The sequence below is a fragment of the Rana temporaria genome, chromosome 1 (genome assembly GCF_905171775.1).
Source record: "Rana temporaria chromosome 1, aRanTem1.1, whole genome shotgun sequence".
In the NCBI taxonomy this organism is placed as follows: domain Eukaryota; kingdom Metazoa; phylum Chordata; class Amphibia; order Anura; family Ranidae; genus Rana; species Rana temporaria.
The window spans coordinates 339,043,059-339,187,237 of NC_053489.1; the positions used below are offsets into that span (position 1 = coordinate 339,043,059).

Sequence of the window (144,179 nt, forward strand, 5' to 3'; positions counted from 1 at the left end):
TCCGAAGGACCGTTGTCATAGGTTAACCGATGAAGCTGACTGATGGTCCGTCGCACCTACACACCATCAGTTAAAAAAAACGTTTGTGTCAGAACGCGGTGACGTAAAACACAACGACGTGCTGAAAAAAACGAAGTTCAATGCTTCCAAGCATGCGTCGACTTGATTCTGAGCATGCGCAGGTTTTTAACCGATGCTTTTGCATACTAACGATCGGTTTTGACCTATCGGTTAGGCGTCCATCGGTTAAATTTTAAAGCAAGTTCTCATTTTTTTGACCGAAGATAAAATAACCTATGGGGCCCACACACGATCGGTTTGGACTGATGAAAACGTTCCTTCAGACCGTTGTCCTCTGGCGATCCTATCGTGTGTACGAGGCCTTTGGGTGAAAGTTACGAATATTATTTGGAACCCAGATTGTATTTTTCACATGGTGTCGGAGCGGAATCATCCAAAAAGATTTCTGAAGCTGTTTTGAACTTTTTATGATATATTTGTTTGAGCAATCAAAAAACATATCAATTATTTTTTTCTGAAACATTTGTGCACATGCTTGAAGTGAAGCAATTCACTAATACACGTCTATACACGGACACAAATGTACAGGGCCGTCTTTACCACAGGGAAAATGGGGCAGCTGCCCAGGGCCCTGTCACTGTTGGGGGCCCAAAGCAACCCCCTTTTTTTTTTAGGGGTCCGGATGTCCCCTGGGGCCCGGAGGCCCCCAGGGCCCCAGATGGCAACCCCCCTTTTTTTATTTATTTTTAAATAAAAAAAATATATTTTTTTAATATATTTTATTTTTTATTAAAGGGCCAATTTTTTTTAGAGTTTTTTTTTCAAAGGGACAATTTTTTTTAGGGGTTCCCAGGGGCCCGGAGGCCCCCAGGGCCCCAGATGGCAACCCCCCTTTTTTTATTTATTTTTAAATAAAAAATATATATATTTTTAATATATTTTATTTTATTTTTTATTAAAGGGACAATTTTTTTTAGAGGTTTTTTTTCAAAGGGACAATTTTTTTTAGGGGTTCCCAGGGGCCTGGAGGCCCTCAGGGCCCCAGATGGCAACCCCCCTTTTTTTATTTATTTTTAAATAAAAAATTTTTTTTTTTAATATATTTTATTTTATTTTTTATTAAAGGGCCAGTTTTTTTTAGAGTTTTCTTTTCAAAGGGACAATTTTTTTAGGGGTTCCCAGGGGCCCAGAGGCCCCCAGGGCCCCAGATGGCAACCCCCTTTTTTTATTTATTTTTAAATAAAAAAAAATATTTTTTTTAAATATATTTTTATTTTATTTTTTATTAAAGAACCAATTTTTTTTAGAGGTTTGGGGGTCCCCAGGGGCCCGTAGTTCCCCAGGGCCCTGGGATGACAACCCCCCTTTTTTTATAAAAAATTTTTTTTTTTTATATATTTCTTTATTTCTTTTATATATATATATATATATATATATATATATATATATATATATATATATATATATATATATATATATATATATATATATATAATTATATATATATAATATATTATTATTATTATTATTATTATTATTATTATTATTATTATTATTAAAGGTTTCAGAGGTCCCCAGGGCCCCGGATGGCAACCCCCCTTTGTGTATAATTTTTTTTCATATTATTTTATATCTTTTTTTTCTTTTTATTTATTTTTTATATTTTTTATTAAAGGGCTCAGAGGTCCCCAGGGCCCCATGTGGCAAACACCCTTTTTTATTATTTTTATAAATGTTTATTTTTTTATTTTTGTTTATATATATATATATTTTTTTATTATTAAAGGGCCCAGAGGTCCCCAGGGCCCTGGATGGCAACCCCCCCCCTTTTTTTTTATAAATGTTTCTTTTTTATATATATTTTTTTATTTTTTATTAAAGGGCCCAGAGGTCCCGGATGTCAACCCCCTTTTTTTGTAATTTATTTTTATAAAAAAAAAATTATTAAAGGGCCCAGAGGTCCCCAGGGCCCCAGATGGCAACCCCCTTTTTAAAAAAATATATATATATATATATTTTATATATATTTTTTATTTCTTTTTATTAAAGGGCTCAGAGGTCCCCAGGGCCCCGGATGGCTACACCCCTTTTTTTATATATATTTTACTTTATTTAAAAAAAAATAAAAAATTGTAAAGGGCCCCCGCTTCTAAATTCGCGGCAGCCCCCCCCTGCTTCTCAATTTTAGGCGGAAGCACCCCCCCCGGTTCTCTGCTCCAGGGGGCCCATGCCTGAAGCTGTGTAAGTGGCCCCATAATTCCTGATCCCTGCCGCCCATTAAGCCCCTGTGCTGCCCACAAATCAGGCTGAAAATCATCAGCGGCACGCAGCCAGTGACAGTACTGCTTCCCTTCCCAGTGTTTTAAAATGTACAGCACCCCTGGCTTCCCTTTAGAATGTGATTTTATAACATCCCCAGTTTGCTCTTCCCGAGGCTGACTTCTTCATGTCCTGCTCCTCAAGGTATGTCACTGTTTGCTAATCTATATTGTAAATAGAAGTTTTCTGTAGAGTGTGCCCAAAGTCTTTATAATATTTGATGATTCACTGCAGGTCTGGTCAGTGTTTTAAAAAGTTCCTCTATTTTACACATGGCATGGCATGGGGGTTACAGCACCGTTTGTCCGTTCTGCCTTAGCACCATGGGACCCCATGCCATGCCATGTGTAAAATTGAGGAACTCTTTAAATCACAGACCAGACCTGCAGTCCAGGCTGAGTAAGGCCTCAGAGCACATGGCATTACTGTCTGTATTTAACTGCTTGATGGGCTTATTTTGGGCCTGGCTGGTTCACATGTATGTGTTTTGGCAGCCCACATTTGCGCAGGCACAGCAGCCCATTCATTTGAATGGGCCGCCATGCCTGCGTTTCCTGCAAAGAAAAGCGCATGCCTCATGTAATAGGCTGCGCACACGGCATGCCTATGCCCATCAAGCACTGAAATACAGCACTGTCTGTCCATTCTGCTGTCTGCTGTGACTTATCTGCAGTTCCCGCACTGTCAAACTTGCTGCATTTTTAGACGTTTAGGTCACGCTTTTAAAAACACAGTGCATTTGTGTGTGCAAGAACTGCAGGTAAGTAGCATGGTGCAAAAGCAGAATGGATTTCAAGGCAACTGTATTTTTAAAATGCTGAATGTACCTTCTGCAGGAAACAAAAGCATGGCAGCCCATTCAAATCAATGGGCTGCTGTACCTTCACAAATGAGGACCGCCAAAACATACATGTGAACCAGCCAGGCCCAAAATAAGCTTGAGGGGGGCCCCAAAAAAATGTTTGCCCTGGGCCCAAACCATATTAAAGACGGCCCTGCAAATGTATATATATTATTTGCTTAGATCACTTTTTGCAATGATTGTTTTGGGAGCGCCCTTTTCTACACAATTTATTTGTTATTAGCCTTCACTAATTTCAGGTGCAACAACCCCGCTCTCTCTTTTTTGTTTCACCACGGGCGCCAGTATCTACACTGGCCACACTGGCCTGCTGCCACCTCCGCCTTGGGTGTTATTAGCATTGGACTCCTGAATCTTCTGCCTGGTGTCTTGGGTGCCAATGCTGCCCATGTTCTCTGGTGTGGTAGCTTAACATGCTGTAGGCAGACACAGTTCAGTATACACATGAGTATGGCAGCCTTGAAGGCACAGACCATCATGATGCTCTTTCTCAGGCTCACGGCTTCCACACTATACATAATTTGTATTAGTACGGGGAGAGGATAAAGGAGGAAATATATGATTGTGGTTACTATGGCAACAGAAAACTTAAAACCACATGTAGATTACAGGTGACTCAAGAAAAGTTGAATTGAAGAAACACATCAAGGCCTATTCTGCTACGTCATTTATCTGCAAGAGAGCTGCTTGAATGAAGTGTAATAGTACCAGGCATCTTGGATTTGAGAGGGCACTCTCCTCTTTTGACACATTTAGGACTTTGTGCTAGGCCCCCAAGCTATTAAGTGGAAAGTAAAGCCCATTTTGGCTAAATCTAATCCCCTCCCCTGATACCTTAGTGGGCTGCCTTGCAAACTTCCTGGAAATCAATACCCCTTCTGCCTCACCTTGGTTGCTTTGGGACACTTTAAGGCCTCATACACACGACCGAACATGTCTGCTGAAACTGGTCCGCGGACCAGTTTCCGCGGACATGTTCAGTCGTCTGTACGGCCGACCGAACAATTTTCCGCCGGATCGGACAGGTTTCCAGCGGACAAATGTTTCTTAGCATGCTAAGAAACATGTCCGCTGGAAGCCTGTCCGTCGGACATGTTCGGTCGTCTGTACGACTCACCGGACATGTCCGCTCGGCCGAAAGCCCTCGCATGAGTCAAAGTGATTCGACGCATGCGTGGAAGCATTGACCTTCCAGGGTCGCGCACGTCGCCGCGGGAAATCTGGTCTGGTCTGGTGGTGTGTACAGCCATCAGACCAAAATCCGCCAGTGGACATGTCCGATGAAAACGGTCCGCGGACCGTTTTCATCGGACATGTCCCGTCGTGTGTACGAAGCCTTAAAGAAAGTTTTGAGATGTCTGCTACTTCAAAATATTTCCAGGGTAAAAAATGCTGGCAAAGGGCCAGCTAGTAAGATTACAGAGGAACTGCACTACGCTTAAAGATTTTGAGGAACAAACCAACGTAATTAGCCGGAGATTTATATAGCATGGATACAAGAAGAAATTTGTAGAAAAGAGGCTTTAAGAAGTTTTAGTATGGACAGAAGACTACTGGTAGTAGACAAAAAGAAACACTAGAAGAATTCCAGTAATTCTCTACCTTCTTGTGCTGCATGCTGTATTTCATTAAATACAGCATGCAGGCAGCACAAGGTAGAAGGTAGAGAATATATTTAGTGACTGTCCAGTAAAACACAACACTGTAAAACTGAAACGTGAAGTCACCTGCTACACTAATACCTTTAGACGAAAAAGAAAAGAGAGGGAGCTGGGCCCGGTGGGCCGCAGTATGTTGACTAATAATGGCCATCCACAGGGGACTACCACATGGAGGGGCAAGTCGCCATGCTCTGCATGGGAAACGCCCCCCGCTTGAAGATCCGATCAAGGTGATGGTGACACTAGGTCAAGCTCTGTGGGGATGTTGCATGTGGGCGGAATTTCACTACGCACCTGGGATGCTGATGTTGCACCACTCCCGCAGGAGAACCTTACCCAAGTGAATTTTTTGTTGCAATGCTATGACTTGTTGTACTGTTAATGCTGTGGTCCTTGTGGACCAGTTTCCCTGACATAAAAAAGAAAAGAAAAGTGAAGTCAAACAAATCTTGTGCTGCCCGCCACCTCTGGTAGAAATGAAGGCTTTCCGAAAAGCCTGGGACCACCCTTACTCAGCGTAGTCAACAAGGCTTGGCAGAATGGTGTCCTCGCTGGATAAAAAGATGCTCCTCTCACAGGAAACCAGCTGCAAACGATCAATTCGTGATCCCAAACGCATAAGGAGGTCAATCCATAGCCTTAATATGTGCGCTCTCCCATGGATGCGGAGGTAGATGTCAAATTGTATGGCAAATGTTTTCAAGGACAAAAACGGGGTTGCCTCGTACACGAACTGCATATGCGCGAAACCGGAATCTATCTGACACTCGGAGTTATTTTTCAAATCCTTGCAAGGAATTTTATATGTATGAGGACTAGGTCCTCCTTTTTACACATTTTTTAATAAATCAGTGAATGAACTTCTACACTATTGGATCTTTTTGTTTTTGTCCTTTGAAACATTTGACATCCAATTTGACATCTACCTCCGCATCCATGGGAGAGCGCACATATTGAGTCTATGGATTGACCTCCTTCTATGTGTTTGGGATCGCGAATTGATCGTTTGCGGGTGGTCACAGGCTTTTCGGTAAGCCTTCATTTCTACCAGAGGTGGCGGGCAGCACAAGATTTGTTTAACTTCACTTTTCAGTTTTACAGTGTTGTGTTTCACTGGACAGTCACTTTTTGAATTATTCCTATATCTTTGTCAAGAACACTGTATTTATGGACATTGCTCAGTAACAATTATGTGAATATTTTTTGTACCACATCATTTTCATTCACAAATTATTTTCATTCACAAATAATTTTCCAGCGCTACACATTTCCTATTTCCATCTTCTATCTTGCCTCATATCAGGGCTATAGTGTCAGCTGCAGGACGTCTATCACAGATTTTTTAACAACATTTTTTCAACTTTTTGTTTTTTCACAACACACCTAGCACAACATTTTTATTTTATAAGAGAATATATTTAGGAAACACTAATCAATACTAAAGGGAGATAAACAACTTTAAAATATACTGCAAGAAAACCATAAATTTGTCTATAGGAGAGCACCTACTCTACAAGATAAATTGGTTAAAAGTTTGACCGACCACTCGAATAATAGGAGGAAATGGTCCTTTTTGGAAGGAAAGGGGTTTTATCCATGTAAAAGATGCTATGCATGCAAAAATACAGATAAGCATGAAAAGAAGCTTGAAAAGTTGCTGGGATGAAACAGGCTATGCGATTGGAGCTCTCTGCTCCTTCTGAAGGCCTTCAAAAGGAGCAGAGAGCTCCGAGCGCATAGCCTGTTTCATCCCATCAACTTGTCCGCTCCTGGTGACGTCACGTCCGCGCGAGCGTTCTATGCTGGTTTGGTGTTGACTTCCTGTGAATTGCAGGAACTGCTTTCCAGGGAGCCTGAACCCAGTGGACCATGCAGGTTTAAGGATCAAGGAACTACTGGCAGACGAGCCAGCATACAACCTTTTTTAATCTCACACTTTGTAAGTGTTTTTAACCATTGTTCCAATAAACCCCTTGTGATACTGCACTTAGGTGGTGCTTCCCCCTTCCTTCCTTCCTTCCTTCCTTCCTTCCTTCTAATAGCCATTTAAGTATTCTTTAGTCATGTACCTAATGAGATTTTAACGGTTTATGTAGTATTCTAAATAATACTTTAGCACAAGTATTTACCCATCACCATGACTACGCGTAGAAAATGGCCGGCTTTATAATCACAGTGGTCATCACTCATCACTAGGCTGCCTACCCTGAGGAAGTCACGTGACCATTGACACAACGCATCGGTGACACTTCCAGTTAGGACAGAAAACTGGAAATGTGGTGAGGAGTTTGCGATTATCCCACACACTGCACAGTAATTTTATGCTCAAGTGAGTGTAATTTTGATCTAAATAAATGGTTTTAATTTTCTAAATGTGTGGTGCTATAAGTAGGCAGCAATAGCCGTTCTCTTTAAATATTTGCTATTTATAACACAAGTATTTAGATATATTTTAATTGTATTTAAAGGAGTAGTGCACCACTTTTTATTCAGGATATCACAAAACCTTTCCAGCAATATGATGCTTCTAATTCTAAATATTTTCAGTCTCTTAGAAATGAATTATCTCATTCAAAATACAGTTTTTTCAAAATCTTTAGTTGCTACTTCTGACTCAATTCAGGTCAAAACCCTTGAAATGTATCAAAATCCCTATGTTTAACTATGTAGCTCAGGCCTCTTCCATGAAGGATTTCATCTCTACAATTTATGGCATATTATTAAAAATGTGTAGGGATCTGCTGCTCTTTACAATTAGCTGCTATTAAGACAGTGTTATGTATGATTATGTATTAGTACGTCCTTCCCTGGGGTTGTTGGCTTTAAAACCCCAGATGGAGGAAAGAGAGAGAGAGAGAGAGAGAGAGAAAATCTCAGTCATATGTCATGTCCATATGACTAAATTCAGACCAGAAGATAGCGTTATGCAAGTTTTCATATGTTCTAACTATAGCTGCCCATAGCTTCATGAGTGTGTTTCTGAATCCTTGTGACAGAGTATTGTAGTGCTACCCCCATAGATGTCGCCAGGGCTCAAGTCCTGCGGGAACGCGTGGGAACGGAGTTCCTGCACTTTTTTCACAGCAGGAACGCAGTTCCCTTTGCAGGACTAGAGCAGCCGAGAGCAGCCAAGCTGCCCGAGCCAATCCTTCACTAAGCGGCGATGCCCAGCTCGAGTCACTGTCAGGGGCAGGCGAACCTTAGTAATCCTTTGTTACTGGCCGCTTAATGTATATGGATTCATCGGGTAGTGTGCGAGTATTCCGTCACTTCCTCGATGCCGCAATGTCTTCTGGGAGCTTTTGTAATTGTTCCCAGGAGACATTGCGGAGGTCTGCCGCGAGTTATCGCGGGATTTAGAAAGAACTTGCGGTTTATTTATTATGCATATGAGCGTATCATTTTTTATTTTTTTTTGGTGGCGGAGTGGATCTTGGGTGGGAGTTCCCACACTTTTTTCCCCAGGACTTGACCCCTGGATGTCGCTGGTTCTTTGCCTTAACCTCTTTAAGAACTTCAGCCCTTCTGACACACTATGTTGAGTGTAGAAAGCATGCAATATCACAGAAAATCACTAAAAGTAATACTTAATACCCAGCAGTAGTACTATATCATAGACAAAAGGCACTGAGGCAGTTAATAATGACAAACATAATATATTAACCCCTGATATGGTTGGTAACAAAGTAAGTATAGAAATGGATTAACAATGGTAATAACACAATTAGCATACAGGGTGATAAGGACTAGGCAAAATATGACACTTGGCATCCAGGTCTGCATAAACAGTAGCAATGACACCTAAAGCGGAGTGGTGAGCAGTAATCAAGCTTGATTTACTAAACACATACGTTATACTGCCAAAGTGGTGATTATGCCAGACCTAGACTGTTTGGATGTGCACTGTCCATAGAAATAAATAAATTGGGAGAAGAGAACAGGTGGGACTTGCTGGATTTTTTTTTTTTTTTGGGAGGAGCAGTCCTTTGTTCTTCTGTCAGCTATTGTTGGGGCTCTTTAAGAAGCATTGGTGAACTTAACAACAGTTTAAGTAAACCAGCGTGCAGTATAGGTGTGGTAAAAATGCAGTAAAGGTGCAGTAAAGATGCGGTATAGGTGTGGTACAGGTGCAGTATTGGTGCAGTATACTTAATGTCCTGCATCCAGTAACTCAGTCCTGGATAGCAGTGTGAACAATGAGGAGTGCCCTGTCACCAGTCCCTGTGCTGCAGGTGTGAACTCTCTCTGTAGAAAGGGGGACCCCCTCAGTCTCTCCAAAGACTGCCTTCAGAGATTCAGTGGTGGGAAGTAGCGGGTGAGAGGATGCGACTAAGCACTAGTTTCAGTGCGAAACGCGTCAGCAGTCAGGTTCTATTTTATTTTGCTGTGACTTGTAGTGCTGTCCTTCTTTTAATAAAAGGCTACAATTTGTTCAGAGTCCGGAGACAATCTTTGTTCCTGCTTTGCTAAGTGCATTGCCTGCACCTGAGTTGTCTGCAATGGAGGATATTCATCTGGGTTCCCACCTGGAGTGGCTACTCCCTTTTCCCCTGAGAGATTCTCTCTTCTCCCTATGGAAACGGTGCAGATGCAGCCCTTGCAGGCACTGCTGCACTGCCTCAGGTATCTCTGCTGGTCTGGCATCTCAGCAGTCTGGTCAGTATGCAGCAGATGTACCCTCATGGGTTCCCTCAGGGCCAAGAGGAAGAAGTTCTTAGAACAGTCTAGTTGAAAGCTATTCCACCACTCCCCCTCTACACTACATTTCCCATAGGACTATGAGACAAAGGGTACATGATTTGCATTCTATGGCTGCTGTCCCAAACTTGAATTCCCATGATTTTCAGCGTTCTGCATAGAAAATACATAGGGCCAGATCCACAAAGCGCGGTGCTTCTATCCGTCCGGCGTAGTGTATCTCTGATACACTAAGCCGCCGTAACTTACAGCTTTTTTTTGTATCCTGAAAGAATTTCCACCGTAAGTTACGGCGGTGTAGTGTAACTTTGGCGGCGTAAGGGCGCGCAATTCAAATGTATATGATGGGGGCGTGTTTTATGTTAATACGTCTTGACCCAGTGTAAATTACATTTTTTTTTAACTGCGCATGCGCCGTCCGTGGGGGTATCCCAGTGCGCATGCTCGAAATTAACCCGCAACAAGCCAATGCTTACGACGTGAACGTCATTCTACGCAAAGCCGAATTTGCGAACGGCTTACGCAAACGATGTAAAAAATTCAAAATTCAACGCGGGAACGACGGCCATACTTAAAGCGGGAGTTCACCCATTTAAAAAAAAAAAAAAAATCTCCCCTTAGCTTCCTGCTCGTTCGGTCTAGGGGAATCGGCTATTTATATTAAAATATGTGCAGTACTTACCCGTTTTCGAGCTGCATCTTCTTCCGTCGCTTCCGGGTATGGGTCTTCGGGAGCGGGCGTTCCTTCTTGATTGACATTCTTCCGAGAGGCTTCCGACGGTCGCATCCATCGCGTCACTCGTAGCCGAAAGAAGCCGAACGTCGGTGCGGCTCTATACTGCGCCTGCGCACCGACGTTCGGCTTCTTTCGGAAAATCGTGACGCGATGGATGCGACCGTCGGAAGCCTCTCGGAAACCTGTCAATCAAGAAGGAACGCCCATTCCCGAAGCCCATACCCGGAAGCGACGGAGAGGATGCGTCTCGTAAACGGGTAAGTACTGCACATATTTTAAAATAAATAGCCGATTCCCCTAGTAATAACGAGCATGAAGCTAAGGGGGAAAAGTGCCCTCTAAGGGTGAACCCCCGCTTTAACATTGAGTACGCCTCATATAGCAGGGGTAACTATACGCCGAAAAAAGCCTTACGGAAACAACGTAAAAAAATGTGCCGGCCGGACGTACGTTCGTGGATCGCCGTATCTAGCTAATTTGCATACTCGACGTGGAAATCTACGGAAACGCCACCTAGCAGCCAGCGTAATTATGCACCTACGATCCGACGGCGTACTAAGACGTACGCCAGTCGGATCGAGCCCAGATTCAGTCGTATCTTGTTTTGTGGATACAATACAAAGATACGACGGGGCATTTTAAAAATTAGGCGGCGTATCCATAGATACGCCGGCGTAATTCGTTTGTGGATCTGGCCCATAGGCTTTTCTGTTTATAGTTCTCCTTCTGCTGACTGGAGGGCCTAGTGCAATATAGAATTTGGTATAACAGCAGAAAGTGAATTGATTGGAAAGAGGGAAATGTCTCCTCCATATTTCTGTAGTCTAGCACCTGGCTACAGTATCTCTGTCCTATTGTTATTTTCTCACATGCACAGTGGCAGTTAGCTAGATCTGTGCTACTGTATGTAGTGGTCACCTTCCAGTATATTTGAGGGTATGGACAAATGTGAATGTACAATTTATATGTAAAGCACTGCATAAATTGACAGCGCAATATAAGTACCATTAGTAGGTGAACCTGTTTGTTGCAATAGAGTTTTTATATGCAGCTCCTGTTCTTTTTATTAACACCATCCCTTCTGATATGGCATTCTATAGCTAGTTTTAGCTCAGTTAAATAACCAGCATAGGTTAGATCCAGGTTAAGCATCTGACGGCTTCTTCTAGTACAAGAATAATGCTGCTTCTGGTTGTCCTGCTTGTCAGATCCCACGCAGCTCCCTTGTCTCCAGGTGCAAAGCCCAGCTCATTGTACTGATTGATGGGAACAAACAGGTGTGGTGTGGACAGTTGTATTCCAAAACAGGATATCTTTAATGAAGAATCAAAAAAATCACAAAACCAAATTCCAAGGGGAAGAGGAGAAAGAGCCAACACATTTCGTGCTGCTAGCGCCTAATTATGAGCTAGTAATTCAAGTGAAATGTATGCTAGATATACACCCTGTATAGATATAGGCATGCCCTTACTCATTACATTGGGGCTTGGTGTACAATCCTTTTATTCACACTAGTGGCCAGTGTAAAGGCCCCCCTTCTTACATTGGTGGTTACTGTGAATGCTTCTATTACATTAGTGGGCAGTGAAAACCCCTATTACATTGGTGGCCAGTGAAAACCCCTATTACATTGGTGGCCAGTGAAAACCCCTATTACATTGGTGGCCAGTGTTGAAACTCCTCTTTATATTGGTAGTCAGTAAAACAAATCAGCATTGCCATTGATCACTCCCTCCCCCCAGCAATGCCACTGGTGCCAGGAGTTCTAGGATTTTTCTGTCTATTGATGGGTCCCCCCACCACCCCAGTCCATGGTGTGCAGGCAGGTGAAGAGGGAAATTGCATGGAGGTGGAGGTGGGCTCAAGAAAATGTTTGCCCAGGGTCCAATCAATATTAAAGATGACCCTGTCTATATGAACTGTCTTTAAAAATCGCACTGTCACGCTGTTTGCACTACAGAATGAATACTATACGGACACTGTGCGGTGTATTGAGCACATTGCACGTTAGTGCCATCTTGTGGTTATTTTTGGCATTTTTTTATTTCTTTTATTTGCAAATCACATTTTTTTCTGGATATCTTTTCTTTTGTAATATTTTTATTTTGGATTATTTCAACTACTGTTGCACTTTGTATTTATATGTATATTTGAAGTTTATGATGTTTATTTAGCGTTACACTCAATTATCTTTATACAGCTAATAACATGTCTAAGGGCCTACCAGGGGACTCAAGTAAGGGACAAGAGAGAGGCAGGGCTGAGTAGGAAAAAAAAAAGGGAAGGAGAAGAAATAAAAATTAAAGAGAATGGTAAAGGAAAAAGGAAGGGTAAGGGAAAAAAGAATGGAGACGCAAACCAATCAGGACCATGGAATATTAAGCTGTCTGAAAACATGCAAACAGCAATGGAAGATAAACTAGCTTGCAAGAAAGGCGAGCAATCCAGCGCATGGGAGAAAAGCAAACATAATAAGGTATCCAAGATAGTGTCCAAGCCTCAAGTGCAGAAAGGAAGCAAAATGGTAGGGCCTCCACAGAGACGGGCACTGGGAGGGTCACTGGGGTAGCAAAGTTTTCAACTTGTCAGAGGAAAAGTAATGCATCCATATAGACCACATGATGGTGAACTTGTCCCAGGTGTCTGACTCCTGGGCCTGCATCTCCTCCATCAGCATTATGTCATTCACAATGTCCACCCATAGGGACAAGGGGGGTGCAGAAGAGGACTTCCAAAATCTAGATATGAGTTGTCAGGCAGCTTAAAGTAAAAAACGCAGTAAACTAGCTTTCTGTGACTTAACAGATCTGGGGAGTATAGACAGCAAAGCAATAGTGGGTGATGGGGTGAGGCACTCATTATAGATCTCATTGTGGTTCCTAAAGATCATATTCCAAAATGGTCGAATTAAATCACAGTACCACCGGACATGCAAATACGTTCTCTGAGCATTGCAATGCCAGAAGTTGTCCAAGACATCAGGAAAAATATGATGAAGGGTGACCAGGTCTCTACACCATCTAGAGTACAATTTGTAAGTTTTCTCCTGAGCATAGCAAGAGATCGATGATTTCTGGGTGAAAAGAAATGCCAATTCTCAGGGAAGATCTCGTGACCCAAATCCCTAAACCATAATTCATTAAAAGTGGGGAGTTGCCCGGGAGTATGAGATAAAAAGCGATTTATATATAGTGGACAAAGTGTGGCTGGGAACCTCTGAGAGGAGTCATAAGCTTTAAAATTCTGTGAGAGGCCTAAGTGCAAGACCCGAAGAATGCATGGATTTACTAAAGACCGTCAGTTGAAGTTTTGTGAGCCAGTTCAAAGTAGACATTTCTCGCATGTTATGGTAAAGGAAAAAGCCTTGAAGTCAAGTGCACAAAGAAATTTGCCATGAGCCATTCTTATTTAGTATAAGTATAGTATAAGAAATTAGCCACATATTAACCGTCAGGGAGGAGAGGGTTATCAAAAAGAGGTGAGAGTGGGCTCGGGGCTGTTGAAAGCGAATATGGATCACCTCGTTGATACCATTTGCGTAGCAAGGCCATAGTCACCGGTGAGAGCATGGGGAGAGACCTATATGAGTCGCCGCGATTCCAGAGCAGCAACCTAAGGTCTACAGGGCCTGAGGTGGGGACTAAAGGAATGTGGGAACCATTCCAGAACACGTGAGTCCAAAGCTGAAATGTGTTCTAACTCAAAGTCCAGAAGGCCCACCGAACCCTGTAATTTCAGGTTGTAGAGAGTCTTAAATTTCAGTCTGAAGAATTGACAGCACCATAAAAAAAGGGGAAAGCTACAAAAGAACACCCTTCCAGTAAAAGGGATGGTCTGAAAAATATAGCGTAGTTTGTGAAGAATGTCCTTCTTTAAGATGGTAAGTCTTCTGAACCATGGGATGTACATATCATGCCAAGGTTTAATAGACCTGCAAATATTGGTCAAAAGAGGGCAATAGTTCAGGACATAAAGGTCAGAGAGGTGTGAATGGATTGCCGTGCCTAGGTAGGTGATTGATCTATGCTGCCAACGAACAGGAAAATTAATTTGGAGGGTAGAGAGAAGACTACCTGGAAGGCGAGATTCAATTTGAAATGATTAAAAGAGCCGAAGTGTTGCATTTTGGCCAGTATAGACAGTATGCTAGTGTGGGGTTCAGTAACGTAGAGAAGCAGGTCATCTGTGTATAGAGAAATTTTGCAGTGTGCTGATGGAATGGGAACTCCTTTGATGTAATCGTTTTGCCAAATCACTTCAGCTAGGTGTTCACTGTTCAATAGCTATCGCAAATAGGAGAGGCGAGAGGGGACACCCCTGGTGGGTGCCATTGGGGTTTGTTATAAATGTTATTGTTTGCAGACATTGGATAGCTTGTCAGGGTTTTGTCTATGGTGAATTATGTATGCCAGATGTCAGCTACATTTATTTCCTGTGCATAATGACTATTTTGCATCTTGTCCCAGGCATCACCCCGAGCATTCAAGAGGTCGATTAGGGTGGTGGAATTCAGAGTGCGTTTATAAGTGGATTCAAGAGAGGAAAATAAGGGTCAGCAATCTATGGATGTCAGCGGCCCGCTCAAATTTGAGTCTGGAGCCATGTTGAATAAATATGCCTCGAAGGACACATTCGAGGCATATTTCTCTCCTCTCCTTTGACATTGTGTCAAAGGAGAGGTTGTGTCAGAAGCATAAGTATGGGAAAAGTCCCTGATTGCAAATCAGAAAGAAGGTTGTCATTCAGTCACCAAGTATGGCAGCCAGGCAAGACAGGGAACCCTCCAAGGGACAGATAGATGGGGGAGTGGTCTGATCATAGTCTTAGGCCTCGTACACATGATAGGTTAGCCAGAGGACAACGGTCTGAAGGACCGTTGTCTTAGGTTAACCGATGAAGCTGACTGATGGTCTGATGTGCCTACACACCATCGGTTAAAAAAATGATCGTATCAGAACGCGGTGACGTAAAACACAACGACGTGCAGAAAAAAACTAAGTTCAATGCTTCCAAGCATGCGTCGACTTGATTCTGAGCATGCGCAAGTTTTTTAACCGATGGTCGTACCTACTAACGATCGGTTTTGACCTATCGTTAGCAATTCATCGGTTACATTTTAAAGCAAGTTCCTATTTTTTTAACCGAAGATTAAATAACCTATGGGGCCCACACACGATCGTTTTTGACCGATGAAAACGGTCCTTCAGACCATTGTCCTCTGGCTATCCTATCGTGTGTACGAGGCCTAAGACTTATAGAGGAAGCCATGTGATAGTCCAATAGGAATTGTGAAACAAAGATATAGTCAAGCCATGAGAAGTGGAATAAAAACTGAAGTCTCTCTCGTTAGGGTGCAGCATCCGCCACACGTCCACTAGGTGAAGTTTACTTAAAGGAGAAGTACAGCGAAAGCTGATAAACTGAACAAAGAGAACTCGCTGCTCCAGGTGAGAAATGAAAGCCTGATGGATCCACTGGCTCGCCTCCGCGTATAACAGAAATAAGAAGAAATGGCCGCACACCACTATATTGATCCAAGATCCTTTATTAGGACATCACAAAAGACACTACAGGAACAGACTACTAGGTAGACACGTTTCACACACTGCAGGTGCGGCAAGATATTCCTTATATGGCCCCAGCTTCACCACCCACAGGTGTCCCGGGGCACTAATTTACCGACTTCCTGTTACCCAAGATTAACCTGTAGAAAAACCATAAGTACTGTATATAAAGAAATATATACAAATATGTGTCACATAAATGGATAAACTAATATATATCACATAAAAAAAACAAAGAAATAAACAATGAAAGAAAGATAAAAATGATAATAAAAATAAAGAGAGAATAAAATTGTGCATAAACATAACAAAAATGTCAAATAATAAACCACTCATTTTAAAAACATAAGTTGTTAGTATTATGGCATTAATCACCCTATACTGATTTGTGTACCTATGTCTCTCGTTGTATGCATTTAAATAATTTCAAATGAACAACCGATATCTCTCCACAATAAAATCACTAAACCATATGGATATGAATAATAATAAATAGAGGAATCAACTAAAACTTGACGACTTCACAGAACAGGTAGAAGGAAGACAAAAAACACACCTTTTTGTTATGTTTATGCACAATTTTATTTTCTCTTTATTATTATTTTTATCTTTCTTTCATTGTTTATTTATATTTGTTTTTTTATGTGATATATATATATATATATATATTGGTTTATCCATTTATGTGACACATATTTGTATATGTTTCTTTATACACTTGTGGTTTTTCTACACATGAATCTTGGGAAACAGGAAGTCAGTAAATTAGTACCTGGGGACACATGTTGGTGGTGAAGGTGGGAGCCATATAAGGAATATCTTGCTGACATACCTGTGTAATGATAAAGCGCACCTGAAGTGTGTGAAACGCGTCTACCTAGCAGTCTGTTACTGTAGTATCTTTTGAGATGTCCTAATGAAGACCAATTCAATATTGAACCCTGCGGACGAAGACTGGTATGCCATTAAAGTTCATGCATGTGTCAATGCAGGCATCCCAATACTTTTGACAATATAATGTACTCTATTTCTGTTGTAGGGTGGTATCATTTGGTGGAATGAGCAGCACAGTATCCCCTAAAGATCTTTACGGTAAAGGTTCCTACCAGATGAAACCGTGACCTTTCTTCAAGCATCCATCCATCCCTGCAATGTGTGTTGGCTGTATACTGTATGGCACTACATGCTATTTGGTGAGTGCGCATTGCATGTGAGGCAGTGGTAATTTAGTTGACGAAAATATTTTCGACAACTAAATTAATACTATTTTAGTCCACTAAAATATGTCTAAAACACAAACAATTCAGATGACTAAAATATGACTAAATCTAAAATGGCATTTTAGTCATAACTAAATCTAAATTTTAAGTCACAATTAACACTAATGTGAGGAAGGCAATTCGGATCGCGAGTGTGGTTTATTTCCTTTATCACAAGTGTCTATTTTCACTATTTACACAGTGATTACTAATTACTACGCTATAAGAGCATTTTGTTTTCATGTTATCGTTTCAACATCACATGGCGCAGAGGAGGTGACACCACTAGAGAGCACTTGTTGATGACTACACCTTTACTAAACTGCATAATGTGTGTTAGTTTCAGATTTATTTTTACTATTATGTTAAAGTGATATTAAAGCTTCACTTTTTTTATTAAATATCAAACATGTCATACTTACCTCCACTGTGCAGTGGCCTCGATTCTCCTGTTCTGGGATCCCACGGCGGCTCTCGCAGCTCCTCCCCGCATTAGATAACCCCCTCTGGGAAGCTCTCTCCCGAGGGGGTTACCTTGCGGGCACGCTCCTGTGTGATACACTCGGCATCCATAGACGCCAGGTGTATGACTCGGCCCTGCCCCCCGGCGCCCGCGTCATTGGATTTGACTGACAGCAGCGGGAGCCAATGGCTGCACTGCTTTCAATCTATCCAATGAAGAGCTGAGAACCCGTGGAGAGAGTGACGCGGGGTCTCCCCCATGGATTTTCAGGACTCGGGTAAGTAAAACGGGGGGCTGGACACTGCAAGGTGTTTTTTCACCCTAATGCATAAGGTGAAAAAACACAACGCTTTACAACCCCTTTAAACTTCATACTCAGAGAACGATGTTTCTAAAAAGAAATAGATTTGGACATCACTTGTCTCTACCAAATCTGTATCGATTAGATCTTGCATATCTTATATTTAGCATAACCAAGACCAAGGTCGTCTCCACAATTATTCAGTTTTCAAACCAAAAGTCTCTAGATCTGGGTGAATTCAGGACTTTTTAAATATTGACCTAGTAATTTAGCTTATGTACACAATCACAGACCACAAAACCTAGGCCATCTACTAGGTTTAACAAGGCATTTGTAACGCCTATTCTCAAAAAGGTGAAACCTCCATTTAGAAAATGAGGTGGTCCTTAAGTGGTTAAAAGATTGTTAGTAGGACTTAAAGTGGAACTTCAGTAATTTTTTCAACTTTCCATCTATTAAATATTCTGCAGTTGTTTTTTAACTTTGGATAGTAAAACCTTTTTTTTTTTGCCAGTAAATACCTTATACAACCCACTTCCTGTTTCTTGTCTAGTAAAAAGCCTAGGCGTATAACATCATGCACAGCTCTCTCACTCACTCTTGTGTGAGTTTGTCAGGAAGGGAGAGGGGATGAGCCATAAGAGAGCCAATGAAAGCTACAAGGCTGCAGAACTGGAGGTGTGACTCTGTGTGTTTGTGTAAACCCAGGAAGTGAACAGGCAGCGGCTTCAGCTGCCCACAGTTAAAATGGCTGCAGCCATACTCAGTGGAGGAAGATTTCTGCAGCATATTTGGCAAGTACAGAACCACAGTATATAAAAAATAATATGCAATGTGTTTGGAGGGAAGCTTTAGAATGGCAAAGGTGTTTTTATTACAAATTATGTAAGCAGACTGCAGTTCCTCTTTAAGGCAATTTGGAAGCCATCACTTAAAGTGACAGATATATTACAGTTACACTATAATAATTAAAAACAACTTTTTATAAAGTATTTAAGAACTAAATAAATACTATAGATTAAGGAATGATAAAACAACAATTAATCATACAACAGTTGTATTTAACGTCTTAAATGCAGAACATGTGCAGTCAGGTGAATATATCATAAGCCTATAAAGTGATTGTAATTAGTTATTTCAGTCTCTTAAAAAATGTAATATGTGTTTTTTTTCTCGGGAACCACAAAGAAAGACTATATCTTCATGTTACATACAATAGTGCAACTGGATATAACAATATATATGTTTATAGAAGAAAATACAGTAAGCATATTTTATATTTAGTAATAGCAAAATTAGTCTGCTCTCAACCCAAAAAAACAAAATGTACAATATAATTTATTTGTTCATGTTGAAAATATAGACCGTTTTATATGCTATTCCTTTTTTCATGTCATACTTCTTTGGTGCATACTTTAAATATAAAGGATAATAAAGATACTCCTGGGAGCCATATGTGTAAACATTCTACTTATTGTACAGTTATCATAATAACGCTTTATAATATCTAAGGATCAAGGTAGTTAGCTATACATTGTGCTCAAGGAAGTACGTTAACACTTTATGTTGGATTTTTGAAGACAAAGAGTAAGGCAATACTGATATTGTGCTCCATTAATGGTACAATTTGTGGTAGAAATGGTAACATTTAAAAGTCAGACTTAACAATCATGTTACACATTCAGTTGGTCTCATAGAACTATACAATTATCGATTTTACCAATGATTTTCCCCAAGATTCAAACAACTTTCACCCTGGGTTCTCAGATTTTTCACATACCATTCAGTTAAAATGTATGAACCTTGGGTAAAAGTTTTATGAATCTTTAGTAACATTAATAAATAGACCCCTTATGCCCCGTACACACCATCACTTTATGTGATGAAAAAAAATGACGTTTTTAAAAACGTCACTTTAATTGACCGTGTGTGGGGGAAAACGTCGTTTTATGTCTTCTAAAAAACGACCAAAAAAAATTGAAGCATGCTTCAATTTTATGTGTCGTTTTTCAAAAGTGCACTTTTTACTTCACAGAAATTGACCGTGTGTAGCAAAAACGTCGTTTAAAACGACGTTTTTTCACCCGCGCATGCCCAGAAGCTACTTATGAAGCGAGCTTCAATGGAAAAACGTGGTGGAACGTAACCTCGCTTTGCTAGAACATTGTGAGAAAAACGATGGTGTGTATGCAACTTCGTCTTTGAAAATTGAACTTTCAAAAACGTCATTTTTTACTTCACAGAAAATGTCGTTTTTTTTCATCACATAAAGTGATGGTGTGTATGCGGCATGAGACTATAGTTGCCAAGCACCCATCTGCCATGTTTGTGCTGTCAGAGACAAAATTGATATCTATTCAGCCCAGGGTTGCCAATTCAAATTTCCTATCTAACTTCAGGTTTCAGTAATGCCTCGTACACACGGACGGACTTTCCGAGAAACAAAAGTCAGACAGGCTTTTATTTCTCGGAAAGTCCGGCCGTGTGCAGCCTCCATCGGACTTTTTTTCTCGGAAGTTCCGACGGACCTTAGATAGAAAACCTGTTCTCTATCCTTCCGACGGACTCACGGCGGACTTTTGCACGGTCAAAAATCCGACTGTGTGTACGAGGCATTAGATTCACTTGTGGTGGAAGGAAAGAAAATCAAATCATGTATGTAATGTCTTAGTTTTCAAGGATTTCAGACTTAGTATCAAGCCAGACATGGAAACGTGGCCTGCATTTTAGATCAGTTTGCTATCACTTTGACATTACATCTGAGATATATTCACATTCAATTTTATATGGAGGAATAAAAGCAAAAGAAACATGATGGATGGAAAAAGCCGGCAATAAATACAAGTGCACATAGCTCTGTAGGATCTAATTCAGTCCTCAAATACTGCTATCCACATCCATCAAATGTAACAATTGATGTCAGAAGCAGAGCAAAAATACATGTGACAACTGACCCAAAAGTCAGCATAAGACTGTATAACCATTCCTGCTGCTGTATACAAAGAGTAATAAAAGAAGAGCATCTCTAAGCTATCTCGACCCTGTGCTGATCATATACATAAATACCTAGGTGTTGGGTCATGGGTACTCCTTCTTTTGGAGGAGGATTAGAATTAAGGTTGAACCTCCCTTTAAAACATATGTGATCAAAGGCCCAGTTTTTTGGCCTTATGACCAACATTCAGGCCCCGTACACACAATAGAATCCATCCGCAGATAAATCCCAGCGGATCTGTTTCCGCGGAGAAATCTCCTCTGGGATGGATTCCAGCAGATCGGATATTTGCTGTGTTGCACAACAAATCCATCTGCTGGAATCCATTCCAACGGATGGATCCGCTCGTCTGTACAGACTTACCGGATCCATTCGTCCAAAGGGATTCCCCGCACGCGTCGTAATGATTTGACGCATGCGTGGAATTCCTTATATGACAGCGTCGCGCCCGTCGCCGCGATCATAATCGCGGCGACGGTGCGACACGTCATCGGCAGAGGATTTCCGCGCGGATTTCAATGCGATGGTGTGTACACTCCATCGCATCGAAATCTGCGGAAATCTTTGAGAGGATTTATCCGTGGAAACGGTCCGCTGGACCGTATCTGCGGATAAATCCTCTCGTGTGTATGGGGCCTCAGGCCTGGTTCACACCTATGCAGGTTGCAGTTTGCATATTCTAGGTGGATTTGGGGTTTTATCAATATCAATTTTTTATCCATTGAAGTCTATGGAACCGAAAACCAGAAAAAAGTCCCCTGGCCCTATTCATAAAATGCACAGATGTGAACGTGACCCATAGGCAACCATGTTAAATGGACTTAAAAAGCAAACCATAAATGGTGCGACAATACCCATATGCAAAAGACATAGCAAAAATGTTTACTTTTGTGGGTTAGCAAGAAAGGTATCTCCTACCAAAATTGGCATTTAAGTTTTAGGAGGGCACCGGTGGGTTGAAATCACGGTCCAACTTCTTCTATCACTCTGAGACTTCAGTGGTATGATCTCCCCATGTTAGACGTTATCTGCCTTACCCATTAACGCAAAATTAAAGAATTATTCTCTTGCAGTTGCATTTCCTACTTATTTAGTGTATATTTGAGAGTATATCCACTATATAGACTTTATATACTGTAGAGAGTTCATTAAGGGGCATGACATTGATGCCTGACTTTGTAATGATTGTGGCAGTTGGGTGGAAAAATAGTGGGGATACCTTGCCACTGAAGACACCAAGAGGTATACACAGTGGGGTAGATTCAGGTAGGGGCGCGCACTGATACGGCGGCGCAACGTATCGTCTTTACGCTACGCCGCCATAAATTACAGGAGCAAGCGCTGTATTTACAAAGCACTTGCTCCGTAATTTGCGGCGGCGTAGCGTAAAAAGGGCCGACTTAAGCGCGCGTAATTCAAATGATCCAGTAGGGGGCGTGGATCATTTAAATTAGGCGCGTTCCCGCGCCGAACGTACTGCGCATGTGCCGTCCCTACAATTTCCCGACGTGCATTGTGGTAAATGACGTCGCAAGGACGTCATTGGTTTCGACGTGAACGTAAATGGCGTCCAGCGCCATTCACGGACGACTTACGCAAACGACGTAAAATTTTCAAATCGCGACGCAGGAACGACGTCCATACTTAACATTGGCTGCGTCTCCTAATAGCAGGAGCAGCCTTACGCCGAAAACGAGTTACGCAAACGACGTAAAAAACTACCGCCGGGCACACGTACGTTTGTGAATCGGCGTAAGTATGTAATTTGCATACTCTACGCTGACAACTACGGAAGCGCCACCTAGCAGCCAGCGTGAGAATGCACCCTAACATACGACAGCGTAAGAGACTTATGCCAGTCGTATCTTAGGCTAATATCGGCGTATCTAGCTTTCTGAATACAGAAAATAGATACGCCGGCGTAGCTTTGAATTTACGCGGCGTATCTATGGATACGCCGGCGTAAATCGTTCCTGAATCTACCCCAATATGTGCTTTAGCTTGCCAGCCACCATGTGTGACTGAAATATCTGCTTTAGGTAGAGTTAGGCCCATTTCACAATGGGGCGGTTTGCAGGCGCTATTGAGACAAAAATAGCTCCTGCAAACCGACCCTAAACAGCAGCTGCTGTTTCTCTATTGTGAAAGCCAAAGGGCTTTCACACTGGAGGGGTGCGCTAGCAGGACTGCTCCAAAAGTCCTGCTAGCAGCATCTTTGGAGTGGTGAGAGGAGCGGTGTGTTTACCGCTCCTTCCCATTGAAAGCAATGTGAAACCCGGCTATACCACCGGCAATGCGCCTCTGCAGAGGCGCATTGCTGGCGGTATTAACCCTTTTTCGGCCGCTAGCAGGGGTCAAAACCGCACCGCAATCGACCAAATACTGCCGCAATTCTGACGGTATAGCCCCGCTAAAAATAGCTGCGCTATACCGTCAGCGCATCCTCCCGCCCCAGTGTGAAAGAGGCCTTAGTCTTTAATTGCTGACTGTAGTGGAAATAACAAACGCCAAAATCACAAGTCTTCACCTGGCTGCTTTAAGTGGATCTAAGTCCAAACTGGACCAAATTTAGTTTGCCGAAGCATTGTGTAAAATTGTGTTTTTACAATTTTTTTTATTTTTATCTCACAGCTTCTAATCTCTTTCCGCCTGTTCCAGTCACTTCCAGTGTACATGCACTCAATCCAGTGTCGGTTGCACATCACTGTTCTTGTCTGGCTTCCTGATAATGACAATGATGGAGTATATCTGTGCAATACGTGTCAGCATGGCAGCTTGTAGCCTCAACCAGTGCATGTGATAAGATGACAATGCAGGACCACAATGGAAAAAGAGTTGTCACTCCTTAACAGGAAGCAAACACACATCTTGATGGCAGACTCATCAGGTAATAATTAATGAAAGCTGCAATATTAGGTTAGATTTGAAATTACATTAAAATAAAAATGTACGTTTGAACAAAATGTGACCAATAAGCGCAGGCTTGCACGCTTTTCAATTTTCTCCTAGTCCCAGCAAGAAAATTATGTTAGCCTGGAGGCTGTCTGAGGCTGGATTCACACCTATGCATTTTTTGTGCTTTTTGCATTTTGCAGATCTGCACTACAGAACGTGTTCCATAGGAAACCATGTTATACGGACTGTAGTGCAAATCTGCAAACTACAAAAAGCACTAAAACTGCCATAGGTGTGAATCCAGCCTAAGGACCCCTGCTATCTGTATGAGAGCAATGGGGTAGAGTTACTAAAACTAGAGCACACAGAATCTGGTTCTGCTGTGCATGGTGGCCAATCAGCTTCTTACTTCAGCTTGTTCAATTAACCTTTGGCAATAAAACCTGGAAGCTGATTGATTTCTGCACCAGATTATGCACTCTCTAGTTTTAATAATAATAAAAAAAAAAACAGTGTTCTCTGTACAGTACTCTGCAATGCAAAGCTCATGCTTCCATCTGACTGCACCACTGAAATTCTAGCCAAGCAAATAGTGTGTGAAAACGCTGTGCAGAGAAAGCTCCCCACATGCAAAGCTGCAGCCTCCAACCAGCATCAGACATTAATTAAAGCCTGCTATAGACAGTTTGTATCTCAGAAATTTCAGCAGGGACCGAGGGAATTAGGGATTCAAACAATGTATGGGCAGGCTGGTTGTACCCAAGTTGATCGATCAACTTGGATACAACCAGCCTGTTGGATTTTTCATGCGATTATTGCCTGCAGCTATAGCAATAATCACTGTGTGTTCTCCTGGCTGGGAGAACACAATAGATCTGCGGGAAGGATTAGATCCCTCTAAGGCAAGCTTTAGCTTGCTAGTTCCCACTAGTGCATTGCGAGAACATGTACAAAATCAGCGACCCCACGCATTTTTCAAATGCACACACAGAAACATACATTTTGGTGTGGCATCCTTTTGGTGCAGGCAGGCATGTCTTAGTGTGTTTCTTGCACATAGGGCAACCCAGTGAAATGAATGGCCTGCCTGAATGCAACATGCTCGTTCGCACCTCCATGGTGTAAACAGAGCCTTATGTATGACTGGGGGAACTTTGAAAATGAATTTGATGGAGTTTATTTATAAAAAAATAGGATTTTTGTACTCACCGTAAAATCCATTTCTCTGAGTTCATAGACGGACACAGCCTTCATTGACATTAGGGTTATGCTTCTTCCTACCAGGAGATTTAGGCAGAATTTAACAGCACTTAAAGTGTTAAAACCTTTCCTTCGTGCCGCTCCTCCCAGGGGGCGTGGCTCCCCTAGGCATAACCCACACCCTGCTCTAGGAGCCTCAGTCCGTAACAAGCAGTACAAACCAAGGAGGGGTGGGTGCTGTGTCCGTCTATGAACTCAGAGCAATGGATTTTATGGTGAGTACAAAAATCCTATTTTCTCTTCCGTTCATAGACTGACACAGCCTTCATTGACATTAGGAACGTCCCCAAGCAGTGTCAAAAAAAATTTGAGGGGTGGGAAAGTAACACAGCAAACCAGGTTACACCCCAAACAAAAACCGGAGTTGCTCAACGGAGAAAACTCCAATCATAAACTGCCGCCCATAACACCAGCGGCTGAAGGAGGCATCAAAAGATGCACACACATCCACCTCGCAAAACTTTGAAAAAGCGTGGATAGGCGACCAGGATGCATTCTAACACCGCTGTAACACAGAGGCACGATGCCGGAAAGCCCAAGAGGCCCCGATCGCCCTGGTCGAATGCGCCATAACCCGAAAGGGGGGCGCACGCCCCTTTAGGGCATAGACCTGAAGCACAATCCGTCGGAACCACCTAGGAACGGTGGCCGACGAGACTGCCAGGCCCTCTTGTAGGGCCAGCCACCGACACGAACAGTGAGCCCGACTTCCGGAACGGAACCGTAACATATAAGTACACTCGTAGGGCCCGAACCACATCCAGAGGATGCAAAGTGGCCTCCTCCTGGCATTTCGAGGACATAAGGATGGAAGAACAATGTCCACCTCAATGTGAAAAGCCGAAACGACCTTAGGGAGAAAAAACGGCTGCGGCCGCAGCACCACCTCATCCATACGGATGACCAAGCAGGGAGCCTTGCAAGACCAGGCCGCCAGATCAGACAGACACACGTCTGATCGAGGTAATTGCTACCAGAAACAAAATCACCTTTTGTGACAATAAACAAAAAACCTCCCGAATGTCCTCAAAGGGAGCATCCCGAAGCACTGAAAAGACTAAATTCAAGTCCCATGGGGGTAATGTAGGGCGCACCGGAGGGGCCACCTGCCAGACCCCCTGACTCAACGTACGCACCCAGGAGTGCAACGCCAAGGGTCGCTGCAAGCAAAAACAGCCAGAGGAGAAATCTGGCTCCTAACCGTACGTAAGGCGAGAGCCTGAACCACTCCCTGCTGCAAAGACAGCAGAATCCTGTACACAACGCATGTACGAGAGTGCCATTTCATCTCCCCAAACACAGAGATGTAGGCCTTCCATGTATGAGGAAAAAACCTACGTGAGGTAGACTTCCGTGCACGCAGCACGGTAGAGACCACCGAGCCCAATAGGCCTCGGTCCTTAAGCCCCTGGTTCTCAACAGCCACGCCGCTAAGGCCGGTGGCTGTGAAAACAGGGTGGAAGATCGGACCCTGTAACAGAAGATCAACTCCCAGGGGAAGACGCTAGGGAGCGTCTGCCACCAGACGCATTATGTCCGCGTACCAGAAGCGACGCGGCCAATCTGGGGCAATCAGGACTGATAGAATCCCTACAGCTTCCACTCTGCGCAGCAGGCGAGGAAGAAGCTTCCGAGGAGGGAAGGTGTAAAGTAGGCGACAGTGACCCCTAGGAGCCACCAACGCGCCTGACGCGTCCGCCCACAGGTCCTTAAACCTGGCCACGAACCGTGGCACCTACTGATAGAGACGGGACGCTAGAAGGTCCACGTCCGGAGTGCCCCACTTTCGGCACAGACCCCGAAACACCTGCGGGTGGAGAGACCACTCTCTTGGCCCAGAGCAGTTCGACTTAGGAAGTCGGCTAGCCAATTCCGTACTCCCGGAATGTACCTGGCCGATAGAGCCGGAACGTACCCTTCGGCCCACCGAAAGGATGTGCGCGACCCCCGTCGCTGCAACAGAACTCCGTGTGCCTCCCTGATGATCAACCTACGCCACGGCCGTGGCGTCATCGGACAGGATCCTGGCCTGTCGGCCCTGTAGATCCAGGGACCACCTGGCAAGGCAAAGCTTGATTGCTCGGAGCTCCAGAACGTTGATCAGTAGGCAGGACTCCACCTGAGTCCAGTGCCCCTGGGCTGACTGGGTGCCCCAAGCGCCCCTCCCCAACCGGAGAGGCTGGCATCCGTCGTGACCACTGTCCAGTGGCCTGCAGAAAAAAACGACTTCCCGGCCCGAAGCACCGGAAACGCCAGCCACCACACCAGGGGAGACATGATCAGATGACTCAATTGAATCTGGTAATCCAGAGATGACGGAAGCTAGTCCCATCGTGACAGCAATTCCCACCGTAGTACCCTGGTGTGGAATTGGACATACGGAACCGCCTCGAAAGAGGCCACCAACAGACCCAGAACCTTCCTGCAGAACCGCAGAGATGACCGTTTCTGGGTCGGCAACTGCTGCACAGCAGATAGCAGAGTCTGAATTTTTTTCCGTTAGGAGAAAAACACTCCCGCCCCGGCGCAATCCAGGACTAGTCCCTGGTATTCCAGTCCCTGAGATGGAATCAACCCTGATTTCAGGACAATCCAGAAACCAGCCGAACACTCGGAGAGCCTGACGCGTGATAGACACGGCTCCACCAATGCAGAGCTCGTAGGAGAATGTCGTCCCGACATCCCATGATAACAAACCCCCGCTGTCACAGCCGGGCCAGTATCGGGACGAGCACCTTGGCGAAAACCCGCCGAATGTGAAGGACACCAATCGAAAATGGTCCCCCCTGACCGCAAAGCACAGAATCTCTGGTGCTTTGAGGATACGCGAACATGTAGGTACACGTTCATGACATCCAAGGATGCCAGAATGGAGTGCCGCTATTACCAAGCGAATCGACACCACCTGAAAGTTTGCACCTTGACAAAACAAATGAGGGACTTGAGGCCCAGGATCGACCGGGCCAAACAGAATGGAGTAAAACCCCTGAGACCGTTCCAACGAGGGAACTGGCACAAGCACTCCCCTGACCAGAAGATCCTGGACAGCCCCTGACAGAGCCAACCGGCGAACCGGAGGAGGCCGGAGGGAAAAAAACTTTTTGGGCAGACAAGAGAGAAACTCAATCTTGTACCCCAAGGAAACCACTTCGCAACCCCAACGGTCGGAGAGGAGAGACCTCCACCGAGCCACGAATGTGCGAAGCCAGTCTCCCACCCGAGACACGGGCGGGAGCAGACCCACAGGCGGAAGCAGGTATGTCCGCAGACTTGTTAGGCATGCGGCATCAGGTGCGCTGCTACCCCGCGGCGGGGATTTAAACACCATGTAGACCTACCCCCACCGCACAGGGCGGGCGAAAAAAACGCTTGGAGGTAGTCAAGGAGGGTCCTTGCGTAGGGCAAGGTCCCAAGCCCTTCCCAGACTGTGGGAACAGCATGTGCTTACCACCCGTGGCATCCACAATGATGCCACCCAGGGAAGTCCCAAAAAGGACCGTTCACCCTTAAAGGCCATCACCAAGGCCTCCTTAGAGGACTAGTCCGCAGACCAGCTCTTCAGCCACACAAGGCGGCGCAGAACCCTGCATAGACGGAAGCTCCAGAACGTATCCATGGCCGCCTCGCAGAGAAAATCCAGACCCTGAACTATCATTTAGCCAGGTCCCAAGAGGACTCAAGAGGACTCGGAAGCGTCCCCTTCTTCCAGCTCCTGCAGCAGGAGCTTCGCCCTGTCAGTCGGGGCCTGACCAGGGCCCCAGCCAGAGCCGGCCTCAGCGCCGAACCCATCACCATGAATAGGGAGCGGGCCACGGCCTCCACTCTCCTATCAGCGGGATCCTGAAATGCAGGAGCCCCTTCCACAGGCAACGTGGTGGCCCTGCACAGTCTGGGCATAGGGGGTCCTGGCGGAGGAGAGACCTACTTTTTTTTTTTTTTTTAATTAAAAGTCCCCCTCAAGGGGGTAACGGGTTGCAAAGTTTTTTGACAAACTTTTTGCGGTGCATCCCATTCCTTGCATAACATATTGTCCAAATAAGGAACACAAGGAACACTTCAGCGGTGCGTGGCGGTCTGCGGAATCCAAAAGGTACTGACACGGTGGTGTCTCCGCCACATCCTCAATTTTTAGAGTCTCACGAACCGCAGAAAAACAAGAGCTCCAACAATTCTTGCTGACACTGCAGCAGAGACATCCTCACTATCCATGCGGGTCAAGCCCGCAGCCTCTGACATACCAGAACCAGAGTCCATGTCAGAGACATCCCCAGAAGCAGGCTCAGGGAGGGGGCGCTTTTTTACCCCCCATCCGGGCACTAGCTGCTTCAAAACTGGCAAGAAAAACCAGGATAGCCAACCTAACAGATGTGGCAGGGGAAGGAACGCTAAGGGTTAACTCAGGCCTAGTGTAGAGGGAGACCTGGCTCAGGTTTTGCATAGCGCCAGCGCTGAGACACCCACCCTGCAAGGCAGGACAAAAAATCCCCACTGGTCACCTCCTTGCAGCTAATGGAGAGCATGGGGGCCTCTGGTACTCACCACCCCACCCGGTGCAGCGCGGTCCGAGAAGGACAAGGTGTGTAGAGAAGCCGTGCAGCACTGTGTCTGTTTTCCCCTGAGACACATCCACGGTGTTTGCAGCGCCAAAAGCCGCCACACGAGGCAGACGAAAAAATCAAGATGGCCGCCGAATGCTGAAAAAACAGCATAGGACCACAAGAAAATGGCCGCCGGCCTATATAAGGCTAGGCTCCGGCACAATGGCCGCCATGTCGCAGATTTAAAAAGACAGTGACACAGCAACTGTCACACAGAAAAAACACCTCACAGCACACTGCAAAGGCCCAGAAGTGAACACCACATCCCCCTGCAGTGACACACACACAGCCCCTGCTACACCCGGGCCAGTGACATGAGCCCCAGAAAAAAAACCCCCTCACAGCCGTCACCCAAAATGGAAGGAGGGAGAGGAATAAGGGAGAGAGGAAAGCAGGGAAAAAAACCCTCAGTCGACCTCCCAAGGGAAACATTCCAGCCAGACCACTTACCTGAGTAAGAGGCCACTACTTACCCGTCCTGCGACTACCCGGCTGGAGGTATCCCATACAGAACCAACGTCCGTGAACGACATGGCTGTCGGCCAGACACACTGTGACAAAGCCATAAAAGACCGGTCATATGTGTGCCCTAGAACCGAAGTTCCCCGGCCGCCCCTGGAGCAACGGTGCCTGTCGTGGACGTCCCAAAGCTAAGCTAAGGGCCGGCACGCGCTCGAAGGCCGAACCTGGGGGGACTACAAGGGTCGAGGACCCAGCCTGTCACCCAGTCGGCTGTTGATAGAAGAATCACAGGATTCAAAAAATGCAGAAACAAAAATAATAAAAGTGAGAAAAAGTCTGACTCTCCTGTCGTTAGGCAGAAAAAGACCGAGGCTCCTAGAGCAGGGTGTGGGTTACGCCCCCTGGGAGGAGCGGCATGAAGGAAAGGTTTTAACACTTTAAGTGCTGTTAAATTCTGCCTAAATCTCCTGGTAGGAAGAAGCATAACCCTAATGTCAATGAAGGCTGTGTCCGTCTATGAACGGAAGAGAAATATGCATTGCAAGTTACCTAGTGAATGTGCATGTACGTTCATTCTGTGTGAATGGGCACATTTTTTTTTTCGATATTCCCTGTGCTCTATGAATGATTTCAATTGATTTAAAATAGAAAATACTACGTTTGGTCACTATATGACACTAAATATCATTGGAAATTCATATGATACTTAACGGCATCCAGTGGCCAAATGCAGTATTTTCTCATTTATATAAATAAAACACATTCAACCAGCACAGAAAATACCTAATAACATTCAGTGTTTGCCCCAATCACACAGAATGAATGTTCAAGCATTTTCCATAGGTGATTTGCAATGCAATTTTTTTATTAATACGACCCTTACGATTTTCATGCAGCCTAAGTTTATTGGTTGCATTTTTCAAAAAATACCATGGGGCTTTTAAAATGTTAAAGCTTATATGAGTTTTTAGTGATTGGGTTTAGACCTATTTTAAGGGATTATGGGGATTATTTACAAAAGGCAAATCCACTTTGCACTGCAAGTGCACTTTCAAGTTCAGTCGCTGTTGACAGGGCCGCTGATAGAAAATCACGGGGCCCCGTACAGCCTACCTGGCGGTATTCACCCTCAACGCTGCCCCTGGCCCCTCCCCCATCCCCGCCTTGAAACAAAGTGCAGGAACAGGCTGGGTGAAGTACATATATGTGATCCAGCCTGCTCGTGCCACCCTGCTGCAGTAAATGTACTGAGGGTGGGCAGCAAGCAGTTAAAAGGAAAAGGTTGGGTCTGAGCTGAGCCTCCCATCACAACTATAGAGCGATGGATCTAAACGGACCTGTGTCTATTTACACCTGCCTACCTCTAATCCGATCCACTTAACAAAACGGAAAGGGATCCGTTCCCCTCCGTCTAGATCGGATTGGAGGGCAGTCGGGTGTAAGCGGACAGCTGGTTTGTTTACACCAACCGCCCTTAGAGTGGGCTGTGTCCATGTCTGCTCTGCATAAGCTGAGTGGACACGGACCTGTCATCAGCCCACTCCACTCAGCGGGGGATCAGTGGACAAATTCCCTGCTGAACAAGCAGATTCTACTCAGTGTAAAAGCCTTTATCGCAAACAGAAACACAGAGAGCTTAAAATCATCAGCATTATAACACACAGGCACACTCTATCATGGCTGGCACTGTTACAGTGTGTTACATGACATGGCTGTCGGGTGCTGACCTTGTTAACTTATGACTAATAAGCTACAAAATCAGCACCCAACAGCCATGTCATGTAACACACTGTGAGAAAGAACCTGCTGTCTGCTGCCTGTGGGTTATACATAGTGATATGGATGGTAACATTAAAGGAATGTACAGTGCACTGCAGTATATCGTTATATATTTACCCACCCCCAGCAGAAGCCACAAATTCCAGCTTCCTCCTTTGCCTCTGGAGCCTGTCAGCTGCCTGCCTCTGCCCGCCCCACACTCTCTGTCTCTTACGGGCCGACTACTGAGTGGGGAGCTGAACAGACGAAGATCACTCCGCATCGGCGGGAAGGAAACAAACAACCGCATCAGCAGGCTGACAGCAAATACTTTAAGTGGGAGGAGCGGCCGCAGGCTGCAGTGTGCATGCGCCCGAGACTGAGAAAAAAGTCCCTTCACTTCCACATCAGAGAGAAGGGGCCCGAAAGATCGTAGCAATTATACACCCCCCTAAGCTAATAGGATCGGCTTAGCGGGGGGTGTAATTCAGCCGTTTTGTGTTTTTTTTTTCGTTTTTTTTCTGCGCTGTCTGAGACTGTGAGAGTCGGTTCACACTAGGGCGACACGACTTCCAGCGCGACTTTCAGAGACGACTCCGACACGACTTGAGCATGAACCACAGGGCGATCTGGGGCGATTTACAACACGACTTGAAGTCGTCTCCAGGACAGGAGACTTTCCAGTAGCCAATCAAACAACAATCAGCTCTAGGGGAGGGAGGGGGAGGGAGGGGGAGGGAGGGGGAGGGAGAGGTTTGCCTGAGAAATGTATGTTATCTTCCTGGAAAGTCGCTTTAGTTAAGACAGTGATCAGATTTGGATCAGACTTGGAGGCGACTTCCATTGAAATCAATGGGTACAAATCGCCTACAAGTCTGATTGAAGTAGTACAGGAACTTCTTTTGAAGTCGGAGCGACTCGAGTCGTGTGTATTAACACCGCTCCCATTCACTTGCATTGTTTTTCTCGACAGCGCTACTTGGGCAGACTTGAGGCAACTTCAAGTCGGATCCCAAGTCGCCCCAGTGTGAACCGGCTCTGAGGCTTCCCGGGCCCCCTTTGCAGAGCTCAGGACGTCGGGCTAGGTACAACAGGGCCGGTTGTACTGGCCTATCAGCGGCCCTGGCTGTAGATCCGAGGGGGACATGCAAGGAAAATAAAAAAAGCATTTTAGTTTGCACATGATTGGATGATGAAATCAGCAGAGCTTACCTTCATTTTAGGTCTTCCCCTGAGATCTACAGCGACTAGGGTTGCCACCTCATCCCTTTAAAACAGAACACATATGAATTACACAGGTTCTGTGGCTGATTTAATTTAGATAAGGCTCCACTTGAGTTCCATTACCACCTTAATCAGCCACAGAACCTGTGTAATTCATATGTGTTCTGTTTTAAAGGGATGAGGTGGCAACCCTAACAGCGACTGCACTTCCAAGTGCACTGCCAGGGCACTTACAAGTGCCCTGGCAGTGCACTTGTCATGCAAAGTGAATTTGCCTTTCGGAAATAACCCCCTATGTGCCTTTAGACACGGCTTAAAGCTTCTATAAGGTTCTACAGTCATTTCTTAGCGCAAATCTGTGCAAAATCCTAAGTGGTTTTCTAGTGTCAATGAAAATATTTTCATAGACACATTATAAAGAGGGAAACACTGATATTACTTTATAGGGATAATAATGTCCTAAATTGCTGAGTCAGGCAAAAAATAGCAGCAGTAAGTGCAGTGCACTGGCGAGAAAGCAGTTTGAGATGCAATTCCTGGTCTTCCCTCTCAGCAGCCTTCTTAGCTGCTTGTACAAACTGGTGGTATGTGCATATTAAATCACAGAGATTAGTCTGGACATCAGTTTGTCTTTTGTTGCATTTTATACAACTGGAAAATTGGAGACACACATCTGTCATGTGCAACAAACTGTAGAATGTTTCTTCCACAGCTTGGTAAATCTCCTCTGAAGTTTGATTTGGTCTAAGCACTTTCTGTGATGCGGACATGACATTCCGAGAAACAATACAAAGACTAGATTTTTGTTCTGAGAACAGAGCAGCACATTTGTTCTCTGCATGTGGTTTACGCTTGTTTTTATATTCCTCTAAAATGTTTTGAAGATCCAGGACAATGTCTTTCAGCTTGCCAAAGCCCATAGGGGAATCATGTATTCTGGTTCTTAAGAGATCCAGAGCTTCACAGTGCTCTATAGAGGGTGAGTTTTTGCTAGAAAGAAGAGTATTATTTCCAAAGAAAGAATTTCCAGATCTAGGTGGTATTGTCCGGGGTGATAGTGACACAGTTCCAGCAAAGTCAATAAGTTCATCCTCGGCATCATCGTCTATAGGGCGAAAACAGTTGGCGTAGGATAAATTGCAGCTACAGCTTCCTACTTTGGAGATCTTAGGGCTCTTTTGTTCTGAATCATAAAGATCTACACATCTGTTTTCTAATACTTCCATCCGCCTAATACTCTTGCTGGCATAGTCTGGACTTTTTGGTATGAGTAACTGTGCTTCTGAAATGCAGTTCTTTTTATTTAGTAAAAGTCCCTCAGAGCCTTTATCGGAGTTTATGGTTTCAGCACATGAGTCTATTATTTTATGATTTTCATCATAACAGAGTTCCAGAGTATCCCCTGCAGAGGAACACATCGATGGAGACAAGCAGCCCTTCCTCTCATTGGAATTCCTTGTCATATCTGTTGAGTCCATTGATGTTAGGTAGTCTGGCTCTTGGTTTGTTAAGAGATGCACTGTCTCTTCACAAGGTGGTCCTTTGGTTACTGCAGCCCCTGCATCTTTAAAGGAGTTTATAGGAAAACTGGTAAAAAGGTCAGCAATTCCCTTGAACTCAGAAAGTAAGTCTGTAGCACTGGGGAAACTAAACAACTTTCGTGGTTTGGAACTTTGAGAACTCTCATTACCAACTGTTTCTATTTCTGAAATGTCTCCTTCAGAATTCATAAACTCATTTTTGATTGGTTCGTGCTTGGACTGTTGGGGAGCTTCTGAATGTGCAATGTATGGTAACATTCTGTCACTGGGAGTGGACAACAACATAGAAACAATGTTTATTTCCTTTTCTACTTCATTTTCAAATATGTTTCCAAATACAGCCTTAGCACCCTCTGTGATGTCCTCCGTATGTCTTGTTATGCCGTCTGTAGTGTGATCATCTGGTACCAAGGCAAAGTGTGAGAGGCCACAAATATCAGTGTTGTCCAGCTCGAGTGATATTTGAGATGGACTAACTCGGCCATTTTCTTCAGAAATATAACAGTTGGGTGTGTTATCTGCATTACTACATCCATGGACACCATATTTACCATTCTGGGTTCTTTCTGTGACTCCAGAGTCACTTTTGAAACGTATAGCTGATATTGAAGATGATACAGATTCAGTAACTGACTTGGTCTCCATGGTGTCAGGCTCCATTTCCATTAGGTTTGGTGAATGTGTTCTACTTTTGGACTTTAATATGGGTTTGCGTGAAAGTGGTTTTGTCTCAAGCAGAGCTGGTTCAGCCTCAATATCTTTTAATGAAGAAACTGTAAGAGAATGGGACTCTGTAGAAAAGTGAGATTCTTTTTCAAAGCAACATACATGGTCCATGTTCTCCAAAGAGTTGGAGGGGGACAAAGGGAATGTGACCTGAGAGGTATAGTCCGTCTGCAAGTATGATCTTCTTTTCCGTAACATCTTTGATGGTTTTTTTGATGGCTTTTCTTTTCTGAATTTCTCAGAAGAATTTTGCACATTTGACCTACTTGATGCACTATCTGGATAGAGAAATGATGTTTCCGATTGTGTGCCTGCAAAAGACAGAAAGAACTTGAGTTGTGTGTTGAAAATAACATATAAAACAATCGAGGCTGAACATCAATTAGGATAAGGCCTTGTTCACACGGGCATAAATAAGTGTACCCCTGTGCAAGGTGTCCTGTGCATCCCCATGCAGGAAGTCCCATTCATTTCAATTGGAACGCAGCAGCTGCATGGTTACAGCCGCTGCTCCCAATCTGACATCTGTGCGGGTGCAGTTGCATGTCCCCAAGCGCACACACTGTCTGTGTTCAAGCTCACATGCCTACACTGGCACGGCTGTCAAATTAGGAGCAGTGGCTGTGTCTGTGCAGCCGCTGAGTCCTAAAGGACATGAATATGACTGTCTGCACAGGGATGCACGAGACACCTGTGCATCACCAAGCGGGCAAACATGTTCTCTAAGGTTCTCTAACAAACCTCTGAGGGCTTCACATAACAGCTGTATTTATACTGAGATTACATTTCACACAGGTGGACACTATTTACTAATTAGGTGACTTCTGAAGGCAATTGGTTCCACTAGATTTTAGTTAGAGGTATCAGTGTAAAGGGGGCTGAATACGCATTTGTATTCTACTTGTTCAGTGGTACAGTGCCTTAAAAAGTATTCATATGCCCTTGAAATTTTCCATATTGGCAGCCCCTCCCTGTAGGCGATCGCCTGGGACCTGTCACGTGTCCCAGGCGATCGCCTGTCCAATCAGAAAGTGCATGCGCAGTGAGTGCCCGGCTGTGAAGCCGAAAGCTGTCACGGCCGGGTGCCCACAGTAGCAATGAGGATGCCAGCCGGAGAGGGTGGGATAGGAGTGGAGCTCTGGCTGGCGTGCTGCTGGAACGTGGAGCAGGTGAGTGCATGTTTATTAAACTGCTGCTGACTTTTAATAAACATGAAAAATGCCTTGAACACCCCTTTAATGTGTATATGGGGATAAATAACCCAATATCACCACAAAGAGCCTGGCAAGGAAAGAGCTTCCACTGTACCTGTCAGATGGAGAGGGATCATATGATTCTGCCGTACGAGCCATCACGTCTGTCCATCGGTAGCTGCCACAGCTATAAATAGTGTAATTCGGATGCCCGCACATTTGCGCAGAAGAATGACCGGGTGTAATGACGTCACCATGACCGCGTCGCATAGTTATGACGCGTAGTCATCAATAGTAAACATAGCGTTGTCTCAAAGGACTTGATGTATACTGCGCATGGGCACAAAAATGCACTGACACAAGTCAAAGTGCAATGTATTCAAAAGGCAAATCCAGCAATTTGAGCCAAAGTAACATGCCACATCTAGCTAAAGGGCAGACAGCGGGCATAATATTGCAAAAATAGCGTCACAAGGGTAATAATAAAAGAAAGACAGTTTGTCTACTTGGACGGAGGACAAAAATGATCAATGTCCCTAGAACAGGTAAAAATGCTAGACCAATCAACACACTTTAAATGAAAAATTAAATGACTGGCATAATATTGAAAAAATTCAACGTAAATGGGTGGGCCCAGTCAAACCCAATAGTAAGTCCGGCCCAGGCTCCTATTCCTGTCAATCAGATCCTATAAGGAGGGAGTGTGTCAAAAGATGCACACAGCCATGCTTGAGATCTAGTCCACGCTTCTGCCCACCTAGCAAGGGGCTTGCTAGGGGGACAGACACAGAAGTGGAGGAGTAGAGAGCACAGGTGGGGGACCTCAGAAAAGGAGGTTCAGGGCTGCTCTGTGCAAAACTATTGCACAGAGTAGGTAAGAATGACATGGTTGCTAAAAAAATAATAATAATCTTACAATCACTTTAAAGCAGTTGTTGGGGGGTAGGCACATTTAGCAGTCCCGCAGCCCATAACCGGAACCGGCGGAGAAGATGCATCTCTAAAACGGTAAGTACTGCTTCGATTGTAAAAAAAACACCCGATTCCCCTTGACAAAACAAGCCTAAATCTAATGTTAAAAAAAAAAGGTTTTTGGGTGAACCTCCACTTTAAGTGAAGGGGAGACACATATATATAAATCTTGCCTTGATTAAAATGCATAGTACTAAGCTGCACTTTTTCCAACAAATTAATAATATTTTACCTGGAGAGGTTAGTGTCGGTGTAAATCTGTCTGTAGCATCAAAGAACTCTTCTTCAGAACTGCTATCACCAAAACCCGGAGGAGGCTCAAGAATAAGCGCATTAACCTCATTATATGTTTTCCGCCTGTGGCCCTTTTCCTTTAGTTTACTTTCTGGTATTAAATCTTGAACACAGTTGCTCTCAGGGCTACTAGGAATGTTCCTGTCCACACTACTAGCAGGGGAGACATTTGAGCAGAGACTATAGTATTCCATAACATTGCTTTCTGAAAGCTGACATCCAGGAAACATGAGGATTTCGTTGTCCTCGTGGCAGTCTGCATCTTTGGGTGATCTAGGTTTTTCCTTAGCATCCATTATAGTGGTTTCTCTGCTATTGGCCATCTGCAAAAAACAAAGCAATGGATCTGATTCTTCACACCCATCTCCTTTGCATTTCACATCGGAATTATCAGCAAAAACTCCCTGATCTTCTGTAGTTACATCATTTAAGATGGGGGTATAGAATTGGAAGAACTCTGGCCGGCTAGAAGAACAGGTCTCTAGGTCATCCTCTTCCAAAGCATCGATCGAGTCACTGGACCAGCTAATTTTGTAACCCTGGCTTCCTGTGTTGGCTGAATCAGAAGCTTCAGAAATACTGTCAGTATCATTGTTTCCACAATCGCATTGGTTCTCCTCAATGACAGCACTTTTTTGTGATTCTTCAGCTTTTTTCGGCACTTGCACTTCTTCATCTTCTTCCTCTTCTTCCAGCAAAGGTTTAATATTGCGTTGTCTTAAAAACTGGCGTTCTGATGAGAGGTCTAAAGACGAATCAATATCTGATGACTCCTCAGAATCACTGCATGCTCTGGATTCATATCCTTAAAAAAAAATAAAAAAATTATATGTTAATATTTTTTTTATATAAGCAGCACATTTAAAAAAAAAAAAGAAGCAGAACGTATATATAATAAGTAACAAAAATGGGCTAGATTCAGATAGGTTAGCGGATCTCATTTACGATCCGCCGCCGCAAGTTTTTGAGGCAAGTGCTTTATTCAGAAAGCACTTGCCTCTAAATTTGCGGCGGCGTATCGTAAATCCCCCGGCGGAATTAAAATTTCGGGGTAGGGGGGCGTGTAAAATTTAAATCAGGCGCGTGCGCATGCGCCGTCCGTCATATTTCCCAGCGTGTATTGCTCTAAATGACGTCGTTAGGACGTCATTGGTTTCGACGTGAACGTAAATTCCGTCCATCCGTATTCGCAAAAGACTTACGCAAACGGTGTAAAAAATTCAAAATTCGACACAGGAACGACGGCCATACTTAACATAGGATACGCCGCATATAGCAGGGGTAACTATACGCCGGAAAAAGCCGAACGCAAACGATGTAAAAAAAAAAAACGCCGGGCGGTCGTTCGTTTCTGAATCGGCGTAACTTCTCATTTGCATATTCCTCGCGTATACAAACGGAAGCGCCACCTAGCGGCCAGCGTGAGATTGCAGCCTAAGATCCGATGGTGTAAGTCACTTACACCTGTCGGATCTTAGGGATATCTATGCATAACCTGATTCTATGAATCAGGCGCATAGATACGACGGCCGGACTTAGAGATACGACGGCGTATGAGGAGATACGCCGTCGTATCTTCTTTCTGAATCCGGGCCAATATGTTTTCTAAAAGGGAATGCCTCAAGAAAGGGTGGCTTCTGATGACTTATTTGCTTCACGGCTGTCCATCTAAGGCTGGATTCACACCTATGCATTTTTAGTGCTTTTTGCATTTTGCAGATTTGCACTACAGAACGTGTTCCATAGGAAACCATGTTATATGGACTGTAGTGCAAATCTGCACAATGCAAAAAGCACTAAAACTACATAGGTGTGAATCCAGCCTAATCCTTCCTTCACTATTAATGCGGTTCTCCACCCTAAAGTGAAGTCCCGCTGATCGGAACCCTCCCCCCCTCCGGTGTCACATTTGACACCTTTCAGGGGGGTGCAGATACCTGTCTAAAGACAGGTATTTGCACCCACTTCCGGCCAGGCATTCACGGGCAAAAGACGGGCATTGCGTCACGCCCCGTCGCCCCCCCGTTGTGTGCTGGGAACACTCGGCTCCCAGCACACAGCGGGTGCCAATCGGCGGGTGCGGCGCGACTCGCGCATGCGCCGTAGGGAACCGGGCAGTGAAGCCGCAGCGCTTCACTTCCTGGTTCACTCAGCGTGGATGGAGGGGGGAGCAGCAGGGTGACGAGCGATCGCTCGTCATCTGCTGCGGACAGCGCTGGACTCCAGGACAGGTAAGTGTCCTAATATTAAAAGTCAGCAGCTGTATTTGTAGCTGCTGGCTTTTAATATTTTTTTTGGGCGGAACATGCTCTTTAAGTGAATCAATGGCATGGAACAGAGATTTGTCTACCAGGTGTTCCCACCACTGATATGCATATGCTTGTTCTAGGCTAGCAAATCACCAAAACGCACATGGACAAAAAAGCCCAGAGTTTGCACGTTCAAAAGAAGTCAGTAGCAGCACAAATATTTTTATCCTGTCTGTATTTTAATCTTGTAATAATAGTGACAATGTCCTGATGCCATTTATACTATATTCAAATTCAGTGCTGCCAAACTATCAGATTGAAATTTACTGACACGGCAGCCAAACTTTACTGGCATTTCCAAAAGCTACAAAATTACAAGTGCACATTGGCAATGTGATTTAAGGAAAATATTAAAGCAAAAAACATATTTCTTATTTTTTTTTCAATATAGTAAGTAGGTAGATCAGGGACAGGACTCAGGAGGGCAAGAAATTAAGAATGAGCACTTACAGTGACACTTAGCACAGATCACCGACGCAGCACGTCCGAGTGATAGACTCTCTCCACACCAGGTGATCCCTTCAGTCCACTCTGGTTCAAACAGCACTGACACTCCCGCTCCCTTGCACCATGACATCACACGACACACTCAGGCACCACCTCCGCCAGACTCATCCCCCACCGACGCTGCCTGAACACACTGTAGTAGGCACTACACACATGCGCAGTTCCGTGCTGAGCGGCGTCACAGCCATATTTTTTACTTGCAACTTTTTCCTGTCACTGCCATTCACTGGCAGGAAAAAAGTGCCCGTTTTTTACTGGCTGCCAGTAAAAATACTGATGGCTGGCAACACTGCTCAAATTGTTCCTCCCCATTGATATCTTTACTAAAAATACCTGTAGCAGGTACTTCTCCAGCCTGATCTATTCTATTAGTGGTCTTTTTCACCCCCCCCCCCCCCTTTCTCTCTTCACACACAGACACTCAGAACTGCTTGTTTGGAAACTCCCTATTGGAAGTTGTCTGTAAACTCCCTATTGGAAGAGCCTGAGCCAATCATGAGACAGCAGCAAAGGACTGTGGGGGAGGAGATAAAAAGCCAGAGGAACTAGGCCAGGGCTTTTTTTTGTCTGCACCTAATCAGGAGAGCATTTTCACTGTGTGTGTGTGTGGAATTGCAGCCTACCAAGGGTCACACAGCCTGCAACTCCAGCCCAGAGGAAAAGATTGTTCATGCAGCTCCAGCCCAGAGGAACAGATTGTTCATGCAGCTCCAGCCCAGAGGAACAGACTGTCCATGCAAAAGAAGGACACCCTGCAACAGACTGAATGCCACTGAGACACACCTGCATCTAAGATCGATCGTTTAGGGGAGGACCGCTGACTGTGTACAGGATTTGGTGAGGGGGCTTTGCCCAGGAACCTTTAATGCTTTTCATAGAATACCACATCCAAATATTGTCCACAGAGCTCCTACATTGCCGGTGAGGATAATAAAACGCAAAGCTTTGCCTCCAGGACATTACAGTGGTTGCTCTTAAAGGGGACACACCATGGGTATTGATATCATTTCACTGGGTGTGTACTAGAGGTATCATAGGCCGGCCTGGGGTTCTCCTTTAGCCACAGCATTCCACACACACCAAAATGTAATTGGGGAGACTATTTAATCTGTACATTGCTACCTATTGCTTTTGTTGTTTGCATAGTGTTCCTGACTGTTTTCTTTAAACTGTTTCAACCAAGTCCTGGGTACTTACACAGGTCCTGGCTGACTTATGTTAACCTGAATTTTACTTTTCTTCAAGTAAACTACAAGAAGAGCTGTGTTGTGTATTCCTGCTGAGTTATTCCATTAATCACATTGCTAGGTGTGCCAGAGGGGCTGGAACAGTTCATTGGGGTTGAAAGGCAGACAAAAAGTAGCTCCCTTTGGGGTTTGCTACACACCTATACATGAGCATAGCTCCCAACTGTCCCTGATTTTGAGGGACTGTCCCTGATTTGGAGAAATGTCCCTCTTCCCCCCTCCTTTGTCCCTCATTTTGGTCTGATCTATATAGTTATATATAAAATGCACTTTTTATCTTTTAAAACGTGTTTCCCAGTGCTAAACCTTTCAATCAAATTCTAAATGACTGCATTTGTAAATTTTAAAAGCCAATATAAAGGAATAGTAGTGGTAAAAAAAAGCCCTTGTGGATTTAATTAACCTTTTTTGGGGGGTTAATTCTCCTTTAAGGGGGTTGAAAGGGGTGTGTCCTATGCCTACATACATTTGCAAGTAGGTGTCCCTCATTCCCATCTCAAAATGTTGGGAGGCATGCATGAGGGTTTCTAAATGTTTGTCAACAAATGATCACATTGTTACAATAATTTTTTTGACATGCAGTTCACAATCTCCAAACTGGGAATTCTATATTACCAAGTTATTCATTTTACCAACTCTAGAAGATTTATTATTATCTTTCTGCTATATTTAATATAGTAAGGCTCCATTTCCATGGACGTTTTTACAGCCACTTTCTTTAGCTTTTTTTACAGCTTAAAAACGCCTGTTTTGAGAATTTTTGCGCGTTTTTGAGCGTTTTTTAACGTCTGGCATTTTTACAGCTCTACTCTGGAGCTTCAGAACGCACTAGTCCTGGGGTTTTTTTGCAGCTTAAAAACGGCTCAAAAACGTCATGGTGGGCATGAGGCCTTATGCCCCGTACACACCATCACTTTATGTTGTTCAATTTTCAAAGACGAAGTTGCCTACACACCATCGTTTTTCTCACAATGTTCTAGCAAAGTGAGGTTACGTTCCACCACTTTTTCCAATGAAGCTTGCTTCATAAGTAGCTTCTGGGCATGCGCGGGTGTAAAAACGTCTTTTTAAACGATGTTTTTTGCTACAGACGGTCAATTTCTGTGAAGTAAAAAACGACGTTTTGAAAAACGACACATAAAATTGAAGCATGCTTCAATTTTTTTTTGTCGTTTTTTACAAGACATAAAGCGACGTTTTCCCCCACACACGGTCAATTAAAGTAACGTTTTTAAAAACGTCGTTTTTTTTTCATCACATAAAGTGATGGTGTGTACGGGGCAATAGACTAACATGGAGAGCTGTTTTTAAGCTGCAAAAAACGCTCAGAGAAGTGGCTGTAAAAACGTCCATGAAAATGAAGCCTAATAAGACCTGGACCAGCACAAAAAAAATGTAGAGGAATCTGTCCCGAAGGAGGCTGAGATGGTGGAATGGAGATAAAGTTGTACTGTACAGAATTGGGTTGTCAAACTGAAAGCCCAGCCCTAAAGACTAGACTGGGAAAAGGAATCTTCCTGTGTAAACAGAGGAGCTCTGCTGTCAGCATGACAGCTGGCCTGACTGCCTGTTTTAGGGAGCACTGTCAGCGCTTTCCGTGACAGAATGCGTCAAACCCAGTTGCCATAGTGACAGCAGAGCTCCTCTGATTACGCTGGAATGCAGTTGCAGTCTTCACTCATGAATTATTATTATACGTAAATAATAAAAAAAAAAGAAGAAGTTTAACCTCTTATTAACCCTTAAAGCGGAGTTCCACCCTAAAAAAAATCTTTCTATTAACAGCTTGCCTTTAATGTAAAAAAAAAAAAATTGTACTCACTTCTATCTGGCTGTTACTAGGCAGATTTTGTAATCTGCCTGGTTCCTGGTCCTAGGTGGTTCAATTTCCTGTCCTAAGACCCCTTGCCTCCTGGGAAATTATGACACTCATTTCCCAGGAGTCTCTGGGCATTACTGTGCCTAAAAATCGCCCAGCATGCACATCTCCCTGAAAACCAGGAAGAAAAGGGAACTGTGCTTCACATGCCCACACATATGATGGATACGGCCACAACATGAGCTGGAGGATATAAGGCAAGTGTTTGCAATGATTTCTGGAATGATTGGGGAGCTACAGGGTATTAATATGTTTTAGGGAGACTATTTAATGTGATTAATTTTAGCTTGCAAAAAAAAAAAAATGATGCCCAGAACCCCGCTTTAACTACTGTTTATTAACCAATTTATTCATTTATTCTCCTATTTTTTTTAAACTTGTATTTGTTATCATAGCTCCACATTAAATAAAATCTTTCTACAGAAACAGAATGTTAATACCTATATAAAAAAAAAATAGGTTGCTTAAAAAAATGTATGCTTTACAACAATGAGGCCCTGTACACACGAGCGGATATCCGATGAAAACGGTCCGCCGGACCGTTTCCAGCGGACATTTATGCTCCGGATTTTGATCTGATGGGCTGTACACACCATCAGATCAAAATCCCCGCGGAAAACATACGCGGTGACGTGGCCGCGCCATCGCCGCGACGATGACGCAGCGACGTGCGCGACCCTGGAAGGTAAATACTTCCACGCATGCGTCGAATCACTTCGACCCATGCGAGGGATGGGATCGCTTGGACTTATCCGGTGAGTCTGTACAGACGACCGGATCAGTCCGACGGACAGGTTTCCAGCGGATAGATTTCTTAGCATGCTAAGAAATTTTTATCCGCTTGAAAACCGGTCGGCTGGACAAATGTCCGCCGAAAAATGTCCGCTAGGCCGTACACACGACCGGATTTGTCTGCTGGAACTGATCCGCGGATAAATCCCAACGGACAGATCCGGTCGTGTGTACGGGGCCTTATAAGTTACCTCATTTACTAGATGGAATTTGTTTTTTCTTACAGTAATGTTAGTGAAGTCCTTGCTCTGTTTCACTGTGCTCACTATGACTAAATTACATTGGTTGAATCACAGTGCAACATTCTCCAATTCAGTTTGTTTTTCCATTGACCAAAAAGTGGTAATCCTAGAACCAGTGGACAGTGACTGTAATTTCTGCAGTTTGCATCAACCTGACCATTGTACAAAATTCATTCAGAAAGGCAGTCTTGCCAATACAAGTGATACAATTCAATTTATGAAACATAATGCTGTCTGGGGAAGTGATTGAATGGATCATGCATCCCATTTTTTATTTTTTTGTATGTTTTACCTTCTTCGGTAGAAATACGATGAACTTGGCTTTGAGGACACCATTCAAATATAGATGAAGCAGGACTCACTAGCAGCTTACAATACCCAGAAATGAGACATGCGATGTCTTTGGCATTATTTGATTCCAACAATAGAGAAAGTGGCTTTGGAAAAAATAGAGAGTTAGTATGGTGTTAAGTTCAACTTTTTTCTTAAGTAATAAGTAAAAAATAAAGAAACTGCATTAGTGCATTGTTTATCTGATCATTGTTTATAAGGATCTAGCTGGCCTAACTAAGTTCATTATAGGAGAGGAATATGGAAGCTGTCATTGTTGTTCTTCAGAAAATGGTGGTTGGCTTGCTGTCATGCTGACCGTGTTAATTTAAATTCTTTTAAAGTGGCTGTAAACCCTTACATACTGTATACCCAGTGAAGGGACTATCCTCAGGTTATACACAGAGATGAAACAAATCCTCCTATATAAGTAATGCCTGTTTATCTGTCTTCTCTTCTCTAAAGATGTTTAAAGTGCTGAATTTATAACCTTGTCTAAGAGTTGAGAGGGCGAGAAGAGCTGAAGTTACACTCTGCAGAGCTCAGTGAGGAGAGCTCTGAGAGCTGATTGGAGGGAAGCTTACACAGCTCACAGGAACAGAGCTGAGGCTGTTAATCAGTAGAAGATCCCTCCCCTGTCACCGTTTTGCTCTTGGTGTCAGGAAAAATTATCAGAGGTGACTCATGCTGATAGCATAGGAACAAATCAGTAGACATAAATGACACTTAGGGCCGGATTCATAAAGAAGATACGACGGCGTATCTCCTGATACGCCTTCGTATCTCTGAGTCCGGCCGGTCGTATCTATGCGCCTGATTCATAGAATCAGGTTACGCATAGATCTCCCTAAGATCCGACAGGTGTAAGTGACTTACACCGTCGGATCTTAGGCTGCAATTCTAGGCCGGCCGTTAGGTGGCGATTCCATTGCGGTCGGCGTAGAATATGCAAATGAGTCGTTACGCCGATTCACGAACGTACGCTTGCCCGTCGCAGTAAATTTACGCAGTTTCCGTAAGAGATATGCGGCGTACAGATAAAGCTGCCCCCTAGGTGGCGTAGCCAATGTTAAGTATAGCCGCCGTTCCCGTGTTGAAATTTGAAAATTTAACGTTGTTTGTGTAAGTCGTCCGTGAATGGCGCTGGACGCCATTTACGTTAACATTGAAACCAATGACGTCCTTGCGATGTCATTTAGCGTAATGCACGTCGGGAAATTTTAGGGACGGCGCATGCGCAGTACGATCGGCGCGGGAACGCGCCTAATTTAAATGATCCACGCCCCTACCCGGATCATTTGAATTAGGCGGGCTTGCGCCGGGCGGATTTACGCTACGCCGCCGCAACTTTACAGGCAAGTGCTTTGTGAATCAAGCACTTGCCCGTAAAACTTGCGGCGGTGTAACGTAAATGTTATACGTTACGCCGCCGCAGATTTACGCGATTATACGTGAATCTGGCCCTTAGTGTTTTTGAGGGAAGTATACACTATAGAGGGATATGCTTTGTTCATATTTCATGTCTGAGGTTTACAACCACCTTAAGTAACTGACCCAGAACAAGTGTTTAGGTAAGGACTTTACTCTGACATTATTACTTTCCTCTCCTCATACTAGATGTCCGTCCACCTTTTAATATGTGTTCTGATTCACCCCTATTGGATACTTTTACTGGTTGTTCTTTTTTGCTTTTTGCTTAGTGCATATGCAGACCAGCTGGGGAGTGTTTTTCAATGGTCTTTAACTAGAGCTCGAGTCTACGAAAATGTCCCTGTGTTGTGGAAGATGTCCTGTCTTGTCCCTGTGCCAAAGATACCACGTCCTTGTGGCTGCAAGGATTATAGACCAGTGGCTTTGACCTCCCACGTCATGAAGACCTTGGAGAGACTTTTTTTATATCAGTTATGACCCGTGGTTAGTAAATGTTTAGACCCTTTGCAGTTTGCATACCAGCCAAGACTGGGGGTTGATAATGCTATAATTTTCATGGTAAATCGCATGTGTGTACAGGGCCGGATTCCAGACAAGGCCAACAAGGCCAGGCCTCGGGGCGGCAGTGGGTGTGCAGGGGCGGCACTGCGACTGAGAGGACACTTTCACTTTCATTTCCGGAGTTCCCCCCTGTCATGTCACGGATGGTGAGAGGAGAGAAAACAGAGGGAAGAGGAGGTGAGATGGCTCTCAATGTAATTTTCGGCAGCAGCAAACCCCCCCCCCCGGTCATTTTGTCAGACCCCCCAATGCTCAATGTCACCCCCCCCCCCCCCCCGCTTCTCAATGCAATTTTCGTCAGCAGCACCCCCATATTCGGCAGCAAACCCCTCCCCCTCCTTCTTCGTGTGTTGCCGAAAAAGTCCCCCGGCGGATAATGTCCCCCCTGTACTGCGCAGGCGGGGGGCGGCATTGAAGGACCCGGCCTTGGGGTGGCAAAGGGAGTAAATCCGGGCCTGTGTGTGCACACCTGGATAGGTCAGCAAGCACTGTGAGGGTCATGCTTTTATACCATCAGGCTGGATCTTTTGGGCGAGAAGCTAGCAGCAATACAGGTTCATGGTTCCATCATGTAGATTGTAGACTACCTGACAGGAAGGCCACAGTTTGTGCGTTTGTGTGTCAGATAGGGTGATCAGTAATATTGGGGTTCCACAAGGGACAGTTCTCTCTCCCTTTCTTTTTACTGTCTACACCACTGATTTCAGATACCAGATTCTTGTCATCTTCAGAAGTTTTCTGATGACTCTGCAGTAGTGGGATGTATCAGGGATGGGGACGAGACTGAGTGTAGGACTGTGGTGCAGAACTTTGTCACATGGTGTGAGGTTAATCATCTGTATCTAAATGTGACAAAGTCAAAGGAGCTGGTTGTGGATTACAGAAAGAGGAAGCCACCAGTGACCCCAATCTCCATCCGAGGAGTGGATGTGGAGGTAATAGAGAGTTACAAGTATCTGGGGGTGCATATCAATAATAAGCTGGAGCAAGAACACGGAGGTGCTCTGTAGGAAGGGTTAGAGCCACCTCTACTTTTTGAGGAAACAATTGCCGGATGATGCTGAAGATATTTTATGAGTCTGTGGTGGCCAGTGCTCTCCTATTTGCAGTGGCATGTTAGGGAAGCAGACATAGGGTGTCCGACACCAACAGACTCAACAAACTGATTCGCAAGGCCAGTGATGTTGTTGGATTGAAATTGGAGCCTTTTACAACAGTGCTGAGATAGGAGTTTACTTCCACCTTAAATAATTAAATGTATTCTTTTAAAGGTAAGCAGCGTAAGTACCTGAATTTGACTTTGAATCAATTTTCAGCAGAGCTTAGACGAGGAGTAGGAGAAGCAGCACTAGGAGCCAATCAGTTCTCCTAAAGTGCAAGCAGCATGGTGATAGGAAGAGAGAGCAAACTGACAGAGTTGACCTCATCTTCCTGCATCTCCTTCACTGTCCAACCACAGGCTGGGGGAGGAACAAGATCTGGTTGGGTTATTTACAGTCCCTGCAGTTGGGAAAAGTTAAGTCTTCAGGATGGTTGTGCTGTGAGGCAGAGCCATGGAAATCAGAGTAATAGATAGATAGAAACACAAAACCTTTGGCAGGAAAACCGCTCTTATATATAGTATGCATTTTACAATGTATATAGAATGTGTATGTGGCTGTTTGCCTGGAGTTCAGCTTTATTATTCAGTACAAATTGATGCTTAGACGTGCTCTCTTCTTCTACCTTTTGTCTTTTCTGGCAGACTAGAAATACTGTACACAGCATTAAAATAAAAGTCAATTCAGGGTCAGTCATTAAGTAATACATCAAAGTCACCTTTACATCCTGTAGATAAACCTTTACTAGGCTCACTTTCTCAGACTCCGGGGTCAGCTCTAGCCTGCTGATGTTAGAGAATTCAGCTAAAGTTATCATAATGTTAAGCTTGTTATTAATAATCTGACTGATGCCATACTTTGCTCCAACAAGAAGTGTGACGTACGATTCTCTGTCCTGCAGCTGACAAGAGAAAGGGGTAAAGTAAATACAATGCTGGTATGACATACTACATTAAAAAAGAACAAATTGGTTCTCAAAGAATTAGAATTAAAGGGCACATAGATTGCAGCTACCTATAGAGAGCCAAGCTGGTCAAGAAGTTACACAATATTGCATTTTTCCTAGAATTGATCATATTACAAGTGAATGTAGTTTATTTCATTTTCTTTCTCAAAAATAATTTTATTGAGATGAAACATAGCAAACGCACAAACAATACAGATTCCAGTTAAAACATTGTCATGTACATGCTTACAAGATCTAAGTATCCACAAATTATGACACGCAGCAGATACCCTGCCTCCCCACCCCTCCATACTTCAAAGTAAATGCAGCTTTACATTTCTGTTCAAACAGTTAAACCTCTCAAGTTATATTAGAACTTGAATTAAAGAAGCAATCTATCCAGCATTAGGTCCTCTGGAGATGTATGCCAGGGGTGTTCAACCATGAGGACCATAATACATCAAATTTGCCAGGGCGACCACGGTGTTGGAAAATATTGTAAGGGGTTAGCTCGGTAGCGGGGGTGTGTGGCCTCCTGAGTGGGATCACTACACACTGAATTATACAGAGAGGCAGACGTGGGTGGTTGAAAAAACAAGGGTTATGGTTTATTCTTCCATATTGCTGGAAACAAGTGCAAGCATCCAAACAGCATAAACAAAACAAAACATAAAATAAACCCTGGCCACTTGGGCTGTCTACCTTCACAACACAGGAACCTACCTATGGAGTCTGGCACAGCCTACTGCTGGGCAGACACTGCTGGTCTTCCAGCAGAAAACAATAGTCTTTTTGATTTTTCTTATCACACAGCAAAGGTATCAACAACCACTTCACCTTCAGATGTCTTCCTCGGCTCACTGCTCTCCTTAACTCAACAAGCCTCAGGATGCAGCCTTCAGTACTAATCCTCTGGACAACTTATAGAGGCCTTAATTTCCTCATTCTGAACAGCTAAAGCTATCCAACGTCCTTAAACCTTTCTGGCTACTTCTGCAGCCGACACCCGATAGTAATTGGTGAATTTTCTAAACAAGGCAGAAATGTATCTCCCGTCTGTGACAACACCCCCAGATTTACCTGACTTCCTGGCACAATATAAATTTCCAAATGTAGGGTGACTCCCATCTGGGCTATCCCTTCCTTTAGGGTAGAAGGGCTCAGTCGCCTTCCAGCATCTAAGAATGAGCTTATGGGCTTGAAAGAGAGCCCTGGCAAATGCCTGTTTAGGGTTGTCTTCAATTGGAAGGTCATCAGGGATTCCCAATATACAAGGATTGGGATCCTCTGGAACATTGACCTGAAATACCTTATTAATGGTTGTAATTACACCCGTCCAGTAGAGGTGTAGCTTTGGGCATGAATGTAGTTTATTGACAGGTTACAGAACGTAATGAAAAACAAATCCCTAGGTTTTTAAAAATAGTACACTATCTCCTAATGCCTTCATTGGTGCAAATGTAAGTATGAACATGGGAATGAAACACAATGTTTAGGATCCACGGAGCATTCTGGAAGTGCTTAAAGTGGTTCTAAAGGCTGGACATTTTTTACCTTACTGCAGGATGTCCCTATATTTGTATCTCCCCTGAGTCCGATGGCGATCCAGCACTGTACAATTCGGCAGTGCCTCTCTCCTCTCTCTCTGCTCACAGATACTTTGGCAGAGTGGTTATACTGTCTACCAGAACATTCCTTCTGTATGCTTATTCATTCTCATACCACCATTTAATCTAACTACCAATACACTGAGTTTATTTTCCACTAAACAGTCCTGTGTTTATTTCCTGGTGATAACTCACAGCCAAGTTAATGGTATCTATACTAGTGTTTTTATAAGTGCTTGCAGTAACCTTCATTCAAGCAGGTGTGTCGGAGGGGCTGAATTTCTTCTTGGAGTCGAGGCACAGAACAGAGAACCCAAATTACCAAGCAGCTCCTGTGGGGGTAGCACTACATACACAATTCATTCACTTTAAATGCCTGTCAGGCAGATCCTTGTATAGTTGGTAGATCTAAAGAAGATTGTACAATCAGATTGTAAGGCATATGGCAGTCACGGCCCGTCCATTGGGGCTCCCTTTGCTGCCCCCTCTCTCCAAAGCCACCCCCTATATGCAATGGATAGATTCATGCATAGGGCGCCGGGCGCATGAATTACAGCAGCAATTTTTTTTTTTTAAGCACCTGATTAGAGCCAAAGGCTCTAATAGGCTTCAAAATTGGGTGGGCTCAAGTCACAGAGAATGCGAATGGAGCTCACCCAGGTGTGTTACAACAGCGAATGAATATTGAAACACTGATCCTCAATCCAGCCAATTAGAAGCGGGTGTAAGACCCGTTTTCCGATTGGCTGGAAAAAGAAGACTCCCGATTGGCCATCGAGGAGGGAGAAAACGAAAGCTTCAGCCATTGTGATATCCTGTGGAGAGCAGGGGAATGAGAGGCCGCAACCACCGAGCAGAGGAAGCTGCCGGTGATGGGGTAAGTGCGACCGACCGACTGGTGGGGTGTGGCATACTGTTTGCCGCCCTCCCACTGGCAAGCTTAATACTGACCATAAGTGTCCCATTCCATCACAAGTCAACAATAGAGAGATGCTTAGGGGAAGATCCAGCCGTCTGGGGATACAACTGTTTAGGGAATAATGCTCACAGAGATTAAGATCTCCTGGGAAGCCGATGTGTGACATAGTAAGTCTTATTATTTTCTTGAGAAATGAGAAGAAGGAATAAAAGCCTTATCTGTCCATGCTTCAGTTTTTCAGGCAGCAAGTCTAGAATGCAACACTAGGTAATGGTTCTAAAAACAGAAGCCCAATATTTTTCCACTCAGTGTTTTTGAGGTGACTTCCATAATTACTTTTAGCTGGATTCAGGATGAAGTGCCTAACGTTAGGCAGGCGTAGCGTATCTCATATACGCTACGCCGCCGTAAGTTAGAGAGGCTTGTGCTGTATTCACAAAGCACTTGCGTCCTAAGTTACGGTTAGCGTAAATGTGCCGGCGTAAGCGCGCCTAATTCAAATTGTGAAGAGGTGGGCGTGTTTTATGTAAATAAAGCATGACCCCACGTAAATGACGTTTTGAATGAACGGCGCATGCGCCGTCCGTGGACGTATCCCAGTGCGCATGCTCCAAATTACGCCACAAAGACTTATTTTTTTCGACGTGAACGTAAATTACGCCCAGTCCCATTCACGGACGACCTAGGCAAACGTCGTAAAAATAAAAAAATTTGACGCGGTTCCGACGTCCATACTTAACATTGGCTGCGCCATCTTTTTGGTGGAATATCTTTAGGCCTGAAAACGCCTTACGTAAACGGCGTATCTTTACTGCGACGGGCAAGCGTACGTTCGTGAATAGGCGTATCTCGCTGATTTACGCATTCTAGGCGTAAATCAGCGTACACGCCCCTAGCGGCCGGCGGAAATAGCTAAGATACGACGGCGCCGGCGGTCGTATCTTAGCTAGATTTAAGTGTATCTCAATTTGAGAATACACTTAAATATACGACGGCGCAGATTCAGAGTTACGACTGCGTATCTACTGAAACGCCGGCGTAACTCTACCTGAATCTGGCTAATAGTTTATAAGGTTGAAAAAAGATACGGGTCCATCCAGTTGTGTTTATGTGTGTGTGATTTTTAAATTCTAACATATCCATAGTCCTGTATATGGTGTTTCTGAGGAAGACTAGACATCAAAAAGCTTTTTGAAGTTGTCAACGCTTTCAGCAAGTACCACTTCCTGGGGAAGGGAATTCCATATTTTTACTGCTCTAACAGTAAAAATAACCTTTCTGCACTCTAACCTCAAATCATGGTTGCATGTCCTCTTTAGGGACCCTAAACAGTTTATTCAAGCTATGAGAGAGAAAGGGGTGAAGTGGTGCTGCTTCTGTTTGTTGTGTGACATATAAATAAAATAAGTAAAATAAACTGTGTACTGTCTCTTTAAATACGAAAACACACTAGTGAATAAGTGTATAAGCCTTATACACGTATTCACTAGTGTGTTTTTCACATTTAAAGAGACAGTACACAGTTTATTTTATAAGGTGTGCAGGCTCAATCCTGCTGACTAAAAAATCAATCACCGACAAAGGTGTAAATAAAGTGCTAGTGGTGCAAAACAACAAATCAATGTCCATTTCTTGAACAAATGTTTAATAATATAAGCAAAAAATGCAAAGTAAAAAGTTCAGCAAAAAATCACAGTTCATGGGTTCACGTAAGTGATCACGTTCAAAACAATTGGCGGATGCTTGAGTGAATCCTATGATAGATGAAGGTTGGTGTATGCTCCAAATTAACCCGCAAGAAGCCAATGCTTTTGACGTGAACGTAAATGACGCCCAGCCCTATTCACGACTGACTTATGCAAACGACGTAAAATTTTCAAAATTCGACGCGGGAACGACGTCCATACTTAACATTGTTACGCCGCATCTACGCCTCATATAGCAGGGGTAACTTTACGCCGAGAAAAGCCTAACATAAACGGCGTATCTGTACTGCGCCGGCCGGGCGTACGTTCGTGAATTTGCGTATCTAGCTGATTTACATATTTCTAGGCGTAAATCAGCGTACACGCCCCTAGCGGCCAGCGTAAATATGCAGTAAAGATCCAACGGCGTAAGAGACTTACGCCAGTCGGATCTAATACAAATCTATGCGTAACTGATTCAGACTCAGAGATACGACGGCGTATCTGGAGAATCTGGGCCTAGGTGTGTTTTTTGTATTTAAAGACACAGTACACGGTTTACTTTACTTATTTTATTTATATATCACACAACAAGCAGAAGCAGCGCCACTTCACCCCTTTATCTCTCATTACTCGTACACACGATCATTTTTCGGCTTGTAAAAAACAAAGTTTTTTAAAAATGTCATTTAAAATGATCGTGTGTGGGCTTCACAGCATTCGGGTTCTGAAAAACGACAAAAAAAAATTCGAACATGCTCTATTTTTTCACAACGTTTTAAACTATGTCGTTTTTCGGGTTGTAAAAAATGATCATGTGTGGGCTTTAACGACGTGAAAAACCTGCGCATGCTCAGAAGCAAGTTATGAGACGGGAGCGCTCGTTTTGGTAAAACTACCGTTCATAATGGAGTAAGCACATTCATCACGCTGTAACAGACAGAAAAGCGCGAATCGTCTTTTACAAACACAAAATCAGCAAAAGCAACCCCAAGGGTGGCGTCATCCACATGGAACTTCCCCTTTATAGTGCCACAGCGCTTTGCTAGAGCATTTTTTTTCCACTATCGTGTGTAGGCAACATCGTTTTAATGATGGAGGCTGAAAAACAATGTTTTTTACAAGCCGAAAAATTATCGTGTGTACGCGGCATTATACTGATCACATACCTGTGGGTTTAGCTGGGGGGGGGGGGGCAGCAGCTATTATATTACAGCTATTATATTACCTTAACATCATACTTAAGCCTCGTACACATGATACGATTGTTGACCAACCGAGCATCTGATTTTTGTCAAAAGGGCGTGTGCCAGGATCTTGTCTTGCATACTAACGTTACACAATTGTTGTGCCACAAACACAAACGTAGTGACATACTACGAGGAATTTCAGCTCTTGCGTACCACCCTTTTGGCCCCTTCTGCTAATTTTGTGTTTGGAGAGCATTGATTCCGAGCATGTGTGTTTGTACTTTCAACTTTTGTGTGACGGATTGTGTACTAACCATATGAAAATCAGATGTCAACCGTTGCCCGCCAATAATTTACTAGCCTGTCATCCAACATTTGTTGGCCGAAAGCCAACATTTATCAAAAGGAGTGTACTAACGGTAAGATTTTAGGACAACAGTCTGTCAACAGACAATCCCATGCCAACAATTGGATCATGTGTACAAGGCTTAAAGTGATACTAAAGGTTAGAATTTTTTTAAAATAACAAACATGTCATACTTACCTCCGCTGTGCTGCTCGTTTTGCACAGAGTGGCCCCCGATTCACATCTTCTGGGGTCCCTTGGCAACTGTCTCGGCTCCTCCCCATATCAGATAACCCCTCTGGGAAGCACTTTCCCAAGGGGGTTACCTTGCGAGCGTGCTCCCGAGTCCAGCATTTGCGTCCATAGACACTAATCCCGGACTCGGCCCCGCCCCCGGCACCCACGTCATTGTATTTGATTGACAGCAACGCGAGCCAATGGCCAAGACCGGGCCGAAATCTAGGGCGTTCTCAACACTGGACTTTCGAGGGCTCAGGTAAGTAAACCGGGGGGCCTGTAATCAGCAGATTTTTTCCACCTTAATGCATAGGATGCATTAAGGTGAAAAAACAGGAAGGTTTACACAACCCCTTTAAAGGGGTTGTAAAGACAAAAATATTTTCCTCTTAAATAAAAGTTTGACAGTAGCTGATAAAGAAAAAAGTAATGTTTTGCATTATAACTAGTTTGATACCTGTTGAAATTGCGCTGTTTTATTCACCTCCGTCACTCCTGAATCGTTATTCTCACGACTTCCTGGTTTGCGGTGCGCATTCATTCTTGCTACATCATGGCCTAATGGGAACTACAGTTCCCATTAGCCTTAGCCTCCATGCCTGTTAGGGATAAGAGAGCATCTTCACGCAGGGCTGTAGTCATAGGGAGGGGGTGAGCACATTCTGCTTTCCACCATGCAAAACGGCTCAGATGCTGGTGGAAAGTAAGAAGAGGAGTGACAGGAAATGGCATTTTCAAACCTGGATTACTGTATTTTGGAGGTCAAAAGGAAAGACGAGGTAAGTGATATTTAAATGCTCTAGCTTACAGCAATCAATTGATCTAATAAAAAACAAACCTTTAGTGTTCCTTTAATTTTACCAGTTTATTCAAACTGCAGTCGTCTTTGATATATTTGTAGATTGACGTCTCATGCTCTCATGCTGATGCCTATGGTTATTCTAAGCCATTTTAGCAATGATGATTATAGGTACTTTTAAATGTTACATTAGGGACACAGGATTGTATTAAGTCTTATGCCACGTACAGACGATCGGACATTCCGACAACAAAACCGTGGATATATTTCCGATGGATGTTGGCTCAAACTTGTCTTGCATACACACAGTCACACAAATGTTGTCGGAAATTCCGAACGTCAAGAACGCGGTGACGTACGACACGTACGACGGCACTACAAAAGAGAAGTGTTAGTAGAAGTTTGGTGAGAGACGATTTGCGCCTTTCAGCCTCGTGCTTTTCAGTCCGTTACAGCGCGACGAATGTGCTATCTTCATTACGAACCCCAGTTTTACCAGACCGAGCGCTTGCGTCTCGTACTTGATTCAGAGCATGCGTGTAATTTTGTGCATCGGAATTGTCCACACTCGACCGGAATCTCCAGAGAATGGATTTTGTTGTCGGAAAATTTGAGAACCAGCTCTCAAATTTTTGTTGTCGGAAATTTTGTCAGAAAATGACCGATGCGGCCTACACACAGTCGGAATTTCAGACCAAAGAATTTCCGAGCGTGTGTACACGGCATTAGACATGTGAGTAATACTGCTGTCTTTAGGATTGTTTCTCTTCAAGATATTTATCAAACTGTGGATATATTCCTTTGTTAACTTCTAACAAGACCTCACATCAGCGCTCCCTATTGACATATCCAGCAACAGCTTTGGAGGCTGTACCCAGACCCCGCTAGACTGAGAATTGTGTGGCTAGCCTGGAATGTGACCTACAGGCATTAGGGCTGTTTAACCTCTTAAGACCCGGACCTTTAGACAGCTAAAGGACCCGGCCAGTTTTAGCAATTCGGCACTGCGTCGCTTTAACTGACAATTGCGCGGTCGTGCAATGTGGCTCCCAAACAAAATTGGCATCCTTTTTTTCCAACAAATAGAGCTTTCTTTTGGTGGTATTTGATCACCTCTGCGGTTTTTATTTTTTGCGCTATAAACAAAAACAGAGCGACAATTTTGAAAAAAATTCTATATTTTTTACTTTTTGCTATAATAAATATCCCCCAAAAATATATAAAACAAATCATTTTTTCCCTCAGTTTAGGCCGATACGTATTCTTCTACCTATTTTTGGTAAAAAAAAACGCAATAAGCGTTTATCGGTTGGTTTGCGCAACATTTATAGCGTTTACAAAATAGGGGATAGTTTTATTGCATTTTTTGGGAGTTAACCACAAGGGGGCGCTGAAGGGGTTATGTATGACCTCATTTGTGTTTCTAACTGTAGGGGGGTGTGGCTGCAGGTGTGACATCATCGATTGTGTTTCCCTATAAAAGGGAACACACGATCGATCAAGGCGCCACAGTGAAGAACGGGGAAGCAACTCTCCCCATTCTTCAGCTCCGGGGACCGATCAGCGGCGATCGGGTCCGTGTGTCCCGCGGTCCCGGAGCTTCGGACCGGGTCACGGGTGCGCGCCCGCGACCTACGGCTGGGCACTTAAAGAGGTATGTACATGTGCCCAGCCGTGCCATTCTGCCGACGTAAATGTGCAGGAGGCGGTCCTTAAGTGGTTAAGCGGCGCTTTCCGTCCGCTAACAAGGCTCTTTTAACCCCTAAAAAAGGGTTAAAAACTCCAGTTTTGCAATGCTTTCAAATCGCTTTTCAGGCGCTTCGAAAGTGCTGCCCATTCATTCCAATTGGCAGGGCATTTAGGGAGCGTTAAATACAGCGCTCCCAACAGGGCCGGCGCTAGGCATAGGCAAGTCAGGCGGCTGCCTAGAGCGCCAGGATAGGGGGAGCGGCAAAATCCGGATCCCCAGCCACTCACTGGGGATTCGGATCATTAAAATATCTCCTGGACCGACATTTTTAAAAAAAACTTCCCCTTGGCGCCAGGCTGGGGGGGAGGTGCGCCTGTGAAGACATCACCTTCACAACGCTATTCCTAGCCTGCAGCGCCGTAGATGAGGGGAGAGAGCTGGGACAGCAGCTGAGATGGAAGCCCTGCATGTGTTGTCTGTGTACTGTGTACAGTCCATCAACCACCCAGCCCTCCGCTCTGTATATCCCCTCCCTCTCTGCCCTGATGTCCAGATGTCATGTGTCCAGCAACCCCCCCCCCCCCCCCCAAGGGCGCGCTCCGATGTGTATCCACTGTCCAGCAATCCTTCTGAGATGTGTTCAGGCAGCAGCTCAGCATGCCCCCCTCCCCCTCCCCGTTCTCCGTCTGACACTCTGACCTGTGTCCAGTACCAAGGCCTCTCTCCCTCTGCTGTAGTGTCTTGTGTCCTCCATGTCCAGCAGCTCTCCGTCCCCTCCAGTCCATGTCACTAGCACTGAGTAGTGCAAGCTCTCTGGGCTTGGGGACAGGTGCACTGATAGATGCAGCAGTTCACGTTGTCAGAAGTTTTCTGAGCTGCTGTGGTGAGTAAAAACGTGCTTTCTCTCTGAGCTAATGATATTGTATTAGACAATTACATGGAATTTTAAAATGAATGTGTGTATTAGTGTATGTATATTGACTGTTCCCCCCTTCCCCAGGGTGCATTAATTAACAGTGGTGAAGCAGCATTGATGGGCACATGTGAGATGGCATTTGATGGGCACATGTGAGATGGCATTTGATGGGCACATGTGAGACTGCATTGATGGGCGCTGGGTGAGGCTGTATTTAATGGGCACAGGTAAGATAGCATTTGATGGGCACAGGTGAGGCTACATTGATTGGCATTGGTGAAGCGGCATTGATGAGCACTGGTGAAGCTATATTTGATGTACACAGGTGAGATGGCATTTGATGGGCACAGGTGAGGCTGCATGGATTGGCACTGGTGAAGCAGCATTAATGGGCGCTGGGTGAGGCTGTATTTAATGGACACATATGAGGCTGCATTGATTGGCATTGGTGAAGCAGCATTGATGGGCACTGGTGAGGCTGTATTTGATGGGCACTGGTGAGGCTGTATTTGATGGGCACAGGGTGAGGCTGTATTTAATGGGCACAGTTAAGAGATGGCATTTAATGGGCACATATGAGGCTGAATTGATTGGCATTGGTGTAGCAGCATTGATGGGCACTGGTGAAGCAGCATTGATGGGCACACGTGAGGCTGTATTTGATGGGCACACGTGAGGCTGTATTTGATGGGCACTGGTGAGGCGACATTGATGGGCGCTGGGTGAGGCTGTATATAATGGGCACAGGTGAGATAGCATTTGATGGGTACATATGAGGCTGTATTTGATGGGCACTGGTGAAGCGACATTGATGGGCGCTGGGTGAGGCTGTATATAATGGGCACAGTTGAGAACAGGGCCGATGCTACCACTAGGCAAACTAGGGCACCCAGCCACTGGTGTTCCTACTCTCTTCCCTTTGCAGAAAGCAACTAAGTCTCGGCATCATCAGGCAGCCGCCGCTCCGTTCACAGATAGTGTCAGAGGTGCAGCGCCTGGCGGAGGGCTGTGTCTGTGTCCTGACTCCAGAATTAATGGAAGCAAACATTCATTGATGGGCTCTGTTGAGGCTGCATTTGATGGGCGCTTCATTAGAAAGGTGGGGTATACATGGGCAGGTCAAAGGGTGTGGGGTTAGGGGTGGAGCCAAGGGGGCGGCAAAATTAGGTTTCGCCTAGGGTGTCAAAAATCCTTGCACCAGCCCTGGCTCCCAACCCGCCCCAAAGATGCTGCTTGCAGGACTTTTTGTAATGTCCCACAAGAGCACTGCCCGAGTGTGAAAAGTCACACTGGAATGAATGGGACTCGTTTTTCAGGCGCCTAGCAGAGGCTATTTGCAGCGCTAAAGAGCATGAAAACCTCCCCAGTGTAAAAGGGGTCTAACTTGTGGGACTGTCTGGTTCGTGACCTTCGCTTATTGAACTCATTCTAGCACTTTCAGGACCTCTGTGTAATGCTTTAGTTATTTGACTTATTTAGTATATAAAGTCCTGCGGCCTGAACAATGACAGCATTTACAACGCTTGCATGAAACGTGCTTTTCGGCACTAGGCTTTCTTTGTGACACCTCACAAATCTAATGTACTGTGTCAGTGACAAAGATATTTCAGGTTCATAGCCACAGAAATCCATCAGTGTGGCTCAGTTTTTAAGACCCCACATATTGGGTAATGCAGTTTTGCACTAAGGCTCTAAAAAGTGTCTCACTTTAAAAAATTTCCCACCATCACTAGTAGGTGCGGTGACAGTAAGCTAAAGGAACTCAGTACTGACATCATTCATTAGAAGGAGTGTGGTGCATTCAGAATTCTTTATGCTGACTTTTTAGTCTACAAGAAGCACTGTTCTATTACAGCTTCTCCTTCTCCAATATACTGTGGATCATCGGTTCTGCTTCCACCGCCTGCCTACATTGACATTGTCAGCAATTTTTGCTACTAGCAGAAACTTCTTGGATTTCCCACAAGAAACTGACGTCTGCAATATAGCTTCTGGGGCCCCATAACTACAGGGTCATTCTCCTCTGACTCTTTTACAGCTCCACAACATGAGAATGTGTCACATACATCCAAAAACCTTCTGTCTGGGCGCAATTAATTAAAAAATCTAGCAAGTGTCTAATGCCTCGTACACACGACCATTTTCTCGGCAGGAAAAAAAACGTTTTTCTCGACGCGATTCCTCTCCAGCCTGACTTGCATATACACGTTCATGCAAAAAAAGTCCGACCAAAGCGCGGTGACGTACAACATGTGCGATGGGACCTTTAAAAGGGAAGTTCCTTTCAAATGGCACCATCCTTTGGGCTGCATACTTGATTCTAAGAATGCACGTTTTTTCCCCCTCGGAAAAGCACACACACAACCGTTTTTCGCGATGGGAAACACGACGAGAAAAAAAAGAGCCGGTTTCAATTTTTTTGCGGGCAGTTTTTTTTTTATAGAGAAGACTGCTAGGGAGCAAACGCACGACCAATATAAAAAATGGCAGTTTTCTCGCCGTGAAAACCGGTTGTGTGTACAAGGTATAAGAGTATTTTGGTGCATTCTACCACAGAACCTGTACCTCCACCTCTAAGCGAGCCCAAGGTTTCCAATCTCTGATTCCGATTTAGAGCCTTTACAGACTTCGAAAGAGCCTGTGTTTTAGCAAGTCCCTTATGACTTAACTTTACAAGAAATTATTGATCCTCTAATTGATGCAGTGCATTCTACTTTGCAACTAGGGGATCAGCCTGCTGTTCCAGGCATAGAGCTGTAGCAACAAAGACTATTCCCAGAGAAACCATGACCGTGCTATATACTGTAAAGTACTGATCAAAGTAAAATACCTATTATTAAATAATCTGTGTATAAACACAGGTATGATTGGACTGCAATCCACAGCATATTACTGTACATAGTTGGTTCTGTGCATCTTAGTGATGTGTGCAGGTAAGGGTCACTCCTTGACCAATCCCCCAGGTTGTGAAAGCAGGAAAGCCAAGTGAGACTAAAGAGCCTTATTTAGTGGCATACGTCTTGTAATAGAACTATGAGTGAAAATACAATGCTATTGTGTCTGTTATGGATAATTGCATGATAATATAATATGTGTTTCTTACCCAGGAAGAGGTGCTCATAGTTACACAGAAAATGTAAATCTTGCTTTACACATTAAACTGAATTGCCTTCACCTTTGTACATACAATATGTATACTCCACAAACTGAGTCCAAAATGTAAAACGCATACCATTAATGTAGCATGAAAAATTTTCCCTCCATAGGTTTTCAGATCTCCAAGAATCTTTAAATATTGTAACCGGATTTGAGCTGCAGATACAGGTTGCTAAAGTGAGTCAAAACACATAAGAAAGATAGTTACTATTCTATTTCCCACAGGAGGTTAGCTGAACTAGATTTCCATAATGAACAAAAAAAGAACCCACTTATCATTCCCTTCCCATGCCCCAATAATATCTTGCTTCTTCTTCCTTCATATCTTGCTTTCACTGTAATGCACTTTTCATACTACTTTATGCCACATTAAAAAATTTCTTATTTCTTGCTACAACATCAATATTCTTGTTACCAAGCTTTGCATTGAAATTACCGTTTTTTTTGCACCATGAGATGCACCTGACCATAAGACGCACCTAGGTTTTAGAGGAGGAAACCAAGAAAAAAATATTCTGACCCATACAGAAGCTTGGCAAAAAAAATTGTAGATTATTCAGTGGACAGTACGTTAGCCAGTGGTATTCCCATTATAAATAAAGATACACCAGTGTTTATGTGAGTATAATCTGATGAGCGAGTAAGTGGACCTTTAATGGCCATACAGTGTACATCTATAGCAGGATGTGTCCCATGTTCCTATGGATATATAGCACAGTATGCACACACCACTGTCATAATACCAGCAAAGATATTGAACTAGTAAGAAAAGGTGAGAAACAGTGAGTGTAGTTAGCTGTGTTTCGTTCCACCTATCAAAGCACCTAGCATAATCTCCATATAAATACTCCCATAATATATGGTACATACCACATGTTTCAACACACACGCTACTCTTTCATCTCACTGCACATTCCATTCATTATGACAGTTGGCCCTGCCTCCCTCTGCCCTATTGGCTCGCAGCAGCCCAGGAGAAAAAGGCATTCCTAGAAACGTCATGAGGATGGCTGCGTTTGGTGACAGTGTCACCCATGTTGGGTTAGCGGCGCCGTGATTGGAGGAGATGCGGAATTGCCTTTGGCGGCCGGCTCTGGTTAGCTGGAGTAAGAGAGGGCGGCCTGAGTAGGTGTTGTGTCCCGTGTGTGTGGACGGAGCGAGCGGCAGCGGCGACTTTTGCTCAATATTCGCTCCATAAGACGCAGAGGCACTTTTCCCCATTTTTTAGGTAGTCTTATGGAGCGAAAAATTTGATATGCTTTTCCATTTAAAGTAGGTATATATTAACAAGCAACTGATGACAATAGGTGACAAAGCTCAGAAGAAATACACCATTGTCAAAAAAACAATACTGTATGTAGTTCCCTTATTCTATCTCTAGGTAAACAGATAAATTCACAAAATTTGTATATCTGTACTGTCAAAGAATTTGTAATTTATGCCACCATTATGCCACCCTTTCAGGAAGCTAAAAAGCTTCATCCTAAAATCCACATCCTAAATTAGGGTATGTAATGAAAACAAAATGTAGTTAGCATGTCAAAAAAAAGGTGAATAAGGGACCAGGGAACTCAATAATCAAAGTTTTACCAGTACCCTTGCATTCATTACATCTGGTCTCCCACAGTACACAGAACATGGAAATGCAATAGTAAATATAAACTGCTAAATACCTTTTCTCATCAGCAGTAAGAGCAGTCTTGTGACTTCTATCAGTGTGTGGTTAAAGCTTGTAGGAGGAGTTTTCATTCTCCCCTGATTGTCCTATGAGGCTGCATTACCCCTGACCCTCTGTCTGGACACTGATTTTACTGTTGTGGGTTTAGTAACACTTTGAGCAGATTAAACTTCAGCTTTAGGATAACAGTTAAATAGTAGATATATACCCTTAAAGCGTAACAATACTCACCCCAGCTTCAGCGTTGTGGCTTCCGGGGGGTCGAAGGGCAGATAAGTCAGATTTGGCATTGCAGAATTTGTACAGTGAGCTGTGCGTGCACTGTACAAGGGCAAAAAGGCAGGTAAGTAGCTTTAATGCAGAAGAGACAAAGCATGTCTCTTCTGCAATAAAAATCCTGTATGTCTACCAATTTTAATACAAAAGCCTAAAGTTCCACTTTAAATAACTTTAGCCAAATAGTACCTGTAAAAGAAGACAGTTAAACTTGTCCTTTTAATGAAATCTTTGCTCTTTAGCAGAGTTGCAGTGCCCAAATGATCTTCATATCTCATACATAGGTTGGCATTTGTCCGCCACAGATGGAAGATTTCACGAAGAGGCACTGGACCAGAGAAGCACAGACTGTCTTCTTCTATAGATGCTGTTTGGATGATTTTTTTTTTCTTTTTTTTTTTTATCATTGACAGGGTTGGTTTAAACAGGATCACACATGCTTAATATGAATTCTCTTACATGACCAGGTTTCCTACAAAATGACCAGCATTATGGATATTTACCTTCTGTCTTGGTTCAAGAATACACTGGTTCCGCTTAATGTGAAAGCTGATGGCTTTCTTTATGTCTTTCCCTCTCATATTACGTAGTAATGTTGGAGAGAGAAAGTTGTCTATTCCCCAGTCTTTCCTACAGGGGGAAAAACAAGTTGTTAATGCTGTTAAAAATATACTGGAAATACCATTTCCAAACAAACATTACCAAACCGAAACTTTCCAACAGAAGTTAGCAATTACAAATGGGGGCTCCTGAAATTTTATTGGGCCATATAAATGTATTGCTGAGTTATAATCACGCACATAGGTTGGACTTGATGGACTTGTGTCTTTTTTCAACCTCATCTACTATGTAACTATGTAAGGGTTAATACAGTAGGTGGAAAAGCATTCTGTTTCCTCAAATTTGACCCAGGGCTGTAAGAAAGCTAAATAATCTGGACCTTATATAGCCACTATCTTACTAGCTGTTTGACTATTTTTCAAATGAGGCTAAAAAGATACAAGCAATGGGCTGCATCTATCTAAATGTCAGACATAAGAACTGTCAATACTAATAGCGATGAACCAAGTTCAAACCTATAACGAAAAAGAACTGTGAGAGAATGATTGCTTTAATGCATGAATTCTCAGTGTCGACACTTGTTGAAAGCAAATTAATGTGTTTATAAAACTAACACAACAGAAAGCTTGAAGTTCTTGGGTCTCGGTTCTTGCATGTAATTTACCTTTTGAAGAAATGTATTGATATTCCTAACAGAAACATGGAAGTTGCCATGGGTGACCTCTAGGAATCAGGAATTTGATTTTGTCTAAATAGATTTTTCTGTGAAATTACCAATTTTGCTGTTAGCAGAATATTGCCACAACAGAAATTCAAATTTCTGACCTGCCAGGGTGCAAACTTGGATAAGGGTTTGGTATGGATTTTGGGGGGGGTGCCCATGTTGTTTTTTAAATGTTGGTGTGGGGTTCCCCTTCTATACGAGACCCTATTGATTGGGGGGACCCCCATGCCATTTTTTTAAACATTTTTGTATTGCCGGCAATTAAAATTTCATTTTTTTTCTTTATACATGTCAGTTTTTCTGCAGTAGGTTCTATACATGGTACAGATGTGCCACTTTATAGGCAGACTAAGGGGATGTCCCAGGCGCTATATTTAATAACAATAATTAATTCTTTAAAAGGAATTTTTTATTGTTTCACTTTAAGTATCATTAAAATCACTGTAAAGACAGAAATATAGGATGTGTCTTTGGTGACTCAGATTTTCATCCTAGCTTCATTAGCTAGTAAGTGTTTGTTCTGGGCAAGCAATAAGCAAGTGAAGTCAAAAAAGTCTAAATTCCCACCCTGTATACTTGTTTCAGGTCACTGGCTCACTAGCTAGCCAAGGCAGGATGCAAATAATGGACTGGAATCTGTACCTTTAAAAATAAGTCAGCAACGGAGGTCACAATACTTACATAATTACATAGTTACATAGTAGACACAAAAAAAAAAGACACAAGTCCATCAAGTCCAACATATGTGTGATTTTATGAATTTTCTCTGTTTTTTTCTCTCTTAAAGCACCGCTTAAAATAACGATCCTTTAATAATGTAACGTTTCTGTATACAATCACAGAAAAATGATGATGTGCTAAGATGTAGCGATGAATACTTACTCAATGTACTTGAATGATATCTTTTGTGGCTGTCCACAAGTGTGAATACGCTCTTGTATATGTAAGGCAGCCAGGCGTAGAGCAACACTGCATTTCATCTCCATCGCAAATCTTTCTTGAAGCACATCACTGCAGCTCTTCAGAGACAGAACAGTATTAGAACAAATCATAAACAAAATAACCCTTAAATCACAGCTTAAAAGCAAAACTGTTAGCCTTTTTTAAACCTGAAAGGTTTTGCCTAATGCCTTGTACACACGACCGGTTTTCACAACGAGAAAACTGCCCCCTAGCAGTTTTCTCGCCAAAAAAACTGCCCGGAATTTTTTTTAAGCCAGCTCTCTTTTTTCTTGTCGTGTTTCCCATCAGTTTTTTTTTTCGTCACGAAAAACGGTCGTGTATGTGTGCTTTTTCGAGGGGGAAAAAAAACGCGCAAGCTCAGAATCAAGTATGCAGTTAAAAAGCAGGCCAAAGGGTTGGCGCCTTTTGAAAGGAACTTCCCCTTTATAGTGCCGTCGTATGTGTTGTACGTCACCGTGCTTTGGTCTGAGTTTTTTTTGCATGAACTTGTGTATGCAAGTCAGGCTGGAGAGAAATCACGTTGGGAAAAACTTCGTTTTTTTTCCTGACGAGAAAAATGGTTGTGTGTACAAGGCATAAGAACAAGTAGTGCTGAATGCCTCCTGTTACCTTTATTAGCCAGAAAATCCTCCAGAGTGCACCACTCTGAAACGAGTTTTAATATGTAACTAAGGATTTTATTTCCCTGGCACAAAAGTCCTACTAACCAGCTATGCCCCAGTCCAGTGGGAAAAACTTTATTGACCATTTTATTGACTTGGTAAAAAATGAAGCTATTTCCAATACAGCAAATAGAGGAGGGTTTTCAGGGTTATTAGAGTAATATAAGACATTCTGTAGTGTCTGCTCATAGGCAAAGCTTTTTTGGATAGAGCAAGTGAGGGTTATAATTCTTGTCAGAATTGTATCTTTTTCGCCATCTGTGTTCTATTGGGAAGACTTCCCTTCACTTCTGTCCCCTAGCCAAACAGTAAGTGAGAGGAAATCCCTGCAAATTAAGTGAAACCCTTGGGGACCCCAGGTCACCAGAATTAGTATCCCCATCAGAAGATTTTCCCCTCTATTACTTTTCTGGTGACAACTGAAAATGTAGGATTTTGTTTAACTTTCACTTTCAATGATAATGGTAAACAGAACAAATGGAGAGCGTGACTCTTCCTAATGGGGGCACAGACAGCAATAATACCTGACAAGTATAGTAAATGGATTACGCTACCCTGGTGGTTGACCTGCATCCACCTAATCCTGTGCAATAATTACAATTATTAACCCCTATATATATCACCCCTAAATGACAATCCACCAAACATATATCGTATTTATCGCCCTTTAGCGCGCACCGGCGTATAGTGCGCACCCCAAACCTAGAAGGGAATCCTAAGGAAAAAAATAAATACTGACAGGTTACAGTTACTTACAGTTGCCCGGCGTCCATCGGCGGCCTTGTCTGGTCCGGCGTCCGTGACAGAGACAGAGGTGACAGAGACCTCTTCCTCAGATCCCAGCAGTCACTGCTGGGATCTGAGGAAGAGGTCTCTGTCACCTCGAAACGCGTAAGCCAGCAGCAACGCACCTCGCCACCCCCCCTACAGTCTGGAGTGTGGTTTGAGGGGTACTTCAATATCGTTTGACAAGCCTTTTATCATTCTTTGTTTGTGAGTAGTTTTCATTATTTTATTATTCCATTAAAATTTGCCAAACGGTAGTACACGAGGCTGGTGCGCCTTTCTTTCACCCTTTTTGTCTTCTATCAGGATTTCCCCATCCATGAAGGGCAGCAAGGCCTCTGTCACTATGGCTTTTTGGACATTTAAGGAGAACTGTATGTAGACATCTGACTAATTATCAAGGATCCCACTTGTGCGCAGGAGTTTGTGTTTTTTGTCAGTATTCCATACACTACATAACTGGTGGTAGAGCTGAGATGATAAATTCAGACTGTAACTTGTGTAACCAACTTTGGACTGTACTTTTACTTATTAGGACCCCATCATACCTGGCCATTCTATTGTGGTGTGTTAAAGCATATTAAACAAAAAAAACTGTTCCTGCATTTTATTTTATTGCAGTGCTCCACAAGTACCACATTGTAATGTACTGTTGGCACCTAGTGTATTTGTGCTTTGAATTACCGTAATTATCGGGGTATTGCGCGCTCCGGCGTATAGCGCGCACCCCTAATGTTGACCCTAAATTCCTGTAAAAAAACATTTTATTACATTTTACTACTTACAGTTTTGGTGTCTTGCCCGGCGTCCATCGGCGGCCTCGTCCGGTCCGGCATCCGTCTGCGGCCTCGGTGGTGTCCTCCCGGCTCCGTGTCGAATCCCTGCTTCCTGCGCTCAGTTTGAACGCCTCCGCCGACATATACCAAGCGCAGTACACTCGGGTAAATTCGGCCACGCTCGGCTTCTCACGCATAAACGTCACAGAGCTTGACTACGCCAAGCCTGGCCGAATGTACCCGAGTGTACTGCACTCGGTATATGTCGACGGGTATCGGCGTATATCGCGCACCCACGATTTCCCCCTTATTTTAAGGGGAAAAAAGTGCACGGTATACGCTGATAAATATGGTACCATTCTAAATAAATGGCATTGCATCACATTGGAGAGCCATTTGGTTCCATACGTACGCCAAGTAATGTGCAGTAAGATGCTAGTTTTACCACTCTTTAATGCAACACATACAGTAAGTGTAAAGCCAATCTAAAAGTTTCAAAATTTGGCAGGTTCACCTCATAGCTGGTCAGTGCCATGCAGCTTGCTGTCTCATCTCATTTAGCCTCAGTTCACACTGTGAATCAAGCATATATCGCACAGAAACCGAACCGTTCAATTCATATGTGATTCAGTCGTACATGCACCAATTTTGGAACCGGATTGCAACCTGAGCCCCTTCTCTCTCCAGCAATGTCCACGATCCCCTCAACCATCCAGGACACTCCTCCTAAATGGCTGAGACAGAGCAGCGGCGCCATTGGCTCCCACGGCTGTCATTCAGCCACTCAGAGGAGAGAGGGGGCGAGGCCAGGTCGGGGCTCTGTGTCTGAATGGATACACAGAGCTCTGACTCGGCTTGGGTGCCCCCTGTAGCAAGCTGCTGGCTTAGGGGCACTCAAAAGAGGGAGGGGCTAGGAGCAGCGAAGAGGGACCCAAGAAGAGGAGGATTCAGGCTTCTCTGTGCAAAACCAACTGCATAGAGGAGGTAAGTATAACATGCTTGTTATTTAAAAAAACAAAACAAAAAACAAGCTTTTACAATCACTTTAAGGCTGCATTCACACCTAGGCGACAAGTAACGCCGCGTACGCTGCGTATTTTGCCGCGATTCGTTTAACTTTTTTTTTTTTTTTAACAAATCCTTTCCATTGCTGTCTATGGCCGAACGCCAATGCCGCCTGAAAAAAAGGGTCCGGGACTTGTTTTCAGGCGGCAGGCGTACGACGTTCGGCGTTAGATGTGAACCATCTCATAGACAGCAATGGAAATTCGCCCCTCCAGCGTATCGAGCGTCGGGCGTTTTGTCACCAAGGTGTGAATGGAGCCTGCCCCGTACACACGAGAGGATCGATCCGCTGAAATTGATCTGCGGATCGGTTTCAGCGGATAGATCCGCTGGTGTGTACGATCCAGCGGATATTTATCCGCGGATATATTTCGGGCCGACCGATTTCCAGCGGATAAAAATTTCTTAGCATGCTAAGAAATCTATCCGCTGGAATCGGCTCCAGCGGATCGATCCGGTGGTCTGTACAGACTCACCGGATCGATCCGTCCGAACCCATCCCTCGCATGCGTCTTAATGATTCGACGCATGCGTGGATATCCTTATATGACAGCGTCGCGCACGTCGCCGCGTCATCATCGCGGCGACGGAGCGACACGTCACCGCGGATGGAATTCCGCGGGGATTTTGATCTCCTGGTTAGTACAACCAGGAGATCAAAATCCGCCAGAGGATTTATCCGCGGATACGGTCCGGAGGACCGTTTCCGCGGTTAAACCTTCTCGTGTGTACCCGGCATAAGACTATGGGGTCAAAAACACCTATTTCTGCCTCAAAAGTAATTCATGCAGCTTTTGGAGCATCAGGCGTTGAACTATAGGCGCCTCAGCGCTCATTTCTGTACAGCCACTAATTAACTACATACTGTAGGATTTTGTTTGTTGATAGTTTTGTAGCATTGAGCTTCAAGCTACAAAAATGGGGCCTTAGAGTGTCATACTGTAGACTTTAGATACACTTTTAGGGTATCCCTATATTTCCATATTGTTGCATACAATGCTCAAATATACTACATTGTTTGTGAAACTTTATAATTTTTCCTTAAAGTGATTGTAAGCCTTCAGTTTTTAAAAAAAAATAACAAATATATCATACTTACCTCCACTGTGCAGTTTGTTTTGCACATAGTGACTCTGAAACTCGTCTTCTGGTGTTACCTTGCGGTCACGCTCCTAAGTCTATTATTTTCGTCCATAGACACTGAATGCTGGACTCGGCCCCGCCCCCGGCGCCCGCATCATTGGATTTGATTGACAGCAGCAGGAGCCAATGGCTGCGCTGCTATCAATCTGTTCAATTTAAGAGCTGAGAACCCCGAGGCAGAGAGGAAGAGCGCGTCCCCGCCTTGGGAATTACAGGGCTCAGGGGGGCGATCACTGTCAGAAGTTCTTTTACCTTAATGCATAGGATGTATTAAGGTGACCACCAGGGTTTACAACCCCTTTAAAAGTATATTGTTTTTGTTTGGAATGGTTTCCCTTGATATTCAAAATAATAACCTGCATGTTCGTATTTTTTAAAATAGCATGTTTACCTGTAAGTAAAGGTATTCAAAGGCAACTGGATCCTCCTGCAGAAGCTCAAGGGGATCTTTGGGTACAAAACAAACTCTGAAAAGACACCTATAGTCGTGGGACTCTCTCTTCTGTACTACCTGCAATGCAAAAATATGCCTGCAGTAGTCTGCAACAGGACACAGTCTTATAAACCAATATTTAAATATTTACAAATATCATCAAATCACAAAATATGCAAAATACAGTACAGTATACAGTACTAATGGGCTTTTTTTTTTTACTACACACAGATTGTAACGGAATGACCCGTGACACCCAGAGACTTTTGAAGGATGGGGGGTACTCCTGTGCCAGCGTCACTAATGACTCTTGGGTCTAGGGTCACCCTGTGCCCCTTTTGGGCATAGGGTGACTGAGAAATATTAATTATAAATTACATGAGATGGGACATTACTGTTAATTAATGTATTGCAGGAGATCTGGACATATTACAGGTGATTTCATTCTGACCCCCAACCGGACAATAAGAGTGTCTCCTTCAATGCTAATACTGTTTTGTGTGAAAAGTCTATTGATGATAGAGGTGTTGTAAGTTAGCAGTCTAAAGGTCAGGTGTCTCCTTTCAGGGGTAGGGAATTAGCATGTCAATTATGTTTAGTAAAGGAATGTGTATTATGAAGTAGGTGAGAACAGCTTGGCGGAGCCATGCTGTCTGGATAATGTTTAGTAATTAGCCCATCTGAAGGTGTATTGAAGCCCCATTGTGTGATGCTGGGGGTGGAGAGTTTCATTGTCAACATGCCTGTAACTGCATAAAAAGCTAAGATACCATTAAAAGTTCATACATTTTGAAACCAGTACCAGAGCTGTGTGAGTCTCGGTTATTCTGGGGAATAGAATGGATCGTGTCTGTTGGATGGTTGGACTGTCAGATAAGCTGTCGTGGTTGAGGGAATGGGAATATATTGTAAACGGTGGTGACCGTTACAGTGGTGTCACAGCAGTGAGATTGTTCCATCGTCAGAAGAACAGCTACAAGGACACAGGACAATGGAGACACAGTATGAACAGCTGAAGCTCTCTTCCCTCATCGACTTACTGGAGAGCCGGGGCAGACCGGCCAGCAACCATAAGAAAAGGGACATTATTGCAGAACTTGTCAAAATGGATAGAGCTGAAAGGCCCGGCGTAACAGACAAGACACCTGAGGAAGAATGTTTTGATCCGGCTGTTAGACGAGGACTGGCACTGTATGGTCCTAACCCTCCACCGGAGATCATAGACCTGGTTATAGCAGCTGTGGATGCCACTTGGCTACATTAAAGAGGTGCTGCAGAAGTCACAGCAGCACCCACTGAAGAGAGAGGAGAGGTACAGATTCCAGTCTCCGTGGAAGAGGAATTCAGAAGGAGGTTAGAAGAGATGCGAACACAGCACAAAGGACCAGTATCAGAGGAGGCCCTGCTGGGATGGTTGGATGTGATTCGTTGCCAACTCTGGAAGCGCTAGCTTTTGAGCAGCAACACCAGGGGAAGGTTCTCCCCTCCATCCATGTAAGGTACTGGCCGCAGTATGACACACGAATGCCGTTGTTGGGGGAACAACCGAAGCAGGAGTGGACAGCAGAGTTAAGCAGAGATGCGGTTGGACGAGCGCTACAGAGCCCTCCGGTGGTATGTAGCCCAAGAGTGCCCGTGGTCAGCGGATGACAGCCCCACGGAAGGCTTTGACTATGATGGTCTGGGACTATTGTATTAGAGGATGTCCAGTGATCCTGACTTCGGGGATGACCGGGAGTGGCGCTTGGAGGACATAATGGAGCACAGAGAGGAAAAATTGAATGTCTCGGAAGGGCACTGGGTACAGGAAGATTTGAAGTTTCTGGCCATTCAGGAATGGGAGCTGGAGATCGCCTACAGACAGCTGCTAGACTCTGTTCAGCAGCAGGGTGGGGCTCCCGTTGCCTGGGACTATGAGGAAATTTTAGATGACAACTCTGAAATCCTGGCTGATGAATCGGCAGTGGAAAATCTGGAGATTGCCATCCCTAAAGCCGAAGACAGGAGTTCTAGGGGGCTAGGGCAGTTGGCTCATCTCCCCAGCCACAGATTACAGAACGTATGGACTTAATGGACCGTTCAGAGGATGTTACGGTTTATGCCTCCCCAGCAGAAGAGCTGGCAACAGAGCAGAGTGACACAAGCCTCTGCTCTCAACTAACGGAAGAGGGAGTTCCTGGGGTAGTGGATGGGACTGTGGTCTCCACTCACAGCAACCCAGCAGAAGATCTGGCAACAGAGCAGAGTGCCACAAGCCTCTGCTCTCAACTAACGGAAGAGGGAGTTCCTGGGGTAGTGGATGGGACTTCAGTCTTCACTGACACAACCCCAGAAAATGGTGCGGCACTGAGACAGGAGGATGTCAGCTTTGCAAGCACCGGGGAATTTTCACCTACCACCAGTGGATGGGACTTCAGTCTCCACTGGTATACCCCAGGGATGTGGGCCAGTTGGCCCAGATCCTCAACAGCATGATGGACTGAGCCCAGTCACCCTGTCTTCTCTCCAGCGGCTGAAAGGACTCCAGGGAGAAGGGCCAGTCCAGGCATCTCCCCAGCGGCAGGCATGTTCTCTAAAAGAGGCAGAGGTTGGCTGGGTGAGTAATGCTCTGTTTGGAGCAATTTATTTGGGGTACGGTATGGATACCAGCATTGGAGGACTGGAACTACTGACTAACTTCGGAGTCAACCCGTTTGGGGTTCCCTCCTGTGTCAGTCTCCCACCAAAAGGGGAGAGATGTAACGGAATGACCCGTGACACCCAGAGACTTTTGAAGGATGGGGGGTACTCCTGTGCCAGCGTTACTAATGACTCTTGGGTCTAGGGGCACAGGGTGACTGAGAAATATTAATGATAAATTACATGAGATGGGACATTACTGTTAATTCATGTATTGCAGGAGATCTGGACATATTACAGGTGATTTCATTCTGACCCCCAACCGGTCAATAAGAGTGTCTCCTTCAATGCTAATACTGTTTTGTGTGAAAAGTCTATTGATGATAGAGGTGTTGTGAGTTAGCAGTCTAAAGGTCAGATGTCTCCTTTCAGGGGTAGGGAATTAGCATGTCAATTATGTTTAGTAAAGGAATGTGTATTATGAAGTAGGCGGGGCCATGCTGTCTGGATAATGTTTAGTAATTAGCCCATCTGAAGGTGTATTGAAGCCCCATTGTGTGATGCTGGGGTGGAGAGTTTCATTGTCACTGTAACATGCCTGTAACTGCATATAAAGCTAAGATACCATTAAAAGTTCATACATTTTGAAACCAGTACCAGAGCTATGCGAGTCTCGGTTATTCTGGGGAATGGAATGGATCGTGTCTGTTGGATGGTTGGAGTGTCAGATAAGCTGTCGTGGTTGATGGAATGGGAATATCGTAAACGGTGGTGACCTTTACACAGATATTATTATTATAATTATTGCCAGCAGGGGGCACTATTTTAAACGAAAAAACTTGATATGCTGAAATACAACACCCTTATTTTTATGTATCTTATGTAGCCATGCCCCTGTAGGGGTTTCTGAATGTAGTTGTTTACCTGTCCTCTGCCAGCCAGACATCCATCTCTGTCACTTAGAGAACAGTCCATAAGCTTTTTTATTTTTTTTTATTTGAGGTGATTAAACTTGTATGGGAAATGGGGAATTATGGGATGCCCAGGAAAATTCAGTGCAAACTTGCTTGGGAGTTCTATATACACTCCACTATATACTATCAAATTTTCTCTCCAGCACAAACACTTGCTGAACACTGTTCTTCCTCCAGCACTTCACTTGCTGCAGACTGTTACTCCACCAGAACTTCCCTTGCTGCAGACTGTTACTCCTCCAGACTAGCTAGCACCGTAGAGGGTTGCCACATCATCCCTTTAATCCAGGACACATATGAATTACACAGGTCCTGAGGCTGATTTAATGCAGATAAGGCACCAAGTGAGTTTAATTACCACATTAATCAGCCACAGAACCTGTGTAATTAATGTGTGTCCTGGATTAAAGGGATGATGTGGCAACTTGCCTTTTTTTAAGTCTGTCCCTAAAATGTCCCTTACCGAAATCCTTTTGGTCTAAAAATCACAAGATTATAGCTGCCCCGCCTCTCCAGTACCTTGTCAGTGTGTGTATGTACAGTATGCTGTGTTTGTTTGTGTGTGTACTGTGTGTCTGTATGTGTATTGTGTGTGTGTGTGTGTGTGTATACTGAGTGGGTATACTGTGTGTGTATATTATGTGTCTATGTGTGTATACTGTGTATACTGTATGTGTGTGTGTGTATACAGTACTGTGTGGACCCATAATCTCCTATTGGCCAGGGGCCCCATAATCTCCTATTGCCCGAGGGCCCCATGAGTTGTCAGTCCGCCCCTGTAACCCGTAATGCAGTCTGACTTCAGCAGCGATTTGACAGACATCTGTGCGGGTTCCTGGACAGATATCTATACAAATCGTCCCCCGAAGTCACCAAAAGTAGTACAAGAACTACTTTTGGGAACTGGTGCGGCACCGCACCGATTCGGACAGTACCATTGCCGGCAATAGCTGCTGATTTTGAATGTGTTTTGACATGTCAATACTCATTCCAAATCATACCAATGTGAACCTAGGCTTAAGGAAAGTGCCTGCATCACTTGCTGCCACACTCCGGCAGGAATGTTTACACTTTGAATCCATCCAAAATCAAATATTTCACATGCAGCTCCAGGCGAGAACAGACTCCAGACTTCACAATCACATCTTCAGTGCTGGCTTGGCTCATCTCTGAGGATGAGCTTAGTCATGTCCTGAAACCGCACGTGCAGAGCCGTCAGGAAGTCGGCACTTCACTGTGCTAATTGCAGTGAGACATTTTCCCGGTCCGTGGGTGCAGAAATCGGGAAATATCTCACTGCCTGTGATTAGCGCAGCGCAGAGATCACTTCCTGGCGGGCTCTGCACGTGCGGTTTTCGAACACGCCTGAGCTCATCCTTACTCATCCCCATCGAAACAATCAATTTTACCAGCAACAGGAACACTGCACACTGAGATGCAAAATAATCTTCTTCCTTCATTAATAGCCAGCAGGAATGATGTGTCCTGCTAGCTATTTTAATAAAGGAAACATTTTATTTTGCATCTCTTTCTATTGCTGGTAAGAATGAGATTTAAAGTATAACTTAAGGTAAGACATTTTTTTTTCTTTTTGGATAGAGTGGAATTTGATTGGAACACCTTTTGGCTTTTTATTGCTGTCTGTGCCCTTGTTGGGGAGATTCACCCTCTCTATTTGTCCTGTTTACCATTGTCATTGAAAGTAAAAGAAAATCCCAAATTTTGGGTTGTCCCCAGACAAGTAACAGAGGGGAGATCTTCCAATGGGGATTCCCTTATTTTGCAGGATTACTTGTCACTTCCTATTTGGCTTTGGGACAGAAGTGAAGGAAAACTAAAATGACAGGAGTTATTACCATTCTTTAATATATATAAAATAAAAAAAAGTAAAAAGTTTTGCCTTGTGTAGCGGGTGTCCAACTCTGGCATCTTCAACCTCTCCAAGCTGACTGTTGCAAGTACATAGGCTTTTCACAGGAAAGAAGTGAATGTAAAAAAAACGGATGAAAAACGGATGAAAAACTGATGAAAAACTGATGAAAAACTGATGAATACTTCATCCATTTTGACGCAACTGAACTGAATGAAAAGAATGGTCCGCATGTGTGAAAAGATCCTTAGGCCAATTTCACATGTACGGATTCCGTGATCGCTCCGTTAATCCCCGCTAAGCCAGCAGATGACAAGGCGGTCCCCGCACACTGTGCAGGGATCGCCCTGTCAGATCTCCGCTCTCCCCTATGTATTTTCCTCCGTCTGCAAAATCAAAGCACAGTGGACACCAATGAGATTGGGTGTCAGCGGATAAACATCCGCTGACAACCGATATCCCATAGGGATTAATGTACAGTATGTCTGTATTTAATCCGAAAGCGGATGGATGAAATACAGACATACGGTCCGCTAGTGTGAAAGGGCCCATATAATTACTAGTGGGTTTATGTAAGCTTTTAACTAAACTATTAAGTCAACAAATGTCTGGTGTCATAGCTGATCACAAGTGCAGCACCATGGCAACTGCAGATAAAACATAAGCCAATATCGCAGCTTCTTGGGTGTAAAGGGTAAGAGAGATTAGCCCTGTTTTTAAGTAAAACTACAGGAAAAACGTTTTTTCTTTTTCATCTGTGTCCCATTGTAGAATTTAGCTTCACTTCCGGTTCCATAACCAACATAGAAAATTATAAGAAATCCCTCTAAAGTGAGGGAATTCCTGGTTGTCCCCTAGGGTCACTAGAACTAGGGTCACTAGAACTAGAGTCCCCATTGAAAGATTTCTCCTCCATGCCTGTTCTGGGGACAACCCAAAATTGGGGATTGTCTTTTACTTTCACTTTCATTGATTAAAGTAAAAATGACAAATAGAGGATAAATCTCCTTGACGGGGTGAAGGGCAGCAATAAAAACCTGACAGGTGTTCTAATCCCTCTCCACTCTTTCCAAAACTAAAAAAATGTGTTGGTTTTTGTTTTAAACCCCTTTCACACTGAAGGCACTTTTCAGGCATTTTAATGCTAAGTAAAGCGCCTAAAAAGCACCTCTCAAGCCTCCCCAGCGCCGGTAAAGTGCCGCTAAAACTATCTTTACTGCTAACACACCCCAGTGTGAAAGGGGTCTTACTATGTGGTCTTTGGTTTCCTGCTTGATTTGCTTGCAGAGTAGGACCATACTGATGAAGTAGAGTTACTGGACTTCAGAAACCTAATAGTTGTGATGTCAAATGAGAGCCAAGAGCTACTAAATTTAGCAGCTTTTCTTGTTCCTTAAGAGGATGTTCCAGATCAATGTACTTTCAATTAAAGAGCCAATGGGGTGTATAAACAGCTGGAGTATTGTATTATGCTCAGCAGACATACCCTTGATGACAACTATCCTAAATGCAGCCATATTTCGAGATGACAAGATTTCAAAATCTGACAACCAATTATTTAGCAAAGTAAAATTATGATTTGTTGAACACCAAATATGACCTTATGTATTATGAATGTCTGTTAAGAAGTCTAAGGCCTCGTACACACGACCGAACATGTCTGCTGAAACTGGTCCGCGGCCAATCATAATGCTGATGCGGCCGATGAAATTGAGTTTGACACCCCTGACCTACTCTATCCGAAGCTGCAAATAAGGTTTTTGCTGGGGCTATACCATTAAGCTGAATATAAGTAAGGGTTTTCTCTTTTTAATATTCAGCCTTATAGTCTAGCACAAACTTTCTTTGATGGAGCTAGACTATTATGTCAAAAATGAAATTACTACAAGACCGGAAAAAAATAGCATTTTCTTTGCCATTGTCTCTGATTATTCCAAACGCACCTGTTCGATAAGCTCCTCTTCGCGAAGAAGGTAAAGCTTTGTGATGTTATATTGCTCTTCTAGAGCTAGTGCAAAGTGCTCAATTATATTGATTGACAATTTCTCCTTGAGGGTCATGATCATGTCCTGAAATGAAACCCAATTTTAGCACTATATATCGTTAGACATATCTAAAGCAAAAGTTCCGTTAAATACAGTGGCATGTTTGGTGTGTGAATATTACTATTAGAAGCTTAGATAAGAACATGTATAGACATATTTAAAGTGTATATCAGGGCAAAAAAAATATGCAGTACATTTCTGAAAAACATGCACATTTCCTATTTGTTATCCATAAAGAACCTGAAAGTACAGAAACTTTCCCGGCAATTCATTAGAATTGCAACTAATGCCGCGTTCACACGATAGTTTTTAATGACATTAAAAAAAAAACGTAATTTTTTTACAACCCGAAAAACGGTCGTGTGTACGCGGCATAAGTCCTGTTTTGGTCTAACAAGCATAGCAATTTTGTGGACTGAGTAGTGTCAGCCCTGCCCAGATGTCTTTTGCTAAACTACTCCAACTTTCCCCTACTTTTTTCACCACAGCACAGAGACTAATTATTCTGCAGTCCAGTATATTGACTAGCTAATTAGTCTCCTTGAGATAATACAGGCAAAGTGCACAGGACGTTGGAATTCTGACAATAATCAACAGGTATTTTTGCAATCATCGAACAGATATAGCAAAAAAGTTTTATTGATATCTGTCTAAAAGGAAGCAAATAAGAGAAGCTCATTATTCTGGTTCACATTGACTTTTATATGGAAAATTGCAGTAATTTGAGATTAGGTAAACTGCAGTAACCAAAGAGAATTTGTATTCCACTGATCTCACTTAAGAGAATTTGACTGCTGTGATCTAGCCCTCTTTGCATGACATTATAGTTTCTGCCACTGCTTTATTAACCAAGTCTAATCGCCTTACGTGTATGCCCATGACTGTTTTTGTGGCATTCTCGCCAAAAAGCAGCAGCTATTGACTTTTGTAAGCTTTGTAATCAATGAGATTCTGAACATGGGATCTCATAAGACTGCTGTCACCAGCATCATTTTTAGATGGATAACATGCTATATTACTGGTATAAAATGTATTGCAAGAACAAATAAATAACATGGAATCAATAAAACATTTAATTTAATAAAAATTTATTTATTTACACTAGAAACACTAAGCACATCTGGGTCTATTTAAAATGCGATTCGTCTAATTAATAGCAGTTGTGATTATACATTCCTGGTCCCTTGCTTGTGCAAAATCAGACAAAATAAAACAAACATTAAACAATGGGGGTTCTTTACTTGCCATTTAATGGCCAAAAGGCACAATTAACTCCTCCATCGGGCTGGTACCCAACCCTCTCTCTCTTCTCTCCTTCCACACACAGTTTCAGCATAAAGGAGTAAAAATAACCCAGATTTTCTCATATAAGCTTAGATTAATTCTACTGGACATTATCACTTACTATGGGCCAGATTCACAAATGAGATACAACGGCGTTTCTCCTGATACGACGTCGTATCTCTGTTTCTATCTATGCGACTGATTCATAGAATCAGTTACGCATAGATAGCCAGAAGATCCGACAGGTGTAATTGTTTTACACTGTCGGATCTTAAGATGCAATACCGCGGCCGCCGCTGGGGGGAGTTTGCATCGTAAACCAGCGTCGGGTATGCAAATTAGCAGTTACGGCGATCCACGACGGTTTTTCGCGTTCACTACGTCGCGGCTACGCTAGTTTCCCGTCGCAAAATTACACTTTTTTTTTGGTGCCTTAACTTTAGTCAGCAAGTGTATTGCTGTCTAAAGTATGGCCATCGTTCCCGCGTCGAAATTTAAAAATCAACGTCGTTTGCGTAAGCCATCCGGGAATACGGAAGTACGCTACGCGCGTTGCCGTTCAAAAAAATGACGTCACGGCACGCAAAGCACGGCGGGAGTTGGGAAACGGAGCATGCGCAGTAGGTCCGGCGCGGGAGCGTGCCTAATTTAAATGGCACACGCCCATTTGAATTGGCACGCCTTGCGCCGGAGGCCGCGGGCGTAGGTTTTCATCGCAAGTGCTTGGTGAATCAGGCACTTGCGATGAAAAATTGCGGCGGTGTAACGTATCTAGCATACGTTACGCCGCCACGATTCTAAGTGAATCTGGCCCTATATTCTTGCTCACTAAAAAGTTATTCTTTATTTTTATAGAGCCAGAATAAAAAAAGTAAGCATGCAACACCTTAACTTTATATTTCTTTATAGGTTCATTCAATTCTATTCTCTTCATAGATGACATAATTATATTATATTATTTCAATCAACTTAATTTCTCAATTACTTGTCGTCATATAGATGCCATGAAGCTATGATTATGACACTTCATTTTACATAATCTTATCCTACAATCCACTAGGTTATCTATTTTCATTTACATTTATAAGTTACTTTCCTGAATGATTACGCCTTTTTCTACTATACTATTGTACATGTTCTGTTGATGGAATATCTATTTCTATTATATTTTTGTATATGCTCTGTTAATGGAATTTTGTTGATAATTATAAAATTCAATAAAATATTTGAAACAGAAAAAAAAAGTCAGCATGCTATATTTTCATATTTCAGTATGGGTTCACAACAGGGCTGTTGGTCTATGCTAGGCAGTGTTTCACAGCACAGCCAGAAAACAAAGACAAGGCAAAAAGCCTTGCTTGGAATAGAGCATGTTCATACCATTGTGCTGCATTGGTGTGTACTACCACATGGTGCAGCATCATTTTATTGCAGTGCATTGCACGTGACCACATTACACAGCATTACAGCATATTGTAATGAACTAATGTGTTGAGACTTGAATGAATTGTCATATTGTTACACTTTAAATAAAGATACCAAAAGTAAACAGTGTGATGTGCACAACAGCACAGTGCACTGCTCCTCACTGATCCTACACAGCACACTAGCGGCCATGAGTTGTAGCTAAGTCCTGGCGAGAACCTTTTCTTACTTGTTCAACTCAGTTTAATAAAAGTGTTCAAATTTAAAATGCATCTGCTCCCCCCCCCCCCCTTTATGCACCTGTTGCCGATCTGGCGAGATCACTCACTATATTACACAGCCACAAATCTGGCTGTGTTTCTTTCGACGCAGTGTAAGCATTAGTTCTGTTGGGCAGCCATTACACCAAAACAGACCAAAATTTGAATTTTTTTTTCTAATGCATTACTGTGCACTGTGGTGAGCTGCAAAGCATGTGTGTTTGAGGCACGTTGAATGCCACCACAGTGCACTAACACACGTACGATGTGTTGCTATGCGTTGTGAAATATGTGAGTACTCCTTTATTATTATTACACATAAATTAAAAATATTTACATTGAACTGTAGCTGAAAATATTAAAATTGATTTATACCTTCACAGTTGTTTTCCTTTCAAATTTAAAAGCCTTTGTCTGACCATTTTCTAGGTAGATTTTAAGGACATTAGGCATGAAAAGAAGCGAATTCCCCTACAACAGAAAGGCCATTTTAAGAAACAGACAAGGTGGGGTACAAGATATTCATGTAAACATGCACGGAAGATCCTTAGAGAAGACCACATTCCTTTAACCAAGATTACATCTGCTTTACAGATTGCAATACTAGGAAAACCATTTTATAGTAAAATACAATATTGTGTAATAGCAAGTAAATGGAAATTGACAGGGGGCGGAGGTCCACAATATTCTCAGGAAATAAGTAAAATAAGTCAATACATTTTACAGGGACGGTAAAATAATGCTATAAAAATAAGTCAAATTTCATTTTTACAGAGAATGTAAAATGTTTTAGTTAATTTTTCCTAATTTTACTTAATTTAAAAGTGTAGATTAACAAATGTTTGTAGTTAAATATTTCTAATGCAATCCCAGTAGAATGAGCTGCTCTTTTTTGGAGCTCAATTTCTGCTGGTTTTAGAAAGTTAAAATGAAATATATACCTTGTTAAAAAATGAGAATATGTAATATTTACGCTGTGCATTTTCTTTAAGATAAATGTGTGTGTGTGAGGCCGGAACTTTAACATACAGTTGGCCCAGTAAGTCACACTTCACAAATATGCGTGTTACCATGGTACATTTTCCTTTAAATTCTGCTTACTTAATTTTTTATGTAGTGTACAGAAAGTGCAGCTTTCTTACTGATGAATGGTTCCACATTTAAAACCTAATAAATAACACACTGTGCCAAATTAAAAATGCAAAGGGTATGAATCCACTGATTTTGAAGAATGTACACCTCTGTGTTGACCATCCTTGGAAGCCTCAGGCTCAAGAAGTGGACTGTGCTTAACTTAACATTTTCTGATTACTTCTGGGGCGATATCCTTTTCAACCCCACAGTCCTCACATGACTTGGGGCCTGGTGTCCTTTTTTAGTACTTACTGATAATTTTTTTTCCCTAGTAGCGTATCTCCCATATCTACGGCTCCCTGCAGTTTTTGAGCACCATTTACAGCAAACCGTGCAAGATGTGGGCATCATATCATTTTTATACAACCTACTTCTTATGAATCTACATAATGCCTTACCCTCATATAAAAGGCTAATAGCAAACTACTAATGCACTGGTACTTAGTTCCTTTGTGGATCTCTTGTTCTGTTCCTACCCAGCCAGCTGCTTTCATGTTTGTCAGGCGGAGGAAACCTTTCTGCACATTTGGTGGTAATGCCCCAAAGTAAAAAGGTTCTGGATTAGGCTCTTTCGACTGCTTTATACCGTGGTTGGTTCCGTTTTCCATAAAGACCCCTACGAAACTCTCATTAAAAATAAACCTGAAGTCTTTACGTCTACTCAATTTAAACTGGTCACCCATATCCTCACAGTGTTCAAATTTCACAAAACTCTGGACCCAATTAATTTACAGCTACGTGCCTCCTTTCAGATGGACTCCATAACAATCTAACCTCTGTGCTTTTATCAAGATAAACACCTCCCTCTTTTCTTTTTGCAACAACCCCCCTCCGTCTTCCTTCCAGAGGTACTACAGAGGAGTATCCCCTTTTCTGGGATGTTCCTTTTATTCAACTATGGACAACCTTTTTGTCCTGCCCTCCCTCCTCATTTCCTCTTTCCCTCCCCCCATTCTGTTTTCTTAACCCTTTCTTTGTATACCCCTTCCTACTACCAAGCATTCCCCTCTCCCTTTCCTTCCCTTTTGGTTCCTTTGCCAATTTATTTTGGATAGTTGAGGACTAAATTGTCCTTATTGTTTTTCAAATTTATAGTATGTGTTGGTAATTCATTGCATGTCTGAATCAAGTATGTTTTGAAATGCATATGTATCTTCCAGTGCTTTGTGTTCATTTGCACTGTAATAAAACTTTTTGAATAATAAAAAAAATACACAGATTTTAACCACTTTACCAGGGGCCAATTTTGGCACTTCTCTCCTTCATTTTTTAGCAGACACCCTAGGGAATTAAATGGCGGTCATTGCAACTTTTTTTTCTCACGCGGTATTTGCGCAATAATTTTTGAAACGCCTTTTTTGGGGAAAAAAACGGTTTCATGAATTATAAAATAACAAAACAGTAAAGTTAGCCCAATTTTTTTGTATAATGTGAAAGATGATGTTACGCCGAGTAAATAGATACCTAACATGTCACGCTTTAAAATTGCGCACACTCATGGAATGGCGCCAAACTTCGGTACTTAAAAATCTCCATAGGTGACGCTTTAACATTTTTACAGGTTACTATTTTCGAGTTACAGAGGAGGTCTAGTGCTAGAATGTTTGCTCTCGCTCTAACGCACGCAACAATACCTCACATGTGGGGTTTGAACAGGGTTTACATATGTGGGCGGGATCTGAATGTGTGTTTGCTTCTGCGCGCGAGATAACGGGGACAGGGGCGTTTTTAATTTTTTTTATTTTACTTAATTCTTTTTATTTTTACACTTTTTTTACATTTTGTTTTTTTTGATCACTTTTATTCCTATTGCAAGGAATGTAAACATCTCTTGTAATAGGAATCAGTGTGACAGGTCCTCTTTATGGAGAGATGTGGGGTCAATAAAACCCCACATCTCGCTTCCAGGCTTACAAGCATGAAATCGGTGAAAAAAAATCACAGATCACATGCCGACAGCCGTGATTGCGACTTTGTTTACTTCCGGGTACCGGGCGTGACGTCGTAACGTCGCGCCCGGGCCTTCGCCGGTCATAGAGATGACTGGTGACCATCTGTGCTTTCCAGCACGGCCTCCCGATTCGCTCTCCGGGCCCCACGATGGCACGGGAGAGCCCGGAGAAGCACCACAGGTCGGCGGGAGGGGGGACGTCCCCTCCCGATGCCTATAAGAACAATCAAGCGGTGGGATCGCCGCTTTGATCGTTCTTATCGTGAACAGAATCGGCAGCTGAAGACGTCGATATCTGAATGATGCCTGTAGCTGCAGGCATCATTCAGATATCCAAAAAAGTCCTTATAATAGTGTATCAACAAAAAGATGAATCCAGCAGAAGTGAAGGTGAAAAGAAAACACCGATTGGGAATCCACCACCGCATGCAAGATGGACTCTCACCTTAATGCTTCGACCCATACAGGTCACAAAGCATATCAGCAGTATTCTCAATCAGATCTCCAGAAAGAACATCATGTCATGGATGGTACCAGCAAACAACCATACATAGGAAAAAACACAGAAGAATCTAGTGCTCTCCGTAAAAAACAGGTTTTAATGCTGCATAAAGCAATAAAAATGGGCACTCACATTTAAAAACACTCATGAGCCGAGTGTATGCTGAAACAGTATGTCAGAGAGGGATGCGATTGGTTGTGTAGTCACCTGGGCAATATAAATTGTACGCTATTGGGGACGTCTGGTGTACTCCCTCCACTTGACGCTGAAGAAGTCCCGCCCACGGGACGTAACGCGTACGTAAGGGGAGGAGCTACACAGGACGTCACCCCGATCGTCGCCGCTGAGGTCTCTGACATACTGTTTCAGCATACACTCGGCTCATGAGTGTTTTTAAATGTGAGTGCCCATTTTTATTGCTTTATGCAGCATTAAAACCTGTTTTTTACGGAGAGCACTAGATTCTTCAGTGTTTTTTCCTATGTATGGTTGTTTGCTGGTACCATCCATGACATGATGTTCCTTCTGGAGATCTGATTGGGAATACTTCTGATATGCTTTGTGACCTGTATGGGTCGAAGCATTAAGGTGAGAGTCCATCTTGCATGCAGTGGTGGATTCCCTATCGGTGTTTTCTTTTCACCTTCACTTCTGCTGGATTCATCTTTTTGTTGATACACTATTATAAGGACTTTTTTGGACACGTGGACATTTATTATCACTGGCATATTTTTTACTGTGCAATTATTTATTTATTTATTTATTAGTTTCAAATTTGCGCTGCACTTCTTCACTTGATTTATGTATTTTGGGAAATTTTTATGAATTTGTCCTCAGTGCTGGCTTGCATACGTTAGTTTTATTTTATTTTACATTTATTCCAGCGCTGAATATTTCACACTATATATCATTCAGATATCACCGCACAAAGCCGAGGAGGTCCCAGGGACGTCCTCGGTCGTCAAGAGGTTAAACACATGTGCAGCATATATGTACCCATAGTACGAAAACTCACTCACCTGAGTGTGTCCATTGACAATTACTTCTTCTGCAAATCGTACTTTTACCGGATTACTTTTTAATCTGGCCCTCTTTTCCGCAGTAAGAAAGGAAGACTTGGGACTCTGTGTAAAACAGAATAAGGTTAGTGAACATAAGCTGTCATCCTTGAGTTATTACACATCTTATGCTGACCATACACATTACAGTTTGACAGTACAATATCTTTTAGATCTAATTTTTTTTTTAGATCTAATAACTTTGTAGTCCAAATACTTGGTAAATCTAGAGAAGATTATGCAAAGATTGTACAATTAATCAGTAATATGTATTGTCAAATTATGTTAAAAATACATAAAGATAAGAGAACTTTCTAAAATACTATACCCTAATTGATATGAACATGTGGGCTCACTAGACCTTCTACAGTAGCACTAGCATTATACAACATGTATCCCCGGATCCCCAAAATTCCCATAATATAACATCACAAGGAAGACTAATCAGAATGTAGAATGAGGCAAACTAAAGAGTGAAACAGCTCCAACCTGGAAAAATAATCCCCTCATCACTAATTTGATGTTGCTTTTGTTATTAAGCGGTTGAAAAGATATACATACATCTGTATCAGAAACAATATGTTTGATATAATATGTACAGAACATTACCTATTATCGACACATGATATAGACTAGATAAAAAAAAACATTATAATGTAACAGCATTAAAAAAAAAGGAAATAGGAAAAAGAAGTAAGAGCTTGGTTTACAGAAATTCTGTTAATTACTAAAAGCGTTTTCATAGAGCTGCTTTGTAGAAAGTTAAACATTTTAATAGGATGGTGATTATATAAAGAAAGTTGTAAAATCCAGTTCAACTGAATAATAAACTTTGCTTTGAGATGAGTTAGGTATTTATTCCAGGGCTTGCAAAGTTTATGACATTGATTTGTTTCATCCTAAAAAATAAATCTTTAAGGTTTATAAAGTTTACTTAGTATTCAGGCCATTTATTGGGGTTTGGTAGGTTGTTGTTTGTCCAAAAGTTTGGAGTTAGTGACTTTGCTGTGAATTAACTTCAGTTAATAACAGTTTCTTGAAGGTTGCAGTTTAAGTTAGAATGTAGAAAAAATTCTGTCTTTTCAAATAAACCACACAATGCAAAACATAAATGTGGCCCTTATATGTATAGTTAATGTAAACTACAAATAAAAACACAGAGTAATACTTACTGAGGTACTTCGAAGAACTGTTATATTAATGGTGTCAGCAGAATCTCTGTAACATAAGCACATATATGTTTTTTACACCCTGTATTCATAATAGAAAAATATTTAACATGTAATACTGTTTACAGCTAGTACTTAATGTATTCAGTTACATATTTGCTGACTTAAAGCAGAATTATTTTACTGGTTTCTGAAGTAACAATACTACCAAAGATGTATTATTACAACACTATCCAAATTGTAGATCAGAAATGAAAAATAATTCTCCAATCATCTATAATGTATATGAATAAATGTTGATCTGTGCTTAGCTGGGTGAGTTTAGTCTGGCAGTAACATGTGGCGTGGGACCAGGAGGTTGGTACCCAAACTGTAGAACAGAGCACAGAATCCAGAAAAAGGGTTGAAAGATTATTGAATTGTGGAGTTGTAGGTAAACAGTCAACAAGGCAAATGGCAATCTGTAATCACAACACTAGTACAATCGTTATAACTGCGACACACTCTTGTGGGAACAGTTCCAGATATTCTACTGTAGCAACTCAGTATTCACTGGTGGTACAAGAACAAACACAGTAACAAATGCAGCAATGTTTGTGGCCCACATCTTTCAGTACTGCATATGTCACACTTGCATGGTCTACATTGCTGGGCACTACATCTGCAAGAGGGAAAGCTGACTGGCGAAGTAGTGGCACAAGCGGTTCTTGAGGAGAAGTAGCGGAACCTATATAAGAATCTTCCATTCAACGGGCAGCAGAGCATATAGTATTGTCTCTAAACTTTCCCTCCTCATGCAGGAACCTTTCCCTGAGGCTAAAGCCTCGTACACACTCGCGCAGTTTTTTGGACGACCAAAAGTCAGATTTTTGTGGCAGTCTCATGTCGAAAGTAAAGAGGTTACTAACAATACAACATTTTTCGTATGACAGAATATAACGTCAGAAGTGACGTAATGTGTTGAATAGTTATGTATGTATTCTTTCATTTATGAGCATGCATAGTCTTGCGCTTACGATTTTTTTCGTACGAAAAGCATACTAATGAAATGAAAATTGGATGTTGTGTTCACATCTGACAAAAATGTTATGGTCCAAAACATCCAGCTTTTGTCTGACGAAAAAGTGAAATCGGCTTTCGAAAGCACCCTACTAACGTTCCGAAAATCGTCAGACAGCTCGTGGTAAGAATTTTGCCATCTGATTTTTGATTTTTTGATGGAAACCCAGCCCCCTTGTGAATTCTCCAATAAAAAAAAATTATGTCAGATGCAGAGGAGGAGTATTCAGAATGAGTCCTACGCACCCCTTGCTTTCTCTGAGCCTTTTCTTAACTGCACCAAGGCCCATATTACACTCCAAAAAATAGTTGATTATAAAAAAAGATTGAGCTACAAAGACAGAGTAGTTGGTTGGAAAATTAAAGTTAAAAGTTTTTTTCCTGCATTGCTGCTCTTCTCTGAAAACTTTTATCCTCAGCACTGGTCCCAAGTAGTGTACCAACTATGCTGACAGCTATCCTTTTGCTTATATTTTATTTTGGCCTACTTCATGTTAAGCTCAGTAACACATATCATTAGAGTTGACACTGCCAGATGACATAAAGTGAGATTGCTGGGGGCCCCGTGAAAGTTTTCTTATGGGGCCTTAAAGCGGGGGCTCACCCAAAAATAATTTTTTAACATTACATTCAGCCGAGTTGTCCTAATGACAATCGGCTGTGTTTTTTTTTTTTTTTTTCGTACATACAGTATTTTCACCGCTGCTTCCGGGTATGTCTTCTGTGGGACTTGTCGTTCCTATCTGAATGACAGGCTTCCGACCGTCGCATACAGCGCGTCACGAGTTGCCGAAAGAAGCCGAACGTCGGTGCGGCTCTATACGGCGCCTGCGCACCGACGTTCGGCTTCTTTCGGCAGCTCGTGACGCGCAGTATGCGACGGTCGGAAGCCTGTCAATCAATTAGGAACGCCCAGTCCCGCAGAAGACAAACCCGGAAGCGGCAGTGAAAATACGGTATGTACGAAAAAAAAACCAGCCGATTGTCATTAGGACAACACGGCTGATTGTAATGTTAAAAATTTATTTTTTGGGTGAACCTCCACTTTAAGGTCTGCAGTTACACCTCTGCCAACATAGACAAATATACTGCATATAGCATTGCAGCGTAGGAGGAATTTTAATCAATGCACAATCTATAGAACATCATTGCTACAAAAATTAGACGTGTCTAATAACAGCATGTTAAAATACAAAAACTTTTTATCCCAATTCCTGCATAAACATCTTACAACACAATAAGTACTATCTTTTTCTTTTTCCACTGTCATGCATAATCCAGCATGGTTAATGTACTGCTAAAAGCATGCTCCTCTGCACTTAGCATTATACAGTGGACACATACAGGATACATTACCTGATCATGTCGGATGCTTTCTGAGCATGAATGTTTTCCACATTTTCATTGTTTATTGCAGATATCTGGTCACCTAGTAAAAGCTTCCCTTCAGCTGGACCTCCTGTGAAATGTTAAGTGAAAAAGGTCATACATACGTGTCAATAGATTCCCATTAGATTATGCCATTTGATACAATAATTATGCCATGGCTTGTGCAAGTTGTTTGCTTACTGTAGGTCATATTTAGTTTTTATTTACATATGCCATTTCACTGTTGAGCTTTAAGGCTTCATTTCCATGGACGTTTTTACAGACACTTTCTTTGGCCTGTAAAAATACAGCTTAAAAACGCCTGTCCATGTTTATTTTTTTTATTTAAAAAAAAAATAAAAAAATTTGAGCTGGAGAATTTTTTGAGCGTTTTCGCGCATATTTTAACGTCTGCCATTTTTACAGCTCTACTCTGGAGCTTCAGAACGCCCTGGTCCTGCGTTTTTTTTACAGATCAAAAACGCCTATGCCATTTGCAGCTCAAAAACGCCTATGTGGGCATGATGCCATAGAATAACATGGACAGGCGTTTTTAAGCTGTAAAAAACGCTCAGAAAAGTGGCTGTAAAAAGGTCAGTGGAAATGAAGCCTAAATGTTAAAAAGCAACCTGGGGCCAGAAGTAGCAATGGTTGAGCTTATAATAGTATCAAGAAAAAACGACTATGCTAAAAGCAGAACATGCACCATATTAACTGTAATGTAAATTCTGTGTAATCCACCTCAACCAGATGACAGAGGGTAACTCACAGGGTCAGTAAGGGGATAAAAGGAGTGTACTTCCTGGACTCTGTGTGCAAGTTTCTGTCTGTCTGCATCCTGCATTACCAATCACATTTAGACTTCCAAGGCACGTTTGGATCTGATTGGTGGCTATTAGAAGGCTCTTTGTGCTGACATTAGCAACATAAGCAGGTGTATTCCTGGATCACCAGATTACCAAAAAAAGAGAGTGGAACAAATATGTACATTATACCAATGCCTGGATGAAAGTACAAAGTACTGAGAATGTGAGCCATGCTCCCTGTATACTTTTAAAGCAGGGGTCTCCAAACTTTCCAAACAAAGGGCCAGTTTACTTTCCTTCAGTCTTTAAAAGGGCCAGATTGTGGCCAGTGAGAGCAGAAAATGCTGCAGCATTAATATGAGTAAACCATGCCCCATCACTGATGTCAGTGGGAGGAATAGTGCCCCATTGTTTGTATCAGTGGTAGAAATAGTGCTTCATCACCAGTGTCTGAAAGGAAGAATAGTGCCCTATCATTGGTATCAATGGGAGGAATAGTGCCCCATCATTGGTTTCTATAGGAGGAGTGATTCTGCATCATTGGAATAGTGCCCCATGGTTGGTGTTAGTGGATGGAATGGAATGGGCAGGATAAAAGCAGACAAAGGGCCATATCCAGCCCATGGGCCGCAGTTTGGAGACCACTGATCTAAATGTTCAGTTTACATTTTTTCCTTGAGTGTACTTTTAATTTCAGTCAGGATAAAATTCTCAGTACATGCATATCTAGTTGTGCAGTTGCTGATTCTATTCAGTTGTGAATCCTAGCATCCCAAAAGTAAACATTACAAGTCTCTTCTCAAAGGGTGACTAGTTGGTTACATTCACAGAGCTACTGCCATTGGGTTAGACTTTATTGTGTGGAGTGGTTAGTTTGCATGTATACAACACAAAGGAGCTTGGTGTTGTTGCAAACAGGTCTCAGTCAAGCGGTGTCATATGTTGAAACCTTTGTGTTATATTCGATTCCCATCCAGTATCTAAAAGACTGGAAAATGTGCATAGAATGCCAACATGGAAATGAGATCATACCAAAAGCATCATTGGGCAGGCGCATCCAAAATATATGATATGCGGTGGCCAGATTTCCAATGAATCAAGGCAACTCTTCAAAATTCACAGGGCTGAGCCCCTGAACGTGGTTTACTTTTATAGTATTTTCTTATAACTTTATTGTTACAAATCAATAAAACTGTAGGAATTATATTCTACAATAAATAGTGCAAAGTTGTTTTTGGGCCTTTATGTTCCATGACGTGGGCAAGTACCATAGTTTCACCTGCTGCTCACATGCTGCCAGGGCACACTCGGTTTGAAGTCTTTCAATGTTTTTTTCAGATACAAGAGATTGTAAGAATAAATAATATTATCGGCATGTATTATTTGAAAAAAACTATTTTTAGGGATAGAATGTAGCTATACTCTGCTCTGCTTTGCAGAACTACACAGTAGTTATGCTTTGATGCTCCTTCTCACCAGCAGATTCATTGAAAACATTATACTTCCGGGAGCCAGGAGGCGGGGTCTAGCTGCACAGTCATGCTGCACTAGAGCTCCGCTCTGTGGGGAAAGAAAACCGCAAATAATTGATTTTAATAGAGCTGCAAACGAACAGAAAACGACGGGTCGAGTTCCCAGGAGGTGAGGAGAACCATTTTATTGAAATATGGTGCTGGGGGGTGCCAGAAATAAGGGTAAATCCAACCCTAATAGCACGGCCCAGCAGATGAAGGGCTCTGTAAAAAAGGCGGCATTCTCCTCAGCCACCTCAGCTACCTCAGAGTCTAATACTGAGGGGAAAGGCAAGCAACGCTTGTTAAAGGGAATGAAATCCGCAGCTTCTCTGAGGAACATGGACACGGACAGTGAGGAGGAGGACTTGTCTAATACCCCACAAATAGCTACATTAAGTAAGACAGTCCCCTCAGAGCTCTTAAGTCAATTCGAGAAAATGCTGAATAAAGCGCTAAAGAGAGCAAATCACCACTAGTCTAACTAAGGAAATAAGAGACTTGGGCTGCCGCACAGAGACTTTAGAGGCAAAAATGGACAAAATTGAAATTTATACTCAAGATTGCCAATTAGAACTAGATGCGCTTAAAGAGGAGAACTTGGTACTTCATAGCAAACTAGAAGATTTTGAGAACCGCGCCAGGAGATCGAATTTGAGATTCAGGGGAATTCCTGAGACGGTCCTGGACCTTTCAGGTACCATTCTAGCACTGTGTCAGGAGCTAGTGCCGGGACTGCCTGTAGAACGCCTGGAATTTGATAGAATACATAGGGCATTAGCCCCAAAAAAATCTGAGGGACCCCCCAGGGATATCATTGCAAATTTCCACTACTACAGAACAAAAGAGCAGGTTCTGGAAGCAGCCAGAGAGAAGAGCAGTTTAACATTCCAGGGAAACAATTTCCAGATATTCGCCGATCTATCGCAACTGACAATTACCAAACGGCGTGCAATGAAACCCCTTTTAGTGGAATTACAACAGCGAAACATAAAGTACCAATGGGGATTTCCCTTCTCCCTCAGATTTACATTCCAGGGCTCAAAGATAGTGTGCAGATCACCTGATCAATTACACCAAGCTTTAATTGATCTGAAGCTCATTGATCACAGTATCACACACAACTCCTCCCGCAGAAGATCAGCATCAACATCTTCCCGCAATGGCATCATTCAACCTGAAAAGAACAATGGAACTCATCACACAAACAAACGAGGAAGATTTGTGTCTCAACCCCAAGACCAAGAGGATACCATGGACTGACCACCTTCCAGAGGACCTCATGAATTTCTTCTTCCCCTGGTCACAAGAACACTTCACAAGAAAAGATGTACAGATTGCATGGATTGAGAACTTGATGTTTTTTATTTTTTTATTTTTTTTTTTTACTCTTATTTTTAATTTCTACTTTTAAATTTTTCTCTTTTGACCCAATTTTATTCTCATTTTCACCGCTTATTGCGATTCTTATTTTTCATTTTTTACCTTGCACTCCTACCTTTATCACATTCTTACTTCTTTCCATTTTTTTTCCACTTTCTCCCCCACTTTTTATTTCCTCACCTCCTCCTCACCTCAGGGTGGGGAGGAGGGGGGGGGGGAGGAAACGACAAGGCCTGCCTCTTCATTCGCAGGGTCCCTCAGACTTATGACATCCCACACCATTTAATTACACCCCGGGTACCTAAGAGACACCTCTAAAACCCATTATCTTATCCTCCTCTAGTTATAATATCCAAAGTTGCTTCACCACATTACACCACCTTGTGCACTAGTAGCCCAGTCAGCGTCCAGGCGCAAGGCGAGTTTTGGTGTGTAGAATCTGCATTGTTTTAATGGTCAATAGGTAGATACCCAATCTGACATATATCTGATCAATAGAAGCCTAATCTTACCCAAACTATTGGACCTACTTGAGGAATTTCTTCCTAAAATTCCAATGGAACACATGATCCAATTAAAACATCTTTGGTATAGGCTAATGAATTCTACAATCTCTTTATTTAATTAATTAAGGATAGTTAACCCCCTCTCATATCTCTCGCCTAAACAACAGAAGGCGAGTAGTTAGTGTTATCCTGTTCGAAATGTTATTAACAGCTTAGTTGAGAAAAAACACCTCAGACGGTGTTTACTTGAACATATTTACAGCGGTTTTCCACCGCACGGAACCAACCTGTGCTCCACCATGATCTCCTCAGTTCCCCGCAAGATTAAGCGGGGGATTGATGGGATCCCCTTTTCCCCTGGCGGGGTTAGTCCATCCCCGCCACGGGTAAACCTAACAAACTTTATTGGTTTATTGTTGACTGTTTATTTACTAATTTTTTCTGTGTTTCCCTTCCTTTTCAAGGTTGAATACCCCAGAGACCCCTTTTCCTCTTCTTTCCCCAAGTCTGCAGGGATTGGGCTGGCCAGATGTCCTCCGGTTTATCACGGTAAGATGGACAGAGAAGTAAAGCTACCATGGCACCATTGAATATATTGTCGTTAAATGTACAGGGATTGAATGTGCCACAGAAAAGAACCAAGGCCTTCAGAACATTTCAGGCCAAAAAAGCCCATATTGTTTGCCTACAGGAAACTCACTTTACTACGAACACGACTCCTAGATTTTTTAACCCCTCCTATCCACAAGTCTATTCAGCCTCTGCTTTAGTCAAAAAAAGGGGAACCCTTATCGCTTTTCATCGCACCACACCATTCACTCTAAAAACGGAAATCAAAGATCCAGAGGGCAGATACATACTATTAACAGGCCAATTGTTAGATACGGAGATCACGATAGTATCTTATTATGCTCCTAATCTAAACCCGTTACCCTTCTTATCGCATCTTTTCCAAATAATTAATTCACATAAAATAGGGACTCTCCTCATCTGCGGAGACTCCAACCAAGTCCTTCTTCCATTCTTAGATAAAACCCCCTATGTCACACCTAAACACCAAGCTAAATGGACCCTTCCCAACTTATTAGCCAAATACAATTTAGTAGACACGTGGAGAGAACACAATCCCACAAAACAGAACTACACATACTTTTCAAACCCACACCAATCCTTCAGCCGAATTGATCATATTTTTGTGACAATCGGTATGGTCCCTGAAATGCTATATTCAAATATAATACCCATCCCTTGGTCAGATCACAATGCGGTGTACACCACAATGGCATCAACCATTCAGAAAAACCATGATCCCACTTGGTATCTTCCTGAAATTATACTCAAACACCCTGCCCATTGCCAATTGATTGAACAAGCTCTAAAAGACTATCTAGAACTCAATGCAAGCCCTGAAATATCCCCACTTACATTATGGGAAGCACATAAGCCAGTCCTCAGAGGAGCATTCCAGCGGCAAATAGGGATCTTAAAAAAGGAGCGAGCACTGATGGCAAGAAAATTGGAAACAGAATTCAACTTAGCATTTCTGGCCCTACAAAACTGCCAAACTCAAACTAATAGAACTCGGCTGGACAAAGCACGTCTGGAATACGACTTGTTCTTAACCGATTCGGCGAATAGAACACTTAATAGATCTAGACATGCTTTCTACAAGCAAGCTAATAAACCAGGGACATATTTAGCTAGAGCGCTAAACACACTCAATAAGACTTTTAAACCCATAAAGTTAAAAATTGCCAACAGGGTTCTCTCCAGCAACCCACTTAAAATAGTTCAAAAGTTTAGCTCACATCTAAAACAACTCTACTCAGAAACTACTGTATTTGACGAATCTAAAGCTGACTCCTTTTTTGCACAAATTAATCTTCCACAAATAAGTCAATCACAGAAAGAACAGTTGGAAGAACCAATTACGCAAGAGGATGTAGCTTTAGCCATTCGGGAACTCAAAATTAACAAAAGACCGGGACCTGACGGGTTCTCGGCAAACTACCTCAAAACTTTTACTGAGTTACTTTCACCCAGACTGGCAGAGGCATTTAACAACTTACTAGAGCAAAAAACCTTCAGACCTGAAACGTTGCTAGCAACGGTTTGTATGATTCCCAAACCACATTCGGATGACACACTTTGTAGCAATTATCGTCCCATATCTATGCTTAACATAGATATAAAACTATTAGGTAAAATACTAGCTACCCGCCTTAACAATTTTATCGGTACTCTAATCAATCGAGATCAAGTAGGTTTCATGCCATCCAGACAAGCGGGCGATAATATATGCAGGGCATGCCTCTTGGCCAACATAGCAAAGAAAAGGGGTATACCGGCGTGTTTTCTCTCTCTGGACATCAAACAAGCTTTTGATTCTGTTTCCTGGGCGTATTTAAAATATACTCTACAGAAATGGGGCTTTGGCCCTAATTTCACTAATTGGATTATGGAACTTTATAATAACCCTAAAGCTTATGTTAAATACGCAGGATATAAGTCTGACACATTTGATATCAGAAGAGGAACACGTCAGGGCTGCCCGTTATCCCCGTTATTATTTGCCCTCCTTATCGAACCGCTTGCTCAGAAAATCAGATCAGACCCCACTATCCTAGGTATAGAATTAGGAGGTCATAAACATAAATTATGCCTATTTGCGGATGACATTCTTTTATTTCTTTCTTCCCCGCAAGTAACTGGCCCTAATCTCATCCCAATACTTGATAGATTTGCGACGTTCTCAGGTCTAGCCATTAATCCCAAGAAATGTGTAGCACTAAACATATCCCTCTCAAGACTAGAATTAAGTGCAGCCACAGTAGGTCTTCCATTTACATGGTCGGATAAGAGCATCCCGTACTTAGGAACACACGTAACGGCTGATACATCTGATTTATTCTCTTATAATTATCCCCCTCTTCTTAAACAGATAACAAACTTACTCAAATCCTGGTCCCAGCTCCCATTATCCTGGTTAGGTAGGATCAACGCAGTTAAGATGACAATATTACCAAAATTGTTGTATCTTTTTAGAGTGCTCCCGAGTCCAATACCGGCTTACTTTCTGAGGATAATACAAAACAGAATGACGACCTTTATATGGGGCATATCTAGGCCCAGAATAAAGGCGAAAATCTTGCATCTCCCCAAAACTCAAGGAGGGTTAGGATATCCAAATTTTACAAACTACTATAGGGCAGCGCAAATTTCAACCTTGGCCAAATATCATGCAAAAAAGGAAACACCTCTCTGGGTAGCGATTGAGGCAACCGAGTGTGATCCCATCCCTCCAGCTAACTTACTATGAATTCTTCCCAAGCTACGCGGGAAAATCTGCAATCCAATTATTAAACATTCTCTCTCACTATGGGATAGCTATAAATCCAAGTATTCACTGGTGTCCCCTCTCAACCCACTGCTTTCATTTTATAAAAACCCAACATTTTATCCAGCATGGATCTTCCCTAACACATTCAAGGAATGGGTAAGGAAAGACTGTATATATGTCTATAAATTTTTGGATTCATCGGGTATCATGCCCTTCCCGACAGTATGTAAAAAATACGGTATACCTCAATCAGAATTGTTTCGATACCTCCAAATAAAAAATTTCGTGGAAACACATCTGACCTCTTCGGCTCTGAAAAACCAGATGTCACCTTTTGAAAGTATATGTAAAGATAATCCACATGTAAGAGGTACAATTTTGGTTCTGTACTTGCAGTCACTATCCCACAATAACACAACAAAGCTTCCTTATGTTCAGAAACGGGAGAGTGACCTGGGTATAGAACTTAATACCTCGGATTGGAATCAAATATGGCGAAACACTAAATCGGCTTCCTCGAATATAATAGCATTGGAAGCGGGCTATAAGGTATTAATGAGATGGTACCTGGTGCCAAGCAGAATAGCTAAATATGCACCAAACTGCACCGGACATTGCTATAGGGGTTGCATCACCGAAGGTACATATTTTCATACTTGGTGGACGTGTCCAATAGTACAGAAATTCTGGGATAAGATTTTCAAGATGGTAAATGCGGTGACTAAATTGAGAATACTTCCAGACCCTAAATTGGCACTACTGAATTTAAAGCCCATCAATCTAACACACACACACTTCAAGCTACTAACACAACTCTTTACGGCAGCCAAACAAACCATAGCAAAAGCTTGGAAAACTCCAATTTTATCAACGACGGAAACAAAAAATAGAATGAATATTGCTATGACGCACGCCAAAATGGAAGCTTTAGAAACGGACATGATCGCCAACTTTGAAAAAATATGGAACCCTTGCATACAATATGCTATACCAGAAAATTTTAATAAAGGTGTAATGATGCCATGGTAGCTTTCCTATACAAAAATAACCGTTGTACATTTCATGCTTTGACGATGGATCCTAGCCCATCCCTGCAGACTTCCTTACCTGCCCCCCCCCCCCATTTTCCTTCCTTTTCTTCCCCTCTTCCTTTTCCTGATCTGATACTGTATAAGGTAGTACCCTCGTGTATCTACCGTTAACTTTGAAAAGGTAGCACATTTTAGAAATTTAAAGTTGATAGGTAGTAAGGTTACATTAAATAAGGACGTATTATCTTTGATATACTATCCACTAGCCACTAGGACAAGTTGTAAGGATTACATATTTGGCTATGTTAACTACTTAAACTCTTCCTGCGATAGTACACAGAACATGGCTAAAATATTCCCGTTTATTGTTGTTTAAGAAAGATGATACTGTTAGTCAATCTTATGTTATAATAACCACCTGATTACTGTAACGAATGTATGCTTCATGTACAATTTATTCTTGCATTTAATAAAGATATTCTTGACAAGGAAAACATTATACTTCCTGTGTTGCTGATATTTAATTGACACACTTTTATACAAGTATAAAAAAAATTGAAGAGCAAGTAGATACAAATAAACGAAAGTCAAACCAAAAAAAAGGGTACAAAATCCTTTATGCGGACATCCCAAAAACTACAAGAAACAGAGTGTTGGGTAGAGGTGTTTCACACACTTCACGTGCGCTTAGTCATTGGTTAATGACTAAGTGCACATGAAGTGTGTGAAACGCGTCTACCTAGCATTCTGTTTCTTGTAGTTTTTGGGATGTCCGCATAAAGGATTTTGATCTACAGTGGTGTGCGGCCATTTCTTTTATTTTCATTGTATGTGGAGGCGAGCCGAGGCGAGCAACTACTGGATCATTAGGCTTCCTGGTCTCACCTGGAGCGGTGGGTTTTCTTGTTCTATTGCAAAAAAAGGGTACACACTGAAATAATTGCTCAGAATAAGTGTTCACAGAAAACATCCTATACTTTCTCTATAATAAGAGGGTAGTTTGGCTGTCTCCAGTGCTTTGCCTTACTTTAGGTTTAGAATGCATTTTTAGGGACTCATTTTTGCACAATTCAATTATATAATGCTTGAGGATCAGGCAAACCTTTAATTTATTCAAAAGAATAGAAGCACTTACCTGCATTGACAACGGTAACGGTAAGGGGTAGATTTTGAGATATATCAAAGCCATAGTTTTCAAAATAAGGATCTTTTTTTATCTCTAACGTTAGATTCAAGAAGCAACCATACTGATTTGGTCCAATAGGAGGACTCTCCTCAGTAGAGATCCTTGCACTGTGTAGAAAACAATACAAGAACAATCATGCTAGATGAATTAGCAGCAACATTTGAATGAAATTCTATTGTCATCAATATAGTACCTAGTTTTAAAATTAGGTTTCTTACATATATACTGTATACGGCAATGTAAAAAGCAAATAACTCAGGTAGCAGATCTAGCTGAACTGTGGAGATTGCTATACAAAACCAACAAGAAAGTGGGGCTGCTTCTACAACAACCAGTCAGCTCTTATATGTTGTGTTCTCTCAGCAAATAAAAAAATAAAACTCATCAAATTTAGATGGTAAGGGTTAGGAAACCTTCATTCCCTTCATATAAAGTGACCTTACTTGAAAGGCAAACATGCTATGTATATGATTTAGTGGTAATACTCTTTGAAATAAACCATACAATGGAAAAAAATAAATACAAATAATACACCTGTAATCATCACACTCTGGAAAATGTGTCCTCTTTTCTTTTTTAGTCCCACACATTTAAAGTGTTATTTAGACATCTTTCTAATTCTTTAGTAGAACACACAGCACTTCAGATTCTCAAATAGCCTAGTATGACTCTCCTTTGTAGTTCTGTCTTTGGCATTTCTTTATTCCAAAGTTATACTCTTTTTTTTTTTTTTTTCATGAGGTATTTCTGTATTTTATCCAGCCCCTTCATCTGCAAGTGTCATAAAGGTAACTGAGTGGAGACCAAGGAGTTAACAATTAAATAAATAGATTATACTAAGCTTACCGGGATGAATTATCTCGTGACCGTCGTAGCCATCTCACAACCATCTGTTCTATTCGGTGTCCTTTGCGGGTCTGAAATAAATTGGTGTCTGGATCCTCCATTTACCTAAAAAGAATTTGAAGACTGAAAATGAATGAGCCAGTTTGAGACGGATAAACCACCTTCCATAATGATTACCTACAATAGAGCCAATGTTGATGAAAACTTTCCAGGGTAACAATTTTTCAGATTTGTGGGGGTAAATTGTATGTTCCTTCTCAGCAGACAGCATTGAACACTATTTTCATTCAAATTCCTGAAGGCCTGACAGTACAAGAGCTAACAGCTGCATTACAGAATTTCTTCTCTGATCTAGTGTTAAGGAGCCTGTGCATGCATCAGACACTAAAACACTCAGGCATTAACCTACTCTGGCTGCTGTTCAAAATACTTGTCCACACTCTTGTCCAACATAACCATCATTCTGTGCTATAATTGTGTGGTTTAGTACATGACCATCTTTCCCTGAACACACTACAACTAATATGTTCCTTTTCTTCAAGCTCAGTCATACTATGTATTGCATTTACACATGGGAAACGGCTACATTCTTAATGGTATTCCAACATACTTATAGTGCACCACATGAAGCATGTCACCCCACCTTGTGATAGTAAAAAAGATCAATAATAAAGGTATAACGTATTTAAAAATAATAGGATATAATACATTAATTAAAAAATAATAAGGGCTCATTCACACTTAAGCAATGCATTGTGTGCGCATGTTGGCATTAACAAGCATTGTTTTAGGGCAGCCTATGTATTGCCAAAATATGCTTGATCCTTTTTTGGCATGATGGGTCCCCTGTTCTCCGCCACAACTCTTTAAGCCTCTAGGTCCCTTAGATCAGTGTTTCTCAACTCCAGTCCTCGAGGCACACCAACAGGTCATGTTTTCAGGATTTCCCTCAGATGAAACAGCTGTGGTAATTACTAAAGCAGTAAAACTAATCAAATCACCTGTGCAAAAATAATGGAAAGCCTGAAAACATGACCTGTTGGGGCGCCTTGAGGACTGGAGTTGAGAAACACTGCCTTAGATACATCTGCTTATAAGTTGTAGGCTGCTCACAGTCACCTGTGTAATGTAATCAGAGCTTCAATGTAAACCTGAATTTTTTTTTTTGTACAGTATAGGATTTCATGTCATCTGTACCTGGTCTTACCATGAACAGTTAATCCAGCTCTGAGCAATCCTCTTATGTTTTTTCAGTAAGATAAAAACTGACACACAGAGAAATAGTAGTCAGTTCTACCCCCTTGCTGTGAGTGACAGGTGATTTACATATCTCATTAAGGAGCCTGAGAGAGGCATTCTGTGTACTTCCCATCCCTCCTCCTTTCTTCTCCCAGAATTGGCTGCTCCACACCATGATTAGTGTCAGGTGTTGACCTTTCTGGGTTTTAACTGGATGTTAGTGATCAAAGCAGAAGTTCAGTGTGAGGCCTCGTACACACGGCCGAGGAACTCGACGTGCCAAACACATCGAGTTCCTCGGCCAGTTCAGCCCTGAAGCCGCCGAGGAGCTCGGCGGGCCGAGAGCTCCCATAGAACAACTAGAAAATAGAGAACATGTTCTCTATTTTCTCGACGAGTTCCTCGGCGGCTCCATCGGGCCGAAAGTGTACACACGTCAGAGTTTCTCGGCAGAATCAGGCTCTGACCGAGTTTCTCGCCGAATTCTGCCGAGAAACTCTGTCGTGTGTACGAGGCCTAAGAAATACACAGGAGAAAATGCATGTTGACAAGGCTAGTGTAGAGGTGGGTGGGAAGTCTAGTGACATCACGACCCCACCCACCGAGCTCAGGACAAAAGACCCATCCACAGAGTCTGCAGTTTTTCAGGTCTCATAACAGACAAAGGGGAGACATTTGACAGGCAGGCCCGGATTTCCCACAAGGCCACTGAGGCCAGGCCTTGGGGCGGCAGGGCGCCAAGGGGCGGCAGTGGCATGGATTCATACAGTTAAGGGGGTTAGTTATGGGGCAATCCGCTCGCCGAAATCACTTGTAAAATGTGTGCTCCCATCCGTCGTCCACCCCCCCCACCCCACGTACCTCTCTCTGCTGGCTCTGTCTTCGGGACTCCGTCCTCCCCCCGGTCACCGAGTCTGTCTCCTGTCCCTGCTGCCGATGTACACAGTGAGCGGGGAGAGCTGTGCTTATCCCATCTCAACTGTGACAGGAGTTCTAGCACAGTGCTAGGATTCCTGTTTTAGAGGTGACAGGGTCAATAAAGAGAACCTGTCACCTCCAATTGCTATCACAAAGGGAATTGTTTTCTCCTGTATGATAGCAAAAAAATAATTGATAAAAATAATAAGAAATAATAATTAAATTAATAAAAAAGTAATTAAAAAGTAAAGGATAAGAAAAATAATAAGAAAATTATACAAAAAAAAAAAAGTAAGCGACAAGCTACAAAAAAAAAAAAAAAGTGATAAAAAAGTAAAAAAATATTAAGCTAACCGTGCCGCCCCTGCCATCCGGTTGCCATTCTCCGTTGATTTGGGGAGGGGGGGTTTGGTTGGTGTGGAGGGGGTGCATTGCGGAACCTGGCCTTGGGGGATCAGGGAGAGCAAATCCGGCCCTGTTGACAGGTAAGGATACATGTAGGAGGCATCTATATCCTTATAGATAACCACTATGGCAGTAGTTTAGAAAGGATGAGAGTAGGTTTACATCGTCTTATGCTACTACTCTATAATAATACACAGAAAATAGGCTACAAGCAACTTGGTAGTAGATTAATTAGATGTATTATGACAAGGTAAGTTAGACAATGCATGGATCCATGAACAAGCAATTGAACATGTTTTAAGATGCTGTACTAGATAATGTCAACACTGACCCATGAGATGGCAATCAACTGAACTGTAGTAGTGCTAAACCAATTTTTACCAATGCAAACAGGGTTAAAACATATCAGTATCACGCAGCTGGCAGCACACCCAGCTACACACTGGGGGCTGGGGTGCCGACATCGCTGGAATCCAAGACAGATAAGTGTCCTAATATAAAAAGTCAGCAGTTACAGTATGTGTAGCTGCTGACTTTAAATTTTTGGAGGGGGCGGAAAACCACTTTAAACAGCACAAGACATGTCAGAGGTAAAGTAATTAGTGTTAGAGGTAAAGAGGTAAAGTTAAGTTAGGACCAATTTTTAGGTTCAACTCTGCTAAAAATACATTTTTATATTTCTACTTATTACAATTTTCAGTACTGCAGGTTTTGCAAGTGAGTGTGATTTAATTGCTAGATATACTTATTATTTATTAACTTAACCCAGTTTCATCTTTTACATGTAGTCGAAAATCTAGAGACTAAATACTGTTGTGTTCAAAATAAAAAAAAATAGAACAATCACATTTTCATTTTTTAAATGCCTTTGGGGGCTTTTAGTACATTTCAAATCAACAATATGCATTTTAGCATGCATACAGGTAAAATAATGAAAAATGATTCTGGAAACAAAAAGAGATAAATGGAATCTGGTTTCTATAGGTTTTTTACTTGTAGCCCAGTCCGAGGCATTACCCGGACTACAGCTGCATGGACCAGGCTGCCATAGCCAATGCAGCAACTGTTCTCTCCTCTTGGGCTGTCAGTAAGGAGAGAGATAGAACACTGGACATTTGTAAGGCTGTGGTGCAGGGCTGTGTGCTGCCAGAAAAAATCCCTGCCTACCACCTGGGAAAACAAAGGAGGCAGTAATACTGTTGCTGTGCAGCCTGGGAAAGGACAGAGCCTGCTGGGAGGAGCTAGGACTTGTAGGGGATGAAGTCCCCAGGGAGCTTGTGCTTCAGATTGGCTATGGACTACAGATCCCAGCATTACCAGAGCTCTGAAAAGTAAGGACTGTTCCTGGGCTCAAGGCAGTCCTTGGGCAGACATTGGAGAGCACACCCAGTGCAGCAGGCTGCTAACGGGATGGTTTTGCTGCAGTATCAGGGATACAGGGAAGCTGATGTCACCATATGATCGAGGAAAGTACTTCACTACGCTTGGCATTGCTGAGCTCTGGATGGGGAGCAGGAGGAGACAAGTCACAAGTTAGTGAGAGTCCACTGGTTATACCCTACTGCAATTAGCGAACCTCCAGCTGTTGCAAAACTACAAGTCCCATCATGCCTCTGCCTCTGGGTGTCATGCTTGTGGCTGTCAGAGTCTTGCTATGCCTCATGGGACTTGTAGTTCTGCAACAGCTGGAGGTCCGCTAATTACATATCCCTGCCCTACTGCAACCTAATTAAAGTGGTTGTTAACCCACTTCTATAAAATGCTCCCATCCCCTCTGTAATATAACAAGTTCCCCTGTGCCTGTGTTATATAATGAATATGCTTATCTGTAGCGATAACACAGCATCTTCCTGCGCTGAAGTGCCTCCTCTCTCCGGCTGACAGTTACAGTGGGCAGGGCCAAGCACTGTAGTCAGCCGGGGAGGAGAGGAAAGAGAGAGACGAGGAGTCACATGATCGCAGAAAGACACTGTGTTAGCGGTACAGATAAGCAAATTTATTCTATAACACAGACACAGGGGAAATTGTTATAATACAGAGGGGATGGGAGCGTTTCATATTAAATATGAAAGCAGCAAGAGCAGAGAGGGCGGTCGCTGACATGAGCAGGCAGGCAGGGAGGGGAGGGGCAGAGGATGGAGGAGAGGACAGAGGAGGAGAAAGCAGGGCTACAGATGAAAGAGGCACTAAACTGACCACAGTGTCAGGGCTCAGTAGCCATGATATACTGTGGTCAGTTGAGAGAGGGGAGGGCATAGCCAAGCAGGATCAGTCAGGAATTTTTCGGTGTTACAGGGGGCCAAATAGCACAAGCACTGTGCTGTATAACATGCTTTATAGGAACAGGATAAGTTTGTTTTCTTGGGTTAACAAAGGCGTTAAAGGAACAATATTGCTTACTGGGGACACATTTCAGGCACATGGATCCAGGTTCAGAGAGAATCAAGTTTGCCACATTTGAGCCCCAAATTCATTTGCCAGAGATTGTTTGTGGCTGCATTGTTTTTTTTCAGTTTTTTTTTTCACCTGGTGATCCTGCCAGTAACGCACAGTGGGAGTTATTTACTAAAATGGAAGTGTGCACAATCTAGTGCAGCTCTGCAATCAGTGCAAACCAATTAGCTTCCAGGTTTTATTGTCAAAGTTTAATTGAACAAAATGAAATTAGAGGCTGATTGGCTGCCATGCACAGCTGTACCAGACTGAGTGCACCAGTTTTAGTAAATCAACCCCTTTGTGTCCCAGGGTGACAATGCTCATTCACCATACTGTATCAATGAAAGGGCAGAGTTGTCACCCTAGGACTGAAAGTGTTTTAAGACTAGAGAACACCTTTCCCTCATCTCCATAACAGGAATGGGTGTTCTGAAGTTCACTGAGAGAGCTGGGAACAATGCTAACTGGGTTTTTGGGAAGAAAGACACATGTGGAGGAATAACCCCTTCAGTCAACATCTGATATACTATGGGAGATATATTGATGATATCATTCTCATCTGGGAGGGCCTCCAGATGTGCTATCAAAATTTGTTGAATATTGTAATAGCAATCCGTATAATATTCGGTTCGCTTTTGTTTCTGATCCCAAGAATTTGGTATAAGAGTAGAGCAGAGACACACAGGACGTTCTCTGCTCACCAGATTTTTCAAAGGATCAAGAGGTATTTTTGGTCTATATAGATATAGCAAAACAGTTATTTGGTCTTATAGAACAGATATAGCAAAACACTTTTAGCTTGCACATTGGTGCCTGTGCAACGCAAGTTCCAGATTGTTTCCCCATCTGGGTAGCCCAGCTGATGAGTACAGCCACCCATAGACATTAATAAATGTGTGTCACTGTACTCGGGTATACTCGAGTATTCACGCAAGCATGAGTATAGTATGTAGCATTACCCCCGGAGGAGCTGCTGGATTTTTGGGCGGCGTATTACCTCTTGCCTTCTCCAAAATTCCTAGGGGTGAATGATGCGTATTGCATATAGTAGAAGTAAAGGAATGTCCACGACAGGTGCTCTTTGCAGTGCTCTTTATTACCCAGCTGGGTAAAAACAGTAAACTTGTGGTGAGGAAAGTAAAGTTGAAGAGGAATGGAGAATAGCAGATTCAGGCGTGATAATAGGAAACAGTCCTGCTCCCAAACGTAACCCTTCTGTGCGCCACTCCGGCCGGAGTGGGCTTAGCGTACCCGGACAGGCCTCTCTCACTGACCTGGCAGCCGGAGTATCACTCAGACAATTGTAGGATAAAGTCTCTGCCACAGACCCTCCTTAGTGAACTTGAACTTGAGAAAGAGCCTCTGTCACAGACTCCCCTTGGTGAGCCTCAGAAAGACACCTCTGCCACAGGTCCTCTCTGGGTTGAATTCTTGGAGATATCCCTCCTTAGATGAGTTACGCCTGGATCTCCTTCAACTTGTCGCCCAGGTACCGACTAACAGGTGGTTAGTCCCTCAGTGTCCGGCTACCTCGATCCCCGGTGGTTTGTTCAGGCCCTTTTGGACCGCCAGCCTCTCAATGGCACTCCTTAGACTGACTCCTCACTCTCTGGGTCCCCGTCGCTGTTCAGATGCTCCGGGCAAGCATGGTCCCGGAACAATTAACACCGCATGACACAACGCCCCGGCCAGGTAGGCCATAGCGCGGGGGCGCTGTGATGTGGCCACCCTAAAGGTGGGTGCCAAACTGGAAGAAGAAGACCCAGAACCAATGGCGTCTGCCCCACAAATACCCCTCCCAGCATGCACAGCAAGGACAAACCCTCCTGATTGGCTGCTGGGAAAGAGCACCCAAACCTTGACTCCACTGCTGCCACCTGCAGCACCGGGGTTGGAAGAACACCCCAGCACAACAGAATAGCCCACAGCACAGCCAAGCTGAGACAGAGACCCTGTTTTGCATTCAACGATCTGGATCAGAGTCTAACGACACTCTGATCTACCCTTAAATTTAACTAGCACCAGTACTATAAAGTACATAGGCGCTACAAGTATATAGGTGTATTTAAAGGATATAATATAAGAAAAATTATATTTATTAAATACCCCCATACCCTATACTCATGTTTTCGCGAGTGCTGCTGAATACCCAAGTACACGCAAGCAAAGTTATTCTGGAAAAATATGCCAGAATTTACAATGCACAGATTTAGGTACCTGTGTGCAAGAAACCTTACAGTAACAAACTGCAGCACAAACTGGGCATGCTCTTTATTGCGGGACATGCTCACAGCAAAAGAGACCTCCTTGCAGCATTCTCTGGCTTTCAAACTGAGCAGGGCATGCTCAGCTTACATTGTTAACAAGGCCCCTGTGTGGCAGAATGACTGACTCCTGCATATGTGCAGCAATAAATTTATCCCACGCCAGCCCATGAAGACAGCCAAAGATCCACACACAGAAGAAGATTCTGGAGCCAGGGAAGGAAGAAAACCATTGAAAAAAAGTAGGGCTGGGGAAATTAAAAATTAATTCCTCGATTAATCTTGAATTTTTTTGATCGATCAAAATTCTTTTGATCAATCAAAATTATTGAAGTCACCGGACAGCCTGGACAGTGAGACTTACCCTGCTGGATGCAAGCAAACTGCATCCATTGGATAGAGGTACCTTTGCATCTGTGGAGCAGGAGGATGCATCAGGCTCCATCAGGGGAAGGGGGCAAAAATAACCATCGTTTTCCTGTCCTAAGCAGTTTTGTGCAGACAATTCTTTGTGTATCGGCAACATCTGTTCCGTGCGAAAGACTGTTCAGTTCTTCAGGGTATATTGTCAATAAAATGCGATCATGTCTGCTTCCAAAAAATGTAAACACTCTGGTATGTCTGTGTGACTGGCTAAAGTGATGCCTACTTGCCTACTATAAAGTGACTGACAGTATACTAGATATGTTTTTTAATTAAAGTTAAACTAATTTGCTATGTTTTTCTTAACGTTTAATAAGAAAAAATTATTTCTGTCAGTGCTACAGTTTGAATTTAAGACGTATTTGTGTGAACTGTGAAGTTAAGTTATGGATTGTGGAAACTAACTAGTGTTGGGTGATTGTATATAGTGTATACCACATTTACCACTGACTAATGCAGAGTTGCAATGCAAGGAGATCAGCTAAAAGTAGTTGAATCTATTTAACGGGGAGCAAAAAAGAGAAGTTCCTAGTTGGGGTTTACATTTTTTTTTAACATCATAAAAAAAAAAAAAAAACAGTAGCTCAACCACTTTCTTAAACTGCATCTGAATGGGTTATATTAGATCTTGCACTTCAATTATTCTGCAACCTCATAACGATCTTTACGAAAAAGTAATTAATCACCGTCTACTGCTCAATGATTACATGTTTTATCTTAAAACTCAGCACACGAGATAGAGATAAAGGACTGGACTGATTTTTACTAGACTGAGTGTCAGGCTATAATGGATTGTATGTAAAGTCTCTGCATGCATTTGTATTCTAGTCTTCGAGGATACAAACCCAAAAAATGTAAAATACCGAAATAAATAGAATAACATGTTTACTTTTAGAGCCGGTTCACACTAGGGCGGCACGTCTTCGGGGGCGACTCGGCCAGGCGACCTGAAGACGACTTCTAAGGCGATTTGCAAAATGACTTCTGTATAGAAGTCAATGCAAATCGCCCCGAGTCGCCCCCGAAGTCGTACAGGAACCATTTTCTAAGTCGGAGCGTCTTGCGTCGCTCCTATTAGAACGGTTCCATTGACTACAATGGGACGCGACTTGTCAGGCGGCTGTGTCGCCTGACGAGTCGCCCCAGTGTGAACCGACTCTTAGGACATTGCCATGTTATAAAATTTGTATGTGTTGTGTAAACCTCTTCAAAAACATTGATGAGCTTTGCCAGAACCAATTACGAATGAAAAGAAAAAGTGTTGCTTACAGCAAGCAAATACATTTGCTTTTCTAAGAGAAAAACTATCATATTTAAAGTGAACTTTTCCCCTTTTCACCAAAAAACTGTATTCTGTTGCCAGGGCAACACATAACCTAAAACAACAGCGCCAGATCTTGAACTGTGCATGCTTGAGATCTGGTGCTAACATCATTGGTGGGCTGGCTGTGAAAAGGCAGAAGAATAAGCTGGCCACCGATGATGTCTTCCTTTGAAAATAGCACTATGGGATATGGGGTGGAGAAAGAATGGAGCATTAGCATTGGTGACACAGAAAAGGGGGAGGCACGATTTTATCCTCAAAGTTGTTCTATGGGATTTGTTTTTTAATTAAGATAAAAAAGAGGATTATACTTAGCTGCTCTGTGCAATGACATTTCACAGAGCAGTCCCTTACCTCTTCTTTAGAAGTCCCCTGATAGTGCTCTTCCCTCCTTATGAGTGCCCCCTCAACAAGCTGGTTGCTGTGGGCAAACTCCTGAGCTGGGCTGTGTGTGTCCATAGACATAGACCTCTCTGCATGTCATTACAAGTCACATTGTCACCTTGACACTTGCTATTACGTAGTTGCTGGGTTGTGGACAATACATCTGCCATGTCTACGCCCAGAACCGTTCCTTTAGACTGGAGGGGATCAACCTTCACTGGGCCCGACATGCCCTTGACCACCGGCCGCTCTGCAAACCCTCTGTCTGGCATAACAGATGTGTCCACACACTTGTCTCCCATCATTGCTTTATAACTCATGGTCACTTTGCTTAGTGTTGCGACTGTTTCCTTGCACCATGCTTCCCAGTCTGTGGTACTTCCCTAACAGGCATTCTGCAGCGCTGCATCACCTGTTCCAAGAGGCACCAACGGAACCTGGGATTCACTAGCCAAAACATCACCTTGGGATGACACATTATCTCACAAGACAGACTGTAATACATGCTTTTGCCCTACCAGCTCTGGGGGCGCTACTGACACATACAGCTCTGCACTTTCAGCTTTTGCAGTCTGAATTAACACCTATGACAACTGGGTTACACTTAGGGTTGTGGGGCTGCGCCCACACACACTCACTGTGTGACCCAGTCTTCTCCTGTTTTACCAGAGTAGCACCACAACCATCCTGGAAAACCTCTGGCTCCAACCTGTGGAGACCCCATGAGACTTCCCTGGACAATCCTGTGCTTCTGGTTGTCATGGGAGATATCCTACTCCCATCATTGGTAGTGTTGCCTTGGGTGAATAGTTAATGTGTAATCGCCATAATTGTACATAAATATAAATATAATATACGATAATGATAAGATGTATAGTGTGTAAAGGTTTGGATTCCAGGAACGGGTTAAACTAGACTCAGATACTCGTTTGTAAAAAAATCTATTTAACACCCTACGTTTGATATGCATGAAGGCAAATGGATAATGTCGCAAGAGACGGCCCGTCCACCTCACCTTTGTGATATACAAACAACCCAGGAAGAGAAAACAGCAGGAGGCTAGATTACAGGGAGACACCGTGAATGACTCTTCCTGTACATGAATGGCTATTGAAGGGATGTTAATGGAATCATGAGTTAATTAACTTGTCTTCAAATCTATTTCATTCCCAAATTTAAGGTGGAAGGAAGCTGTGACCATATTAGGAAAGGATAGTAATGTCCAATCAGAGTGGGCCCCAGAGATATAAAGTTAAGGTGGGAGGAAGCTGTGACCATATTAGGAAAGGATAGTAATGTCCAATCAGAATGGGCCCCAGGGATATAAATTAAGACCTTGCAGTCTAGTTAGATAGAAAGGAGAAATTACACCAGACACTGGGCCCAGGAAATCACCGTTCTGAAGGTAATATCAAGGAATCTTCTTCTCACGCACTTACTTTGTCATAATTTGTTTTCTTAATACTTTTAGGGTGATGTACTTACTTTGTATTTGAAACTAACTTTTATTTCCCTTACTTTAAAACTGTATATGTATGCAGTATGTTAGATAGCTAATATCTTTTCTCTAAATAAATGTGTTATGTTGAAACTTTCACTCTGACAATTGAACTGAGTTATTAAATCTTAAATATACAATTACTATAAGTAACAGTTGGCGTCCACGGAATATGTACAGACTGAAAGTATTTAATATAATAGCAAATATTTAGGGAACATTTAGGCAAATATTTTGTTGTTGGTTTTTGTTTATTTTTTGTTTTTTTAAGGTTAGTAGGAGTTCAAACTGAGTCAGTTTATCCTATCCTAGCTAGGGAAAATATATGTTAATATTTTCTAAGGTTATATATATATATATTTTTTTTTTTTTGTGTTTGTTTCATTAATATCCCAAAATCATAATTGATAAAGTATCTTGGATGTACCATTATAACCGGTCAATGTAATGGGGAGGAGAGAAGGGATGAAACATTTTTGTTTTAATTATCATTTATATTGACACACTGAAAGGGTTGTCAATTGGTTTTTGTGGAAAAAAATAAATGTTTATTGTTTTTTGCAAATTACACAAGTTTTGGTGTTAAGATTAAAATTTTTTTATATAGTATTAGTTTTAGCTTTTATTTTTATGGATTATTATTTTTTTTTTTTTTTTTGCTGACACAGAAACATGCTGGTTTTCTGTTGTCTGTAGAAAGTCACTGGAAAAGGTGTCTGGACTTTTGTTGGTCAAAGAGATCAACAAGTTTTTGTTAGTGGATTGTATGTCCACTAACATAGAAACCAAATCTACAAAAAATTTGGTTCTAATTTTATGTTGTTTTATTTTATTTTATTTTTTTTATGAGGACATTTTACAAGTAGTAAGATTCTCATCATTGTTAGTTCAGTACAAAACGGTGGATGTTTACTACTGAAAGTGATATCTTGCATTTTTGGTTTATTTTTATTTTTATTTTTATTAGATTTTTGGGTTAGTTCAGTTTTACTGAATTAAATCTTACAAAGAATGGTGTAAACACGGCTGTGTTTACCTTTGCTATTGATAGCTTAGAGGTGTTCATCCTAATTGATCCTTGGGACTTCTATTGTTTCCTGTCTATTATTCAGACAAGGAAAACACAATGCTTTGTTAAGGATAATTAGTTTTCCACTCTAATCTAAAAAAAAAAGACTGTGTTAGGGACAGCTGAAAATATTGTTTTTTTTTTAAACTGTATTTTTGGGGAATTTATTTTATTTGGTTGTTTTTTTTGGTTCTCTGCTTCTTTCATCCTTTACTATAAATGACTTTATAGTAGAAGGGAACAATTAATTTAATTCAGCTCACAAATTGTGCATACTAGCTGTTCGTAATGGATTCCTGGCTAGAAAGTTTTGTAGCAACGTTTACTCATAAACATGAGAACAATGATTTTGCCTGTGATACTAAAGTATTGGAAGAGCAAGCAAAAGCAATCAAAAATAAAAAAAAACTTAAAAATATAGCATTAGCAGGCATGTTTGCTGCTTGCATGGCTTTCAATGTAAAATAAAGAAATTGGAAGGTATAGTCTGTAATAAAAATATTACAATTTCTGAAAGAGAAAAGGAGAATACAGCTTTAAAAAGCCAAGTACAATCCTTATCTACCCTTAATCAAATACTTAATGCCTCACAGGAGGAAAATTTAAAAAATTACAAATTGTCCCAAAAAGACGTGGTACAATATAAAAGCATGCTAACTAAAGTTGAAACTGAACTGGACCATGTAACTATTGCATACAAAGTGTTGCAAGATCAGTTACATGAACCTAAGAAAGGAAAATTTAAAGGACATGCTGTGGCTAGCATACGAGAACACAGTAATACCTGTGCCTTTGAAATTGAGGAAGATATGGATCCTAGTTCTACTTTGCCTGTGGCGATGGGAGAAATCGCAAAGCCACAGGAAAATCAAGAAGGTCCCATTGTCATAGACTCACCAGACCATGGGGACCACCTATCCAGAAATGAGGAGAAGAACAAGCTCCCCAGCATGGGTACTCCCCAGATCTTATCTTCCAATGAAGGAAATCAAACATTTTTAGGGTTTGATAGTGAAGGGAATGAGATGATTTCCAATGTATACCCCATTCAACCGGTAAAAATCATTATGAGTATGGCTGATGTCATTAGCAAAATTAGATCTCATGAACACAGTACTTCACATGTAACCATGAGAGATATTTTAACTGATTTTTCTGCTACTAAGAATCTTTTTCAGTACAATGACAATTTGCTTATAGCCACATGCGACAAAGAAAAGCATTTGCGGCTATTGGAGGAACTCCGACGAATCCTAGGAAAAACGGGACAGACGTGTAACCCCATTAACGCACAATTGTCGCAGAAATCTGTGTCTTTTCTGGGGATTACAGTGGCAGCAAACGGTAGTAAGATAGCCACGGAGAAGGTAACAATCATCCTACAATTCCCTCTAACAGTGAGTATGCCCACTCTCAGATCTTTCCGAGGAGTGGTAAATTATTTGTGGGATATCATCCCTGATGGGGCACATAAGTCCGCACCACTGTATGTTTGGGGGAAAAAGGAGCAACATACCAATCCAGTGCAGAAGCTTAAAGAAGCGTTAGCACAAGCGCCAGTATTAGCCAACCCAGAGTACCAACTGCCCTTTCACATTGAGACTGCCATATCAGAGACAGCCCTGTCAGCTGTTCTGGCACAGGAAATCCATGGGCAACAAAAACCCATATTATATGCTTCTAAAGCATTATCTCCTGTGGAAATGAAGTACTCTCTATGTGAAAAACACCTTCTTGTCACGTTGTGGGCAGCGAAATACTACACATACTTCATAAGACTTAACACAGTCATTCTGCACACGCCCACTAATTTTCTACTCACAGACAGAGTGGAAGATGGCAATGTATTCAATGCCAGACAGGCCCATTGGGCTCTGTTGCTCCAAAATCAAGACATTAAAGTCAAACAAACAAATATTCTTTCCGCTAGGGCTCAGGGCCTCCTTTACCAAGGAATACCACATGAATGTGCTATCACTCCACAATCAGCGGCACAACATTTCTCTAGACCTTTGTCAGCAAATGAAAAGGTCCCGGAAAAGGCAGTCTCAATTTTCACAGATGGATCATGTTTTTACGTGGAGGGTTCCCCACATGCAGGATTTGGAATATACATTATCAATCCGCATGCAAAGACCCAAACATCAATCTTTCGGTCATGTCAAGTCAAATCAGCACAATTCACTGAGATGGCTGCGATTGCTCATGCCCTAGAAATGATGAAAGGGGATCAAGAAATTGTTTTATACTCAGATTCTGCGTGGGTCTCTAATGCTCTTACAGAATTTCTGCCCTTCTGGCACACCCACCAGTACATGTCCTAAGATGGGTCTCCACGTAAACACGTATTCCTGGTGAAATATATTGTGACATTGGTGCAAAAGTTGCCAGTCAAAACATGGGGGTGCAAAGTAAAAGGTCATATAGGCACTGCCCCATACTGGGAACAAAATGACATAGCAGTTTGCTTGGCCAAACAAGGGGGGGAGATCTGGGAAATTCCTTTGAATTTACTGGGCTCAGTTTTGTGCCCCATTGTTTGTGCCTTCACAAAATTCTGCAACTAAAATGTTTTGCTTTCTTCCCTTTTAGAGCCATGAAGTCGAGGTGGATTGTGATCCTGCTCCATTGGATCGGACATACCAAGGGAGAGAAGACTGGACCGCTCATCAGCGTGATCGTTGACCAGAATCCGGTCTACTGTCTAGAGGGGGAATCAGTCTTATTGCCTGTGGCCATTGTAGGGACTGTAGGGAAGCAAGTTTATTGGTGGAGTCCCATTGATAATCATCTAGTTTGGATGAATGGCGTTGCTGGGAAGATCACGGACTACCAGAACAGAGCCATGAGCTTTCACAACGGATCTTTATTGTTTATTGATTCAAGAGACACGGTTGAGGGATGCCGGAGAGTGGAAATATTCTTTCGTTATCTCCACCCTTTTCTCAAGCAACACTCATGCATCCTCTCTTCAGTACGTCACAGGGAAAATTACCTTGCAGGTGTCCCCAAAGACTAACACCCCTACTCCTACAATTTTGTCCAAAAATACAGCTGCAATCCCCTATTACAAACCAACTTCCTTGGAATGCCCAACACTGCAAGAGGAACCACCTAGTGGCCTAAAGGAAAACTCAATCCCTGGAATAATGTTTAATAACGTTAAGTTTATTCATGTGCAGGTGGTACTTAATTTGTCCCAGTGGAACATGGCCGAATTCGGCTCATGTGCCCGGACAAATGTATCTTTGTTTTACTCTTCCTTGCTAGTAGATTTTTATTACCTCCCAGGCAAGCAAACTCAGGATCCATTGGCAGAACCACAGGGGCATTTTCAGATCCAGAAAGGTAAAGGGCACGGACAGCATACTAGCATCCATCCCAGAACTTTTTGAAACGGACATGTCAATTTGGAACCAAGCCGATTTGACAGCGATTCGCCGGCATATCGGAAATGGTGAATAGGAAAAAGGTTCGGCAAGTGCTGAAACCAGTTCTGCAGGGTGTTGAGGGGCTTGCAGGGGAGGAAAAGGTTTTTGTTATTTTTTTTTTTTTACGGTTTATAACATGAAGCTAGAGAGGATGGTATGGGCCAAGAGGTAATATGCACTGCGTATGGAAATTTTATAGAAACCCCATACCAGTGTTGACATAAGACTATATCATTGAGAGTACTCCTGAGGTCCCAGGTCCCAGATCCTAGCACATACATACCCCATGTTGATGTAAAAATGTATACTTTGTCAGTAAACCTCCACAATCAAATTAGTAATTAGTGAAAACCGAGGAAAGGTTAAATGAACTTTTACACGATGGGGATTTTAGCTTAGTCACCACTAGGACCTGGATGGAAATGGGATGAAAAGGTTTTCTCATATTGCAATGTGGGGTATTGATTTTCATGACGGGCATGGTGAGATATCTTGGCTGACTTCTAAAAAAAATGGCAGGGAGAAACGTAACATTCTAATGGAGATTAGACATGAACGATTACTCACTTAAAGTGTGGCCTAGTCTCATCTGTCTCAACTGGCCACAAGGGGTCATCTGTTGCCTTGGGTGAATCGTTAATGTGTAATCGCCATAATTGTACATAGATATAAATATAATATACGATAATGATAAGATGTATAGTGTGTAAAGGTTTGGATTCCAGGAACGGGTTAAACTAGACTCAGATACTCGTTTGTAAAAAAATCTATTCAACACCCTACGTTTGATATGCATGAAGGCAAATGGATAATGTCGCAAGAGACGGCCCGTCCACCTCACCTTTGTGATATACAAACAAGCCAGGAAGAGAAAACAGCAGGAGGCTAGATTACAGGGAGACACCGTGAATGACTCTTCCTGTACATGAATGGCCATTGAAGGGATGTTAATGGAATCATGAGTTAATTAACTTGTCTTCAAATCTATTTCATTCCCAAATTTAAGGTGGAAGGAAGCTGTGACCATATTAGGAAAGGATAGTAATGTCCAATCAGAGTGGGCCCCAGGGATATAAAGTTAAGGTGGGAGGAAGCTGTGACCATATTAGGAAAGGATAGTAATGTCCAATCAGAATGGGCCCCAGGGATATAAATTAAGACCTTGCAGTCTAGTTAGATAGAAAGGAGAAATTACACCAGACACTGGGCCCAGGAAATCACCGTTCTGAAGGTAATATCAAGGAATCTTCTTCTCACGCACTTACAATATCTTTGTCATAATTTGTTTTCTTAATACTTTAAGGGTGAAGTACTTACTTTGTATTTGAAACTTACTTTTTATTTCCCTTACTTTAAAACTGTATATGTATGCAGTATGTTAGATAGCTAATATCTTTTCTCTAAATAAATGTGTTATGTTGAAACTTTCACTCAGACAATTGAACTCTCTTATTTTAACCATATATCATATATGTGAGTTATTAAATCTTAAATATACAATTACTATAAGTAACAGTAGTAAACACATTTCCAACATTTTCAGACATGACATTAAAGGAAACACATTTTTCAATGTCATTATCACCAATACAACCACATTTGCCAACAGTAACACTTTTGTCAGCATAACCATCAGAATTTTCATTACATGTAGACATAACTGCTACTTTTGTGGATTGTCCATTACCCACCACCGCCTGTGAGCTTCTCCTCACAGTACCCTCTATATTTAAAGGGGAACTCTTTGCTCCTTGGGCAGCTCCAAAGCTGGCCTGGGAAACGCTCTGCTTCGTCACTGCGAGCTCCTTGGATGGTTCCCTGGACAACTCTGCCGCACCTGTCACTAGGGAACATGGCACAAGGACAGTTTTGGTCACCCCTAGTTCAACTTTCCTAGCACTCTGCTGGATTATAGCAGGCACATGCATAGTCCCCATGTCCATTTGAGTCTTTAACCTTGCCGTCAGCTAGGCTTCTCCATATGCCTCCCCACTGCTCTGGGTATAACACTGCAGCAAGTCTATGTCCATTTGTACTGTAGATCTCTCTGCTGGACAGACTCCCACTTCACTAGGTTAAGTCCCACAAACTGAAACAGTCTTACCATTTTCAGTGGCTGGTATCATAGCCTTCACTTCAAGGAGTTGTAAAGCAAAACATTTTTTTGCCTAAAATTAATGTCTGCAAGGTAGACAGACAGAATAGTGTAATGATTCTGTTAAAAAACGAGTAAATACCTATTAAATTCCTTCATCTATAGCACCTCCGGCGTTTTAGTTTCTGTTCTCTCATTCACTTCCTGGTTTGCGGCGCTCGTTCATGTAAGAACTACATTTCCCAGTATGCATTGCGGCACACCCAGTAATTCACACCTCCTTGAAGTCTCTAACACATAGAGAGCATCCTGCCGCACAGATGTAGTTCCAAGGAGGGGGCGAGCATGTCACTGACCACCGCAGTAAAGCCTCCCTTCACGTTGGTGAGTAACAATCAGACAAGCAGGAAGTAAACAGAACAGAGAAGAAATAGAGCAACTTCTGAGCAAAAACTAACAATGAGGAAGTGAAAAGATGAATGTCTGCAGGTAAAGGATGCTTATTATGAAAAACAAAAATTTCCTTTACAACCCCTTTGAGTGTGCTGTCTCTCAGCTGCATCTATACCAGCTACTGTCTCTTTGGGGCCACAGGATGACACTGCAGCCTTTCTAGACTCTTCAGCGGTGTTCCAGAACCTTGGGCAAGTAAAGATCCCATGTCCTACTTGGCCACATTCCAAGCACGGTACTGGACGCTGAAATTTTATTTCTTGGCATCTCCTCAATGCTTGGCTCTCTGTTGCCATGGGATACCACTCTCGAGGACTCCACTGGTCATGATCATCAACAGATTCCTTGGATCCCCGACATCCCTGCTGGCCTGGACGTTGCTTCCACAGAAGACCATTCTCCTCTTTTCCACACGCTGTTGTCCACCTGGCTTCCTGTTGCCAGGGACAACCTCTTTCACTTCCCTTTTAACTGGGGGTGACATGATTGATTTACCCCAGATCACAGAGATTTCATACTCTGACAAATTCTCTGGTTTGGCTGGGGCATGTGGTGAAAGACCCTCTAGCCACAGTAGCCTTTTACTTGCTTCAGCAAGGATCGCCTCCTTTTTCTGTTTTGACCGCCCCATCTTTGCGGTGTTGCATACAGTAACCGGTAACACAGTTCACAGCAGAGAGGGAAGAAAAAATGTGATTCTCCTTTCACAGGTACACAACCTGCATGCAACACAGTCCATCAAATTTCTGTGCAATGCTGTTTGCCTGGCTGCCACACACAGCTAGCAGCAGTTCCTGGTGCGACTCACCACTGGAGCAAGGACCTGGATTCCACCGTCTAGATGCCCGCTGAATCCACCACTGTGACATTGGGGGTTGTTAGCTCTCGTGGTACATGCGTTTTCGTGTAGTGAGTCCACACCAAACAGGCATATATCATTAAGGGCCTGGTAGCCCACGTTTATTAAATGAGGAAAAACAAAACCAAAAGTCTACTCAGGAATCAGGCAGGGGTTTAAACGATGTTCAGAAATAACTGAAAATACCAGCCCACCTGGATACTCTTCGACAGCACTGCTGCCATAGGTACTGGTCCCTTAAACCAGCAGCTCCTCCAGGCACCCAATCTTGGGTGCACACGGCTTTGAAGCCCTTCAACGCACACAGCGTCTATCCCAACACAGAAACACTAGCAGCCACTGCTCCAACTCCACCTTCCTCTCACTTCTGCTCTCCCCAGCCCTTCATTATATGAGCTGTGTGCACCTGGGCACACACCCTGCAGGCTGTCTTTAAAACCCGGACACAGGGTTGGAGGTCCCGTCCCACCCAAGTCTCTGAAGGATCTCCAAGCCACAGAGCCCCATGTAGAAATAGAAAAATCTGAGAAAACTGCCAGAGCAGTTTTCTCTGTCTTTAAATTTAGGCTCTGCAGCTGTGCACTCAGCTGATATGCAGCCTCTGTGTCCACTTTAACCCCATTTTCATTGGGACAGAGCCTCACTCTGCCACACCATCTTTTATTATTAAACTGAAGCTGTGTTTACTCACTCAACTCTTGTTTCTTTAAATTTACCTTCCACATAATTTGCTACTCAGTGTAAACACTGTTTCATTTTATTTAGTAAACTAAGTGCACTTTTTACCCTTTTTTAGTAAATTCATCCTTTTTGTCACTGACCCAGAAAACAACATGCATCTGCATGTTGCTTTCTTAGTCAGCACCATTTGTTTTTTCTTCTATTTAATCAACAAATCTGTAGAGTTTTCTTTGCTGACCCACTAGCTTCTGAATCTAGTGGGTCAGCACAACAGGAATTTTTTTTTCACACAAAGGTCAGAAATGGCCAGGGCAGGACTTAGGGTGGTGGGGGCCCCTGGGCTTGAGTGTTGAAGGGGCCCCCTGGAGCCGAGAATTGGGGGGGATCGAAGTTGTTGAGCGGGGGGGGGGGGGCGAATTGAAGTTGTTGAGCGGGGGGGAGCGCATTAAAGTTGTTGAGCGGGGGGGGATTTTGCAGTTGTTGAGGGGGGGAGTGCCTCTCACCTGTGCCAACAGCCGGGGCCACAGACTGTCATTAGCCCGGCTGTCGGCTTTCTTCCCTTCAGCAGCCACAGTCCTCCACACACCGCTCCGGTTCCTCCTGCTTCCGTGCTGCCTCCTCTTGCAGTGCGGGAAAATTAACCCTTTTGCGGGACTGCGGGAAGAAGCTGTCTGTGCGGGAAAGTCCTGCAGAATCCGTGCGTGTTGGGAGGTATGCGCAGGGCCGCCATCAGGAATTTTGGGGCCCCTTGCACAGCTTAAGGCATGGGCCCCCTGAAGCAGAGAACCTAGGGGGGGTGGGGGTGCTGCCGCCTGAAATTGAGAAGCGTGGGGGCTGCCGCAAATTGAGAAGCGGGGGGGGCCTTTACAAAAAAAAGAAGAAATAAAGAAGAAAACAAATATATATAAATATATGTAGCCATCCGGGGCCCTGGGGACCTCTGGGCCTTTTAATAAAAAGAAAAAATAAACCTCTGGGCCCTTTAATAATAAAAAAAAAAACATTTATAAAAAATACATAAAAAAAGGGAGGTTGCCAAACCCGGGGGCCCTGGGGACCTCTGGGCCCCTGGGAACCTCTGGGCCTTTTAATAAAAAATAAACAAAAATAAAAAAAATAAAAAAAGGGGGGGTTGCCACATGGGGCCCTGGGGACCTCTGAGCCCTTTAATAAAAAAAAATATATATATATATATATATATATATATATAAAAAAAAAAAAATTTTATAAAAAAGGTGGGTTGCCATCCGGGGGGCCCTGGAGACCCCTGGGCCCTTTAATAATAATAATAATAATAATAATAATAATAATAATAATGAAATATAATATATATATATATATAATATATATAAAAATAAATATATAAAAAAATTTTTTTTTTACAAAAAATAAATAAAAAAAAGGGGGGTTGCCGTCCGGGGCCCTGGAGACCCCTGGGCCCTTTAATAATAATAATAAAAAAAAATATATATATATATATATATATATATATATATATATATATATATATAATTATATATATAAAAATAAAAAATATATAAAAAAAACATTTTTTTACAAAAAATAAATAAAAAAAAGGGGGGTTGCCGTCTGGGGCCCTGGGGGCCTCCGGGCCCCTGGGGACCTCCGGATCCCTAAAAAAAAAAAAAAAAAAATGTTTTTTCTTTTTTTTTTTAAAGGGGGCCCCCTATTGGGTGGGGCCCCTGGGCTTGAGCCCAGTCAAGGCCAATGGTAAGTCCGGCCCTGGAAATGGCAGATTCAGTATTATAAGCTCTGTCAGGTTTTCATAGCTTTTTAGGTGCCCACTGAAAAGATTCACCCCCTTTATTTCATATGGTGATCGCTTTTAAGAATTGAGGGGAAAACGTCCAATAGGGGCAGTGGTCCTGATAAAAATTGTCCAAGGGAGATCTCACTTTGGAGAGATGTCTCTTGTTGGTCTAAGACCATATGAATCCACCTTTCAGCTTCCATAATAGCATCTACCTTTTTTTTCCAATCTAGTATTGAGAGGCACAATGTTTGTTTCCATAATCTGAGGATCAGGGTTTAGGCTGTGTTTAATAAGTGTGGAGTGACACTTTTGTATGTACAATTTAACAGAAAACGGAGGAAGGAATCCCATGAAAAAGAAAGTGCATCAGAAAAAAGCTCTATGGATCTGAGAGTTGTTTTTTTTTATCCTTATAGATCAGCACTATGGTAGTCGTTTAGAAAGGATGAGTGTGGGTTTACACCCACTTTAAGGAGATGCACCCTCTCTATTTGTCCTGTTTACCATTATCATTGAAAGATAAAAAAAATCCTAAATTTGGGTTGTCCCCAGAAAAGTAATAGAGGGCAAATCTTCCAATGGGAACACTTCTGGTGACCTGGGGGTCCCCAAGGAATTCCCTTAATTTGAAGGGATTTCCTCTCACTTCCTGTTTGGCTTTGGAACAGGAAGTGAAGTAAAATCTCTGCAATTGGGTCACAAATCTGACATGAGTTATAGTCCTCCCTTACTATATCCAAAATGAAAAAAAAAAAGTTTTGACTATAGTTCTACTTGCTTTTGACCATTCAGAATTCAGGGACAAGTGCATCTGCCCTGTTGTTGACTTGCTTCTGATCTGTGTTTGACCTGGTCTAGCTGCTTTTGTATTTCTATAGACTTGAATGGGGAGAAGCAGTTCTGAAGTGAACAAATGCTTGTCAACACATGCCCTAAAATATCATCTGTTGGCTTGAAACAAGAACACAAAATAGTAGTATGCAATATGTGGTGTTTAACTAAAATAATATATATATATATATATATATTTTTTTTTTAGTCCTGACTATAATAAATAAAGCAAGTATATAGAAAAGCACTATATATTCATTTTAACCAAACCTGTGCTTTGCCTATGTAGGGAAAAGCAACAGTTTCAGTTTAATGCAGATACATATATTCGCCCTCCTTTAATTCCCCCACTGCTCTATTCAGCCAACAGGAACAAAAGTAAGCTGTCTGTAAGATGGAGTCATAGCTTACATAGGACCATGGACTTCACATGTGACACAATGCTGTCACATAGAGTGGGTCACATGCGCCTCCTTACCCAGAAGTACCTGGTATTTACTTCAGTACCTTCAGCGCTGAACAGAGCAGCAGGGGTGTGAAGCGAAGGTAAGTACATGCTGCTGGGAGGGGAGGATTAAAGGAAACCTTAGCCCTTAGCAGAGGGCGGTTTTATAAAGCCTACCTTCTGTCCAATAATGCAACCCATCATTTGCTTTTCATTGTAGTTTGATACTGCAGGGCTCTTTGCACACTATTACCTTTAATGGGGCAGATCCACAAAGCACTTACGCCGGCGTATCTTGAGATGCGCGGCGTAAGTGTAAATTTGCGCCGTCGTATCTATGCGCCGTATCCCCAAAACGAGATACGCCTGAAAAATAGTTTTTTTCCGACCGACGTAATTTTTCTACACCGGCGCATCGTGGGCGCAAAAATAGGCTGGACGCACCATTGTTTTGCTATGCGAATATGCAAAAAAGGGAGATACGGCGATCCACGAAAGTACGTTTGTCTGGCGCAGGCTACGCATTGTGCACGTAAGCTGTACGTCCGGTCTAAAGTTACCCCTCATAAAAGCAGCTTTAACTTTGCACCAGATGTGTGCAGGTCAGCTTCAGCAGCACCGTTAGGGACGAGCTGAGCACCCACACTTGCAGGACAACAATCTGTATCCATGGTCATAGCTATACTACTGGCTTTAGATGCGCGCAGAAGGGGGAGGGCACGGAGGAGGAGGGCACGGGAGAGGATATACCGACTGCGCATAAACGTCTTTGGCATGGGTGATTCGGAGGTGTATCGCATCTTCAGATTCACCCCTACTGCTATCATGGAATTAACCACAACCCTGAAAGATGACATCACCAGCCAGACACACTGCTCACATGCAGTGGAGCCACTGGTCAAGGTACTGGCAACACTCCATTTCCTTGCCAGTGGCTCGTTTCAGCGTACAAGTGGAGTTGTGGCTGGGATGGCACAATCCTCTATTAACACCAACAGACAACAGAACAAAAGTACCTTGCTTCAGGGGGGGAACAAGAGGATGTACTTTTGCACTGGACGGGCGCATGTCTGGGCGTATTTATGCCCTGGGCGTATCTCACTAATTACGCCGGGCCTAGTTCCTATCTCACTGATTACACCGGGCCGAGTTCTGAGCATGCACAGAGAGGCGCTGAACATAGTCAGCATCATTGCGCATGCGCCGTCCGCTCGGCCCTTCATTTGCATGGGGTCACGGCTCATTTCAATGGAACACGCCCACTTCCTTCCCACTTTCAGTTACGCCGGCTTACGCCTCGGAATTGACGTTGCGCCGGTGCAAAGTTGGGCGCAAATACTATGAGGATACGGTACTTGCCTCTCTAAGTTGAGCCGGCGTAATGTAAATGAGATGTGCTACGCCGGTCTATATATGCGCCGATGTACGTGGATCTGCCTCCATGTTTTTATTGGCTAATTTACCAAATAGTTAGGGAATTAGTAATAAAATCATTTGGGTGAAGAAAAAAAAATCTATATTTATCTGTGTATTAAAGTGTAATAAAGTGAAGCGTGCATGACAGTAGAGTACATCTTCATATACAGAAAAAAATATATTAATAGATATCTGAAGCTCCCCATATGTATTTTAGATTGTTCAAAGGCAATAATAATAATAAAAAAAATTGTTTTACATCACGCTACACATAAACTAGAAACACAAAAATAAAGATGTGGTGTGTGATGTATCACAGTACAAAATGAGACACAAACAGCTGGCATCCATTAGCAATCTGTCCCAAAATATGGTCTGACTGTTGTCAGATATATAGCACAAACACGAAAGCAAGTCCGTTCCACAGATTTTCACATTTAGAGAAAATTCATATTTTAAGTTCTCCTGATAAAAATAGCAGCACTCGTGTGCTGTGCACATGAATAATTTATTCCAACTTAGAAACAGGATCTGGCAATGTGCAGATGTCAACTTGTGGGTAGGTTTATGGGTTGTGGCTTAAGGAGAATTGTCACTAAATGAAGACTGTTTGTTCTATGAAGCTGTAAATTACTCTTTGTCCTTGGGACTGGTGTTAGGACATTTGGATGCTTACAATAGCTCTATGAAAAGGTTGCAATTCAATCCCAAAAGTTCTATAAAAATATATACATAAGCAGTCCTTGAATAAACATGCAAAGGAATTTCATAGAAATATGGTATGAACTCCATTGATATAAGCCCTTTGCTGTTCACGTACAAGTTCACAAAATCCCAGAGCACGTTCATGTAACACATGGGGGGTTATTTACGAAAGGCAAGTTTGTTTTCATATGCTTGAGGGGCGTGCGATGAGGATCAGCCGCCCACCCCGCTCAGTTCATCGCAGAGTTGGGAGCTGCGGGATCCGGGGACTCCCGGACCCGCTGCTGCTCCCATCCAGTATGTACATCTTTTGAGCTGTATAATTGTATTGTATTGGTGTGTGTATTTTTGATATATAACATGTGGTCATGCTGATCTTCTTGATTTTTGTTTGTCAACTGTTTTTTCTTCTTTAATAAAAATATATTGAACAAAAAAAATAATTTTACGAAAGGCAAATCCACTTTGCACTACAAGTGCAAACTACAAGTGCAAAGTGCACTTGAAATTGCACTGAACGTGTACTTGGAAGTGCAGTCGCTGTAGATCTGAAGGAAAGATCTGAAATGAGGGGAAGCTCTGCTGATTTTATTATCCAAAGTCGTGCTGTAAGTCGGGTTGCCCCTGCACTTAGTCTTCTGGAGGAGGACCTTCTAATAAGAAGAAAGACATATTTCATTCCATGTGTTCTAATGGTAAGCTGCCTTCAGGGTGCTACAAGTCTTTCAGGCATTACCCTTTTCTTCTCATTAGCTCACCCTTTCGGTCCGACAGGTTTCAGGGTCTCACATACTGAAACTGAAAACTTGAACTTAAACATATTTTAATCATCAGCTATCTATTTATTCAGCAAGGGAGCTCAGGGCATCATAGAAACAGGAATAAAGTATCAGATCAAAGGCAAAGATGCCAAAGGAAGCATTTGGCACTCTAATAATGTCCCCTTAGCAGATTCATTATAACTTAGTACATAATTCAGGGTAAGGAGCATCAAGCCAGATAGCAAGGATAACTTGCCACAAATTTGTGGTAGTGTTGAACTGTAAGTCTTGTTAACTTGCTGCACATTTTTCACTGGCACGTTGTACACTTGTAGAGCACTTGAAGTTCTAGTTGATACGTTTCCAATTTTAAGAAAACTTGCAGTGGTGAGTCTACAGCAAGTGCCCTGCAAGTCTACAGCATGAAAATTAAGCCACAGTGACCCCTGTGGTGGGATGACTATTGCACAACATAACTGAACCAGAACTTGCAGCAGACTTGCAGAATGTTTGCAAAGAAAGTTGATCTGGAGTCATGCAATTCTGACTTTCTGCAAATGTGAAACACATTTGTGAAGACTGGCAATATAGCAATAGCTTAGTAAGTCATTTTCAAACTTGCTGCTTAAAGTGGTTGTACACCCTGTACAACCACGTTTACCTACAGGTAAGCCTAGATTAAGGCTTACCTGTAGGTGCTGGAAATTTCTCCTAAACCTCCACGGTTTAGGAGATATTTACAATAGAGACTGCGCCGATGTCTACGGCTATGCATACTAGCTCATTATGCCTTTGTCTTGCAGGTGTTATTTTATTTTATTTTTTTCAAACGTGGGTTTACAACCACTTTTATTGCTTGCTATCTGGGAAAGGATCGTCTTTTGACCAGCAATGGGCAGACCTATGATCCAAAAAAATCACCATGTGTCTACATTGAAGGTTTTTCATTTGATTTAGAAATTTGATCAGGAGTGGAAGGGAGGATTACAGGGTTATGTTTCTAATTACACTTGCACTGTAAATATTAGTGAAAATATTAGTGGTCAAGCTGATTTGTGACTTTAGTGCAGTTTTTGAGTCACCGACCTGGAGTCAGGCAAGTATGCAGATCAGGCATATGGTCTTCACTTCGACTCCCCTGATCTGCATGCAGTTTATAGGTTATTGACAATTTTAAAGCCAGGCACAGCCAAGTAACTAGCATTTTCAAATGAAGGCCAGTAATGGTAGCTCCTATTCAGCTCTGTTTAATTGCAGTGTGCTTTAAAGTGTGTCTATGGAGAAAATAAACATCATATATTAATTTCCATAATGTATTTCAATTATTTCTTGCCTACCCCTATTAATTTTAACAGTATTGAAGTTTGTAAACTTTGTAAAGCGCCCCACACATTAACTTCCTTGAATTCTGTGACATGTCCTGTGAGTAGACACTGCTGTGTCACACATTTCACAGAGCAGGCCTGCGGATCAACAGAGGTACTGAGAGGAGGAGCTTCAGGAGGCGGAGGCGATACAGGAATCACTGCTTGTATGTAGCAAGATACCATGGGATATATAGTCCTTAGAAATTGAAAGTAAGCAGCAAAATAGCAAAATAGAAGCTGGAAACAAAGCTGGGAATCCAGGAAGTTGCAGAAAGAGACGACCAGCAGACAGGCACCACTCACAACATGAAAGAAGATTTTTCAAGCAAGCTTTTATTGGATTGTCAAATATAACTATTGTTTGTATTGCTATTACAATGTTGATGTTGTAATATACAGTACAAGTATATTCTGTGACCATGGATTTTCTTTCAAATCACTTGGAGTAAGTAAGAGCCATACCCTGATTAGGGTTAAGAAAAAAAGGTGTCAGGGGACGGGCTAGATGGACCTTTGGCCTTTACTGTTGTCACTCTTCTTTGTTTCTATGTTATTGTATCACGTTCAAACAATGAAAAATCCTGACTAATAAAGAGCTGGAAAGAAAGCTTTATTGGTTATGAAACTAAGGCCTCATTCACACGGGCACTGCCCAGACGGACGGACATTGTCTGTTAACATCAGTTAATATCCGTTTTCAAGGATCTTGACGTAGCCTTGTACGTTAAAAAAAAAAAACTAGGGCTGGGGAAATTAAAGATTAATTCCTTGATTAATCTTTAATTTTTTTGATCGATCAAAATTCTTGATGTCACCGAACAGCCTGGACAGTGAGACTGACCCTGCTGGATGTGAGCAAACTGCACCCATTGGATTGAGATACCTCTGCATCTGTGGAGCAGGAGGATGCATCAGGCTCCATCAGGGGAAGGGGGCAAAAATAACCATTGTTTTCCTGTCCTAAGCAATTTTGTGCAGACAATTCTTTGTGTATCGGCAACATCTGTTACGTGCGAAAGACTGTTCAGTTCTTCAGGGTATATTGTCAATAAAATGCGACCATGTCTGGCTAAAGTGATGCCTACTATAAAGTGACTGACAGTCAATATACTAAATACGTTTTATAATTAAAGTTAAATTAACTTTCTACGTTTTTCTTAAAGTTTAATAAGAAAAAATTACTTACGCCAGTGCTACAGTTTGAATTTAAAACGTATTTTTGTGTGAACTGTGAAGTTAAGTCATGGATTGTGGAAACTAACTAGTGTCGAGTGATTGTATATAGTGTATACCACATCTACCACTGACTAATGCAGAGTTGCAATGCAAGGAGATCAGCTAAAAGTAGTTGGATCTGTATGTGCGTTATAATAAATCATAATTAGTCGATTAATCTATTAAAAAAAAATCGATTAATCGAACACGAAAATTTTAATCAGTAACAGCCCTAAAAAAAACGGATAAAATCAGAAGCGGAGGTTAACGGATGGTAAAGGATGGTCATTCGTTTGCCCATAGGAATGCATTGTCGTCCTTTGACAAATGGAAAAAAAAATAGAAGGTCTGTTTGTGTGAAAGGGACCTTAAAGGGTCACTAAAGGCATTTTTTTTTCGCTAAATAGCTTAGTTTACCTTACTGCAGTCCTGGTTTCATGTCTTCATTGTTCGTTTTTGCTCTGATGTTGCTGTAATTCTTCTCTGTTCTGGAAACTTCCCAGTTGTCTGTTTCCTGATAACCACAGTACTGGGAGAATCTAGTTTCATTTTCCAAACCATCACTGCTCTATGGCTCTGTACATGCACACAGGCAGGATAACATGCAAAAACTAAACTAAATGCAAAAACGAAACTACAGGTACATTATATGATTGATTTTTATCTATTTTAAATCAATTTTAAAAGGAATCAGTTAACTATTATGTCTCTATACCCTGTAAACAGTCATTTCAGCAAAAAAAAAAAAATTCCTTTACAACTCCTTTAAGCATGTTTTGCTTCGGATTCAAACATGTTCAGTTATGACAAGCTTAATAAATGCTGGTTGGCAGACAGAGGTCCCTTTTTATTATTGTTTATTTTTTTCTTGGAAAAGTTGTAGTTTATCTGCAATTGCTTTGGGGGATGTTATGTTAGGTTTACTGTTCATCAAAAAGTCCCTAGGTCCCTGAGTGACATATGCATTTAACCTCCCTGGCGGTATGATTCTGTCTGGAATTACGTACCGAAAGCGGTACAATTATTTTGCAAGGAAATTTGGCGTTTTATACTGTAGGCCTGTAATTTTTAGAAATAACTCACTTAAATCTGACCAAGCAAGAGTCTTGTAGGCATCCCGGGTATGATTTTTTTTTAAAAACAAAATTATAAATTATAATATAATAAATAATTATAAATAATTATAACAAATAATAATATAATTATAATAAAAAATATTCAATAATGTAATCAACTCAAAATCACTGAAATTTGCTCAGTTGCAGAATTGTCGCTGTCATTACTTTTATTTTTTTATGACGAATTTCCCCGCAAATCGCTATCGCACAATTTTGCAAGTGATTATAATTTATTATCGCTGTTTTCTAGCTGATCTAAAACCATTTTTGACATAAAGGGACACTTTTGGACAATCTACAGTTTTTAGGCAGAAATGACATTTTTTATTATATAAAAGTACATGTAGGGCACTGGGCAGACCACTAGGGGCAAGGGGTGTGTGTATTTTTTACATACAGTACTGTAATCTATAAGATTACAGTATACTGTATGTAAAGTGTTTGTTTACTTTTTTGAATTTGGCGCCGTTCTCCGCTCCCGTGTGTCGTAACGTCGCAGGGAACGGAGATCGGCGGCACACGGGGACTGTGAATCGAGCGAGGAGGTCCCGCTCGCTCACACAGCGGGGTGGCATCGCTGGATCCAGGGACAAGGTAAGTAATTTTCCTGTGGATCCAGCGAAAGGTAAGCCGCGCCGCTGCATGTCCACCCCGAGCGTGACTCGGGGATACCGATTTTAGCATTGAAAACCAACCCCGAGTCACGCTCGGGTTTACCGCCAGGGAGGTTAATAAATATATCTGTGCCATGCTATTGCTACCTGCATATATGACTGTGTAGTCAGACATGCCCCAGGGCAGCTGGGCCTTATAGTTTTGTATGGCTATAGGTACGGGTTTGCAGGCCACATAGTACACATTGTTCAGTAACTGGAAGGGAATACAAGAAACCTTTTAAAAGGTAATTTAAGGTAAACTTACACTTTACACCAGTAAAATATTTGCATTTCCTAGACTACATTACTAATTCACTAAATTACTTTCGTATTGCTTGGAATTGCTCTTAACATATGTTTACATACACATTTTTTCATATCCTGTACATTAAAGAAAATGCAAGCACATAACATTTCATGGTTAACCAACTGTAGACTAACAACACAAAGTGGAAGTGACCTGTAGGATATTCAAGAGGACAAACCACAAGTTGATAATGCAGTGAAAAAAAAACAACTGATTTATATTATTAACTACTGCATTCATGTTTAAGAGTAACCCTCCAATGGTAAAATAATGGCTATCCATAACACAGCCACTCTACTTAAAGCCCAGGAAAACACCAGGAAAATGCAAACTTTTGCCTTGCAGTGGGGTTGTGCCCGCACTGCAAGGGTTATTAGCTCATTTTGTCTAGAGAGGAAGAGAACGTTTTAATTACTGCACAACATAAATCCTCCCCTCCCTTGGCAGATGGCGCTCCTCCATGCTCTTGCAGTGGACTGTCCTTCTGCATCATCACATCCATTGCAGGGCTCTGGACCTTGTTGCTTGGTCTTGATGACCCCAGGACCCTAGACTGCTGGGAGAGAAGAACCTGCAGACAATGGTCTACTAGTAGATGAAAAGGCAGAAAATTAGCACTTAGCCCTTTGCAGCGCAGACACAAATGCACTGCAATGGATAATCTTTTAGTTGTCTGGAGTTGGGCTTTAAGAAAAACTGAGCACACCTTAGCTCTGGTCTGGATCCTTAACGGAACACTAGCTGCAGGTAGTTGTGTTTGCTTATTGTTTGTGTGTCTGTGTGGGCTTCCAGCCACAATCTAAAAACATATTGGTAGGTTAATTGGCTTCCTTCTGAAATTGACCCCTAGAATATTTGAGTGTAGTAGGGACATTAGATTGTGAGCTCCTTTGGTGGAGCAGGCACTGATGTAAATGGGTCCAAAATGTTATGTCTGCACTTCAGTTTAAAGGGATAGTCTCACAGATAAGTAATTAGCGTTGCATTATTTTTATTCATTTTGAATGGGTCAAAAGCCTTGTGTGTTATATGCAGCAGGTGCTACAGGAGTAAATAAAAAAAGAATATGCATACTAATACCAGTCCTTGATTAATATAAAATAAAGAAAATTTGGGCTGTAAGTTACTTTCAGCAATTCCAGGGCTCAAATTAAAGCAATCACTGAGTTACTAGTGTACCCACTACAAGTGAGCTAAAATCAGAACATTGACTCAAATTAACTCAGTTTGAGCTCTGTGTAATTTGTTGTCAGAATCCAGAACACACCTTATCAGGATCCTGACACTTGTACTCTTTAAGCCCTGTTTACACCTGAGAAATTTGGATCATCGACAGAAGTGCTTTAACGCTCAATACTAGGATTTCAATTATATTTAGTGGTGCATCCCCACACCTGAAGCTCATTACTCGGAAAAGCACATGAGCTTTTATGGGGCAGAAGTACACAATTCAGCCCAATAGTTTTTTATGGGAACACGCCAAAAAGGCGCATATTTCGCATCTTTCACACGTTTTCTTGCCTAGTGACTAGTTTTCCATTGACTGAAAATAACATTTAAAATAATTGCTCAAGCCTGAAATACACATACAAAAATTCTTCTACAGATACTCAGGAAAGCCCCAAAAACACCAAAAGACGCTAAGCTGTGAATGAAGCCTTTTAACCTCTATTGCTGAATTGTTCACAAGCCTGGTGATCCAGCGCTGTTCCCTAAGGATCTGTCTTTTCACTTAAGAGACCCAGGCCCTCTCCACCATCTTCACCTGACCTTACTGGTGGGTGGGTGCTGTTGAGTACCCCACAGTCTCCTGGGAGTCATGATGTGGGTATCCCAAAAGGCTGCAGGTACTGGACATGTCATTCTGGCCTAGGCCAGAAATAAGGAATTGCGGAGAGAGGTTCCCAAAAAAAGTTACATGCCCCCTAAAAAAAGTGTAAGTATATAAAGTTGTTAGTTGTTAGGGAGAGTAAAGTTAAGCTTTAAAATCTCTGGACAGGTTAACTGAATAAAGATGTAAGGTCATATTAATATATTTATATAAATATAAAGCAGATAGTCTTCCTGTATTGTAATGGACATGTTTATAGCTGATAGCTTATCACACAGGATTTTGAGTAAATTCAAATATGATGTACTCATGCACCCACCCAGTCCCATCTTTAGTAGAATGTATGAATTATTATTATTATACAGGATTTATATAGCTTCAACAGATTGCGCCGTGCTTTACAATATGAGGGCAGACAGTACAGTTACAATACAATTGATTACAGGAGGAATCAGAGAGCCCTGCTAGTTTGAGTTTACAATCTAAGTGAGTTGGTCAAGTGATACAAAAAGTAATAGCTGTGGGGGATGAGCTAATGAAGTATTGCAGGGAGAGAAAAATGTCCTGTGCAATTCTAATTTTAAATCTTGTAATTCATTACTATGTGATCACATGATCGAATTGTCATCAAAGCTGTTATGAATTAATTTAATTTATAACAGCTTTGACTCCTATAGTAAAGCTGTGATTGGCCCACAGTTATCATATGGTACCTGGGCTAACCACAGCACCCTGTACTGTGTGATTAGCTGTAGCCAATCACAGATCACTAGCAATCACAGCTTAATATAAGAAAAAAAAGGAAATTGGGAATTTATATGAAGTATTGACTAGATAAATTCATATACCTCCATCTCTGTTGCATAATGAAAAAAGAGGGGAATATTTGAGACTTTGTAAGAAGTACACAACTAAATGAATGAACATATGGGTATATAATGGATATTTAATATTGCAAAGGAGTATACATACATCTTAATAACAGTGGAAGATAATTCATCTCAGTAAATAACGTCTACATAATTCATGGATATATACACATAAGTATTTCAACATGATAAAATATATAATGGACATCGAGTATGCATATCCAGAAAGCAATACGTGTAACCACATAAAGGAATAATAATATGAAAAGGAACGATTCATTATGGTGTAAGATAAAATACTGATATGATACAAATAGTTGCTGTGACATAGCATTGTAGGAAGGCTCTACTCGTTTTGTGATTGTTTCACTCTTTAGGAGCCAATGCAAATTAGATGTATGTAGGGTTAGTATATAGGTCAAATAAATAGATAATATCAAAAGTTGGATTGGCCCACAGTTATCATATGGTACCTGGGCTAACCACAGCACCCTGTACTGTGTGATTAGCTGTAGCCAATCACAGATCACTAGCAATCACAGCTTAATATAAGAAAAAAAAAGGAAATTGGGAATTTATATGACGTATTGACTAGATAAATTCATATACCTCCATCTCTGTTGCATAATGAAAAAAAAGGGGAATATTTGGGACTTTGTATGAAGTACACAACTAAATGAATGAACATATGGGTATATAATGGATATTTAATATTGCAAAGGAGTATACATACATCTTAATAACAGTGGAAGATAATTAATCTCAGTAAATAACGTCTACATAATTCACGTATATATACACATAAGTATTTCAACATGATAAAATATATTATGGACATCGAGTATGCATATCCAGAAAGCAGTAAGTGTAACCACATAAAGGAATAATAATATGAAAAGGAATGATTCATTATGGTATTAGATAAAATACTGATATGATAAGAATAGTTGCTGTGACGTAGCATTGTAGGAAGGCTCTACTCGTTTTGTGATTGTTTCACTCTTCAGGAGCCAATGCAAATTAGATGTATCTAGGGTTAGTATATAGGTCAAATAAATAGATAATATCAAAAGTTGGAGGCATAGTGGAAAAAACGCTATCCCCGTAAGCTGAAGTGGTGAAAGCTGCAGAAAGACATCGGCACCAACACCAGAGGTTGAAAATCTTGAATTAGGATAAAAAAAAATGCGTCCAGTTTGGTACACAGTGACACAAGAGTGCAGAAAGCATATCAGTATTTTATCTTATACCATAATGAATCATTCCTTTTTAAATTATTATTTCTTTATGTGGTTACGCTTATTACTTTCTGGGTATGTATACTCGATGTCCATTATGTATTTTATCATGTTAAAATACTTATGTGTACATATCCACAAATTATGTAGACGTTATTTACTGATATTAGTTATCTTCCACCGCTGTTATTAAAATGTATGTATACTCGTTTGCAATATTAAATATCCATTATATACCCATTGGTTCATTCACTTAGTTGTGTACTTCATACAAAGTCCCAATTATTCCCCCCTTTTTTTTCATTGGTAATCACAGCTGTCATGAATATAACCCATTCATGACAGTTGAAAACATTGCTGTTACAGTGATAATCACTGTAGTATTGGGGGCATTAGTGGTAGGTTGACTAAAGCACATAAACCCAAGGTAAGTATAGCAACAAGTACTATTTGCAACCTCGGAACACCCAATAAGAAGACAGTATGCGACCGGTCTAAACTACGTGGCATGTTGACCAATGCCAGGAGCCTGGTGGACAAGATGGGAGAACTAGAGATACTGTTGTATCTTGGTTCAACAGCTCTCATATATGGCTGGCAACCATTCAAGGGTATAACCTTTATCGCAGGGATAGGGAGAGTAAAAAGGGGGTAGGGGTATGCCTGTATATCAAGAATAATGTACAAGTGATTGTGAGCTAGGGAGGAGATGAAATCCTTATGGGTAGAGCTCCAAAGGGATGAAATTAAGGGGAAAGTAATACTGGGCCTATGCTATAGGCCAGTGATGGCAAACCTTGGCACCCCAGATGTTTTGGAACTACATTTCCCATGATGCTCATGCACTCTGCAGTGTGGTTGAGCATCATGGAAAATGTAGTTCCAAAACATCTGGAGTGCCAAGGTTCGTCATCACTGCTATAAGCCCTCTAACCTGAGGGAGGAGGGGGAGACAGACCTCCTATAACAAACTCGATTAGCGGCAAGGATGGGAGGTGCATCATAAAGGGGGATTTTAATTATCAAGACATAGACTGGGCGGAAGGAACCGCGCATTCGTCTAAGGCTAGCCAGTTCCTAAATGTCTTTAATGGGTCAGATGGCACCAACGCACCAACTAGAAACAAAGCATTACTAAACCTACTGATTACCAACAATACAGACCTGATCACGGATGTGGAAATAAGGGGAAATTCAGGAAACAGCGATCACAGGTCAATTAGCTTCACTATAAATCACACAAATATGAAACATAAGGGGAATACAAAGATATTGAATTTCAAAAGAGCCAACTTTCCTAAACTGCGAACCTTGCTATAAGATATAAGATATAAACTGGGATAAAATCTTAGGAACAAAGAACACGGAGTAGAGATGGGTTTGCTTTAAAAGCATATTAAATAAGGGCAATAGCTAGTGCATCCTATTGGGAAATAGCAAAAGTTCTGGATGACTTAACTTCAATGTAAAAATGCATATTAAAGCAAAGGAGAAGGCTTTCAAAAAATACAAGGCTGAGGGATCATCATCAGCATTCAGACTTTACAAAGAATGCAACAAGATATGTAAGGGTGCAATTAGAGCTAAGATAGAACACGAAAGACACATAGCGGGGGGAAAAAGCAAAACAAACCCCAAGAAATTCTTTAAGTAAGCAGTAAAAGAGGGAGGACAGACCATTTTGGCCTCATAAAGAATGAGGAAGGGAATCTGGTTACAAAGGATGGTGAGATGGCAAAGGTATTGAATTTATTAACCACTTCCATACAGGGCACCTACGCACCTTCCTGCCCAAGCCAATTTTCAGCTTTCAGCACTGTCGCACTTTGAATGGCAATTGCGCGGTCGTGCTACACTGTACCCAAACAAAATTGGCGTCCTTTTTTTCCCAGAAATAGAGCTTTCTTTTGGTGGTATTTGATCACCTCTGCGATTTTTTTTTTTGCGCAACAACTAAAAAAAGACTGAAAATTTTGAAAAAAAATTAAATTTTTATTTTTTATACTTTTCAGATGTCTGATATTGTTCTATGTACAATCCTTGTTTTATTGATTACATATAATATTATATAATATTCTAATTTTCTGAGATTGTGGATTTGGGGTTTTCACAATTGTGACAAATCACGGCTTGAACTATCTTGCTTTGCATGTAATGAGTCTATCTCATATATTAGTGCAGCACTACCCCCGAAGGAGCTGCTGGATTATTTTGGGGGGCATGTTACCTCTATTCCTTTGCCGTCTAGGGTACAGAGCTGACAAGAACTGCAGTGTTCACACTTTCGATGTCTTTTTCTGTGCTTTATTACCCAACGGGTAGAATAATAAAAGTAGTAGTTGAAGAGGTAGAAAGGATAGTAGGTTCAGGTGTATAACTTTGTTTGGAAACAATCCTGCTTCCAGCGATAAACTTTCGTCGCCACTCTAGCCAGAGTGGGTATTGTGCACCTGGATAGGCCTCTCTCACCAGCCTAGCAGCCAGAGTGTCAGAGTGTTAGCAAAGTCTCTGCCACAGACCTTCCCAAAGGTAGACATGTATTCTGTCCAGAATGCTTCTCAACACAGGATTAAGCACCCTAATCTCTCTCTTGAACAAACTTTGGTAAATTCAGAACTGACAGGCAACCATCGTTCAGCCTCTCAGCATGCGTGCGTCCTTCAATTAAGTTCAAGGCCTCTCCTGAGATACCAGCCTCGTGCTCGGTACTCCCCCAGACAGGTTCTTCATCGGGTGGCTTCCTCCCTCAGGACGGACAGCACAGGACCACTCTGCGTTTGTAGACCCAGTCCTACTACCAGGCCTACACAGTAGATCACAACCCCGGACCAACGTGGTCCCGGAGCCAGGAACACTTGACCACGCACCCCCAGGCCATGAGGGCCACACACGGGGGGTGGTGGGACGACAGACCAGTGATCGACGACCGTGAACCAATGACGTCTGTCCCTTAAGTACTCTCCCCCAGCATGCACAGCGAGGCGATCAACCCCTACTGATTGGCTGCTGAGGAAAAACACCCAATACGCCCTGACTCGACTGCTGCCACCCTCGGCCTGGGGTGGTACAGGCACGCCAGACAGCAATATTGGTCACTCACAGTACAGCCATGGCTGGAACAGAGGCCCAAATTTGGCGAAACAACACAGTCAGAGGCAACTAAATCTCTGACTACCCTCTAAATTTAAGGCAGCACCCGCTATGAAAGTAGCAGGGCGCTACATTAGTTTCACCTTTTAAGTTGCATTAGTGAAATAAATGAACTTTTGCATGATATTCAAATTTTTCGAGTTTCCCTGTAAATAACTGAAACGACAAACTGATTTTTCTAATTGGAATCAGATGGAAAAAAGTATAAATCTTGGGGGAAAGTTATGATAAAACATTTATAAATAGACCCCTAAGAACATATCTACTGAATGTGCAAATAACAAACATGAATAATAATGAATTAAAAATAACTTAATGCACAAACTGTATTGTTGTCCTTGGTGGAAAATGCTGTGTGCTGCATATTTATTTCTAGTTACAGCTTAGTAATGAACTATATTTGCGCTCAACAATTTATTGCCAATGCCCATAATATTGACCTTGGACACTTTACTTTTGGTGTCAGCTAAAATAGTCTACTTCTGTAAGATACTATGTTCTAAATATAAATCTTTCATTGTCAAACACATTTGTAGCCAGGTGTTTGGCAAAGAATGATAATGAGAAAAACACTGGCAGCAGCTGCTGCCCTGCGGTGCTGAACTGGTTAACAGCTATTATAGCAAGAGGTAGCTGCGTAGCAGGAAGAGTCCAATGGACCCCACATTCGTCATTACAAAGCCACTCCCACCTGTCAAACTTTAAACCCCTGGCGCCAAACTCTTCTCTCATGCCGCCTACACACGATCATTTTTCGGCATGAAAAAAAACGACGTTTTTAAAAACGTCATTTAAAATGATTGTGTGTGGGCTACACATAATTTTTCGGCTTCTGAATAACGACAAAAAAAAAATTCGAACATGCTGCATTTTTTAACGCCGTTTTAAAAAATTAAGTTTTTCGGGTTGTAAAAAATTATCGTGTGTGGGCTAAAACGACGTTTTAAATCCGCGCATGCTTAGAAGCAAGTTATGAGACGGGAGCGCTCGTTCTGGTAAAACTACCATTCATAATGGAGTAAGCACATTCATCACGCTGTAACAGACAGAAAAGTGCGAATCGTCTTTTACTAACACGGAATCAGCTAAAGCAGTCCAAAGGCGAATAGAACTTCCCCTTTAGAGTGCTGTCGTACGTGTTGTACGTCACCGCGCTTTGTTCATCATTTTTTTTAAACGATGGTGTGTGGGCAAAGTCGTTTTTAATGATGAAGTTGCAAAAACTTTGTTTTTTGGACATGCTGAAAAATGATTGTGTGTATGCGGCATGAGTGCTGCCTCTAAACCCACAGTGTCATTGATACTGTGATAGTGCATTTTTTTAGCAATGATTGGTGTATCCAAATTGTTCGCCACAATGTCGCAGTCCCACTAAAAATCGCTGATCGCCGCCATTACTAGTAAAACTAAAAATGCCCTAAAAATATTGCAGAAATTGTAGACAGATAACATATGCCCAAACCAATCAATATACGCTTATTGGGATGTTTTTACCAAAAATATGTAGCAGAATACATATTGGTCTAAATTGATGAAGAAATTTGATTTTTTTAATTTTTTATTGGAAATGTTTTATAGCAGAAAGTAAAAAATATATGTTTTTTATTCAAAATTGCCGGCCTTTTTTTGTTTATAGAGCTTAAAACTGCAGAGGTGATCAAATGCCACCAAAAGAAAGCTCTATTTGTGGGAAAAAAGGACATCAATTTTATTAGTTAAAATTGTTAGTTAAAGCATCGCAGTGCCGTATCGGCAAAAATGGCCTGGTCAGGAAGTGGGTAAAACCAGTGGTTAAAGTGAACTTGTTTCTTGCCAAAAATGATCTAACACAGGGGTGCCTAACATTTTGAAGAGCGAGGGCCACTTAAGCGACTTAGTAACCGGTTGTGGGCCACAATGAGCGAAGCGGGTGGATGGCAGCCCACTCTACTCTATAGAACCCGCTCTACTCTTTTTTTTTTTTTGCAGATAGTATCGCAGATAGGCATTTGTAAACGGACACAAGTCCATTTACATCTGCCACTCCTTAGAGGTGAATGGAAGGTCCGATTGGGTCGGACTGACTGGGTGAAAGGGGCATAAGGCTGCTTTTACTCTGATGCACTGTTGTTTACCCGCACCACGAGTGCAGCACAGTTCACCTGTGGCTTTCCTGCAGGTTAGCTGCACTTTGCCATAAACTTCTATTAAATCCTGTAGGTGTGGTGCACTTTCAGAAAGCACACCAAACTCGTCTATGGCTCAGTGCAGGTAACACGCAGGTGCACTGCTCTGCACCTGTGGATCAGTTTAAAAGCAGCCCTGTAACTACTGTAGAACAGATATGCCCATGTATACCCTGTGATTTTAGTAATAAACGTACCTTTAATAACAGTATTCTATTCTATTCCATCCCAGAGCAGGAGGTCGCGGGCCACATCAGAGGGCTCCGCGGGCCACATGTGGCCCTCGGGCCACTGATTGGGCACCCCTGATCTAACAGATCTCTCCATCCACACTGCACAGCGAGGAATCTCCTGCTGTGGCTATTGTATTCTCTACACCAACTTTACTAAAAAAAATAGTTTTTTTACAGAACTTAAAAATTCAAGCTGAAATGAATGTACCGTATTTATCGGCGTATATCGCGCAATTTTTTGCCCTGAAAATCAGGGCAAAATCGTGGGTGCGCGATATACGCCGATACCCGCTTTACCGCGCCGAGTTTTGAATACTGCGCCGACATATACCGAGCGCAGTACACTCGGGTATAGTCGGCCAGTCTCGGTTTCTTCCGCGGTCACGTCCTGGACGTACAGGACGTGAGCACGACAGTTGCCGAGCCTGCCCGAGTGTACTGCGCTCGGTATATGCTGGCGCAGTATTTCAAAACTCGGCGCGGGAAACGAGCGGGGAGGACGCGAGGACGCCGCAGAAGGACGCCGGACCCGCCGAAGAGGACACCGGACCCACCGAAGAGGACACCGGACCCGCCGCAGAAGGACACCCGAAGCCGCAGAAGGACACCCGAAGCCGCAGAAGGACGCCGGACCCGCCGAAGAGGACACCCGAAACCGCAGAAGGACGCCGGACCCGACGAGTACGCCGCGCAAGACACCAAAACTGTAAGTACAAAAATAACTTTTTTTCCACAGGATTGGGGGTCACTTTAGGGGTGCGCGGTATACGCGGGAGCCCGTTATACCGCGATAAATACGGTATACACCAAAGTAAATGTATTAAAGGAGTGATTCAGTCGACATACCTCCCTACAAATGTGTTCAGAGGGCAATATTTATTATTGTTTCAAAAGAATAGAAAGTCTGAAGGCAAACAGCTTCTGCTGCTCCTCATCTTTAGAAAACATATCATGCTCTGTGACATCAGAATTGTGGGTGCACCCTGTATTAAATGTTTTTTTACAAAGCAGAAATCTGATTTAAATTGTGAACATAAATATATAAATAAATCATAAACTTTAAATATATCTGTAAATGAAATTGACCCAAAATCAATATAGTGTTCCTTTAGGCTTGTCTAAGCGTGTATCCACAGTGTTAAACCATAGGCAGATAAAAAAAACCTCTAAATATATAAAGGTAGACTGAACTGTCAGTGAGTACACAATTTAACCTTGAGAATAGCTGTCAATTAAAAAACATGTTTTTTTGTTTTATTACCAAAAGAGGCAGTCAGCAATTAGGCAGTTTTACTGCTGACATTACATTTTAAATGCGTACCCAATGCATTTTAGATTTAGTGCTAATTACTAAGTGTTTGACAACAGCAGATGCTGTCAGGTAAACCACGCTCTTTGAAATGTATATTTAGTTTAACTGACTTTAAATGACAATGGAAAAATTTCACATTTTAACTTGTGTGACACTGGTTACTAAGCAAATATGAACTCATAGCTTATCCTTTTATCCAGCAGTGTGTGGGCAGATTGCCTACAATATACTGCACTAGCAAATTGGTCAGCTTGCACAGGCTGGGCAAAGGTTAACTTTCAGTATCTCAGCTCCCAGGCTTTTGATCTTGTAACGGCCTTCCGCTCTGGCTCCCGCCCTGTGCAGCGAGCACATGAGCGCTGCCCACAGTATCTACATAAATAAAGGGAAGATCCTATTCAGCCTTAAGCTGCAAAAACCTTAGAGCAAGGGACGCACCATATTCAGGGAGTTTAGAAACTCGAGAGCCAATATGTGACCCTCGCGAGATGCTAAGGTTCTGGTGGAAACTATCAGCTATTGAAAATTGCCAACTAAGTACTAACACCTGCAAAGGTATGCCTGGGCAGCCACCCCCACTAGTTAGTTTAGGGCATGGACTATGTTACATCTGTTGCATGTTCTGCAAAGAAGAGTTATGCCGCGTACACACGACCATTTTTAATGGTCTAGAAAAAACTAAAAAAATTTCAACGTGATTCTTGTCAAGACACGATCGTGAAAAAAATGCTCGAGCAAAGCGCAGTGACGTACAACACGTACAATGGCACTATAAAGGGGAAGTTCCATTCGGATGGCGCCACCCTTGGGACTGCTTTTGCTGATTTCGTGTTAGTAAAAGTTTGGTGAGAGACGATTTGCGCTTTTCAGTCTTCGTGCTTTTCAGTCTGTTACAGCCTGACGAATGTGCTATCTCCATTACGAACGCTAGTGTGAAGGATATGCTTCAGTGTAATTCTCCCTGCTAGTAATTGTGTGTGTGTTAGAGGTAACAGGTGATTTCAGGTGTGACTCATTCCTCTGTTGAAATGTTAATGTCCCTTCCTCAGCCAGCTCCCTATTTGAAAGGGTAATTGATCTATTGTGTGTGTGAAGGAGACCTGTGTTTACTGTTTACTGTGATTAGAAGGGGCTCATGTTAATTATTCTGATTGCTTCATTTTGGTAATTACCTCTTCTATATGAGGAGCCAAGCTGTCTAGATAATGTATTCTGTTACAACTAGTAATTACCTTCACTGATGTCATTATCTAAAGAAATGTGTCTTCAGAGTCAGGCGCCAAAGTGTCTGCCTATAATCTGTATGAGAGCCCCCACTGTGTGTGGAAAGGGGGTTGAGATTTCATTGTTCTTTGATTGAGGATTTAGCTTGTAAACTGCATATATACCTGGTAGCATGCTGCCATTAAAGTGTCTTGTTCCAGCAGTAAGCTCTGACTCATGTGTGGCTTATTGGGCGACCCCAGGAATATTCCTCCTTGTGGAATATTGGGGTGATTTGCTTTTATGGGAAGAAGGGAATGCTTGACAGGGATATTCTAATTCCGTCACAACTGGTTGGCAGCAGCGGGATTTTCCCTTCTACTCTCCTTTACACCCGGATTCCAAGCAGACACTGGAAAAACTACTGGAAGTTCGTGGAAGGATTGCTAGCAACAAAACCAAGCGGGTCATCATAGCAGAATTAATGGAGCTAGGCCAGGAGAACTTGGTTGCAGCAACGCCAGCAGTACAAGAGATGGAGACACCAGTGATTCAGGAGGAGGAATCGCCAGCCAACAAAGTAATGAGAGAGAAGCTAGCATGGTTCGGTCCGAACCCAACGGCGGATGTGGTGCTGAAAGTGATGGACCTGTTAGCGAAGGAGGCTAAACAAATAAGAGACGCAGAACTACAGTTAAAACTGGCAGCAGTCCAACAAGCAGCCGCACATTCTCCAAACAGTGAGTACAGCACAGCAAACACAAGGAAGATTCCGTTTAGCGCTTTTAAAGATTTTGATGAAAAGGACTGTGAAATTGATAACTACCTGGCAGATTTTGAGCGACAATGTAACCTGCACCGAATAGCTAGAAGAGAGTGGGTTTCAATATTGTCAGGCAAACTGTCAGGCAAAGCTTCTAATGCTTTCCGGACCGTGCCAGATCAGGATATCCATAGCTACGCCAGGGTTAAAGAAGTGCTTCTGGCTCGTTATGCAGTAACCCCAGAGTCCCACCGACAGAAGTTCAGGGACTCACGCAAAACCACGAAAGACTCTTACGCGGAATGGGCATGCCAGTTATCCCTGTCGGCCTCTAACTGGGTTAACAGCAGCCAGGCCACCACCGCAGAGGACATTTTGCAACTAATGCTCCTGGAGCAATTTTACAATCACATCCAGACGGATGTCAAAGACTGGGTGAGAGATCGCAGGCCCATGACTCTACCAGAGGCCGCGAAGTTGGCGGATGAATACAAGCTTTTTTTCAAAATTCTTAATCGATTTGTAAAGTGTTGTCTCGCAAAACGAGCAGGATTCTAGCCTCTGCGGTGTGCAGTACCGCATTTGGCCAGAGGTCCGTTCCCAAGTGTTTCTGAGCCTTTTTTGAGGGTTTCCAACTGTATCCTAACGGTCTGCGAATATTTCAAAGTCTCTCTGAAGCCCCCCACCTCTGGCCACATGCGGTATTGCATGCAATAGAAGTCAATATATTATCTTAATTTCCATTGACTTCTATGAGGAAACTCGCTTTGATAAGCGAGTGCTTTGGATTACATGCATTCTCCTGGAACAGATTATGCTCATAATCCAAGGTTTCACTGTACTTTTCCTTTGTACTGGCTTTTAAAATTTACAAATGCAGCAATTTAGATATTGGTTCAGCACTCATAAACACTTTAGATGAAAACTGCATTTTATATACAACTATATTATATAGATTTACTTATAAACTAACCCTGTAGTAAACAAAAATAAATTTGGTGCCACAAGAGGCTTGCATTTATTTGTGCTTCAGTCCACACCACTAGTATCCCTCTTGCTGAATTCCTAAAAATCAGGGACACTTGGAAGCTATGCTATTGCATCTGCCCATGAAATAGCCAAAGACAGCTATGCTTGGAACAAATACAGTAAAACCTTGGTTTGAGAGTAACTGGGTTTGAGAGCGTTTTGCAAGACAAGCTAAATGTTTTAATAAATTTTGACTTGATATACAAGCGATGTCTTGATATATAAGT

At 42.4% G+C, this 144,179-nt stretch overlaps 1 protein-coding gene across 1 annotated transcript; it reads right to left on the reverse strand.

Moving 5' to 3' along the window:
• Positions 1-33,323: 33,323 nt before the first annotated feature.
• On the reverse strand, positions 33,324-100,186 carry FRMPD1 (FERM and PDZ domain containing 1). Its single transcript, XM_040361467.1, has 15 exons — positions 100,086-100,186; positions 99,189-99,346; positions 89,465-89,567; positions 87,053-87,098; positions 85,842-85,946; positions 81,611-81,706; positions 78,165-78,290; positions 70,717-70,836; positions 65,813-65,949; positions 64,149-64,275; positions 61,768-61,863; positions 48,919-49,101; positions 45,071-45,215; positions 37,741-38,607; positions 33,324-35,654 (listed from the first exon to the last, which is right to left on the reverse strand). The coding sequence occupies exons 1-15, from the start codon at positions 100,184-100,186 to the stop codon at positions 33,517-33,519; spliced, it is 4,548 nt and encodes a 1,515-aa protein (XP_040217401.1). The 3' UTR covers positions 33,324-33,516.
• Positions 100,187-144,179: the final 43,993 nt, after the last annotated feature.

Excerpts from the sequence above, each read along its gene's own strand:
- FRMPD1 (XM_040361467.1), bottom strand. The coding sequence starts at position 100,186 with ATGGAGGATCCAGACACCAATTTATTTCAGACCCGCAAAGGACACCGA. Across the intron at positions 78,291-81,610 it reads AAAGGAAAACAACTGTGAAG|GACATGATCATGACCCTCAA; the intron begins GTATAAATCAAT and ends GTTTCATTTCAG. Across the intron at positions 45,216-48,918 it reads TTTATCTACAGGATGTAAAG|CCACTTTCTCTATTGTTGGA; the intron begins GTGACTTTGATG and ends TTTTTTCCAAAG.